At 37.2% G+C, this 144,179-nt stretch overlaps 2 protein-coding genes across 7 annotated transcripts in view; both read right to left on the bottom strand.

Moving 5' to 3' along the window:
* The window catches only part of lmx1a (LIM homeobox transcription factor 1, alpha), a 41,084-nt gene extending 26,926 nt beyond the window's left edge, over positions 1–14,158 (bottom strand). Inside the window, 4 exon segments of the mRNA XM_051932428.1 lie at positions 6,676–6,701; positions 6,703–6,857; positions 8,281–8,391; positions 13,981–14,158. Coding sequence (XP_051788388.1) covers positions 6,676–6,701; positions 6,703–6,857; positions 8,281–8,391; positions 13,981–14,158 — 470 coding nt within the window.
* Positions 14,159–27,165: 13,007 nt separating this feature from the next.
* On the bottom strand, positions 27,166–113,265 carry rxrgb (retinoid X receptor, gamma b). 6 transcript variants are annotated; one of them, XM_028811154.2, is made up of 10 exons: positions 112,994–113,265; positions 49,427–49,692; positions 47,908–48,055; positions 47,139–47,318; positions 46,611–46,771; positions 44,376–44,502; positions 41,884–42,016; positions 41,369–41,460; positions 27,675–27,780; positions 27,166–27,574 (listed from the first exon to the last, which is right to left on the bottom strand). In XM_028811154.2, exons 1-10 carry the CDS (start codon positions 113,022–113,024, stop codon positions 27,427–27,429), a joined length of 1,392 nt encoding a protein of 463 aa, XP_028666987.1. In that variant the 5' UTR covers positions 113,025–113,265; the 3' UTR covers positions 27,166–27,426. The 6 variants fall into 6 exon arrangements, with proteins under 6 accessions (XP_028666987.1, XP_028666988.1, XP_028666989.1 ...); XM_028811155.2 differs by having other exon boundaries at positions 49,427–49,686; positions 112,994–113,263; XM_028811156.2 differs by lacking the exon at positions 112,994–113,265 and adding an exon at positions 111,384–111,494.
* Positions 113,266–144,179: the final 30,914 nt, after the last annotated feature.

The raw sequence follows: 144,179 nt of genomic DNA, 5'->3' as shown, positions 1-144,179 counted from the left end.
AAGACACACCACAGCGTATGCTTTGAAGTAGCAGGTGTACTGTTATAGAAGAGGTGAGGAGGTTTTCAATGTCTGCTCTAAAAAACTGAGCCAGCACTGGCTGGGAAAGTTAGCTGAGAGAAGAAATCTGTTGTTGTGTTTTTATAAGTTTTCATCCCATATCAGACTGGCAGCAGTTCCTGTGCCAGAAAATTTAAATGATTCCACCCCATTGAGAGTGTTACCAGTTAGAATCAAGGATGTTGTAAGAAGGGAAGACCACTATTTCCATTGTGCTCCGAGAACTCTGCTCCAGAATGTTGAGGCCAGTTCCCCTGTTCTGTCATATACTGCACCTCATCTCCATCTCTGGGTGGCATCACTGGCAGACATCAACAGTTTTACAAAGGGGCTACTGAAAGGTAAAAAGGCAGTAAAGGAGAAGGGAGAAAGCACAACCTGAGGGGTCTCTGTGCTCAGGGGCAGGGACCGACTGAGACTCGCCCAGCATGGCTGACTGTCATGTGTCTCAGAAATTCACTTCCAGAGACGTGTGGCATTGTTCAAGTTCACTTAGGGAAGTTTGCAATAGAGAAGCTTTTATACTTTAACGCAAAGCATCCATTTATTAAAGTATAAACCCTATATCTTTCACATTAATTTTGGAAATATTTATATGATAATGCATTTTGTTTTTCTCTTTAGTAATTTTATTTTTTAATTTTCCATTTAGGATTAGGATACAGCAGTTTGGATAATGGATGGATGGATTATTTATAGCAAAATGGCCATATCTTCATATACTGTACATTTTACAAATATTATTAGCTCTGTCATTTCAGGATTAAGAATATTTTTAATCAGGTTTTATACTTCTCTGTGTATAATTTGGGAATTAATTTTAACCAGTTGTGATTATTAAAATCTACCGCTGTTTTGTTACATAGAGTGTTCACAGTAAATTGATGGTAATGGTGCAGACTTCCATTTATGCTGCAAAAAAGTCAACCTTTTTTAACTTTGTGCAAATTTAAAACAACAGTTCCCCTTTATTACTTTGATACTTTAATATTAATATGTTTAATACATTACGTCGGTAGTACTAGGGTGTTGTACAGTGTTAGCCATTATGAATGAAGTCAAGCAAAATGACACCGTTTATTGGCTAACTAAAAAGATTACAATATGCAAGTTTTCGAGGCAACTCAGGCCCCTTCTTCAGGTAAGTTGTAAATCACATTATTACACCGTGCCTGAAGAAGGGACCTGAGTTGCCTCGAAAACTTGCATATTGTAATCTTTTTAGTTAGCCAATAAAAGGTGTCATTTTGCTTGATTTCTCACTACATTCATCTAGTCTGAAATTCTGAACATAAATACATGAAAGCGTTGTGCTAAACGTGTTTTAAAGGAATGGTTTGTTCAGCATTTACAAAGATTGAGTTAAAAATAAAATGTGTGCCTGTCATAAAATCTACAGACTACTTTTGTTTCAGCAGTCAAATCAGAATTTATGAGCAGGCCATTCACTTGCAGAATGGTGACAAAGGATTCTTCTAGAGTCAAACAATACTTAACAAACTCTGATGAATTATAATTCTATTAAAAAGATTTGTAAAATACAAATTGCACACTGCTGCATAGTATATACCTGCCAGTTCAAATGTAATCCTTTCCCATAAGTTTTTAAATTGATTCATTTTTTGGTTAGAAAAAGAACTCAAATCACTGTCTGCAATTTGAAATATTTGTAAAATTCCAGGTTAGGTAGTTTCAGAATATAAAATCTTTTAGAAACGTGGAAGACATTCCATTTGTCTTTGTACAATAAACAAGAGCGCACCATGCAAGTATTTAAAGTGTTACAGGTAAATGGACCTGTTTCCATCTGTACTGCTTATTAATTAATAAAACTTCTGACACCTTTATTCACTGTTCCTGATGCTTTCAAATACCAAAGCTGCATTTCCCACCTACGTTATTCTTCAATGTATTAATAATATGAGGATGCACTGACTTAAATCTGGAATTTACCTCACAGGTGGCGCAGTGGTAGTGCTGCTGCTTTGCAGTAAGGAGACTGTGGAAGATTGTGGGTTCACTTCCCGGTTCCTCCCTGTGTGGATAGCGCTTTGAGTACTGAGAAAAGCGCTATATAAATGTAATGAATTATTATTTATTAAAAGTCTGAATAGATTTTGATAACACTTTAACTCAGTTACTTGTTCTAATTTGGACCTGATGTCAGTACCTTTGGAGATCTGCTCAGAGCCTCACTGCCCCCCTTTGATTATTTAACTTGGCCCTGTTGTTTTCTATTGCTTTATATTCTTGTTTTCATAGTCATGGTGATTGCTATGAAAAGCACTTTATACATAATATAAAGGTTTAGTTGATCCATCCATTTTTGAGTCCACTTTTTCTACTAGAAGCCCACAGGGAGTCAGAAATTACCTTCTCATCATCAAATGTGACTTATTGAATGAGATATTGGTCAGTCATAAGGCTCACTCAATCTTAAGCCAGTTCAGAAACACCATTTAATATAACACCCTTTCTCTTGGGATGTGTGTGCAAACTGGGGTACCTGGCATAATAACCCACATGAATTTGTGGAGAGTATGGAAATTACTCAAAAAAAAGAAGCCAGGTTGAGGATAAATCCAATATGTCCTATGATGCCATCCTTGATTTTGACAAAAGTCCAATGAAACAAAAAACTAGAATATAATAAATCCACAGGTAATTTCAGGACTACCACTTCAAGCCCTGGGCTCAAATTCCACATCTGTGTTTCATTTGCATGTTCTTCCCATGTTAGTGTTGTTTTTTTTCTAGATACTCCAGTTTGCCTCCCACATCTCCAAAGTCAAGCAGGTTTCATTAATTTGCTAACCCCCAAGTTGGCCCTGTGTTTGTGGGTGGATGAGTAAATCAAGCCCCTGTGATGGATTACTGCCCCGTCCAGAGCCATTTGCTACCTTGCACCCTGTGCTGCTGAGAAAGGCTCCAGCACCACCACAACTCTAAATTGCATCAAATTGCATTGACAATGTTTAGTCAAATTATGGGACCATTCTTTTTTTTTTTTATCTACAGAGAATTGCTAGCCCCAAAAAAGATTTACAAAATACGAACCAAAACTGGCTGAGTGGGCATTCTTAGTGAATAAAAGAGCATCTCTGCTTGTCCAAGATAATGAAGAAAAAGCACTGTGCAATGCAGAAGGGTAATTGGTCAGATCTGATATCTCATGGTTGGGTGAGCAGTTCCACTTCATGTAAGGGAAAGGCTCCTGGGGCCGAAAATTCCAGATGCCAGAGCACACCTTGTGTATTTTGATTTTCAAAAGTAATTCCTTAACAAGTTAAAGTGCGCTGATAACATATGGGGCCTGTATTTTGTGGCTACCAGGGTTCCTAAAAAATTGTACCTTCGGGATAGACCCATTCCACACTTTATTTATCAGCTCAAGCAGGAAGTCTATTTGCATTTATTAGATTCTCAGTGGTCAGTATTGCATGTCCGTAAATCAGATCCTCTTCTTACCTACTGTTCATTCTTGAAGAGACAAAGCAATAAAACAGCATGACTCACAAACTGTTTAGTGAATGTCTTTGACACAAGTGTTGCCTTTGGTGCTCGCATCTGAGCTGTTGGCAAACAAGTCCTGAAACAGTTTATGTAGCATTTACAAGCTGCACTTTATGTATTTACTTTAGCACGATTGCTAATCTGTCCTAGAGTATGTTCATTGAACTATTTATATTTTCCATGCCTATAAGACAGAAGCCATGCTGATAACGCCATATGCTGTCCCCAGCTTGCAATTACCAAGCCAATGCACCTCTCTCTCTCTAAGTTAACAGATTTTGACAAAGTGTCACTTTAACTCTCCCCGGTACTCGTCCGCTATCTCTAACAACGTTCACAAAAATTCCCTCGCCTTTAGTCATCTTTTTGTCTAATGCGGACTTCGGGGTATTTTTTTCTTGCAGCCTATAGGCGATGCCTGTTAGACCCTCTTATTAATTTGCACACATAATGTTATTTATTCCATAGGAAAAAGTACAGTATATTCAACATCAACACCAAAGTAGAAGTAGAAAACGACTCCTTAGATATGATAATATATACTTCTAGCGCACGAAACCTTCGGTGTGATATCTTGAGGATTTATACGGACATGAGAAAAGTTCTGCAGAAAGCGGGACGCTGAGCCTGACATATTACTGATCGCTGTTCAGCTAATGTGCCCCAAATAATTCAAAGTCTGAATTTTAACGACACCACTTGGTCTTTTAGGTTTAAAAAATGCAATAGGAATTATAGTGTAAATATGTCGTGCATTATAAGCTGCACTTTATATGTTTACTTTAGCACGATTGCTAATCTGTTCTGGAGTATGTTCATTGAACTGTTTATATTTTCCATGCCTATAAGACAAAACTTAGAGACTTTGTGTAATTCTTCCTCCGGCATGTATCATTTCTTTTTATTTTACTGTATCCTTATACCTCATATTCAAATCCGATGGCATGTTAATCATGATACGTTCACATAAAGAAGAAACAACATGAATGTTGGCATCTTGTTGTTAGGAAAATTATTAAAATATATATATATATATAAAAATATGTAAAATAATTCATTATTTCTTTTTTTAAATTATTAAAGTATAAAATAATGCATTGTTTACTTTTTATTTGCAATGAGACAGATTGGATTTAGTTGGTTTCAAAATTATTTGTAAGGGCATAGATAGATAGATAGATAGATAGATAGATAGATAGATAGATAGATAGATAGATAGATAGATAGATAGATAGATAGATAGATAGATAGATAGATAGATAGATAGATACTTAATTAATCCCAAGGGGAAATTCACTTACTCCAGCAGCAGCATACCGATAAGGAAACAATATTAAATGAAAGAGTGATAAAAAATGCAGGTAAAACAGACAGTAACTTTGTATATTGCAGAACACAGAAGGTAAATACAAAAGAAATAAATTATAGCATAACTAAAATTGTATTTATAAAATGGCTTTATTCGTGGAGGTAACACAATATTAACATTCGGATTAAAATGTGAGTAGTGGCCACGGTGTACGAGAGCAAAAAATAAGACTTTTTTGAAGATATCCCATAAATGACAAATTCGAATATTTATAATTCGATTATCGATTATGAAAGCAGCGTAGAATTACAATTTCACTAATGGGTTTCCCAAGTGCCGAAAGTTAAATAATCATGCAATAAAAGCAAGTGTCAAATGGAATAAACGTTGTGAGATTAGTAATTGCAAAAAAATCCCCTAATCTGCGCCAGATTTGTTGCTTACACTGGACCTTCGTTACAATCTCGAATTTGTAAAGACACATGTTTAAATCCCTGGACCAGACACTACCACTCCAGTTTATTGTCTTTCTTGCCCTGTCGTTGTGTCTTCTGCGGTTTCTTTTCATATCCAAATTAATTTCTGGTTTGATAGCTCCATTTTGGTCCGCTGTGCCTGAATCCGAGTGTGGACGTGTCAGTGCGTTTGTCTTTAGATGGACAGGTGCATCTTCCAAATGACCTCCACAATCTTAAAATTTAGAAAGCGGATTCAAAAAAACTTTGTAAAATAAAGTGTATATTGGTTTATTATCTATTATCCATAATGCCTTCTCATTAGCTTTGATAAAATGACAGTTTTTTTTCTTAATAACCGTTACGGGGAGTCTCGGTCAACTCCGGACAGTAGGACGCGCAATGCAGGAAACAGCCCTGGAAGGGACGCCGCTCGGTGACAGAAAGACAAACAGAAATCGAAACAGCGTCCAAATTCACGGCAGTGCCAACTAAACAACCTGTGAGTGGGGAGCACATTCACTGCTGGATATTTAACAAATGAAACGAGTCGGTAAGCGAAAGAAAAGGAAGCCGTTCGATCAAACACTGAACTAGAGCTGCTGTTCAGCATTTTTATTCAACGCATTTCTGCTCATTATGCTTTAACATTAAATAAAATCAGTTGTGTGTTTCATGATAGCAAAGCATTGCGGTCGTGGTAAAATATGCTGTTCTTTCTTTCTTTCTTTCTTTCTTTCTTTCTTTGTTTACTGAGTATTATTGCAGCTCTGCTGAATAAAAAATAATCTTTTGTCAAGAAAGAAAGCCTCGCTTTGCACTTTCCACCTTTTAGACAAACACAGCAGCCTTTAAACCTCTAAATGTTTTTAAATGTTTAACATCGAATTAATGCAGAAAGTAAAGGGCTTAGGAACGAATAGTACACTGCGAAGTACAATTCTGTGCTAATAGGGTATGTTTTAATTTTTCGATTAAACGATTTTATACTGAAACTGATTGTATTGTATATGGAAATATTTGCATAGCTTTTAAGAAATATGGGTAGCAGTTTTTTCTGCGCAGTAAAATTATTATTTTTTTGTAATATTTCTATTATCGGTCATGCACTGCGATGTACCTTGCAATGCTCAATAAAACACACTACATAAAATAAGGGTCGGCTGTCTGACCTATTGTTGATTAGAAAATTAAACACCGTAGTGTGTTAAAATGAACATTTGTTAGGGCGGTTTTGGCATTGAACTCAGCCACGTCTGAGCCATTACTCATTGAGACACTCTGACACTGACTTTTGCAGGTGACAGCTGTATTATTCTGGGTGTCACTGATACTTACTTTTCGTAGTCACGTTTGCAGTACAGTCTTTTTTTCCCTTAGAAAACAACTTATTTGTAGTGGTGCTCTGCAAACTGCACAATGGACGCATTGTTCGTGCCAGAAGCTGCCGTTGACTCTCAGAAGAAATTTATCATAGATGACTCTCTTGCAGCCTTCACACACGGATCTGTGGCTTAAATCTGTGCACAAACACACGAGATAATAAGTAAATAAACAGCAAACACATCTGCGATTCGATTGGCAGTGTATGGAGAATTGTGGTAGTGACTGAGTCCTAAAATCGTAAAACGTAATAAATCGTATACAATTATGACAATCCAAATTATGCAGCATGCAAAGAACTTGTGCTTTTGATTTCTATAGTAAGTTCAAACAAGAACATGTAACCATATTACATAAATAGTATTGTATATAAAGTAAATAAATGATCAATTTTAAGCAGTTAAATATTTGCTTTACGTAAATTTAACAAGAACATAGTTTAATAACAAAGAATTGAATAAGATCCGTTTAACGTATTATTATATAATGAATCATTAATGAAGATATTTTAACACGTAGAGCAAAAAAGACAATATTCATTTTAAATAACACTGTAACACACGCTTTAAACATTATCATTTAAAGCTCCCCAGGCTTTTATTATTATTATTACTGTTGTTGTTATTATTATTGTTGTTATTATTATTATTATTTTATTGAAATACTCATGTGTCTGTTTTATTAATTGCATATTATAGTACTAGAAAATATGTGACCAACAATTTAGGTCAATTACATGTTCAACAATTAAACCGTTAAAACGCAAACCCAAAATCTATATACAATTATGTTATTACTTTGCCATGTTTATTCAGAATCAAGAATAATTTTCCTTATAATTTTACTCTGATTGTTGACTTGTTTCGTAAACTGTAAAATCATGATGTTTTACAGCTAACTGTACAGAAATGTACATATGTAAGGAATTAAAAATGCATCACGTATTATTTGAAAACACACAAACACTTCAGCTCACCAAGCAGTGATGAAAGGGATTCTGCGCCTGGCCTGCCCTCTTCCATTTTAACACCTCCCAACATGGTCTATTCCGTAAACATCTGACTGTTTTCTGTCGTCTCTCTGATTATAAAGAAATGCATAAAGAAAGAGCACAACTTACAAATTTGACTCTCAGTTCCACCAAACACGAGCAATCAAAGCTTCAAGTCGTTAAATCACAAGGGACATCCAAAGATGAACAGCGCACGTTTCAGTGGTGAGATTGTTTGACTTACCTTTTTGGAAGGGAAAAGTCGCGCTGATTTTTTTTTATTATTTTTATTCATATATATTCAAACGCGATGTGTGATTTCAAGAAGATTTCAGTACAATGTCCATTTCCATGCTTGGCAGATTTCTCGTTTTGCGTTGTTTTCCAATCTCCATCCGAGGCGCAGTGCTGCCTTCAGACTCCGGCTGAACTTTCTACATTAAGAACTCGAAATCCCACGGTGTTCTTTTATCGACTGTTTACTGTTAGTCGATATGTCACCATCACAGCTCTCCCATATATGCATTTTTTTCTTATTTTTTTACCAAACTGCTAGATCGCCGAAATACCTCTTGCAGGCTGCTCCTCCCAGTAGCGGGTTTTCCAATCTCCTTGTACTTTGCGGTCCTTCCAGTTTCTCCAGTCTCCTCCCCATTTCTGGTCCAGTCCTAGTTTAATCCCTGCGTACAAAACAGCATGATATTCATTGTCAATTAGTTCTCACTTTCTGGAGAGACTGTTTGCTTTGCAATATAACTCCAAAACAGGAAAAGTGACATAAATTATTATCGTATCACTCAAGCAGGAAGTGTCGGGGAAACAGAATATGCACATACAAAAGTATTGATATCCTGCCGTATTTAAACAATTCTGTGTGAAATCCACCGCAGACACTAAGACACTAAGCTTTTTTTTAAATCAAATGTGCATATTGTCACTATAGTATGCTTATATAAATTTTGTTTATTTTTTTTAATCAAGCATGCATATTGTCATTATAATATGCTTGTTTAAATTATGGTATAACTGGCTTATTTCAAAACTTCACAAAGTACTACCCGCCTTATATTTTATAAGGCAATGTAATGCATATGATTAAGAAAGTTTGAGAGTCAAAAGAGTGCGAAGAAATCGCATACATTTCTAAACTGAAGGTTTTCCAGCATCTCTACAGCCGAATCCCCAGGGCGTTTTCACTGTTCAATTATCCTTCACTTTACTGTTCCGCGACTTCTAGGCGTAACGTTTTAATCTCCGAGCGCACAAAGGGAAAAGCGCAACCCATCGGCAGCATGAAATGGACTTAATATACGGCGCTTCCAAGAGGTGGGCCTCGTGCTAACAAAAGTTATACCGAGAAGAAGTTTTGAATATGGTAATAATAATTGTTTAATTTATCGCCAAGTCTTACCATTACAAATCGCTGAGTTATAATGCACTACAAAGCACGATTTCCACAACATGACATTCGAAAAGAACTTATAGATGACCAGAACTAATTTGTACGGGTATTATTTTTAAACGGCGAAATGTTATCTCAAGGTAGAGACGCAACACAGCAGTTTTTTTTTTATTTGGTTTAAATTATGCTTCTCATAATGCACTAGTTTAAGTTTTCCTTGTAATAAAGCCCGCAGAGACAAATTTTACAATAATGGACGAATTACTCTGCAATCATTTTAGCATCGTCTGTATGCAGCGATGAGACGTTCTTCATATAGACAGTGGCTTTAGATATATATTTTAACAAAATATATGTGTAGACGAGAAAACATAAAGGGCCCTTGTGATCCCTAAAACAGACTTTTGTCAAATATTTTACGTTATAAAAGAATGGAGGTTTTGGGCCGAGATAGTGATAGTAAATTCACTCATTAATGTTTCACGACATACCTCAATGTTTGAAGGAAGCGATTTCGTAAAATGTCTACTTGGCTGTCAAAAGAGGAGGGCAGGCTGTTCCAGTCATAGCTGTTGTCTTACTGTAAACCATTAGCTAAAAACCACGGACGTGTCTGTTAACGCTGGAAGTTTATATATCGGCGGTAAAGTTTTAATAAGACACAAGTCGAAATTCTTTTGGAATGACTTACTGTGATGAATTGGAAATCGAGTAACAACGTTTTAATACGAAAGCTGCATATCAAACTGCTCTGTCACATAAGGTGTTTCAAGTCATAAAAATTCTTCAGCTTTTGGTTATCTGTATGTTCTACAAAAATCTTATCGGATCCTAAATGTTAACCTTCAATAAATAAGATGCATTGTTTTGTCATTTTGGCTAAGGACACCCGTAGAGAGTCTATTGATTGACACAGCAGACAATCCAGGACGCCAGTATGTTCTTATGATAATCCCAGTTAGGCTTAGACTGACGCTTGTATTATGTTGAGTCCAACCTATACGTTAATGGAGAAGTCCGTTAAGAAAATGTTGCTGCTTTATCACCAATGATAAGCCTGGTTAGTTTGCAGAAGATCGCCTAGTGTCCCAAGGAAATGTATTGGGTCAAAATATTGTATATTAAAATATATTTTTGGAAGACGATTTTCAAGTTAGCACAAAATCGATCATGTGTGAGCGAGTACGGCTTCGTGTAGGACTGGCGACTCGCCCACTGTTGGTCCCAAACTTGCACCCGGTGCTGCTGGCAGGGGTACACCGGCCCCAGCGACATTCTGTTATGTGAAACGGGCCGAGAAAATAGTTTGGTCGAGTGGATAGTTTCTTATGCCCACCCTCAGCGGCGAAAAGTTAGGCTACTATCTACGAGAAACAGTAAGCAACGTATCTTATTTTCACTGAAAAATGTCCGTCAAAACATATTGTCAAACTGGGCAAAAAATGCCGCGAAATACAGGAGTCGGAATCCATATACGATTGTAGCATTCCCGTCTTCTCAAAGATGCCGAGATCCTGAACAGGACAACGCCAGTATGAATGAAGAAGCGGATTGATATTCAGATACTCTGTTTCAAGAGTGTATTTATGTGCTCTTATAATGGCATTTTACTTTTGATGATACATATGTATATCGGTATACACGTCTTAGCACAATTATATTTACTCTAATAAGAGATGAATTAGATATGAATCATGTGATTCTTCTGTAAAAAATAATCTGCTTGTTTATTTCCTGCTTCATTGCTAAATAAGCCCAGATGTTCATGCACACTCTTAAACGGGTATTTCTTTTAGGTGATGCCTTAGGGGAACCATTTTTGGTTCCCAAAAGTCCAATCCAGAAGAAGGTTCCAGAAAGAGTCTTCATTTAATTCGATCTGTAACAGTCCCCATACAATAAATTTCCACGACTAGACGGCAGCAGATCTGTGAAATACCAATGGGTCATGAGTTTAAAAGGATTCTTACTACTTACAATAAAACAGGCCAAGTGCAGGTTTTCTTAGCCTGTTAGTCTTCTGCTAGGTAGCCTTCCATACATTAAAGATTTCAGGTTTCTTGTACATATTATAAAGTTTTGCAAAGCACAAAAAACAATGTCATATGCAAAGAATCCTTCTTAGAATAAAATGGTGCTTTGTCAACTATAAATGCCATTAAAGAACTGTTAAGTGTACTTAAAAACATCATCAAAGTATTAGGAGCCCCATACTAATCCTGGGTAAGGCCTCCTTTGCTCTCAAAACAGCCTCAGTTCCCTGTGTCATGAATTCCCCAAGATGTTGGAAGCATTCCTTTGAGATTCTAATCCATGTTGATATGATTGTATCACACAGTTTCTGCATATTTGTCATGGCGTAAATCTCTGATCCTACCACATTGGATTCAGATCTGGTAACTGGAAAGGCCACTGAAGAACACTGAACTCATTGTCATGTCAATGAAACCAGTTTGAGATGACATTTGCTTTGTGACATGGTGCGTTGTCGTGCTGGAAGCAACCATTAAAAGATGGGTAAATTGTAACCATGAAGGGATGCACATGATCAGCAATGTAGCTTAAATAGGTCAAGGCATTCAAGTGACAATTGATTGGTATAAATGGGCCCACAGTGCACCAAGAAAACATTCTCCGCACCTTAACACTGTCACCACCTGCCTGGACTGTTGACTCAGGCAGATTGGGTGAAATGATTCATGCTGTTGATTCCAAATTCTGACCCTGTACCATTCTTATGTCTATTGATAAATCCAGATTCTTCAGATCAGGCTATGTTTTTCCAGTCTTCAACTGTCCAGTTTTGGTGATGCTTCGTCCACTGCAGCCTCAGCTTTCTGTTCTCAGCTGACAGAAGAGGAACTCAATGTGTTTTTCTGGTGTTGTAGCCCATCTACCTCAAAGTTTCAATGTGTTGTGCATTCTTAGATGCTTTTCTGCTCACCACAGTTGTTACCATTGCCTTTCTGTCGGATCAAACCAGTCTGGCTGTTCTCTTCTGACTTCTGTCATCAACAAGGCATTTCTGCCCATAGAGCTGCCAACTCACTGGATGTTTTTTGGTTTTGTTTTGGCACCATTCTGAGTAAACCTTGGAGACTGCTGTCTGTGAAAATATAAGGAGATGGGCATTTACAAAAATAATTTCTACTCTGGCACTAACAATCATGCCTCAGTCAAAATCAGAGATCTGATTTTTGATATAAATATTATATTGATATAAACATTAACTGAAGTGGGCAGCACGGTGGCGCAGTGGTAGTGCTGCTGCCTCGCAGTAAGGAGACCTGGGTTCGCTTCCCGGGTCCTCCCTGCATGGAGTTTGCATGTTCTCTCCGTGTCTGCGTGGGTTTCCTCCGGATGCTCCAGTTTCCTCCCATAGTCCAAAGACATGCAGGTTAGGTGCATTGGCAATCCTAAATTGTCCCTAGTGTGTGCTTGGTGTGTGTGTATGCCCTGTGGTGGGCTGGCGCCCTGCCCAGGGTTTGTTCCTGCCTTGCACCCTATGCTGGCTGGGATTGGCTCCAGCAGACTCCCGTGACCCTGTGTTAGGATATAGCGGGTTAGAAAATGACTGACTGACTGATTAACTGAAGCTTCTTCTTCTTCTTTCGGCTGCTCCCATTTGGGGTCGCCACAGCAGATCATCTTCTTCCATATCTTTCTGTCCTCTGCATCCTGTTCTGTTACACCCATCACCTGCATGTCCTCTCTTACCAGATCCATAAACATTAACTTAGGCCTTCTTCTTTTCCTCTTCCCTGGCAGCTCTGTCCTTAGCATCCTTTTCCCAATATACCCAGCATCTCTCTTCTGCACAAGTCCAAAACAACGCAATCTCACCTCTCTGACTTTGTCTCCCAACCGTCCAACCTGAGCTGACCCTCTAATGTACTCATTTCTAATCCTATCCATCCTCATCACACCCAATGCAAATCTTAGCATCTTTAACTCTGCCACCTCCAGCTCTGTCTCCTGTTTTCTGGTCAGTGCCACCGTCTCCAACCCATATAACATAGCTGGTCTCACTACTGTCCTGTAGACCTTCCCTTTCACTCTTGCTGATACTCGTCTGTCACAAATTACTCCTGACATTCTTCTCCACCCATTCCACCCTGCCTGCACTCTCTTTTTCACCTCTCTTCCACAATCCCCATTACTCTGTACTGTTGATCCCAATTATTTAAACTCATTCACCTTCACCAACTCTACTCCCTGCATCCTCACCATTCCACTGACCTCCCTCTCATTTACACATATGTATTCTGTCTTGTTCCTACTGATCTTCATTCATCTCCTCTCTAGAGCATATCTCCACCTCTCCAGGGTCTACTCAACCTGTTCCCTACTATCGCTACAGATCACAATGTCATCATCAAACATCATAGTCCATGGGGACTCCTGTCTAATCTTGTCAAACTTCTTTGCCACTCCTGACTTCCTCATTCTGACTGATTAACTGAAGATCCTAACCTATAATGCTATGCATGGCACTACTGCCACTAGTCTGGCTGCATGGATAAGCAGGTGTACAGGTATTCCTAATAATTAGTTTAGTGACTGTATTTAAAAGCACAATGTACACTATCTCTGCTGAAGCACACAGTTACTACCCATTTTATAGACGCTCCGCTATACTTGGATCCCAATCCAGGTGGTTTGTTGTGTGGTGGGTGCGGCAACACACTATCAGCACATGCTCCCAACCTACTTATAAAATAAAATTAATTAGTTTAAAAATAAAAAATGCTGTATAGAACAAAACATCAAAAATAACAATATACATCAAATGACCCATCTTCTACTACTGAATCATATTGCAAATTTTGTTACAATAAAAACTAAAATAAATGGTTGTGGTTCTCACAGCTCCAGTGATTGGCACTCAGTTCCCAAATGGGGGTACAGAGGGAATGGGGTCTGTAGGCTCTTTGCATTTTCTCAGTTTTCCCAGGGTACTTTGCGTTCCTCCAGTATCTTAGTGGCACCTGAAGGTTAGACCCAGTATAAGGGGGCCTGACTGTGTTCTGTCCATTGTTGTCCATTGCCTTCTGGTTGATACTGTAGGACAGTCTTTGGTTTGTCCCCTCCTAAAACTGGGTGAAGAAGATTCAGCAAGGGATGACTGGATGGTTATACAAAGCAAACACAATTTCAGGTTCAACTTTATTTGGAACTTGAATTAAAAATAGTACCAGTAAAACAAAAAATTCGGACATGAGCATCAACAGGCTTTGCACCCTAGGAATCAAGTTACCTGGACTCTTCTATAACATTTCAGTAATTATTTATCACTCTGATGCTGATCTTTCTGATCATATAATTGGCCATTACAATTGCAATTGACGAGAAGAATTCATAACTGCACAATTACGATATTTGAACATTCTTCTAGAGTGCCTCTTTCTCCTACACAATATGGCTCCAAAACTAATCAGCACATCATCGTCTCATAACAGGCTTAGGTTTGGAGTTTGGTATTCTTCTGTCCAGCAGTTTTAACTCTAGACCATTCTCAAGAAACTGTGACACACAAACACACACATAAACACATGGACAGATAGACACACACCCATCATCAAGATATCAGTGTTTTCGATATCAGGGGACCCTAAAATGTCAAGATCCGTCAAAAACCGGAGATCGAAAGTTTTTGACGAATCTAAAGCTTTCGTTCCTCCCACATAGATGGGTTATGGTGAGGGAGGGCACAAAGCAAAAAGATTAAATTGATAATGCAAGAGGAAATGCAGAAAAGTTTTAACATTTTAACTTACTGGTAGTTACTGTATTAAAATTCAACAATTTTCTATAACAAACGTGACCAAATGACCTACTGCAAATGGCTATCAGGATCACAGGACTTTCATGTTTGTCATTTAAACTTTCCTGTAACCGTGGTGTAAATCAAACTTTTTTGTACTTTTTTTGTAGTTGCCCCTAATACCTGCTTTTCATCCATCCATTAAACCATTTTCCTTATTCTCTACTTTAATGGTTATGTTTTAACACAAGAATGTAAAACAATATTTTTTTGTCTAATTCACTATCAATGGCATTAGCGGGAACACTTTGCTGAAAATTGCATTTGATTCCTTTTTGTGTTTTAAGTTTAAGGCATTTGACAAGTACATCTGAGTTATGATACAACAGGCACTTAATGCTCCAAATTTTGCTGCGTAGGAAATTTCACTTATTAGCCTATGCATCTTGCTCATCAGTGGTAGTGTTCCAGGCAGGATATCATTAAAGATGGCTGTACATAGATAGTTATCATTGTATCAGTCAGCAGAAAAAAACATAAAGCCACAACCTAATTGTGCAATATATTTGAAATAGAATCCCACAAATTTGAATGGCAGGTCAAAGAATAAACTTTTTGTTCCACCAGCAGGATTTTCTTGATGGCAACAAACTTACTATACTGTACTTTGACTAAGAACTTCAAAGAAAACAACTCATCCTTATTTGTGAGCTTCAGACGGATACACAAAGTGGCCACAAAGCCTGGAAGCACGTTGAGCCAACTGAAAGCTCTAAATGAACCACAGTATGGCAATGTGTATGACTGTGTCCTGCAGTGGACCACAGATTATTCAAGGTTGGCTCTTGCGTTGCTCCCAATTCTGTGGGGATCCCTGTCGCCCTGCATTAAACTAAGTGGGTCAGAAAATGAAGGGATGAATCAATCAATACTCACAGGGATTTAGTTCTCGGTTGAAAGGAAACCAACATGAGTTGCTTACTCACCAAATATTCTGCTGTTTCCTTACAAAAACAAAAAACAAAAAAACGGGAAAATCCCTTATATATCTTGTTATAACCATACCAGGGCTCCTGTCCTGCCATTTGTTTAAAGTGCATCTTTTTTTGTCTTTGTTCTTTTTTTCATTATTGTTCATTGTTTTCCATTTTTTTCATTATATTGTTCTATTCCTATTTTATTTAATTATGTATTCTCAGTTTAAGTTATCTGATTTGGTTAGTATTTGGTATTTATGCGTGTCTTGTGATTCTCTCATATCACTGTATTTTGTGGGTGGCTCTCTAATCGGCGGAGCCACTCAGCCATCTCCGTTAAAAGACCACCCCCAGCCTTATAACGGCCTGTGAACAGATGTCCAAAGCACTTCATTCAAACGCACTCGGGTGGATTTTGGTGGTTCTTGAGAATGCTTTCTTCTATTTTAGTTCGAGTTCTCAACTTTTTTGCTACCATTTCTTGTTGTATTCTTGTCAGTCTTTTCAATTTGGATCTCATTTACCTGAGATGGTCTTTTAGGCAAGAGCTTTTCTTGATTTATTTTTTCTCTTTTGATACTTTTGTGGTGTTTTTCCTTTTCATTCAATTAATCCTTTATGAGGATTTCTTGTGGCCTTGGTCCATACAATTCATGAGTTGATGGCGGTCCTCTCCCTTGTGGGTCATTTGAAGTTTGTTTTGGGATGTTGCAAAATATACTTTCACACATCTTGAACAGTAAACTAAAGCGCCATTGGAGTCACTTTCTGAATTTGAAGACAGGACCCTTGACCAAGGATTGGGAGTCAGGTCTTCATCTGAAAAAGTCATTCCAATGAGGCTTTAGTTTCCTGTTTAAGATGTAAGCTGAGTATTCCAGAAGTAATTATTTAACAACATGTTAGCCAAACAGCTGGGTTTTGCTCATTCTGAGAATACAACTGGATATTCAACAATTAGATGAGCACATCTAAACCATACCTGGTAAATAAACCTCACACAATAAATGTACCACAAGAGCTTTGAACATATGAACTAATCTGTCAGGTCTGAGTGATACTTTTGGGTGTGCAATACATGCACATATATGTTGGTGGGGAATATATAGTCAAGACTTAATTTCTCCATGGTTGGTGTCCTTTACATCCTCTCAGAGGTGCATATGTAGGTGTAAAAAGGGGCTTACTCACTGACAAGCGGCAAATGATTACATTGTATTTGGCGAAAACTACACAGACATGAGGAGGCTTTGCAAACTCCACACAAACAAGTTCAAGATTCAAACCCTAGATGCACATCAGGAAGCAAAGCATTTTAGAGGTTTCAATAAATTTAATAGACTGGAGTGGTGTGTTCCTTTTGTATGTAAATCCATATGCATGACCCTGACATCTAAAGAAAGGTAATCACTGCATGTCTGTGTGGTGATCTGTCCATTACAGTGGAACCTTGGGTCACGACTGTAATTCGTTCCAAAACTCTGGTCACAACCCGATTTGGTCGTGACCTGAAGAAATTTCCCCCATAGGATTGCATGTAAATACAATTAATCCGTTCCGGACCGTACGAGCTGTATGTAAATATATATTTTTTTAAAGATTTTTAAGCACAAAAATAGTTAATTATATCATAGAATGCACAGTGTAATAGTAAACTAAATGTTTACTTACTTCTTCTGTAATGTTTACGTCTTCTGCTTAGGCTCTCTAGCTCACTCTCTCACTCTCGCCGCACAGGGAATGCACAGGAAGAGACTGAACACGTGCGGAAATCATCGGCGCGTACGATCCGGAAGGAAACTGGCTTGTTCGTCACCTGAGTGTGTGGTCGTGAACAGATGCAAAAGTTTGGCGAACTTTTTGGTCGTAACCCGATTTGTACGTGGTCCGAGACGTTCGTGACCCAAGGTTCCACTGTACGTGTATATGGGTAATCAAACTGCCAATGTGACTGTCTTTTGGCTTTTTTCCTTCACTGAAATAATGCTGAAATGGTAATCAAGGTCTAGACTTCAACTTTGAAACTCTCCCTCCATTGCTGCTCTGTAACACTGCTGTGATCTGCTTTATCTTTTTTTCTGCACAAGTTTACCACCGGCCCTGCTTCACTCTGCTCACCTGGCATTGGTGACATATTAATCTGTCACACTTTTTCCTAACTCATTGTTGTTGAACTGATCAACAACAATGACAAAACCGACACAATGCTCTACCAAAAGTAACTTTCTGAACAACAGTAAGACAAAGAAACTCATGGAGGTTTTCAGGACACACAGGAGGAGACACATTCCTGCAAACATCAGTCAAATGCCAATGGAAAAATGATGGCTGCCTGAGATTCCTCGGGATAGAGAGCTCTCTAATACTGACCCCATAGTAGAAAAGGGTGCAAGAGCACTGGAACGGTTTTTGTGAACCATAACTTCTTCCAAATACTTTAATTGTGCATCTGCCCCATCCTCAATTCCTGGTTTATTTTATATTTCAAAACATTTTTCTAATCACTACCCTTTTCTCTTGCTGCACAATTCCCAAAAAGACAAGCTTAGTATTCAATACCCTCCATATTGCAACTTCTCAAGTCATTACAGACTTATTTAACCAAATTGCTGTTAATTGTGATTGGATCAACACCCTTACATTATATACTGTAGTTTACAATCTTTTTGTGTGTCATGTTGTCAAAGGGAAAGTGTTTCATGTTGTCCAACATGCCAGTAGGAATTTCACCATACTCTCTTCAAGACACTATAACTACAAGGTACAATGCAGTTTCACCATAGATTTGACTGCACCACCAAACTTGTCATTTACAGTATATACTGTTGTGACCTTATCAGTCTGTCAGATCACATATAACAGTACTTGCATCTAAATTGTATAAAACATTTTTTAGAATTTAATCAACTTCAACAAATTTGCAGAGTTAAAAGTTAAAATAAACTGCTCAAAAAAATTTGAAAACATCAGATTTCAATGGGACAAAATCTTGCAAAATATCTCTACTTATATGGACTAGGTAATGTGTTAGGAATGAAAGGATGCCACATCATTTGATGGAAATGAAAATTATGAACCTACAGAGGGCTGAATTCAAAGACACCCCGAAAATCAAAGTGAAAAAATGATGCGGCAGGCTAGTCCATTTTGCCGAAATTTCATTGCAGCAACTCCAGATTGTACTCAGTAGTTTGTATGGCCCCCACGTGCTTGTATGCATGCCGGACACCATCGGGGCATGCTCATAATGAGACAATGGATGGTGCTGTTTGGGATCTCTTCCCAGATCTGGACCAGGGCATCACTGAGCTCCTGGACAGTCTGAGATGCAACATGGTCACGTCAGATGGACCGAAACATAATGTCTCAGGGGTGTCCTATTGGATTTAGGTCAGGCGAACGTGGGGTTCAGTCAATGGTATTAATTCCTTTATCCTCCAGGAACTGCCTGCATACTCTTGCCACATGAGGCCGGGCATTGTCGTGCACCAGGAGGAACCCAGACCCACTGCACCAGCATAGGGTCTGACAATGGGTCCAAGGATTTCATCCCAATACCTAATGGCAGTCAAGGTGCCGTTGTCTGGCCTGTAGAGGTCTGTGCGTCCCTCCATGGATATACCTTCCAGACCATCACTGACCCACCACCAAACCGGTCATGATGAACAATGTTACAGGCAGCATAACATTCTCCATGGCTTCTCCAGACCCTTTCACATCTGTCACATGTGCTCAGGGTGAACCTGCTCTCATCACTGAAAAGCACAGGGCGCCAGTGGTGGATCTGTCATTCTATAGCAAATGTCAATCAAGCTCCATGGTGCCGGGCAGTGAGCACAGGGCCCACTAGAAGAGGTCGGGCCCTCAGGCCACCCTCATGAAGTCTGTTTCTGATTGTCTGGTCAGAGACATTCACACTAGTGACCTGCTGGAGGTCATTTTGTAGGGCTCTGGCAGTGCTCATCCTGTTCCTCCGTTCCCAACGGAGCAGATACCGGTCCTGGTGATGGGTTAAGGACCTTCTACGGTCCTGTCCAGCTCTCCTAGAGTAACTGCCTGTCTCCTGGAATCTCCTCCATGCCCTTGAGACTGTGCTGTATTGATGTGCCATCCTGGAGAAGTTGGACTACATGTGCAACCTCTGTAGGGTTCAGGTATCGCCTCATGCTACCAGTAGTGACACCCCTTTACGCTGCGCAACGGCGTGTGGTTTGTTTATTTGACAGCCTGTAGGTCCAGAGTAATTACATTCATTGCATTTGTAGTCTGAGTCCCGACCTGAATTGTGTAATGAATGTAATTACCCCGGACCTACTGGCTGTCAAATAAACAAACCACACACCGTGGCGCAGTGTAAAGGGGCTTTGTCTCTGATGCTGACGTCCGAGGTTCGATCCCCGAGAGGGGAGCAGTAGAGTGTGTATGCCTGATGAGCCCAAACGAGGGCGAAACACGTGTCGTATACTCTTTGCATTATTTGACAGTAAACTATGCAACATTCCATTATCTGCTTCTTGCAACTGAAGAGGGCACCGTGGCAGATGTTTGCCGAATGGCAGACCAATCACAAGCGTTACCTGGTAGGTAACCACCCACACAATTCATGTCAGGACTCAGACTACGAATGCAATGAATATATATTGAATATATATATACAGGGTGAGTCAAAATTATGTTAACATTTGAATGGCGGAAACAATTTATTCACAAAACATACTGCATGTGTGCAAGATGATTTACAGGAATATCTCAACCTGTTCACCATAATGATCAACACATGTACCATATGTGGCACATAAATTGTCCACAAAAATTGTATATAACTATATACATAGCAGTACCATTAGTGTTAACATAATTTTGACTTACCCTGTTGTGGCGAGCGGCTGGGAGCAGTGCCCAGCCGGGACGCCCAGAAGAGGGATTATGCCTCCTCCACACCACAAGGGGGCAGCTGAACTGGTTGATATGAGGACCATGGGAACAGAGCATGGAATCTCAACCCTATAGGGGCCCGTGGTCATTGCCAGGGGGTGTCCGGATGCCTAAAGAGCCCTGGACATCAGCACTTCCGCCACACCTGGAGGTGCTGGAGGAAGGAATACCAGGGACACCCGGAGTGCTTCCGGGTGCTCAGCCGGCACTTCTGCCACACCAGGAAGTGCCGGCGGAAGTTCATCAGGAAGTACCTGGAGCATGTCCAGGTGAGCATAAAAAGGGCCGCCTCCCTCCATTCGATAGAAGAGGTGGTGGAAGAGGACAGAGCTCGGAGGAGAGGAGTGGAGGTGGTCAGAAAAGAGGCATTTGTGAGAGAGGCCTGGACTGAGGGTGATTGGTGCTGGGGCACTGGGTTGTGCACAAGTGTAAATAATGTACAATAAACGTGTGTGTGGTTTTGAACCTTCGCTGTCTGCCTGTGTGTGTCCGGGCTGCTTACCACACTGTATATATCCTTACGAGAATTTACTTGTCATAACAATGTGTGAATGTATTTTTGTTTCAGTTTCATTTATTTTCATTTCAGGAATATGCACATCTTCAATTATTCTTGCTATTAATGTGTTATACTTTTGCTAATGCTTGATCAATTATCATTTCAATTGTGTTATCTAATTGAATTACTTCCGTTTCAAATTATGTTTGGAATATTCTTTTACATTTTATTTCTCCCATTTTGACTATGTTCTCATTTAATGCTTTTTGTTTCTGTTCATTTAAAATATACATCTTTGTTAATTCTTATTCAGATTGTGTACATATGCAATTCAGAGGTATGTCATTTATGCTTAATACCTTTCATTTACTGGACTCTTGAACATTATTCCCCCATTATTTGTTTAGCTCATGTGTATTCCATTTTCACAATATTGAATCACAGCAGATTAAATCTGGCTTTTTAGATATTGATCAGTAGAAAAAGACTTTTTAATGCCAATGTGAAAAACATCTCTGTGAAGCGGTGTAAATTAATTACAAATATAAAACACAAAATAATTCATCACATACTGTAAGTATTCATTCCAGAGGTTAATATTACACAACTAAATCATCTCTGGTGCTGCCAATCTGTTTTAGAAGTCACATAATTTAAATTCAACAGAGATCACCTGCCTGGGGTTTCAATTGATTGTAGTATAAATGCTCCTTATCTGAAAGGTTCATCTTGGGGTAGTCAGTATGGTGGCCTAACATACACAATGAAGACAAAAAGAACACTCCAAGTAACTCTGCGAGAAGGTGATTGAAAATCACAAATCAGGGGATGGATACAAGAAAATTTCCAAGTCACTGAATATCCCTTGGAGTTCAGTTAAGTCAAACACAGCAAGAAATCTGTCTAGTGCAGGCCATCTATAAAAACTGTGCAATCATGCAAGAAGAAGGCTAGTGAGAGAGGCCATCAAGAGACCTATGATAATTCTGAAGAAGTCACAAGCAATAGCTGCTGAGACTGGAGAGACAGTGCAGACAACTGTTGGGCTAGGGGCTTCACCAGTTGTAACTTTATTGGAGAATGGAAAAGAGAAAAGGACACATGACATCTAAGGATAGAGTCTGCCAGATGCCATGTGGGAGACTCTGAAGTCAGCTGGAAGAAGACTCTATGATGAGATGATATCAAAATTTAGCTTCTTGGCCATCAGACTAAACACCATGTTTAACTCAGACTAAATAAAACAAATTATCAAAAAGGCACCATCCCCACCATTCAGTATGGTTGTGACAGCATCATGCTGTGGTGATGATTCTCTGCCGAAGGCTCTGAAAAGCTCCTGAGGATAAAGGGCAAAACAAATGCAGCAAAGCAGATGGTAATCCTGGTGCAGTTTACAAGAAATCTTCACTTTGACATAAGACATATTTTTCAGCAAGACAAATACCTCAAGTTGAAAGCTAAAGCTATACTGGAATGGCTTAAGAACAACATGATTAATGCCCTGGACTGGCCAAGTCAGAGTCTGGATCTCGATCCAATTGAGAATGTGTGGCTGGTTTTGAAGAATGCTGTTCACTACCGATCCCCATGCAACCTCACTGAGCAGTTTTGCAAAAAAGAATGGAGTGTACAGCTGTGTCCAGATGTGAAAAGCTTATACACACCTGTGCAAACAGACTCAAGGCTATCATGGCTGCCAAAGGTACATCTACTAAATACTGACTTGAAGGGGTTAATTCTAAGTCAATTGTTTATTTTGTGTTTTATATGTGTATTCAATTTAATTAACTTTGCAGAGATCAGTTTTTACTTTGACATCAAGGAGTCTTTTTTGTTGATCAATGTCAAGAAATTTCAAATAAATTCACAGTTGCATAACAGTAAAATGTGAACATTTTTTCATAGGTTTAACTTTGCAATTTATTGTTTAAATTGTTACTTTTGACTTCAACTGCTTTTTTACTTCAAAGTTTAAGGATATATATTCCCCATCTGTGCACTTAAGTTTGTCTGTTTAAAAACAGAATTTTATAATCCAAGGATTACATTAAATATTTGCATTTGTTTTACTTCATATGGCGAAAAAAATATATGCCAGCAGTGGCTTACAAAACAGCTATTACTGAAAATCTGTGTAATGCTTGTTAGGCAGAACTGATAATGTTTCTAACCATTAGAGCTGTTATCATGTCTTAACATGAGTAGAATTCATGCAGCTAAGTCCTGTCACCCAGCCACATGGGCCCTGTATCTGAACATGAAAACACCATATTATTTTAATACTACACTGGAACCTCGGGTCACGACCGTAATTTGTTCCAAAATTCTGGTCGCAAGCCGATTTGGTCGTGACCCAAAGTAATTTCCCCCATAGGATTGCATGTAAATACAATTAATCCATTCCGGACCGTATGAGCTGTATGTAAATATATATATTTTTTAAAGATTTTTAAGCACAAAAATAGTTAATTATACCATAGAATGCACAGTGTAATAGTAAACTAAATGTTTACTTACTTCTTCTGTAATGTTTACTTCTTCTGCTTAGGCTCTCTCGCTCTCTCTCTCTCGCTTGCATTCTCGCGATCTCTCTCTCTCTCACTCGCTCGCTTGACACACAGGGAATGCACAGGGAGAGACTGAACATGTGCGGAAATCATCAGCATGTACGAACCGGAAGGTAAAGTGGCTTGTTCATCACCCGAGTGTGTCGTCATGAACAGATGCAAAAGTTTGGCGAACTTTTTGGTCGTAACCCGATTTGTATGTGTTCCGAGACGTTCGTGACCTGAGGTTCCACTGTATTTTCTTGAATGAAAATCTGGAGCTTTGCCTTCTACTGTATTATTAATTATTCATGTTGGCACAGCTGTTACTGCTACTCCCTCATGGCAGCAGGCTCGGGTTCATTTCCTGGTTGGGTCATTCATTGACTGTATAGAATTTGCAAGTTCTCTTCATATTTGTTTGGGTTTTGCCTCAGTAAAGTGACTACAAATCAGGTCAAAAATGAGTCGATGGGGTCCCTACTGACAGACTAGTGTTTCATCAATGGCTGTTTACGGCCTTGTGATTCATGCCCTGACCACTTGCGGTGTTGTAATAGAAACAGAGTCCAAAATGAACATGTTTTTATTTCTTTAAAACTAATAATTATATCTTGTTCTTTGGTAATAATGTTTCATTTCTGTTTATTTCTACTTTCAAAAATTTCAATTTAGGGTACAATAAATGGGGTTATCTATTTTGCTTCATAATAGACATTTAAATTGGCATTGGTTTGTTTCTAATGTTATGGATCACAAACTTTCCAGTTTTCAGTGCGTTTTGTTAAAGGGCTTATAGATGACTCCTGAAATTGTACTCAGTTTGAGTTTTGACACTTGGAAAAACTGACACTCATCAGTAATTTTGGAGAATTTTTTAAACATCTCTTATAAGAAGAGTTATTTAGGCTCCACAACTTTAAAAATGTTAGCAAAGCCAAGTTCATTACTAAGGTCTAGTATGCTAGGTTCCACCCCACTCTTATCTGTCACGCAACTGAGATCGCACACGACCCTCGCCTTTGGATGATGAACAAAAATGAAGGCTCCAGGTGGGTCTATGGACTAAGCCCGTCTGGGCTATAGGCCAGTTAAGGTGGGTTTGACATGTAGTAAAATGCTGCCTGGGGGCCCACCTTAGGAGAAGTACAAGGCACAGCCCCTAGGGAGAAAAAAGGGGGCAGATCCAGGACATAATGCTGTAATAGTATCTTTCAAATAGAATTGTATCATCTTGGAATTCTTAAGAAGTTACTGTAAGAATCTGTCGAAGATAGAATGGACCGAATCTATTCTGCCACAATGACCCTTATTGGGTTAAGAACAGTGAACGTAAATGAATGCCAATATTGGACTCAAGTTAAACTGATTTCACATATCATTCTGTGAATCTCCTGTGACAAGGCCACTGAAAATGAAGGGGTTTCCTGTGGTTTACACTAGTATGGTGAATCTAGTTATTCTGGGATTTCCTTTTTGTTTTGGACAGCACTAAAGCAATTATGGCAAATTTGATTGTTAAGCTTACAAATAGAAAGATAATAATGTTTAATTTATGTAGCGACTTTCATACACTCAAGGACACTTTACAATTCAATAAACACAACATGTACAGATATGAATTTGATAAGTCAAAAGCCAAAAACTAGTTTTTGTTGTAGTAGCAACAGCAGTATAGGAGGGAGCTTCATTGAAAAAGGCTACTGAACTTCCTGAAGTTTCACAAGGTACACTGCCTAAAGTCATATTGGCATAGACATTACAGAGCAATATAATCATAATCTTGTTTTCCAAACTGGTGTTCTGATCACCAAGTTATAGTACAAGGTCAATTCAGGTCATGATTTTTCCCACTTATTCAACTATAGGTAACCAATTCTGAGCAATCACGTTCATTTTTTAGTAAATGTTTTGTATCCTAATGGTAGCAGAATTCTCCTGAATGAGAAAAACCCTAACCACTGGACACAATTGATCAATGACTAGTTTAACAAGCATCAAAATATAAACCATATGCTGTTGTCACTCCAGTCTCCAGATGGTAACCTAACTGAACACTTAGTCTGAGACGGTGTTTTCTACCACCACAATCAAAACACAGAAATGGTGGAAAGATTGGTATCAAAATGTCACACTCCTTTCAATACAGTTCAATCTCTTGCTTCCTTAATTTTGAAACTTAACTGTACTAACAACGAACAGATGCATTAAACCAATAAACCCAAACAATGAGGAAAAAAATATTTTTTATTCCTATATGACCAAAGGCATGCTTCTAGTTTAGTATAAAGGTTCACTCCAATAGTCCATCCATCTTTTAACCCACCTATCTGGTTCAGCAGCCTGGGGTTCTGGTTTATAAACCAAGCAGCATGGGCCACAAAGCGGAAAGCAACCCTGAATTGTGGGTCAGTCTGCAGAACACATTTGTATTTTTTAATTAGGCAAGTTTAGAGTTACCAGTGAACCAAAATTAGTTTCTTTGGGATTTTACAGAAAAACTGGAGTATATGAAGAAAAAACAAACACAGGGAGAAGACACAAATTCTACACAGCCAATGACCAGGCCCGGGTTTCAGACCCAAAACTCCAGAGTTTGCAGGCAACAGCACTAACCACTGTGATACCATTTTGCCCACCCTAAATTGTGCTTTTGTAAAAATTCATTCAGATTCAAATTTCTAGGCATGAACTTTTGTGTAATTAATAATAATAATTACATGTATATAGCGCTTTTCTCATGTCTTCAATAAACTTTACAAAGATAATGAGGAACCACTTCAACCACAATATGTACCATTCACCTAGATGATGCGACGGCAGACAATTTTGAGTCAGTATGCTCACCACACATTAGCAATTAGGTGTTGAAGGGGTGAGAGACAGATAGCCATGAAGGGACAGGGCATGATTAGGGGACAGAATGACCAGGCCGTGGTGGTTAATTTAGTCAGGAGATTGGGGTACACCCTGCTCTTTTCTCAGAAGTCAGAACCTCAGTTTTACATCTCATCCGAAGGACAGTGCAAAGTTTTATAGCACAATATCCCTGTCACATCAATGGGGCATTAGGACCCACACAAAGACCATAGGGTAAGTGACCCCATTGGTCTTACCAACACACTTTCTAGGAGCAACTCAAGCTTATCCTAGATGGTCTCCTATCCAAGTACTGGGTATGCCCAAAACATGCTTAGTTTCAGGTGGATTACCTGATTTGAAGTACAGTTTGTTGTGGCCGCCAGCTAATAAATTATCGAGTAAGCAGTAAAAATTAATGGCAGTGATGTGAAAAACAGCCAATAAACCATTTACAACCATTTGCTGATCTGATCAAGGTTTATACAATTTATTGAATAAAATTATATTTTATATTGTAAGACATCTATTAAATCAGTTATCATAATTAGTTTTACCTATTTACAAAACACTTGCTTCCTTCTAGACGACTTGCTTTTAAATGTGTACTCTTTCACACACCAAAATGTGTTTACAGAAAATATAAAATAAGCAGTTTACAACTTAAAAAGAAATTATCTTTTTAATTACAAACACATGAAGATTATGTACAAGTAGTTTTAATTTCATGTCATGTTACTTGGTGTGGTGCTTCCAACATTTCCATGAGGAAAGTGTCTATTGGTGTGTCACCTATCAACTTGAAGAAAAAGAGATGCTCTAAACACTTCAGACCAATGGACCGTAGTGCTGGAAGTCGCAAGAGAAGTTTGGCAAATCTGAAAAATAACAAATATACAACTATGGGGTTAATTTTGAAATGACTGTGGGTTTTTTTTTTTTAACAATTTCAAAGTATTTTTTCAGCCATATGCCTACCTTCCTGGCTGTTCTGGATATTTCTGCTTAGTGTAAGCCTCTAGTGATGCATAGACCTTTTCCCTGAGACCTTCGACCTCCGGTGGATTTGAAAGACCCTTGGCATCTAAAAGAATAAGGAGAACTATAATTTAAAATGGCTTCACTTTCCTTTAACAATTTAGCTTATATCAGAAGGGTATAAAACTGTAACAAGACACAGCCATACTTAACAAAATCTTACTAACTTTCATATAGCAAAATGTTTAAAAAATGGTAAAGTGAAATGCAAATTATTTAAAAAGTACACAGTACATAACATAAAGCCAGTGCTGGGGCTAGATTATGTTAAGCCCTAGGCCAAGCTTATTAGTGTACCAACCAACTGTTCGGTAGCTAACCTGTGTGGCTAGGTTTACCCCCCCCCCCAACCCTCATTATGATCAGCACCCTAGGTAAATGACTAATGTGCCTTAAAGTTGGTGTTGGCCCTGCATATAGCACTTTCATATTGATATTCTAATTTTAAATATAACTGCATATGCATTCGATACTCAAAACTAAACTGAAAATATACATTATATTGGTTCAGCATCATGTTATTCCATATGCTGCTATACAGCTCGGTGGGTTTCTTAGATCACCATCTCACATTTGCACATCACCAGCCTGCATTTATTTTAAAATCGTATTGTTATTAATGAAATGGACAGAGCAGTCTGTTTCTTTTCAAATATTGGCTGCTTGGTCAAATAGTGCACGGCTCTCCAAACTCGTGTTAACGGGAGCACTTGAATATTGATGTAGAAGTAATGCAGAGATGGTTTTAGCATTATCTTAATGGGGTAACTGAAAAAATCAAAAATAAAGTGAAGATGTAGACACCTTGTACTATGGGCCTACTTGCCTTGTGCATCATTGCTATGGGAATTGTGTGCAGAAGAAATGCAGGTGACGCTGCTGGTGACTGAGACAAGCACACTGCACACAACAGTACATTTTTGTTGCTTGCTAGCTCACATAATTCTCAAGAATCTCTCTCATATAAATTAGCGTGATCCAAGTTTTTGCCATTATGTTTCATAAATGGATTAATAAAATGTACATAATATAATATTTTATTATCAGTTATACACTCTGCAAATCCATTTGTCCAAACAAAGTACAATAAACAAAATCAATATACATTAAATATATATGAGTAACTTAAGTAGGAAACTACAATGACAAAAAAACAAAATTTAAAGGTGAGCACACAACTTTTAGCACAAATTATTCTGAAAGCTAGATGAAAACGGTGTAGAACCAGTTGAACAGGAATATAGTAGAAAAAGCCCAAGGAGTTCTGAGATGCCTTGTGAGATAAAGAGTGTTTTCATGTGACACACATAACTGTAGCACTTGAGCTAAAAATACTTTGTTTTACAAGCTGCTATGTCCTGACCTTTCAAACAAGTATAAATTTAGTCAGAGATACAACTAAGTTTCAAGAGAAAAAGGGAAAAGTTAAAAGAAAAGATGGAGGAAATGCAGGGCACAACAGGATTACTTTTTCAGAGTGTTACATAATATGGAACTCCATCAGTTTCAAAAGTGAAACAGTATTAAGATTGGTGCCAAAACTTGACAAACAAGTGAAAGTTTAGCAGAAGGTTACTGCTCCCCATTGTTAGTGTCGTGAACAGCACAGAGTAACACAAATGTAGGAGCCTGAATTTATAACCCCCACATTCAAATTTATTTCAAGAAATATATTTTAAGTCTTAAACCACTGAATTTCAATATTGCCTTAGATGATTAATTATTGTGGCACCAATTGCTTTATAACTGGCTGATATTCTGCAATTAGTTAAAAATATATGAGCCAAGTGTATGCAGAATCTCTGTAAAGACCCAATTTCCAAATAACATAAGTTGAAACGAATTCAAAGAATCCTGTTTTTCATTTCTGAATGCAATAATTAACATTTACATGCAAACAGAAATTTTTAAAACTGGCAGATAATATTCAATACAAATAAATCTCCAGTTATCTGCTTTTGATTGCACGTAGTCACGGTGGAGCTGCAGCGGCATTTATTCCTGTGAAGGAGTCTGTTGTAGTATTAATATATGAGACCAGCAGAGGTCACTACCATCACAAAGTTGGGTCACACATGACCTTAATTTAAATAGGAAAAATCCCATCAATTTATGTTTTTATATCTGTAGACCCTCTTACACCCTGAGAGGCCCACAACTGGGCCGAGTGATCTTTAAAAATCTTTTGCTATATCATACATGTGAACAATGCCACACACCAACAACAAAAACAATACATGTAAGTGACGGGAGTCAACCTAACACTACTAGTATGTAAGTTGTTAGAACTTTTAATCTGGTATGAAATCATATGTGGGGTGTTTCAAAAATTGTCACAAAAAATATTACAAAAAAATAGTATTAATTATTATATATAAGGAATAACCAAGTAGTATGCATCACTCAAAAGGACCTGTCCAAAAGATTTCAACCAATGTGATGAACCCTCCCACTGACCAAGCAAAACGCAAGCTACACTCTGAAAACCAGAAACATTTTTCGTGTCCTTTCGCATACTACTTCAGACAACAATAGCAAATACCTACAAGTGACAGTACTTACAGTAGATAGTAGATTCTCCTGATGAAAACAAATCATAATTGTATGATGCATCAATCATAAGATATCCTCAAAATAAGAGGAGGCGCGAGGCCACTTTACTAAGTAGCACCTGACCTGCAGACTCAATAGGTCACACTCTCACAAACTTCATACTTCATTGTCTATGACGCCTCCAATGATACATCCATCCATCTATCCATTCATCCATTTTCCAACCCGTTGAATCAGAACACAGGATCACGGGGGTCTGCTGGAGCCAATCCCAGCCAACACAGGGCGCAAGGCAGGAACCAATCTCGGGCAGGGCGCCAACCCACTGCAGAACACACACACCAAGCACACACTAGGGCAAATTTAGAATCGCCAATCCACCTAACCTGCATGTCTTTGGACTGCGGGAGGAAGCCCACACAGACAAGGGGAGAAAATGCAAACTCCACGCACGGAGTACCCGGGAAGCGAACACGGGTCTCCTTACTGCGAGGCAGCAACGCTACCACTGCGCCACCGTGCTGCACCCCCCCAATGATACATGGATGTCCATATATGAACGTAATGAGATACAGCTGGGGTCGTGCATAAAAAACTATATAATCTCTCAAAGATGCATGGATCATCAACAGTAAACAGCAGAACATCGTTTCTGCTTATTTTCTTGAAAAAATGGCTTCAAGTCAACCAAAACGCACTTTGAACAAGGTTTTAGAGGCTATCTCCAAAGACAGTGATAAAGACCTGGCTGATTTTGAGTTTGACACAGACAATAGTTCAGAAGATGAGTTTCCTGAGTAAGTAAACTTGCTAAACAATTACTTGGTGTAATTTGTATTTAAAAAAGGAAGGTGAAAGGAAAGGAGGAGCTAAAAAAAGGCACTAGGTGGCAGTTATGAGTTACCAGAAAGCTAGGCAACTATAGCAGAAGTAGTAAGGGAGACAGCTAGAAAGGTACTTGGTATGACATCTGGACAGAGGAAGGAGGATAAGGAAACCTGGTGGTGGAATGGGGAAGTACAGGATAGTATACAGAGGAAAAGGTTAGTAAAGTAGAAGTGGGATAGTCAAGGAGATGAAAAAAGTAGACAGGAGTACAAGGAGATAAGCCACAAGGTGAAGAGAGAGGTGGCGAAGGATAAAGATAAGGCTTATGATGAGTTGTATGAGAGGTTGGATAAAAAGGAGGTAAAAAAAAGACCTGTATCATTTAGGTTGGCAAAGGGAATGAGCTGGGAAAGATGAGCAGCACGTTAGGGTGATAAAGGATAATGATGGAAACATACTCACAAGTGAGGAGTGTGTTGAATAGATGGAAAGAGTACTCTGAGAGGTTAATGAATTAAAAGAATGAGAGAGAGAGAAGGTTGGATAATGGGGACCAGAAAGTTCAATGGTTTCAGCAGGGAGGAAGTAAGGACAGCTATGAAGAGGATGAAGAATTGGGAAGGCTATTTGTCCAGATCACATACCTGTGGAAGCATGGAGGTGTTCAGGAGAGAAGGCCGTGGCTAAAAAACAAATTGTTTAATGCTATCTTGGAAAATGAGAAGATGCCTGAGCAGTGGAGAAGATGTGTACTGATAACGATTTTTAAGAATATGGGTGATGTGCACAACTGTAGTAACTACAAAGAGATAAAACTGATCAGACACAGCATGAAGTTATGGTAAAGAGTAGTGGAAGCTAGATTAAGAAGGGAGGTGATGAATCGTGAGCAGTTGTATGATTTCATGCCAAGAAAGAGCATTACAGATGCGATGTTTGCTTTGAGGGGGTTGATAGGAAGTACAATAGTACCTCGGTATACGTCCACTTTGGAATAAGTCCAACTTGGTATATGTCCTGTTTGGACGCGAAAAAACTTTCCTTGGTATACAACCTTTGTTTGGAATACAACTCACGTGCTAGAACACCACACGCTACCCTTGTTTACCTCTCTCGAGACAAAGCCACGACTGCCCACGAGCATCAGTACGCCCGTTGCTAGCATTCAGTGAACAACCCGCGATATAACTCTCTTTGAATTGTCACGTGATTTTGTGTTTTTTCGCGTGGATAACAGAAAAACAGTGTGCTGCCGATAGCGTATTGGAGGCAATGATTTGCAAAAAATACAAAACTGATGCATGCCGATCTTTTGAAAAACAAGGCAGGAACGAGCCAAGAAAGTGAAGTGATTAAAGCCAGCTATGGCTGGTTTGATAATTTTAAGAAGAGGACTGGCATTCACAGTATTGTGAGGCATGCAGAGGGAGCCAGTGCTGATAAAGATGCCGCCAATGATTTTGTTACATGTTTTTTGAGAGAAAGAGAAAAAAACCAGTGAAATTAAAACCTAGATGAAGCATAACTCTTTAAAATTAAATTTTAACAAAACTGAACTCCTACAAATTGGCACTAAAGTGCAACTTCAGAAAATGAGCTCCTTTTCAGTCACTCTTGATGGCAATCTTATTAGACCTCCTTCTAATGCAAGGAATCTTGATGTCATTTTTGACTCCTCCTTTTCTTATTCTACCCACATAAGTCACATTAAGAAGCTTTTTTACTTTCACCTTTGTAACACGTGTTCGCTAATTCCTCTCCTTTTCTAATGCTTAGAATCTTGTCCATGCATTGATTATTGTAACTCCCTACTAGAAGATGCCCCTTTAAATCTTATATCACAGCTCCAGTTGATTCAAAACTCTGCTGCAAGTGTCCTCACACATACCAGCAACAGCAAGCACATAACACCCCTCCTGCTTCATCTTCACTGGCTCACTGTGTCTTACAGGATTGAATATAACATTCTACTAACAACCTACACACCTTTACATGGCCTTGCACCAGACTACATCAGTGACCATGTCCAACACCATGCTCTTGTTCATCCACTAAGGTCCTCTCCGTCTGGCAATCTTTTGTGCCCCACGCTAACCTGCGCTCTATGGGTGACAGGGCCTTCGGCTGTATAGCACTCAGATTTTGGAATGATCTCCCTAAATTAATTAGTACAGCTGACTCAATTCATTCTTTAAAAAAGAAACAACTTGCCCAAAGGTCACCAGTCCTATCCACTTAATTCTAAAAAAACATCAAGTCTAGTTTTGAAAGTCCCTAAAATCTTACTGGCTACCACTCTACTTGGTAGCTTATTCCAAGTGTCTATTGTTCTCAGTATAAAGAAAAACTTCCTAATGTTTGTGTAAAATTTACCCTTAACAAGTTTCCAATTATGTCCCCATGTTCTTGATAAACTAATTTTAAAATAATAGTCTCAATCCACTGTACTAATTCCTTTCATAACTTTAAACACTTCAATTATGTCACCTCTTAATCTTCTTTTACTTAAATTGAAAAGGCTCTGCTCTTTTAATCTATCCTCATAATTCATCCCCTGTATCCCTGGAATCAGCCCAGTTGCTCTTCTCTAGACATTTTCTAGGCTGCTATGTCCTTTTTGTAACCTGGAAACCAAAACTGCCAACAGTAATCCAGATGAGGCCTCACCATTGCATTATAAAGCTTCAGCACAACCTTCTTGGACTTGTACTAAACACATTGTGCTGTTCTTTTACTACTAAAATTCTGAAAGAATCTCTTAGGGTTTTCTTTCACCTTAAATGATATACAGTAGACCCCCGCAAAGTCGCAGTTCAGAGTTCGCGGCCTCAGTCATTCGCAGATTTTTCTAATAATTGATAGCAGAAACCGCAAATATCCTCTGCAATTTTTATGGCTTTTATCGTGGCAATACTGTACTGTAGAGAGAACAGGAAGCAACTGTAGAGGAAACGCGACTTGGGATGATGAAAGTAGCCAATAGAATTTGAAACTGCAACTCCCAGTAGTCCCTGCAGTGGCTCTGATTGGTCTTCTGCTGAGGGTGCTGGGGCTGTTGGGGACAAAGGATGTCAGCGTGGCTTTTAAAAAGGGGGCCGGTGACCAAAAGCAAAAATAAAAGTTTTTGTAATTTGTGTTTCAAGTTCCTGTCTCTCTGCCTGCCTTCTGTTGGGTTACCTGTACTTATTCGTTTTGTCCTGGATCGTTTTGTATTTGCCATCTGGATTGCCTGCCGTCTGCCTGTGTACATGAGGAGTGTAAGTGGATTCATGGCCATCCTGCAAAGAAAGAAGCGCTCCTGAAGCCATCCACTCGTCTTCACCATTTCAGGAACTAGCAGTAGGACTATCTTTACATTCCCATTCAACGTGAGGATCACCGGACTATCTATTTTCATCATTACATTACATCTGTTGCCGTTTTTCATGATTTACTCTGTGTTTTTTTGGTGCTTTGTTGTATTTAATGTGTAATTGCTGTAAGGGGAACAGGGGTGGTATTGTTGTTTTCATTTATTTCATTTGTTTTCATTACATTTTTTATTTGCTGTTTGATTACCGGTTTGCTTTGTTTTTGTCTCCATTTGTGTGTGCGTGCAGGGCGATCCAAGTCTGGGTGCATCCCTGGAATCTCCAACATAAAAATAAATAAATCACCGTCTTCTCAACGGTGTAAATCTTAGCGGCACAGGGTAACCGCTACAGCGTTATTCATTTCTCCTTGCTGCTGATTGACTGTGATGCCTTTCCAGCTGAGTGATCTTGTGTTTTCTGTTTTGATCCTCTTAACCCTTAAACCGCCACAAGCAGCTATAGTCGTTTCCCAGTGCCATTTGCGAGCATGCAGGAGCTGATCAGGCACTGCCGTACATTCGTTGAGCAGCCAGCTCAATACCACTGCCAGCCCCTTGTCAGCAGGGGGGCTGAACGCACCCCTAGAAGACACGGAAGCTCCTCAAAAAATCCCTCTTAAAAAATGCTGAGAGACTACTTTCACATTGCTCCCTTACTTGCTGGGCTTACTTTCGGCTGCTCTGTCGCATGATATGCTTCTCGCGCAACGCTACGCATACTTAAAACCCTGAACAGCGCCTGTCCTTTTTGGCTGATTGCTTTGTTTCTCCCTCCTCCCCCAGACATCCTCTGCTCTTGTTGGAGATCCCACTCCCGTTGTGCTCCCCTGTGATGTTTGCCTATTCTTTTAAACGAGAACTAACTGCATACTGAGCTCGTTTTACTTCTGAAAGAGACATGTTTGTTTGAAGTGTTTGAATAAAGTTCCTGTCTCTACAATCTCCAGTGTTTCTGTGCAATTCTGTCACCCATGCGTGACACCCTGCAGCCTCACTGTCTCTGGGATTGAGCCGCTGCACTAGCCTGCCAGCGCCAGCGTTTACCTCTGTGTGCTTGCATGCTGCCAGTTCAAGTGAAGTTGGCTCGGTGATTTACTTAATTTCATCCATAGCATCAGTTGCATCTTGTACATATTGTTCCAGTAGTTTTTTTTAAATAGTTTTTACAGTTCTTTAGCAGTGTGTAAAATGATCAGTGTTGCAGTAATTGTGATGCTCTTTGCATGAAAAAATGTGTTCTATTAAAATTTCACTTTTTCTTTGTGAATTGTGATGTTTACTTAAAGTGCAGCAAAAAAGTATTTGGCGTCCAGGGATGCATTAACCCCCAAATATATACATATACATCCGGCGCCGCCGAGAGTGGCAGCCTTTTCAGCAGCTCCGTGTATGACTGTATATGTATGTGCATTTTTCTACTTTTATTTTTCTATTTTTATTTATTGATCACTCCTATTACTTTATTTTATGTGGATTTGTTCCCTGGACACACTTACTTTTACAACATGGGCATGGATTTTTACACGCCGAGACTCGCCTATTCAAGTACTCAACTTCGAGCGCTGAGAACAAATGCCAGTGCCGGTGTGGTTCCCTATTTACCTGACGAGGTAAGAAGGCGGTATCGTGGCAGCAGAGCCGGCACTAAGCTAAAAATGAAGCGGCTTGCGAGAAAGTGGCGTTTTAAGCCTTCGGTGCCTTCTGTTATTCTGGGGAATGTGAACTCAATCTCAAATAAGATCGACGAACTGGCTGCGCTGGTGAAAAATGTCAGAACCTACAGAGAATGCAGTTTGTTGTGTTTCTGCGAAACGTGGCTAACTAACACCATCCCAGATGCTAATGTGGAGCTACCCGGGTTTAGCACAGTTAGAGCGGACAGAGACGCAAGTACCTGTGGGAAGCACAAAGGAGGAGGACTCGCTCTCTATGTTAATACACGGTGGTGTAACTCTGGACATGTTAAAGTCAAAATCTCCACTTGCTGCAGGGACATCGAACTGTTGGCCATAAGTCTGCGTCCCTATTACTTGCCCAGAGAGTTTGGACATGTCATTGTTGTCATCGTGTATATTCCTCCTCGGGCGGATGTGGAGCTAGCGAGTGACATCATCCATTCTGCTGTTGCTAAGTTACAAACGCAGCACCCCGAGGCACTTGTGCTAATCGCTGGAGACTTTAACCATGTGACGCTGGACAAAACATTACCTGCATTCTCCCAGTATGTGGACTGCAACACCCGGGGAAATAAGACTATTGATTTACTGTATGCAAACGTTAAAGACGCATACAGTGCCACCCCGCTGCCTGCGCTTGGGAAAGGAGATCATAACCTGGTTCTGCTTCAGCCTCACTACAAACCAAAAGTGAGAGTCCTACCTGTAACCACACGATCATTCAGGAAGTGGACCCCGGAGGCTGAGAATGCTCTGAGACAATGTTTTGGAACTACAGACTGGGATGTCCTGCAGGGATCACATAGTGAGAACATTGAGGAGGTTGTTGACTGCACTACTGACTACATCAACTTCTGTATGGACATTGTAGTTCCAGTAAGAACTGTACGCTGCTATGCTAACAACAAGCCATGGATTACAAGTGACATCAAGGGCCTTTTGAACCAGAAGAAAAGAGCCTTTAAAGACGGTGATCAGCATGAGCTCAAGCGCGTGCAGAAGGAACTCCGAGTCCAGCTCAGGGCGGCGAAGGAGCAGTACAGGAGAAAGCTGGAGCAGAAGTTGCAGAACAACAGCATGAAGGAAGTGTGGGATGGGATGAAGATCATCACTGGCTAGAGCTCGAAGCGGGGTACCACCATCGAGAGAGACGTGAAGAGAGCAAACCAAATGAACATCTTCTTTAACAGGTTTGACCACCCTAACCCACTCTCACCTCGGAGTACTGCACTCTCTACACATCCTTCTGCTGATACCAACATAGAAGAGACATCCCCACCCACAATTACATCAGCGCAAGTGAGCAGATAGCTGAGAAAACTTCGTGCCAGCAAAGCAGCAGGTCCAGATGGAGTATCGCCACGACTGCTGAAGGTCTGTGCATCAGAGCTAGGGGGTCCTCTACAGCGCATATTCAACCTGAGCCTGGAACAGGGGAAAGTCCCGAGGCTTTGGAAAACATCTTGCATCACCCCAGTCCCAAAGGTATCACGTCCTGGTGAGCTGAATGACTTCCGGCCTGTCGCTCTAACATCACATGTGATGAAGACCATGGAGCGGCTGCTGCTTCACCACCTGAGGCCACAGGTCCAACACACCCTCGACCCTCTGCAGTTCGCATACCAGGAGAAGGTGGGAGCGGAAGATGCCATCATCTATATGCTACATCGATCCCTCTCCCACTTGGACAGAGGCAGTGGCGCTGTAAGAATTATGTTTCTAGACTTCTCTAGCGCCTTCAACACCATCCAACCTCTGCTCCTTAGGGACAAGCTGACAGAGATGGGAGTAGATTCATACCTGGTGGCATGGATCGTGGACTATCTTACAAACAGACCTCAGTATGTGCGTCTCGGGAATTGCAGATCTGACATTGTGGTCAGGAACACAGGAGCGCCGCAGGGGACTGTACTTTCTCCGGTCCTATTCAGCCTATATACATCGGACTTCCAATATAACTCGGAGTCCTGCCACGTGCAAAAGTTTGCTGACGACACTGCTAACGACACTGCTATCGTGGGCTGCATCAGGAGTGGGCAGGAGGAGGAGTATAGAAACCTCATCAAGGACTTTGTTAAATGGTGCGACTTAAACCACCTACAACTGAACACCAGCAAAACCAAGGAACTGGTGGTGGATTTTAGGAGACCCAGGCCCCTCATGGACCCCGTGATCATCAGAGGTGACTGTGTGCAGAGGGTGCAGACCTATAAATACCTGGGAGTGCAGCTGGACGATAAATTGGACTGGACTGCCAATACTGATTATCTGTGCAAGAAAGGACAGAGCCGCCTGTACTTCCTTAGAAGACTGGCATCCTTCAACATCTGCAGTAAGATGCTGCAGATGTTCTATCAGATGGTTGTGGCGAGTGCCCTCTTCTACGCAGTGGTGTGCTGGGGAGGCAGCATTAAGAAGAAGGATGCCTCACGCCTGGACAAACTGGTGAGGAAAGCAGGCTCTATTGTTGGCATAGAGCTGGACGTTTTGACATCCGTAGAAGAGCAACGGGCACTCAGCAGGCTCCTATCAATTATGGAGAATCCACTACATCCATTAAACAGTGTCATCTCCAGACAGAGGAGCAGTTTCAGCGACAGACTGCTGTCACTGTCCTGCTCCACTGGCAGACTGAGAAGATCATTCCTCCCCCAAACTATGCGACTCTTCAACTCCACCAGAGGGGGTAAACGTTGAACATTATTCAAGTTATTGTCTGTTTTTTACCTGCATTTTTTATTACTCTTTAATTTAATATTTTTTGCTGCTGGAGTATGTGAATTTCCCCCTGGGATTAATAAAGTATCTATCTATCTATCTATCTATCTATCTATCTATCTATCTATCTATCTATCTATCTATCTATCAAATATGTGGCAGTTTAAGGGTTAAAGCCCCAAGATGCCGCCAAAACGCCCTGCACCTTCTAAGGCTTCTGGCAATGAAAACGCACTCGCATGAATTACAGTACTGTACATATGGCGGTAACATTGGTATTTTACATTCTAGCACTGCGGGAGACATAGCAGTACAGTATACAGGTTTACCTTTACATTCTTTATTTTTAGGTAATGTATTAAGCCGAGTTTGAAATTAAAGTGTTTTGGGGGCATATTTAGAGTTTAAACTATAAAAATAGGCATTTTTTTTAACCACATCCAAAATTCACGGTTTTTCACAATTCATGGGTGCTCTAGGAACGTAACCCCCGCGAATTTTGGGGGTGTACTGTATTCCTCTCCAGCTTCTTAATGGTTGCCTTCATGTTCTCATACGCCCTATGATTCACTTTGGAGTTATTAATCTTATACGCCTTATACAGCTGTTTTTTCCTTTGCAGCTTCTTTTTAACTCTTTATTAACCCACTGCATGCAGAGTTTATTTAAATTTACTATTAACTCCAAATTTAGGTATGTACCTGTCTGTATTACACTTACTCCATTTTAAACTTGTTCCACTGTTCCCAGTCAATTCTCCTTAAACTTTGCCACATTTGCTTAAAATATGCCCTACCAAAGTTAAACTTAACAGTACTAGACTTTACATCCACACTCTTACAAAACACTAAGAATTGTATTATATAATGATCACTTGACCCTAGTGGTTCAGTCACCTCTACGCCTTCAATTCTATCCTGATTATTACATTATAATTAATATACTGTGTTAAAAAAAACAGTCACTGATTACTTCTAAAAACTTTTGCTCTTGTGCTATGCCATTTGAAAGGTTTTCCCAGTTAATATTCTAATAGTTAAAGTCCCCTATGACTATAATATCCCCCTGTAAATTTGCCTTTTTAATATTACTAAAAACATGTGTGTTTAAATCACTCTCTGCATTGGGTGGTCTATAACATACTCCTAAAATAACGCCTCTTTCCCTAATGCTTTCCAGGCGAAGCCACGTATCCTCACTAAGATGGGGCTCATCATCTAACTGAAGAGGACGTTTACATTCTGTTTGAGATAAACAGCAACCTCACCTCCTTTTCTGATCTGTCTATCCTTCCTAAAAATGTTTATCCCTCTATGTTACACTCATCCCCATCTTTGTTATTTTGCCAGGTTTCTGTTATTGCTATAATATCATAATTATGTTCTGCTCTGAAGAGTCTTGAGCATGGGAAAGGTGCTATATAAATAAAACTTATTATTATTATTTATTATTATTATTATTATTAGGGGAGGGGGACCCAAATGCTGTTAATGATTTATTTCATTGTGTCATCAACATGAAACTTTAGACAGGTGCAGTTGACATGTCTGGGAACACCTCAGAGGTGAAAAAACTGATCTGGTGTTACTTATACATGAGATATACTATATCAGAAAACAAAAATTTGAAAAAATTACTGTGAGCACCTATTTTTTTTAGTTTAGCAGCAGTTTCTAAGTAAAGGAATTTTTAAATTTGACACAAATACAAATTCTATAACATTTGTGAAGTTATCTGTCAGGTTTTAGTGAAAATTTGACTGTCCTGTCTTTATTTTTTGAATAATAAAGCTCAGGTGGAGATTGCTGAAAAATGCCCTCAGGTATAAAGGGGTTAAGACAATATAGGGTAGCCCGTCATAGCTCCACAGGGAAGACAGCTAGTCTGGCCCTCACCAGTACACTTCTGTGGTGAGGTAAAGTTGCCACCAGGGATACCTGATGTATTTTGTGCAGAGTATGCATAATTTATTGTAGGTCATGATTTAAAAGGCCTTCCTCCCTTTTGGCTAGTGGACCTTGGAGTTGGAAAGTAGCTGGTGATAACAGCTTAACTAGTGAGATGAAAAAAGGAAGGCCAAAGTGAAGAGTGTAGATTTTATGGAAGGTATAAAGGTAGAGGTAAGTGTACTTGTGGTTACTCAGGGATTAAAACTGTTTACATAGACCAAGGAGACATCAGGTTTCTTTTATTTTATCCAGTGTTAGTACTTTTGACATTCCTTGCTGAGATTGCTCTTTTGTTATTATACTACCTGTTTAGCTTACTACTGTGGTCTTCTGTGTTTGTTTGGGTTGAGGATGCCTTTGGCTGGAAGATGGACACCTAAGTCCACCACCAAAAAGCAGAGACCAAAAACATTTCTGATCCCTAGATGAACCCTGAGGTCCAAACAGTGAAAAGGAGTCAAACTTATCTTAGCATTACCAAAACTGGAAAAACAATAATTTAATTCAGAATATTACAGCTTTCATTAAAACTAAACATATAACTCACAAATCTGTTACCTGGATTAAAAAGGACAATGGCCCGTAGACATCCCAGCTCTGTTTTATCCATTTGCATATCTTTCATTTTAGATACCAACTCTGTAAGAACACTATGAAATTAAGCAGAAGTTAAACAAAGGAAACATATAAATATATTATTAACAGCTTTGTTTGGCATCTTGTTTTTTCCTACTTTACAGCAGAAATAATTTAAAAGCTACTAGCCAAAATAAAACATACATATTCTTCTTTAACTCACTTAATCATTTCAAAGTAATTCTTTTCATAACGGTGTTCTCAAAGTATAAGCAACATTAACAGAAACCCTACTTAATCCAGTTTGAGGTGGGGTGGGTCTGACGGCATTGATAGCAAGACATGAACCAATTTCTGATACAGAGACTGTGAATGAGGATAGGTTGCTCTGGTCAATTCTTGGCTTGTTACTTCTATGACTGTCGACTAGGATAAGTGCTTCTAAAAGTCAGTCAGTATAAGTTTGTCTTGTAAACGCAAAAAAAAATGCCACCTACCGATCAAAGATAGATCCAACTCCAGCACTGTGAGCACTGTTTCGATGGACATGCAGGCCTGTTGCAAGTAGAATACCATCTTTTACAGAAACAGAGCGATGAGAAAATGAAGCTATTAGCAGTTCATTCCAACCTTAAAAAAAAAAAACCTCAATTAACTAATGGATGACTTTTTAAAGATTATGTAACACCATTTTTAATTAAAAGCTCCAACTTCTTAAGTTTATAGTAACCTGTTTGTGCCTACTCTTTGTAAGGCAAACAGAAGCAAGCAAAAAAAGTGAAGTTTGATTCTTACTAAAAAAAAAAAAAAAAAAAAAGTCTCTTTCTTTCTGTCTGTTTCCTATTCCTGTGGTGGTGTGAAGTTCTAATAAATTATGCTCAACAAAAAGGCCAAATATAATGATTTTTTTATCCTCTGTGTTTGATGATGTTTGAACAGTATACTTTAACTGTTATAAAATTTTGTACATGAGTAAAATGTTGGTAGAAAGTATATTAATGGATATAAACACCATGGAGCACCAAAAAGCTCATCCAATCAGAATATTGGAATAAGAACTTCTTACGGTCACGTTTGTATTGCTGAAGCATTTGTGGGTAGTTTTAATTTTGAAATTGATCTATAAATGATGACATGCCCAGCCTTTTCAAAAGGCCATATAAGACAATAAAAATCTACTTGAAGCAAGTGAGTAGGTGGATACTGTCTGTGCAAAAGATCAGACTAAAATAATGAACTTTAACACTATAATTACCAAAGCCTACAAAAAAACTCATAATCCCGACCCACCTTAAATCCGTTCGCACCTCTCCGTCAGCGTCTTTTGTGTTGTAAATGTGTCGATCAGCACAAACAGCAAGCAGCCTGGTATCCCATCCCCCCGCCCACCGCCGCAGTTCAATTCGCAAATAAAGTTCTCAGTGCTCAGTGTTTATCTTGGAGTGAAGTACCTGGAGCTGTATAGGGTAAATAATACATCGTCATTTGGAATACATACATATCATGTGTGTTCCGTGTCTACAACAGTCAGTCTGCCTCACACCTGACCTGTTAAGGCAGAACCATAACAACAGTTGCGTGGAGCTTCCACCTGCAGGTAAAGTCACTTGAGTGCACATGTACTGTGTCAGCATGCCCGTATCAATCAAACAGAGGAAGCTCTGCAGTTTACTTGTGACTTTACACTGTAGACAGATAAGTAAATAAATATAGGTAAATAACATTCAATCTGGCTTTTATATAAGTAACATATACATGGTTTTCATATAAAGACCATCACAAAACATAATCACAAACAGGACTTTGCATGATACCCTGGCAAGCTCTGTAAGCCCTGCTTTATCTTTGAAGGACAAGTGTGGGGCAGACTGACTGGCAGGATGACACCCGACCTGTTGCTGCATCCAAACAGTGTCATCTTTCGACTTTACGTCTGGTACAGCTGCGTTGTTCTTATATGTGAGTGGGCATTTCTTGCGGGGAGGGCTTCTGTTCTGCTTCTCCGGTGTAGAACCCTCGTCAGAATCGAACCACAAACGTCTTGATTACGAGTCAGCAGTTCTTACCGCTGCAGCACCAAAGCAGTCATATTATGGGCGTGTCAATGTTGCATCCTAACGCAAGTTCTTTTTCTGCAGTTATATTCTTGAATAAAAGCGCACTTGTTTTGTTATACTTGTACCTTTTGTGAAAGCTTCAGGTTTCACACATTATACACTTCATGTCTACATTTTGTCAACTATTACTAAAACATGAAAGACGTTTCTGTTTTTAACGATGTGTTTACATAGATTGTTGTAGACATGGAACACACATGTATTCCAAAAAACAATATATTATTTACCCTATACAACTCCCGGCAACTGACATGCAGGTAAACAGACTTGAGCTGAGAGAACTTTCTGCCTTTTCTGTGTTGGTGGGGGGATAGCAGGCTACTTGTTGCTTGTGCTTATCGATATATTTACAACACAAAAGACGCTGACAGTAGAGGTGCAAATGGATTTAAGATGGGCCGGGATTACGAGTTTTTTCGTAAGCTTTGGTAATTCTAGTGTTAATAAACTCTTTTTTGAACCAAAGTCTGTAAATTGTTTTACTGCTTGAAATCAGAACTTCTTTTTTTATTTGCATCTAAAGTTCTTTAGAAACAATATAAGTTATTATTATGAATTATTTTATATATAGGCCATGTATTGCTAACTCTTTATGCTTAATGAAAAGGTGTTAATAAAAAACAGAGTTGAACAACCACCGAAGACTCTTAATACCATTATCTTCCAAAATCCCATCTGATGATATTTTCAAGTACATATTTTTTTTTCTTGAATATTTAACTTCACTATCATAAAAACCATAACACTGAAATAAAAATTCCATATTATAGAAAATATGACTGAATTTGCAATGCATCAGTCATTCAAGCCCAATAATTTCAGTAATTGAATTAAATTGATTTTTTTTTTTTTTAAGATTTGGATGACTTTACCTGCTCGCAAAAGAATTACTTGATCATCAATGGGTAATTCTGAAAAGTGAGGGATTCTCTTAGCCCACTCCACAAGTGTAAAGAGCTGTTTATCTGCTGCCTGACAGATATTGGTAACTGGATCAGACTAAAAAAAGAAAGAAACATAACAAAATATAGTCTCCTTCCAGAATAAAATTTGTATTAACTGCTTGACTTTATGAAAAGGTAACTGTACTGTGCATTCCTGTACAAAAAGTCAAAAGGACCATTTAACTGAAGACATTCAGTCTCATAAAAAGCTCGAATCATAAGGATGCAATATTTATGTTATTAAGAGTTTTCCACAATTAATAGTAAGTAAGGTTTCAGATACACAAACTATTGCCATCTCCCCAAGTACATTCATTGTGATATTACAAGTGGGCCAAGTAACTGTCTTATAATAAATACTTCTGTTGCGCAGATGTTTACTGATACATTGCTACATTTTCTCAGGATTACTTTCCTTCCACAATATAAAAATATAAAAAAAGGAACTTGTGAATTTCCACACATTTACAGTGGAAAGCATGAAATCATCCACATGCCACCATCTATATTATATACAGTCATAATGGAAATACAAAAACAACACCTATTTACTGTACATAGCACATTCTAAAACAAATGTTTGGCACAATGTGCTTTACAAGAAGTCAGAATTAAAATTATGAAAATAAATAAATAGGCATACAAATAAAACGATAAAAATGGTTGACTCCCTAAGGGAATTATGTATTACCTATACACAATTTTTAAGTTCGTACTTGTTAAAACAGTAAAAGTCAAAGAGTCCGATAATATGGCCAGAATTATATGATGCAGAATTTGGACCAACAATTGGCGCATCACAAACATTTGTAATAAAATGCAGTGCATTTGTCATTCCAACAGATGGCACATCACAGACATTAACACTGCTTTTATGAGTTCCATACTAAATGGCATACAACAAAGATATGTGCATTCCATTTGTCATTTCAACAGAAGGCACATCATAAACATTTGTAGTAATGTATTTTATTAGTACAAATGTTTGTGATGCACCATCTGTTGGAATGATAGAGACGCACTATCTGGATGGACACATAGATACACAGACACTCATCCTTTTATTATAAAATATGCTTAAATGTAGAATGCAATTTCATGTGTGTAACTAATATATACCATAATTGTGAAGAAGTAACTTTGAAAAATACTTAACCTATCCTTTAAGCATACAGATTCAAGACATATTTTTCATAAACAAGCATGGAGAATGTGTATCATTTATATGTTGTGCATTGCATTTTATGTGAGGAACCACAGGATTGAAAGATGTCTCGATTATCCAGGTATTCTGTTTGGTACACACAATTTGCTGTTCGTTTGCTTTGAAATTCTTCAAATGTAAAATGACTTGTTTCTCCTTTCACTCCCAAAGACATGTTTGAGACATTCAAACAGACATTCATTTTAGTGGTGCAGATTGTAAACATGTGGCATGTTGGTTAAACAAGGAGGCAAGAATTTCACTGTGCGCTGCGCTTTTGAATATGAACTTTTTTCTGAAAGCAGTCTGTCCCATGTGAGGATAGGCACATGTGTGATTGAGCACTGGATTGCATTAGCACCCTGTGCAAGGCTGATCCCTGTCTTGCACCCAATGCTGGTAAGAGTGACTCTGCCTCTAACAACCTTCACTTGGATTAAGATGTTATGATAGGTTATAAAAATGACTGCTGATAGAAGGGCTACTGCTAAATGAAAATGTGTTTTGAAATGAAAGCAATGTAAAATCATATATGAACACATCAAATATTTTATTGATTAAAAACTGTACAAATTCAATTTAAAATCACCTACTGTATGCTATTTATGGAGTTAAATACAGTACTTGAATCTAAAATATGTTATCCAGCTTTGGTGAAACAAACTAATCATTAGCGTATCATAACTGCTTTCCAGGTTCTGGATTTTTGAGGGACATAGCACAAATGTTAGAAAAATGTGAAAATGAGAAATACTGTATAACAATTTTACCCTTGATTATGAAATAAAGTTAATATTTGTTTATAACATCAATATCTTTAAATTTATAATAATTGAGTATAAAGCTATGCATCTGTGGGTAAAAACACAAGAACTGGTGTAAAAGAGACCACAGAGAAGCTTCTGTATTTTATCCTCAGTCAGTACTGATTGTATGATATGCTCAAATTTTATACTTACTGAATTTCCTGGCCCTGCATCCACATAGGTTTCTGTCTTTGGTTCAACAGCCAGTTCTGCATCTAAGATTTTTTCCACTGGCATTTCTTCACTGTAGCTACTTGTTGATTCCACCTCATTATCACTTTTTTCTCTGCCTCTTTGCCTTTCTTCTTGAACAGCTAGAAGCAATATATTAGAGAAAGGTCATTCTAAAAGCTGGTACCTTTAAGGACATGTGCACCTCCAGGTAATATACTCAGATAATATTCCATTACAATATAAGTATGAGTGGCTTTTTATAAAGCATACTCTCATACCTTTGTAACACCTAAAACAGGCTGATTAACAGCTTGCAGATAACAGTATGCAACAGGTAAAAGATATTCAGATTCATATTCAGGATTTGTTAAAAATTAGACTCAGGCTTTTTCTGTACTCACATGGACAAAGGTTACAGTGACAAGACAGCTTTCAAACCCAGAAATTACATTATATGGAGTCACATCTTACGATTTTAATAAAAACATATTGTTGATATTTACTCACCTTCCCTTTTCATGCCCATCGCCAGACATTTCTGATAGCGACAGTACTGACAGCGATTCCGCTGACGCTTATCAATCATGCATTCCTTTGTGTCCCGACATGTATAGGTAAGGTCTTTCCTGATTGTTCTTTTAAAAAATCCTTTACATCCTTCACAGCTGTAAACACCATAATGTTTTCCTGTAATTACACAAGAAGGTAAATACCCTTTATGTAAAGTTTAAAACATTCTGTAATATCTACAGTAGATTGCTCCTAAAACGATGTATAATCCTTGCCCGAGTTTAAATTCAATTACTAGGGTTATCTCTCCTCCGCATCGAGAGGAGTCAGATGAGGTGGCTCGGGCATCTGATCAGGATGCCTCCTGGACGCCTCCCTGGTGAGGTGTTCCGGGCACGTCCAACCGGGAGGAGGCCCCGGGGAAGACCCAGGACACGCTGGAGGGACTATGTCTCTCGACTGGCCTGGGAACGCCTTGGGATTCTCCCGGAAGAGCTAGAAGAAGTGGCCGGGGAGAGGGAAGTCTGGGCATCTCTGCTCAAGCTGCTGCCCCCGCGACCCGACCTCGGATAAGCGGGAGACAATGGATGGATGGATGGATGGATGGGTTATCTGTTCTGAAAATGTGGTATCAATACAACAGCTTTCCTCCAGGACCATGATCAGCTCCAGCACTGTTTGTTTCTAAATTAACACTCTTAATAAAATTCCTCTTTACGATTACTTGAAAATCAACATCCACTTAATAAAATGTCCCTTAGGTTACCTGAAGATCGATCTCCACAGATTGCACATATGTGTTTAGATAGGGAGCCTGGGCTTGTTGAATGATAACTGCTGATGTTTCCAAGTCCTACAAGTCCAGGAGGGGGTTTAATGTCTTCTGTGCTGCTCACATTGTTCAATGAACTCATCTGTGAAGGAACCCACAGTGAATAGTCAAAAATGTAAATGTTATTTTCATAATGAACCCTTAAGACAGTGAGCTGGATACTCATCCTACATTAAGGTTTATACAGTATACAGTAAATCATAAAAAGATTCCTATTTAAAAAAACAGAAAATTAATTTAAGTGACTGATCAAGGCAGCATAGGGATTCTGAGCTTGATACCATCTGCTTTTAAATCCAAAACATTTTAGGAACAAGATCAGATTGCCTGACAATTCCAAAGCACATGCGAGCATATCATCTACTGTAAGTTTTCTGAATTTCTATAATCTGCTAAACAAACATCACATTACTTATCAAAGCTTTAAGCAGCTTGTCAGCACTATTTTATAATCAATTCAAGATACACTCAGTGCCTCTCCTCCTTCATTACTTTAATGTCAACAAAACGTCAACAAATCAATACCAGTAAAAATCGACTTTTTTGTGGAATCTTCAGAACAGTAGAAGTAGAATGCATGACTATACTCTTCCTCTTTACCTATCTAACCTAAGTCACGACTAATACCACTGGCTGTGATATTTTGCTTGAAAAATCACTTTATTCTATATACTGAAAATTAATCTCTTCATCTTGGATAAAGAAATATTACAATACTCCAAGAATGTTTGCTGCTACTTGGTGCATGTTTTTTTAGTAAACTAATTAAACTTCGGACTGCTTCAAAATGCTGAATGTCAAGTGATAGTATTGCAACCTTGTAAGCTAGTCATTCAGCTGAACAAAACATAAAGGCATAAAATAAGATGCATCTTAGAATAATTCTGAATACCTTGCTATTCATTCACTGTGTTATGAAGTCTAATGCTGTAGAATCTTATTCTACTTTGCTTCTTTTATTCTGTTCAATAATTGAAATGTTTGGAAAGTGACCTTCTCAAGTTCACAGCTCTCAGAAAGAAAGAAAAAACTCATCTTACATGTCACATGTCTGAAAGTCTTCATAAATACATATTCAACTTCTGATATTTTAAAGATCTGACATGGATTTTTTTTTACTTTGCCTTTTACTTTTTTCTGTTTTTATTTTATTTTAATATAAGCAACATTTTTATTGATTTCTGCTATATAGTTAAGATGTACCTCAACAAAAACTAATAGTAGGAAATTGGCTTCCTTTAAGAAATTATCTAGTCATACACTTTCTGAAGTTATTTTATTTATTACAGGGTGCCATTGAGATGGTGTCCATTGCAGAAGCACTCAGCACAGTGGAGGAACCAACCCTGAATGGAATGCCAGAAGTCTCAATCCATATTCATACTTAATAGTTCATTGTAAGATGTGCATTTTTAACAAAATTTTACAGCTCACTAGCACATCTGGAGCATACCTGTGGGCTGTTTAATACACCAAAGTTAATGCCAGGCGTGGAGGGCAACGAGACAGATGGTGATCCAAGCGAAGATGTTATAACTGAATAAGGAGAAGTTAAACCATTGATAGGTGATCCTAGTGTGTTCACCGGAGAAGCAAGAGGCCTTGAGGCATGCATAGATGTGCTGATAACAGATGGATGTCCAACCATAGAATTCATTACAGTCTGAGATGAAGGTGAGTTCATAGATGTGTGGCTGACCTGAATTGAAGAATCTGGAACTAGAAGAAGAATATACACTGTTTTAGTGAAAAATCAATGATAAAGCCAAAGATCTGCAACTGTACATTTTTCAATCAGAATGAAAGCAGCATATTTAATTTAAAAGCATAATTTAACATGCCTGGCAGCTTTATTTTAATTACAGTAATCAAGCATTAAATGCAAATGGTCAATATTTAAAATTAACACAGGTACAGAAAACAATGAAAATTCTAAAACACAAATAAATACAAAATGAGTTTAGTTTTTCAAATACTTTATATTTTCTAGTATGTTTTACTAGAAATGTTTGAGATACACCATCTGTTGGAATGATGGAAACACAGCAACCGGATGGACATACAGATACACAGACACTTATCCTTTATTATAAAACTACCTGCGTTACCCATCTAAGATGGGTTGAAATCTAAGTAGTCAATGAAAACCTCAGCATTAATGTTTGCAGTGTACCATGCAATGCACATATCTCTGTTAAATGCCATTTGGTGTAGGTTTTGAAAAAGCACTGTTAATGTCTGTGATGCACCATCTATTGGAATACCAAATGCAATGTATTTTATTACTAAAAATGTTTTTGATGTAACATCTTTTGGAATGAAAGAGACACAGCAACCAGATTTACACAGACACTTATAATTTTATTAAGGCAGACATACTTAATTTTAGAATACAATTACATGTGTCAAACTAATATATACCATACGATAATGAAGAAATCATAACGTATAATCATAATTGAACTTATTATCCTTTAAGTGTACAGATTCAAGCCATGTTTTTCATAAACAAGCACAAGGAATGTGTGTCGTTTAAATGTTGGGCATTGCATTTTATGGAATGAACCATGGCATTGAAAGATATATTGACTATCAACTGGTATGCAAAATAAATGGTCAATATTTAAATTTAACACATTAATTAAAAATGCTGAAAATTGTAGAACACAAATACATACAACTTGAAATTTTTTGTCAAATATGGTATTAAACCTGACAATTTCATACATAAAATAAATGTCCCAGGGCACTTTAGCCAATCCTAGAAGTATTATGTGCTATACAGAAACTCTGGGCAGGGTGCTGCTCCTCCCCAGACAGCGCTTGAAAAAGGACCCACAGTCACACAGGTGCAACTAAGAATCATCCATGAACTTAACAAGCATGTCTTTGGGATGTAGGAAAATAGAAATATCCATGTAGATATGAAGGGATTTTGCTCAATGCACATAAGCTGTGACCAGGTGCAGGATATGAACCTAGGATGTTGAATCTGTGAAGGGCTAATTACTGCACCTTCACCATCCTGATTTTAAAGTTTCAAAAAAATAATTGTCATTGTAGTCTTCCAGTTCTTTATTAGAAATACCCAACTTGTCTACCAATTAAAACTGACTTATATATCACAATACTGTAACTAATAATAAAAAGTTCTACTATATTTATATAATGTACTAACAAATAAAAGTTAAGTTTACTAAATTAATGTGCACTATACTGTACAGTTTTCATGAGAACACTACTACATATACCATTTTCACTTTTTTATTTTTAACATTAAAAAGTATTTTTACTAAATATTCAATGATACTCTATAGACCAGCATACTCACAAAGACCTACTCAAAAGAAGTTTCAAAAACAATTCAAAAAGCTCAATTCTCCAACTCAATGAAAAACAAGCTTGACTATCCCTTAGCAGAGTTATATTTGCACAAGAACAGACAAAGGTCTTCTGTTAACAGTTTATGATTGCATCTGCTTTCATAGTTTTTATAATTGAGTGGTCTATTTGTTTTCATTCATGCTAAGTATCTTAAACAGATCAGCCTCTGCCATATATTTGACAGCTTATTCCTGCTGTCAGTCTGATATCTTAGATGTTCAAAGATAATTTCTGACAATTTAAAAGAAAAAAAAAAACAAATTTTGTTGCCATTGCATTTATTATTATTCACAAAATTTGGAATAGCCTGTTCATATAAATGCACTTCTTTAGGAGGTGGAGGAAACTGGAATACCCAGAGAAAACCCACAAACACACAATGTGAATGTAAGAAACTCCACATAGTGACCAGGCTTTGGATTCGAAAAATGATGGCTAAAGTGGTAAAATGCAATGCTAACCACTGTGCAACAGTCTAGATTACAGGTACGATGTTGGTTTGATTTTTACAGTGACCTTTATTAAGTATGCCTATGCTTTTTATTATGAAAAAATTTCAAGAACTGGGAATATTACTAAACAAATGGGAACAGGGTAAAGGGTACGCCAGGTATGCTATTTTGTGTTATAGGATTTCACTTTACTTTACATACCGCAGAGTACAACAACTACTACTAATTACTAAGTATACCTATTACTTTCTTTATTCTGTTTCACTTTTTATCTAAATATGTTTACTAAGCATGTCAGTAAAGTGAAGGTCAATGTTTACCACTGCATCAAAGTGCATATTACATATAATATGTTGATTTAATTTTACTTTTACGTGGGGTGGGTGGGAGCTGGGGGAGTAGCATCCTTTTTTGTGGTAGGTCTTATAATCTAACCCAGTGAACAGCAAGGCATGAGTAGATATGAACAAGGGTAATTATCATCAATATGTGATATCAATAATCAGAGATTGTTTGTTTGTTCCTTCGTTATGCTGTGCTATTGTCTAATGATACTTAGTAATTAGTGTATCAAGCATCAGGCTTTTTACAGGAAGAAGTTTGCTTCGATGCTGCATATCATGTTTTCATTAGAGTGGGTTATTAATTAATTTATTTTTTCATAAATTGATTAGTGTAACACTCCATACTTTTTCACTTAATCATGTCTCTGTTTTGCACAATGAATCACTTTTAAAGAACTGGTATGTTGTGCCCTTGTGTTGTAAAGTAGCTTTGTGTGAAATCTATTTGCTTGATTTTGTGATATGTTATACACTTACACAAATATGATTCTTTTTTCTCTTTAATGAGTTTAAATGAGCTTGAGACCAAAATTACAATATGTAAAACAAAATTAATTCAAAATAACATTTAGCACAACATATAAAAAAAAGAAAATTAAAATGCGGTAAACCATAATCAGTACTTAAAGCCCCATCACTGGTAAGTGGGTATGATCCCTAACAAAATGGGAAATCCTTGGGGTAGTTTTTGATGTTGCAGCCGAAACTACAGATGACCTGGTTTAATACACAAGTAAAGCCTCCAGCCATTATAATCTTATTAGAACTCATATTAATAATTATACATTAGCCCCCCACCTTCATAATCTAACACCCTTCAGGGTGTGATATTATATCAGTAGATAAGAAAGTAGTTGCTTTGTAACTTAAAGTTAGAGCATTTTAGAATTTCTTACTATATCTAGAAGGAAACATTTAACCAAATCCAGTCTGATATTAACATAAATGAATTATTAATAGTTAAGTGAGTCTCTTGACAAAATACAATATATTATCACAAGGAACACAGATGTGAAAATATTGCTGCTTACAAAGTTTAATGTATAATCAATATGACATGGCTGTTAAAAGTATTATTTGAATTTTTCTATCTGCGAGGCTGCCAAAAGCATCATGGTCACTCTCCTAATTTAACTGCATCACCTTGACAGAATTTAAAAGAAATAATTCAATGACATGCAACTACTGCAGAATGTGTCATTTCAAGGATTCTTCCTTCACCTTAAAGAATTGCCTAAAGACTCAGAAAACCCAGTTTCCCCGCCTTATAAGCTAACTGATAAGGGTATTTGAACGCTTCCATACTGAATGAGACCTTGTCTTTCCTGCTTTATTTAAAGCTCTGACTATACAAACACTCTGAGCCAATCTGATTTAGAATTAACACATTACCATTCTAATTTGCTTATCTTATACATTAAGAAAATCATGTCAATCATTCAATCTTTTATGTCATTAAACCTTTACTTTATATAGTCCCCTTCACAATATCCACTGTGTCTAAAAGCAATCAATAATAAATCAAAGAATAAAACAGCATAAATGTACACTACAGTATCATTAGCGAGATAACAGATAAGTGCAAAGTAGTAACAGACTCTTTTTATAATTTTCCCCGAAATACAAAAGTAAATTTAAGAAAGGAGAGTTATCCTTAAAAAAGTGAAAATGTAATTAATAGTAATCATACTGTATTATGAAAAAAGCTCACATCTTTTCATTAAAGTCATAAATGAACTGATACAGTATCAACCAATTACGGTGTCCTAAAGTACTGTGTATTTTACACTGGGAAGTATTAGCAGTAATGCCACATGAATACAGAATCAGGGGTTTTAATCCTGCACTAAGTCATTGTTTGTGTGGAGTCTGCACATTTTCTTCATGTCCGTTTGGGTTTGCTACACACATCTTCAAAATAAAATGAGGCTAAGTTATGTTAAGTTAAATGACAATTCATAATCGAATCTGTACAAGTGTCTGAGTGGGCATTAGTTGGCCCTGTAATGGACTGGTTACCAGAACTGGTTCCTTCCTTGTGCCCTGTGATACCAAGGACAGGCTCTGGTTCCCCACAACCCTGAAATTTAAGCTGTTTATAAAAGTTGTATAATATTTCATTAGGCATTATTAGAAGCATTTACCATTGCAGGGTGCATTACAGAACAGATAAAAGAGAAATACAGCAAAAACTGACATTTAAACCGTATTTAAAACTGTAGCACAAGTCAAAATAATAATACAACACTGATAGCAACTGCTAATGCTTTTCCCTAGCATTAGACACCAGGTGTAACAAGGCTAAGCCAATTTTCTGAATGACATATGAAACTCTGTGTCCATGTTGGTTCATTCTCTGCAGGCAAAACCTGCGTCATCTTTAACACAGCTGAGTTAAACTGGTAAAATTCTACTCACTGAGTGGATACAGCCATCAATAAACTGTATGCAACAAGCATATTTTCAAAATATTGCAGGCCATTTTTATACAATTCATTCCTCTTTTGAATTTCTTTTGCCTTACTATTTTTTCTGGAAACAAATTACACAACTAAAGACCAAATACAATCCCTTACTGTGTTCAACATGAGTTGAATGTTAAATTAACACTTCTTTTAAAATTCTTATTGTAACAAAAACACCGGAAAATCTGTCATTGCTCTCTTTCTGATCCCAGGTGGTTATTTATGTTAGTGGAAATGAAATATGTGAAGAGTATGAGCAGAAGAGGACATTAAGAATACAGAACAAAGCCATGAGGAAACAAAAAAAAATCACATAAAACCAAAGAAATTCTACCACAATAAAGTAACGTAGACTTAGTTTCATAAAGTTAATGGAAGAACAGCTCCAGAAATCTAGAATGAAGAGGTGGGTTTTTAACCTCAACTCAACTGATAGAGCATCACAAACTGTATGTCACCTTTCAAACATTCCAATCCAATTTAGATATATAGCATTTTATAGGTATGTAAATCTTTGAATTTGAAACCTTGTGGACTAAAGTTCAAGTTTCTAACTTGAAACATTACAGTTTAGTATCCTGTATAAAGTATTTATAAGGTGTTACTTGTATCGTAAGAAATAGAGTAACAGATCACAAAATAACTACTAATTCTGGACCACTTTCATCTTCCACGTACCCAACACACAACATCAGGAGTGATTTAAGCATTCATAATCTTGGCAAAGAATTTACATGATTTATTTCTAAATGAAGTTCAGGATGATTGTCTAATCCCTTGTAACACTAAATCCACTTAAACCTTTGAAAGTTACCTCCAGACAGATTTTATCGACTGAGGAGCCAACAATCTTAGAAAAGGCTAGACTTAATCTTAGTACTAAAATTCTGCCTTTCTTAATGTGTTAATGACTGGACCCATTTATCCATTGTAAATCCATGGTACCCTGTGTCACTGTACTTTAATTGTGCCGGGAGTCTATTGCTTAAATATGGTTATTACAAATCTCTGTAGTTTTTTCTATTCATTTCATTACCAAAGCATGACAACTGTAAAAACAAATATGGATTTTTTATACCTTCAGTGAATTTTGTCTATGCTCTAGTAGATCCATTTTTGGAACAGTAGAACTCTGATTAAGGTGTACAACACACATTTACAGTATGTTATTATAGATTTTCCAAAGGTTCCTACTGTATCACCTTGTATAAATGATTACTTAAAATCACTTAATGTTATAATTTAGGGAAGTTTCAGCACATTTTGGAATTTTTTTTTGCTGCCAGATAGCACTTTACAATTTATTTATTTGTTTATAACTGTATATTCCAGGCATTACAATGTAATGACACATATTGTGCTTTCTATAAATGCAAATTACACTTAGTGCTTTCTTCACTGTGCACAAATTTATCAAGAATCTCAGAAATACTACTAGGAATTGCACAGAAATTCTGACTAGACTAAGAATTTGTCCTACCCCACAGTGACACATGAAAAGCAGTAATAAAGCATCCAACAACCACTCCCAGCAAGGAGGAGTTCACATCTCAGAATGATTGACATCACAATTCTATGGCACCCAGGCCATAAAATGGCTCTCATGAAGGTGTCTTGTTATCATGATATACAAGAAAGCTACATTTTGTAGTTTCAATTATACTAGCTCTAAGTCTTCACCACAAAGAGAATAATAATAATAATTTTGATGTAGTGGGAGCATAAGAAGAAGAAAAACATAATGAGGTACGATATTGTGCTAAGCTACGTGTAATTGTTGCCATTTCGCAACAACATGAAGAACCATACTGTAACAAGATTAATACGGAATGGCTGAGACACCCAGTCCAAACAAGAGTAAAGTCCAATACCAGCCAGATTTATTTAACAATGAATAATCCACAGTCTTTAAGAAGAATCACCTTCCTGCTGTTATGGCCATGGGAAACGCCTCGTAAACTAACAGTTACTTAAACTAGCCACAGCTATTCCAGCACTGTTTTTGAAGTCACGTTCACGCCTTCCAGTGTTCACAATCACTTTCAGCTCCATATACCCTTCCTCTCACTCTGTGATTCCTCCCTTACTGTCTATGAAGCAATATTTATCCAATGTCCTGAGAGCCTCCACCTGTCTTTTAGAACCATCCAGGGCTTCCAGTGCATAACACAAATATTCCAGTCATTTGTGGAATGCAGAGCTCAGTGTACCTGTGTGTTTTTGCTGTCAGTTAATGCATCCATCCCCAACTTTCTTTAGGGTAATATGCTGGCTACTACAGTACAGTTTGCATCCATGACCCACCAGTATGTTGATACAGTGGTATAGTCTGCGATACACATATACATGCTCATGAACATCTGGGGAAATGATCTTTATATTTCTGCCGTCAATCACTCCAAGAACTCCAGGAAAAACAGTCATTTGCATGAATGTAGCTTGCTCTAAGATGATACCACATGAAGTGGGGGGAATTACATTACCTCACACATTGTAATAGCATTCATAGCTTAGTGAAAATTCAAGAAAGGGTTGGTGGCAACATAAAAGAGTTATTGCTACTACAAAGCTGTATTTTTCCTGTGGCCAAAAAATGTTATGTTCCCAACACTTTCATTTTGTCTGACAGTGCCTAGCTTCTTCATGTAGATGAAGCAGTACCATGATGTAAAAAATTTGTTATAAATATTATTCCATATCTGTCAAATTGATATCTTTTTTACAATTTCATTGTTGTCCAGCCTTTCCAAAAAATTCCACCTTTCCTGGGATGTGCATGCTGATGCCTACCTGAACAGCATCTTCTGAAAACTAACAGTGAATTTGGACACCTCAAGAGCTCTCATAAATCCTGGTGAAGTTAGTTTCCTAAATTAGGAAAACAATAAAATGCTATTACTCCTACTCCTAACAATAGGACCATATTTGCGTCACTCTCAGAGTTTTGAGCCAGTTAGGACCATTTTCCTACTCTTAGATGTTTGATAAATATGGATACAGATCTGTACATAGGTGGGGGAGGGCAAAACTCCTGTGTTTGCTGTAAAATCTAGCTCAATAATAAGAAAAAGAAATAACCTGATGTTTGAGAAATAAAAAATAGTGTTAAAATTAAAAAGGAAATCTAGTATTAGAAAAAAAAAAACTTTTGCTGGAAAAAATAAAAGAAATGATTTCTAACACTGCACATGATTATGAATGTAATTTTAACCCTAAAAAAACAGAAATCTACCCACCACACATTTTTATAACAACCCAGCAGCCGAGCATAACTGTTCAGATGAATTTGTTGCCACCTTCACAGCAATGCTAAGCTAAGTGGCACAGATTGATGAATGATACTGGTATACACCTTTGTGAAATAGTAGAAAAAGGGCATTTAAATACATATAAATGGCTACTACTAAATGATGCTGACACATTAATGCATCAATGGCCTAGCTACATTTTTCTGTTAGAAATAAGATAGATAGATAGATAGATAGATAGATAGATAGATAGATAGATAGATAGATAGATAGATAGATAGATAGATAGATAGATAGATAGACACTTTATTAATCCCAAGGGGAAATTCAAATTGAACCAACAACCAAACAAAAAATGTATAAAGTGCACTACCAGCGGCAGTAGGTCATTTTATTTTATAATGGAAATTATTATCTTTTTTAATTTCTATAATACATGTTTCAATAGCAAAACAATATATTAATGCCATGCATTCAATATAAAATAGGATTATCACTCTAGTTATTTGAAACCCTTCCTCTTCCTTTTCTCCCCAGCAGATGGCACAGTTACACACAATACACAATGAGAATGATCAAACAGATTAAGAGCTATGAAACCAGAGCCAGTTTGAAAAGTTGTTTTTTTTAATTCATTTCAAGGCTACATATGTAAAATAGAAGAAAACTTAAATGTCCTCAATGCCAGAAACAACAACATGAAAAATGTTTCACCAATGCCTCCGAGTTGAGCGGGAAAAAAAATCCATTTACAAGTTAGGTTTTCATTCCAATTTTAAATATGAATAAAAAATATGAGCATCATATAAAACCAGAAGGAAAATATGTAAATAAAGGAAGTGAAAAAATAGTCTGTGGAAACTTAAATGAAGATCTCACACGTACACATTTCTAAGTAAATAGTCAAGCTTTGAGCATTCTGACACACAGGCATGCAGTTTAACACACCATTATAATCACAGCTTAATCCAACTAGCACAGCATTTAATGTAAATATGCTGTACATTAGTTTAAATTCATAAGATTAGCATGTTTTTTGATAGGTCTAATTACTATTCTGTTTGAGTCCTCAAAACACAATGTGAATTTTACCCATGAGTTTATGATTAACCTTTTATGCTTTGCACCATGTTTAGAAGCAGATCCACTCAAACATCAGCGCTTTGCCCGGAGCACTACAGCTGCAACACACAGAACATAAGAAAACCTTTGATGAGAATACAGTAGACTATTTGACCTTGTCAGTCTCTATTTATCTAACTTGCAAACTAGAGCCAAAGTTGACATTTTTAAATGTTCTCAAAGTATTTCTGTCTACCACATTAGAGTTACCTTATTCCATATACAGTACTTATTGTTGTCTTTGTGAAGAAATATTTCTGTGTTTTGTGTAATACTTGCATCTAGCCATCTGTGTCCTTGTGTTCTAGCTGATTAGCTAATATTAAAGTACAAGTTGGTGCCTACTTTTCTAACACACTTCATAATTTTGAACTCTTCCATTGTGCCTGTACCTAATCTTCATTGCCCTAAACTGAAGAGTTTTTAATTCCTTCAATCTTTGCTCATACATCATTTCCTGCAGTCCTGGAGCTATTCTAGTATCCAGTCTCTGGGACCTTCCCTAACACTGTTATTTATGTAATGAAAATTGCAGACACTATTCCAAATGAGGTCTCACAAGTGGTGTCTAGTTTAAACATAACCATCCCTTGACCTGTAGTCACCACAGTGCACTAGATAGCCAAACACTCTATTAGCCTTCTTAACCAATTCTATACAGTGTGTGGTTGTGCACATTGAGGGGTCAAAGAAGTCTTTCTCATAAGGTGTGCTTTCAAATTAGCACCTCCCCACTGTAATATTGTTTTATTTTTTAAAGAAAAAAAAACCTTTCAATTTACATATCTCCCCATGTTCAAATTCTTGTTGCTTTATCTGTAATGATTTTGCTGACCAATAATCAATATACTTTTCACCCATTAATCCATTTGGAGTAGTGTCATCTGTAAATTTAACAAGTTTGCTAGTTACATGTTAGATATTAGATATTATACATAAATTTAAAAATGTTAAAGGCTCTACTACACCTTTCCCTGAGGGACACCACTTCTAAACTCATGCAATTCAGAAACAAATTCTCACACTATACCCCCTTGCTTTCTGTATTTAAGCAAATGTTTACCAATCTTCACAATGCACCTTAAATTCCAACATCTTATAGTTTCATTACAGTTCTTTCAAGAGGTACTGTACCTTGGCAAAAGCTATTTGAAATCAAAGAAAATAATACCATCACACTGTTATGGTCAAATGATTTTGTTGCTTTCTCATTAAATTCCATGTTAGTTAACCACAATGTCATTGTCATCTATGTCTATGCTGAATGTTTGCTACTGCACCCGTACTTTATAGGTGTTGCTTAGTCTCATCTTTAACAGATGCTTTCATTAATTTTTCATTAAGATATATATATATATATATATATATGTGTATATATATATATATATATATATATAGATATATATATATATATATATAGATATATAGATATATATATATATAGATATATAGATATATATATATATATATATATATATATATATATATATAGAGAGAGAGAGAGAGAGAGAGAGAGAGAGAGAGAGAGAGAGAGAGAGAGAGAGAGAGAGAGAGAGAGAGAGAGAGTAACCACAAGGGGATGCCAGACTGCCTCAAACCACACACCCAGAAATACACCACACGTGTATTTATTATTATTTATTCCACAATGCACCTTCACAAACCTCCTCCCAGCAATGTGCCACAATTATACAATAAATGAATACAGTAAAATGCAAATTCTTCCTCCATCTCTACCTCCATTGAGTGTTGCCCAATGCTTCCCAACTCTGACTGAACTACATAAGGCAAAGGGCTCCTTTATATGCCAGATCCAGGAATGCTTCTGGTGCACTGCCAGGTCTCCTAGGGAGCACTTCCGGGCCATAAGGAAAGTAGGGATGTTCTTCCCCAATGGCGCCCTCTCTTGATCCCCAGGGAACCTGACAGGGCTGCACTTTCGCATTCCATCTCCCAAGCACCCCTGCGGGTGTCCCAACTGGGGGCCCATAGGAGATCCACTGCCACCTGGTGTATGGGGGATGGAACCACTCACAACTCTCATCTTGTGCTGGTCCCTCCATTAACTTACACCAGCAGGGTACAAAGTTATTTATTTGTTACACTGGCTAAACTGTCTGTGTTGTCGTACTGGCCTCCCGTCCGGGTAATGGCTTCTTCCCCGTCTCATCCGGGATGCTGGTCATCCTCCTACAACATATACACCTATAGATCTGACTGCAATCTGATTATTTGGGTAGTCACCTATAGGGTAACACTTGTCATTGGCATGTGTTGTACTATGTGACAGGTACTATACAGCATGTCTATGATCAGCTTCTCTCAGCTGAGAGGACATGGCAGATGTTTACCAGTTGGTCAGCTAATGCAAGCTTTACCCGGTAGGTGACCACTAATCCATCCATCCATCCATCCATTTTCCAACCCGCTGAATCCGAACACATTTTGATTTTCTGATAATCAAAATGCGATCAGACCTATAGATGTAATACTACTACACCCTGTCAAGTAAGCGAACCAGCCATTGTGGCACAGCGTCTGAAGCTCTGCCACAGGCACTGACATCCAATGTTCGATCGCTGCAAGGGGAAGCAAAAATACATATATCTGATAAGCCCCAATTAGGGTCAAACACGTGTCATGTACTCTTGTATTATTTGACAGGTACTATATGGCATAAGTGTGTGTGTGTGTGTGTGTGTGTATATTATATATATATATATATATATATATATATACAGTGCATATATATATATATATATATATATACAGTGCATATATATATATATATATATACAGTGCATATATATATATATATATATACAGTGCATATATATATATATATATATACAGTGCATATATATATATATATATATATATATATTTTATACATATATACAAAAATCATGGGAAGTTTCTATATATAATTATTAGCCTCTTCAAGCACTCTTGTGCAAATGATATAAGAGCCTAACAATGTAAATTTAGCATTTCTAATGCTGGCAGTGCCGCTCTTTCTGGTATTTTCACTGTTTTTAACACAACACGAATTGAGAGTAAGGCTATCAATTCAGATTTAAGCACTTTGTTGTAAAATATTTATTCAACATTTGTCTGAATGTAGGTTAAACACTTAAGTTAACATGTACTGTATATTCCTATATTAGGTACACTTAACTAGTAAAGAGACTATTAATGTAATATTTCTGCAAATATTTTATTTATTAAATTGTAATATGTTCCTTTTTTGGCATTGAAGTGAAACAATATTAATTTCGTCATTTTGACCAGTACCAATACAAAAATGAATATTAATTAGCCATTACAGTAATCCCTCGCTATATCGCGCTTCGCCTTTCGCGGCTTCACTCCATCGCGGATTTTATATGTAAGCATATTTAAATATATATCGCAGATTTTTTCGCTGCTTCGCGGGTTTCTGCGGACAATGGGTCTTTTAATTTCTGGTACATGCTTCCTCAGTTGGTTTGCCCAGTTGATTTCATACAAGGGACGCTATTGGCAGATGGCTGAGAAGCTACCCAACTTACTTTCTCGCTCTCTCTCTTGCGCTGACGTAGGGGGGGTGTGAGCAGGGGGGCTGTTCGCACACCTAGACGATACGGACGCTCGTCTAAAAATGCTGAAAGATTATCTTTACGTTGCTATCTTTTGTGCAGCTGCAGCTGCTTCCTGAAACGACATGCTGAACGGTGCTTCGCAAACTTAAAAGCACGAAGGGCACGTATTGATTTTTTTATCTGTCTCTCTCTATCTCTCTCTCTCTCTGCTCCGGACGGAGGGGGTGTGAGCTGCCGCCTTCAACAGCTTTGTGCCGTGGTGCTTCGCATACTTAAAAGCCAAACAGCACTATTGATTTGTTTGCTCCTTTGAAGAGGAAGATATGTTTGCATTCTTTTAATTGTGAGACTGAACTGTCATCTCTGTCTTGTCATGGAGCACATTTTAAACTTTTGAAAAAGAGACAAATGTTTGTTTGCAGTGTTTGAATAACGTTCCTGTCTCTCTACAACCTCCTGTGTTTCTGCGCAAATCTGTGACCCAAGCATGACAATATAAAAATAACCATATAAACATATGGTTTCTACTTCGCGGATTTTCTTATTTCGCGGGTGGCTCTGGAACGCAACCCCCGCGATGGAGGAGGGATTACTGTATTAAAAAAATAAAACCTACTTTTTCAATTTTTTGTCCTTTGGCAGAGGAGGAACTGGCAGGCACAGCATTAATCAATTATGAAATGTTCACAGCCCTCACAGTTTCAGAAGCAGTGTGGACACTGCAACTCTAAAGTGCATATGGTAGGTTCTTCTTAAATCAAATACCTTACAAACCTTACAAATACCTGCTTACATTATTAAGACTGCTCATACTTTCTATCACTCTGCTCTCCTTGTGGATCTACAGCTTTACTGGCTCTGTCTACCATCACTGAAAACCTGTATTGCTAATTAGTTAGTTATTTAGCCTTGGGAATTTACTTTAGCACTGAGCTTCTTATGCTGCTGTGTTTTCTGTTGTCTGTTAACTTTGCAATTTCATGCTGCTCATTCAAATGTAGTTTATGCATGATGAGGTGAGGCCCAGATGGCAGGAGGTTTCCAGGAGCAAGGGAACCACCATAATAACACTGGCTGAAGAATCTGAGAAAATTTCCATGCAGGACACCAGTAGGAGGAGGCATTCTGCAAATGTAAGTGGAAAAACAAGGCATGAAAAGCTGTACATGAGAGTTGACTACTCACCCAGGAACATGCAATGGTCCTCAAAAAGCGATGATTGATTGATAGATAGATAGATAGATAGATAGATAGATAGATAGATAGATAGATAGATAGATAGATAGATAGATAGATAGATAGATAGATAGATTTGTGGGCAGCACGGTGGCGCAGTGGGTAGCGCTGCTGCCTCGCAGTTGGGAGACCTGGGTTCGATTCCCGGGTCCTACCTGCGTGGAGTTTGCATGTTCTCCCCGTGTCTACGTGGGTTTCCTCTGGGCGCTCCGGTTTCCTCCCACAGTCCAAAGACATGCAGGTTAGGTGGATTGGTGATTCTAAATTGGCCCTAGTGTGTGGGTGTGTTTGTGTGTGTCCTGCGGTGGGTTGGCACCCTGCCTGGGATTGGTTCCTGCCTTGTGCCCTGTGTTGGCTGGGATTGGCTCCAGCAGACCCCTGTGACCCTGTGTTCGGATTCAGTGGGTTGGAAAATGGATGGATGGATAGATAGATTTGTCCCATGAGGAAATTTGCATGTAATTAAATTACAGAGTATGTACCTCACAGTTGCCACTGTTACCTGGCCCTCTGACCCTATGCAGAGAGATATTTGAGTCCAAGGAGAAATGCCACTAAAAGACTGCATACCCTACTTAATGCACGCAGTCACGCTGATGCAAAAGGGAATATCTGAGACCACATCTGAACAGCTACCATATAAGCATAGTACAACAAAAGCAACAGAATGTTTGTGGCTCCATTGCACTAACTAATGAGCTAACTATATGTATATCAGCTAACTTATCGGTACAGTTGCCATTCCCTTTGTGCTTCATTTTCTATCTTATGTAACATCATCAGGAGAATATTGAATTCTGGGGGCTTTAATGATACGTATAATGTGTCTTTTGTGCAAATATTTTTTGAGAGGTTCTTATTTATAACAAGTTTAAAAAGCATTTTTTAGCAATATAAAATGTATATTATACTTCAAGAAGCGTGGTTTTATTTAGGTATTACCACTTAGTTCACTGAGCACTTGAAACCTCCACTCCTAATGTTTTTTTGCACAGTCCACAGATATACTAATGCTGTTCTTATTTATTATTATCCAGGTTACAGTTTAATAATATCCCATTTAGTGTGCAATGCAGTTCCAATATCCACAATTTCCAGGGTCAAGGGTACCATTATAATGACAAAGGCCAAAGTCCCAAAGGAAGCTTCCAGATAAAATATACCTGGAGTGGTGGATATTCTTGTATCACAAAAAATACAAACTTAATTTTCTATATCTTTCCTTTTAATTTCATACAGATACCATTCCCAGTTAAAAGTGTTAAAAGGGCAATGTGAAACTTGATTAGCAGTGTGTTAATATATTAGTCGGTGTAGCCATTCAAGAGCTATTAACTTAAACTGTAATGGTACTGCAGTTCTGCAATATTAACTGAATGCCAGTATGAGGTGGAAAGGCATGTTCATTGCCAGTACATAGTGTTTCTACTTTTATGACAGGGCAGCAGGCAGGAAATGGGGGTGCCTTCTATTTATAACTCTTGAAATGTTTAACTTTTTTTTATGTTTAGTTCCAGAGTAGTTCATAGTGAAGCGGTTAAGTAACAGAAGGCAAGTGCCCTGATACAGTTAATTTATGATCTGTTAGCATAATTATTATTTATTTTTATATAATAATAATAAATTCTACAAATAAGTTCTGCAGGTGATTTTTAGTAATACCCAGAATTATCTTAGTTACCTTAGTCTGCAATTTATCTAAACAGTATAGATAGATAGATAGATAGATAGATAGATAGATAGATAGATAGATAGATAGATAGATAGATAGATAGATAGTTTAGGTGTGTGGTGCATCTTTCTTGTAATTGGTTCTAAACCTGCTTTGGACCGCAATGACTGATTTCAGCTCAGTTTACTTTTTCTTCCATTGAAGTAATAGGTCAACTGTGATTCTGAAAACAGAATAATAAAAAACTAAAAAATTAATTATTACAAATGTTTTATGGAACTATTATAAAATAAATGAATCCCACCTCACAATGTTCTTTACAGATTGATTTTATCATGCATACAACTGAAGTTATGAGAATTTAAAACTACATTTTTTGAGCAATGTCACACAAGGGTGAATAAGGGAAATTTTCAAGGATCCTAAAAAGGTAATAATATCACCCATATTAGAGAGGAGGCACTGTCTCTAATCACATCTTCCTTTTTACCTACAGTTCTGAGGCTTAAACATGGGAGAACTTGTGACCCAGTTCTGCTTCCTCCAAGAAGCCACATCCCTTCCTTGGCTTTATACGAAAATGTACCTTCTCAAGATGTCCCCACACCTTGCAAAAGACCAAGTAAGGGCATGGCTACTTCAGTGTGATATTTTGGAAATCCTCATTGATGACAGCAAGATGTCCCAAGTCTCATTGACAACTGATGCTAGACAGGAAAAGCCAGCCCTGGGATCCGAGCCTGATTGCTTTCTGATTTTACAACTTCAATGTAGATTATTATCCACTTTCTTTAAATGGGAACAATGGAATGATGATGCACTGAAGTTTGATAAAAATGTAGTAGTTTCAGTAAATGCTCACAGCACTTTGGATTCCATACCATCTGACCCATATCTCAAGACTGACAATGATCTATTATATTGGTTAGCCAACTACCTAGTTCAAAGAAGGCGTCAAATCCCAATCCCTAAACCGTCCAGGAGAAGCATCTGTGACCAGGCCCAAGTCCATCTCTTGGGGGCATATTTGGGATTGGAAAAAACTTTATAGAGAGAATTAAAAATAGATTATATTGGCCTGGAGTGGATGAGGAGGTATGACAACATTGCAAGTCATACCCAGAGTGTCAAATCTCTCAAGTTCCACAAAAAAAAAAAACACAACAACATGCTCCACTTGTCCATATGCCCATTGCTGATATTACTTTAGAGTACACTGGAGTAGATATCACTCGATCAGTCTGATTGGGGGCACAAGTATATCCTGGTAATCATGGATTATGCTACCTGCTATCCAGAGACCATCCCTTTGCAGTGGGCCAATACTAAGCCTATTGTCCGGGAACTAGTGGGGTCTTTGAGTGAATTGGAATCCCACAGGAGGTCCATGTGGATCAAGGAACACTAGTCACGTGCTCCAGATACCAGACTCCAGATACTTTCAAATAATTGGCTAAGTTTCTGAAAGTAAAACATCTTAAGACTTCCTTCCTTCATTAACAACTGAATAGGTTGCACAGTTGCATGACCGTTTCTCAAACATAAGACCTCTAGTAAATAAACCTATAGACCATGCGCAACAAGCCCAGTCTTGGTTATATAATAGAGGGGCCACCCTGCACATTTTTCAGCTGGTGGGAGGGGGTTTGGGGGGGGGTTGCATGGATATGGTATTAATCCTAGGGCTGGGCGGTATGACCAAAATTCTATATCACAGTATTTTTCAAAATAATACCAGTTTCACAGTATTCAATGGTATTTTTTTCCCCATGCATGATTGGATGTTAACCACATTTTCCATTGCAATTACTGCAGTAGACTGGCTAAAAATAACCTATTCCACTGTCATGAGAATTGTACATTGTACAAGAAAACATTTTAATGTGCACACAAGTATTAATACAGGTTTGCATGGCCCCATAAAATGATAGTTTTCAAGGGGGTGGCACTAATGAAGAGAAAGAATCACACTGCATTACAGTTGCAGTCAAAATATAGAACCATTTTATTGAACAAATTTTGCAAACAACATATTTTCAACCATCCAAAGAGGCATTTAGACTTAGTAAAATATTCAGGGGTGCTTGTCAAAAGTTGTATTGCACTGAACATGTCTTAGAAAACTGCGGTGGGTTGGCACCCTGCCCGGGATTGGTTCCTGCCTTGTGCCCTGTGTTGGCTGGGATTGGCTCCAGCAGATCCCCGTGACCCTGTGTTCGGATTCAGCGGGTTGGAAAATGGATGGATGGATGTCTTAGAAAAGGAATAAAGAGTAAATATTTTTCGTAAACCAACTACACTTTCTGTTAATGTTAACAATCTGTCCACTGACACGTTAGCTATATGGATTGTAATGGCGCTGGTTATTTCGATCCACCGCTTGCTTTTTTTGTTGTAAGCAGTCCTCTAGCAAATGCGTCTACAAGTGAAATCTAACTCTAGTGTCCTCTAGCTTTTTCAGTTTTTCCTGAGGACATGGAGGGTGCCAATCCATGTAGTTCCATATGTTTGCAGCTAAGGTGGTGCAGCAAATTCCTCATGTTGCTGCCTCCGGCGACAACTTTAACTCAACACCATTTACAGTAAATAGTTGTTTGGTCCACATCCGACCTTTTAAAACCAAAATCTCCAGACAACAGACACAGCTCCTTTTTTCCGGCAAAGGTTCTTCTGTGTCATCATGTTCAACTTTATCGTCTGCTACAGCTTCAGTTTCAGAATGTTCTCCGTCCATTTTCACCGCTCAATACCTCCACTAACGCATGTACTCCGTTGTTAAACAGTTTCCCGCTGCGCCATGTTCTGAACATTGTTTAGGCTATTTAAACCGGTATACCAGAAAAATCCATATCATAACAAAAATAAAAAACGGTTTTCGGTATGAACCGGTATACCTCCCAGCACTAATTAATCCCAAAAAATTATTCCAAATCATTGGCCCATTGGCAGAGTCTATGCAAAATAGTGCTAGGAGATGCCACACTGAAGAGCAAGTCTGCCATTTTAATTCATTGAAACCATGGAAGGAATGGAAGGTGACTCCATCAGTCTCAAGACCTCGAAGATCACTCTTTACCTATTCAGTCTCTCTAAGGTTTGGTGCCAATTTAAGGGCCCCACAAAAGAAGGAGTTGGAAAAGGCTATCTTTTCTATAAGGGATGTTGTCAATGCCAAACCATGTTTGACTTTCCTCATTGCGCATGATATTGTGACTGAACCAGAAGTCGTAGTTTGAGAATCAGACTAATGAGACTACATGTAAAAAGAAAGAAAATGTAAATAAAAATAATGCTAGAAATTAGATATATAGAACAAAGTTTTAGCACCCAGTCTAGTCCAATTGTATCAGTGCCTACACCAGATGGCTGTTTTTGTAATGATTTTTGGTAGTTAAATTAAGTCTCCCCTTTGGATGTCTAATCAATGCTATGAGTAAACATCCTTCTCAAACAGCTCGGTAAGGCACAGTATTTAAAAATTCTCAACATAAGCAAAGCTTATTGGCAAATTCCCTTAATGGAATCCACCAAAGAAAACACTGACTTTATTACCCCCAGTGGACATTGGCAATACCATGTCCTTCCATTCATTTTGCATGAGGTACTGGCGACATTTCAACATCTCATGGAGAGACTGCTGTGGCCCCTCAGTGTCTATAGTGCTGTCTTGTGATGTAGCAGGTCAGTTCCACACTCCCAGCAACCATTTTTGGGAGCCTCTTAAACCCGCATCACCTACTGTATAACCTAACCAAGGACTGGGTCATAACAAGTGAGAACACACACCGTCTGTAAAGGATAAGTATAGGTGCCTTTATTCAAAAGTGTCTCAATCAAAACATCATGGTCAAATAGAAACAGTAGAACAGTGCAGTGCTTCTTCCCTCAATAAATAAATAATCCAACAAATAAATACATACATAATCCAGTGACTGCGGTGGGTTGGCGCCCTGCCCGGGATTGGTTCCTGCCTTGCGCCCTGTGTTGGCTGGGATTGGCTCCAGCAGACCCCCGTGACCCTGTGTTCAGATTCAGCGGGTTGGAAAATGGATGGATGGATGGATAATCCAGTGATCACGATGAAGGTTTAAATATGCAATAAATAGCTTAAAAAACGCAGGTAAAACAAAGTCAGGACTCCCAAAGTAGAATGCCTACACACGAGGCATCCATGTTACACCTCTCTCTTTTCTCTGCCACAACATCTGTCCTCCTGCCTGTTGCCATCCTGCCTTCTCTTACCATGTTTTGCTTCCATGCTCTTTCTACTTCTCTCTCTCCTCCAGCCCAGCATGTTACCCTTGTTGTCTACCTGGCTCACCCTTTACAGGTCTCACAGTCGACAGAGACATCAGGAACTGCTGTCCCTTCCAACTATAGCTTTCATCACGACTGCCTCCTTCGGCGTGTCTGCTGTGACCTACCAAGCTGCCTCTCCTGTCGTCCTCATACACAAAAACATGCACCTTTTGGATCCCTAGGGAGACTTCTATCATTGCTTGCTACCCCTCAGCTGTTCAGCGGGAAACCGATCAGACCCCAGGAGGTCAATCTCTCATTCCTTCACAGAGGCCATAACTTCTTGCATCCACTCCTTCATACCAACTGACTAGATACTGCCTTTATCTTCTCTTTGGCTTCACTTCCTTTTCAGCCTGCCTCTGTTTTTTTTGCATTCCTTCCCACTTGTCCGACTCCCCTTTACACGCCTCGGTGGGTGCAGCACCTCTAACACATACTGCATGAAACCAATGAAGCAATCAAGACAAATTACACCTTCCATTACAGGTGCGCCCTGTCTCAATAACTCCATTAACTCCACAGAGGCGCGCAAGTTCGCACACCCACAGAGATTCAGCCAGTTAATTAGCTGTTTATTTATTTAAAAACTAAGATAAGCTGCAGACCCCTATATCACATACCTACCTAGGTAACATAGTCTTCGATTCCAGCACATTGAAGGATCATCTAAGCCATGTGTTGATGGTGCTATGCTCTGTCCATACTCCTGGTCTCTGCATCTATTCTCCAAAGTGCTACATTATTGACAGAGGCCATATATTTGGGGCATGTGGTTTGACTGGCAAGGTCAAACCACAATGTTCTAAAATTGCTGCTATTCGTGACTGACCCTAGTTGCAAACAAAAGACAATTCCTAGATTTTCTAGGACTATTGGGATATTAAAAAGATTTTGTGCCTTGGTTCAATGAGAGGGTGATGGCTTTAATTGAACTCACTTGGAAACGAGCCCCTAATATGGTGGTATGGAATCAGTGTGCTAAACCCTCATTCTGTGACCTTTACAAGGCCTTTATGTCCACACCTGCTTTGGTTGTTCCTGATTTTTCCCTTCCTTCAGACTGACATGTCAGTCACTGGCCTGGGAGAGTGGTGCTAAGTAAGATGGTCCACGGTGCCAAAAACCCTGTGATGTACCTCATCCAGAAACTGCTGGAGCAGGAAAGGAGACACTCAGCAATAGAGCATGAAACCCTGGACATTAAACAAGTAATTATAAAACTGAGGAATTATTTCCTGAGCAAAGAATTCACCTTAGTCACTGACCATGCCTCTCTTCAATGGCTTGTGTCTCACAAGGAGACCAGTCCTCAAGTTGCACAATGTTTTTTATTTGGTTTTCTACACTGACCACTGGGGGGTCTCTTCATGCCAACACTGATGGCCTTTCCTGGGTCCATGTCCTCTCAGTTATGCCAGCCCATCCCATGGAGGATGAGCAGGGCCACATAAGTGTGCTTTGGGGACATCTTCATGGCTGCCAAAAAAAAAGAAAACAATACAACCCAGAATAGAATGGGGGTGCAGTTTGCCTGCAGTTCCAAAGCTCAAACAGCACAGGATCTGTGACCCAGTTATGCTTCTTCCAAGAAGCCCCACCCCTTCCAGGACAACTGACATACTGTAGAGTATAAACGTGAAAAACCACTGAAAATCAGCTTTCATTTTGGAACCACGATTGAGGAAGACAGAGCGCTCTCAGCAAACCCAACATTTATAAAGCCATTTTTCACACTTGTGACAATTTTTTCAACATTTAAAAAATTATTTAAAAAAGTGAACGGCTGATAACCCACTCTTTTTAAACCTACCATTTCTTTCTTTTATATTCTTCTTATATTCTACTTTTATTTCTTATATATATATATATATTTATATTTCTTACACAGTCTTATGAAAAAGTTTGGGAACCCCTATTAATTCTTTGGATTTTCGTTTATCATTGGCTGAGCTTTCAAAGTAGCAACTTCCTTTTAATATATGACATGCCTTATGGAAACAGTAGTATTTCAGCAGTGACATTACGTTTCTTGGATTAACAGAAAATATGCAATATGCATCATAACAAAATTAGACAGGTGCATAAATTTGGGCAACCCAAGAGACATATTACATCAATACTTAGTTGAGCCTCCTTTTGCAAATATAACAACCTCTAGACGCCTCCTATAGCCTTTGATGAGTGTCTGGATTCTGTATGGAGGTATTTTTGACCATTCTTCCATACAAAATCTCTCCAGTTCAGTTAAATTTGATGGCTGCCGAGCATGGACAGTCTGCTTCAAATCATCCCATAGATTTTCGATGATATTCAATTCACAGGACTGTGACGGCCATTCCAAAACATTGTACTTCTCCTCTGCATGAATGCCTTTGTAGATTTCAAACTGTGTTTTGGGTCATTGTCTTGTTGGAATATCAAACCCTGTGTAACTTCAACTTTGTGACTGATGCTTGAACATTATCCTGAAGAATTTGTTGATATTGGGTTGAATTCATCCGACCCTTGACTTTAACAAGGGCCCCAGTCCCTGAACTAGCCACACAGCCCCACAGCATGATGGAACCTCCACCAAATTTGATAGTAGGTAGTAGGTGTTTTTCTTGGAATGCGGTGTTCTTCTTCCGCCATGCAAAGCACTTTTTGTTATGACCAAATAACTCAATTTTTGTCTCATCAGTCCAAAGCACTTTGTTCTAAAATTACTCTGGCTTGTCTAAATGAGCATTTGCATACAAAAAGCAACTCTGTTTGTGGTGTGAGTGCAGAAAGGGCTTCTTCTCATCAACTTGCCATACAGATGTTCTTTGTGCAAATGGTGCTGAATTGTAGAACAATGTACAGATACACCATCTGCAGCAAGATGTTCTTGCAGGTCTTTGGAGGTGATCTGTGGGTTGTCTGTAACCATTCTCACAATCCTGCGCATATGCCGCTCCTGTATTTTTCTTGGCCTGCCAGACCTGCTGGGTTTAACAGCAACTGTGCCTGTGGCCTTCCATTTCCTGATTACATTCCTTACAGTTGAAACTTTTTGTAGCCTTCCCCTAAACCATGATACTGAACAATCTTTATTTTCAGATCTTTTGAGAGTTGCTTTGAGGATCCCATGCTGTCACTCTTCAGAGGAGAGTGAAAGGGAAGCACAACGTACAATTGAGCACCTTAAATATCTTTTCTCATGATTGGACACACCTGTCTATGAAGTTCAAGGCTTAATGAGCTAATTAAACCAATTTGGTGTTGCAAGTAATCATTATTGACCAGTTACGCGCATTCAAATCAGCAAAATTACAAGGGGACCCACATTTTTGCAAAGCCAGTTTTTCACAATTGATTTAATTTCATACAACTAAATACCACTTCACTAAAAATCTTTGTACAGAAAACACCCCAGTACTAGGAAATGTTCCTAGGAAATGAGACATACCACTGTTATCTTTTTTGTTGAAAGTAAATTATTATGCAGGCTGAGAGGGGTTCCCAAACTTTTTCATATGAGTGTGTGTTTGTATATATATATATATATATATATATATATCCACTAGGTCAATTCTTGAACAAAACACAGTATTAAAAAAAAAAAAATCCCAAAAGATGTTTTGATCCTGCCAATTGATAAAGAACGAAAAACAAAAACCTTATAAAGACAAGTACTTTGCATCTCCTCCATAGTTAATTGGCAGAAGAAAACATATACATAAAGACATCCTTGTGTTTAGCTACTCTCCAATGGCCTTCTTTGGAATCTTACTACTGAAGAGTGAATGTCATCAAGATAAAAAAAAAAAGTACATTTTTTTTCTTTGGTTTTATAAAACAATGTACTTCTTATTACCTTGAGAAAGGTTTCAGATTTGAATCTTTATGGTTGCAATTCACAAAAGAATATTATTTCAAGGGAGTTAATACCTCCAGGAGCTTACATTTGTGCTTTGAAGTCAGCAAAGGCTTCTTTCTGGAAAGTCTGCCAAATAGTATATTGGTGTGGAGGTCACATCTAACTGTATCTTTGGAAACTTGGTAACCTCAGGATGCAATCAAATTCTGCAGATGTCTAACTGTGATTATTGAAGAAAGTATGGACTGTCAAAATCCAAACACCCTCACAATGCACATAAGCAAAACAGGCTTAAATCTTCATCCAGGAAGGTTCAGCACAGCTTAATTTTATTCGAACCTTCCTAATTATTGCTATCATATTGGAAATTAATATTTGTATTACTTTTTAATAGCCACTGCCTGATATGAAAGTATACAACCTCTTTTTGTTTCAATAATTCTGGAATGCACTGTATTTAAATTCAGTTCCAAAAAAGTAAAACTGCAAAATTTCTCCTTTACACACTTGAAACTGAAGTCAAAGCCTAATCTAGAATGTATTTGGCAGTCCTTGTTTAAAAGGGCATCAGCAGACACCTATAAACCAAAAAAAGACCAGTACGCTTTTCTGCATCTACAACAGAAAAACCAAATGCGTATCTCACAAACAAGAGTCTTGATGTGTTCCTCCATTTGACGTCCCCTGTATACTGTTATTCTATAGAAATACTTCACTACCATTAAATGTACTGCAAATACAATGGATCTATCATTTCTGAATTTTTAGAACAGTGTAACTAAATTTTTAATTTTCACGATTTCTAACTGTTCTAACTAAACAGTCATAAATAAGAGCATGAATGTGACTCTGTGTAACAAAAATATACATCCATCCATCCATTTTCCAACCCGCTGAATCCGAACACAGGGTCACGGGGGTCTGATGGAGCCAATCCCAGCCAACACAGGGCACAAGGCAGGAACCAATCCCAGGCAGGGTGCCAACCCACCGCAGCAAAAATATACAATGAAGGTTAATAGTAAAGATTATAATTTTAACTTTGCATTCAAGATTCCAGTAGGCTATACTAGTGAAACACAAAAGAATAGTTTTTCCTTGATAACACACAGTCAAGGGAAATGTAATGTTTTCTTTACTTGTGTTCAAGGTCTAAAGGATGTGTTTTTATTAAATAAGAATTTAACATCTTTTTATTTTTAATCACAACTTTGAATCTGTGACTACAAGATATTTATATATTTATATAGCAAAACATAAGGAAAACTGAATTAATTTTAATTATGCAATTATTAAATATAACTGATAACCTGATAGTTCTTCTTTTGGCTGCTCCTTTTAGGGGTCGCCACAGCAGATCATCTTTTCCATATCTTCCTGTCCTCTGGCATCTTGCTCTATTACACCCATCACCTGCATGTCCTCTCTACCACATCCATAAACCTTCCTCTTCTCCTCCTACCTGGCAGCTCTAACCTTAGCATCCTTTTTTCCAATATACTCAGCATCTCTCCTCTGCACACGTCCAAACCAACGCAATCTCGCCTCTCTGACTTTGTCTCCTAACCTTCCAACCTGAGCCAACCCTCTAATGTATTCCTTTCTAATCCTGTCCATCCTCATCACACCCAATGCAAATCTTAGCATCTTTAACTCTGCCACCTCCAGCTCTGCCTCCTGCTTTCTGGTCAGTGCCAACCATCTCCAACCCATATAACAAAGCTGGTCTCACTACCGTCCTGTAGACCTTCCCTTTCACTCTTGCTGATACCCATCTGTCACAAATTACTCCTGACACTCTTCTCCACCCATTCCACCCTGCATGCACTCTTTTTCACCTCTCCTCCACAATCCCCATTACTCTGTACTGTTGATCCCAGGTATTTAAACTCACCAACTTTCACATACTCCCTACATCCTCACCACTAATCTGACCTCCCTCTCATTTACACACATGTATTCTGTCTTGTTCCTACTGACCTTCATTCCTCTCCTCTCTACAGCATATCTCCACCTCTCCAGGGTCTCCTCAACCTGCCCCATACTCTCTCTACAGATCACAATGTCATCAGCAAACATCATAGTCCTGATACAAATATATTTAATGAATAATGTTTTACCTATGCAAAGGAGTTTGATGCACACTTATGTTTTATAGCTAGGTATCCATGCTCACAAAACTACTTAAAATACAAATGAACACACAGCAGCATATTTGGAATGTCAAGTCATCATCAGCTAAGCACAGATGCCACCTATAGCGGCCATTGGAAAGCAAGCCCAACAAAAGCGGTCACAGCACTGTCTGCTGGTCTCTGTTGCTGTAATCCTGTTTACATGCAACTGAAACTTACTGCTGCTGTAGATGCAATGTATAACTACAGTAAGGATCATGAATGAGTACTCTAAAAATGTTAAAGAAGTCTCAGCATCTAGCAGTAAGGTAAAATGAGTAACAAGTGAGGCAAGCAAAGTGGAAATCAAAAACGCCCTTTGTACCAAGGCAATAAAAGAGGTTCTGAAATTCTGCAACATGCACGAACATGGACACAACTGATCTATACCACTAAACGAAGGTTGTATATATGCATGGATGCCAGAGGCCAGACTAGTGCTGGGCGGTATACCGGTTCTTACCAAAAACCGTTTTTTATTTTTGTTATGATATGGATTTTTCTTATACCGTAACACCGGTTTAAATTGCCTAAACGACGTTCGGAGCGTGGCGCAGTGGGAAACTGTTCAAGTGGGGACCTTTTTCACTGCTACACCACTAATCACAGATGTGTTGCGCGGGGGCTCTTTTTCACTGCTACACTGCTAAATAGGTAATGTAGGTATTGCGCGGTGAAAATGGACAGAGAACATTCCGAAACTGAAGCTGACGATAAAGTTGAACAAGATGATACAGAATAACTTTTGCCGAAAAAAAGGAGTCATGTCCGTTGCCTGGAGATACTTTGGTTTTAAAAGGTCGGATGTGGACCATTATGTTCAAATGTGTAAATACTGTTTCTATACTATTGGATAATACTGCAAGCCAAGTTGTACTTGTTTTATTTGTTTTCAATACAGTGTAATGTACCTGGGTACTGTGTAATAGTGTGACGACATGTTGACTTTAATCTCGACGCTTATGACGAGAATAAAGTCGACATGCTGACGACGTACGTGCTTCTTAAACTGACTTCCTCTCATACTGAGGAGGGGCCGCAGCAATCGACGCACAGAATACATTCACTTCATGATATTCCTGCTCTCTGAACATTTAGAATGTTAAGATAAATACTTGATATCATTTTCATGATGAAATGCATTAAAGTATGTATTAATCATGTGGGGGCACAGCGGTGTGGAGCTTGCAGTGCTGCCTCACAGCAAGGGGGTCCCAGGTGTTCCCTGCTTTGAATTTGCATATTTTTCTGGTGGGTTTACTCGGCGTGCTTCAGTTTCCTTTCAAAGTCATGTAGGATGTGAGGTTTTGTTGTGCTACATTAACCCTGCTAATGTATGTTTTGCTCGTATTCACCCTGCGATGTGCTGGCGACTCATTCAGGATTTGCTTCTGCCTCACACACAATGCTTACTGGGATGGGCGCAACCCTGAATGGACGGCATAATTAAACATGTATAATGAAGATATTTCTAAAGTTCTGAACACTCCGTGGGCTAAGTTTATAACTAGTTTTAATTTCACAAAGACGTTTATCGTGTGGTGATTGGTTATGTGGAGAAAGAAATAGGAAGGATAGGAACTGGGGTTTTGGTACGTCAGACAGAGACAGCACGCATGCAATAAAGAAAGCCCGCTCAGAAGAACATCCATTGAATTCTGTGTTCGTGTCTTCAACCACCAGATCACAAACCCAACATTTACACAATATTTAAGTTAAACCTTTGTGATATCCATTCATACATCCAGTTTTTTCAAACCTCATCACACCTGCCATAAAGTTCTTTACACTGAATGTACACCTGGGAACCCCTTACTGCGAGGGAGCAGCACTACCGCCTTACTACCGTGCATGTTTAATACCTGCTTTAATGCATTTCATCATGAAAATGATATCAAGTATTTATCTTAGCATTCTAAATTTTCAGAGAGCAGGAATATCATGAAGTGAATGTATTCTGTGCGGTGATTGCTGTCGGCGCCTCCTCTTAGTGCAGAGGAAGTCAGTTTCAGAAGCGTGTTGAGATTAACAACTGGGTCGGGGAACACTTAACGCAAAGCATTTAATGTGCTGCATTAACTTATGACGGGGTTTGAGAAAATCTAGTATATTAAAGATTAATTTTAGGATGAAGTTTAGTTTACAACATTCTTCTTTAATTATAAAATAAACTATGAGAATAAAGTGGAAATGTCGACTTTAATCTAGACATAAACGGCGAGAATAAAGTGGAAATGTCGACTTTAATCTTGACATAAGCGTCGAGAATAAAGTGGAAATGTTTAGAATAAAGTCAACATGTCGACTTTATTCTTGACATATAGTTTGTTCTTTTCTTCCCTGTGTCCGTATTTTTTTTCTTCACTGTGGCCCTAATACGATTCCGTAGGGCTATACCACAAATAGCATCATAAATGCAAGTTGCAGTTTTATTATTTATGTATATAGCTTAGCTTGAAGCAAGGTCCATATTAAGGCAGTTTGCCTAAATGATGGTTCGGTTGGCAAAGATGTCATCACCAAGTTGCACTTGTTTTATTTTATTTTAATTTGGTGAATACTGTGTAATGCACCTAGGCTTGAAGTCTTGAAGTAATAGTACAACTATCAGTAATAATACTATTATTTATTTTATTGTTATTATTTATTAGTTTAAATATTATGCAGTTTAATGATGGTAAAGCTGTTTAAAAAGTCACTTTAACATGTTAGTGGACAGAGATGGTTAACATTAACAGAAAGTGTAGTTGGTTTACAAAAAATATTTACTATTTATTCCTTTTCTAAGATATATTCAGTGCAATACAACTTTTGACAAGCACCTCTGGATATTTTACTAAGTCTAAATGCATCTTTGGATGGTTGAAAATATGTTGTCAAAATTATAGTTTAAGTTTTTGCAAAATTTGTTCAATAAAAAGGTTCTATATTTTGACTGCATCTGTCATGCAGTGTGATTCCTTTCACTTTATGGGGACATGCAAACCTGTTTTAATACTTTTGTGCACATTAAAATTTTTTTTTGTACAATGTACAATACTCATGACAGTGGAATAGGTTATTCTTAGCCAGTCTACTGCAGTAATTGCAGTGGAAAATGTGGTTAACATTCACTCATGCATGGGAAAAAAATACTGTCAAATACCGTGAAACTGATATAATTTAGAAAAATACCGTGATATAGAATTTTGGTCATACCGCCCACCCCTAGGCCAGACGCACCGAAGCGCACGCGCACTGCGCCTCAGCGCCCCAGAGTCAAACCCAGCGGCTTCCCAGACTCAGTAGGTGGCGCCCATACAACACAACTGCCGCCCGAACGTGCACACCACCGCATATACAACCTTCGTTTAGTAATGGTTGTATATATGCAAGGATGCCAGACGCAACCCATGCCAAAAGCGCACGTGCACTCGCACAGCGCCTCAGCACCCCAGAGCCAAACCCAGCGGCTTCCCAGAGTCAGTAAGTGGTGCCCAAACAACACAACACAACCTGTAAACTAAACTTGAGGTAAAGTGTGCACGCCAAGAAGTTGCCATGGTGACAAATTTAAACATAGACATAGAATAACTAGACGCCTCACGACCAGCAGAATCGTACATCAACGTCGCCGCCATATTGTGAGTAGCACTGCTGTGGAGTGAAGTAATGAATAATGTGCTGCTTGGGATTGTACAAACCACTGTACACTCCAAACCAGATCCCAGGGGATTACATTTCATAGGTAAGGCTGAACAATTGTCTTGGTTATATTTGGCCATTAGACAATCCCGTTTTATAATCTTTACTTTAGCTAAGCTAGCAAAGCTATGCATTTATGTGCTCAAGTGAGCCTCCAAACAATGTTTTGGCTAAACGTATTTAGTCACTAACTATGTAGATTGTTGTTAGCTGTTAACATTTCTCAAACTTGATGATGTTTTTTCTCAAGGAGCACATTGAGGAAACACAATTTGAAATTCACAACCATCATTTTATGCTCATGTCTTTAGTTGTGTCTGTCTTCCACAAACTAAGGCTGCACCATATTGCCAGACTGAATACTCTCAAATTACAGGATCTGAGTAAGCAAGACGGACTGTAAGTCTGTAGGAGATCAGTGAGGTTGTGGAGAGCTTTAAATGTTAAGAGCGGTACACTAATTGGAAAAAAGCTCTAGAAAAAGACGGTGGCGGCTTCCACAAACACGCATCTAGTATCCCGCACGTCAGAGCCATGTCTGCATCACAGCACTCATCATTGGTGTGTCTTCTGCTGCATGCGAAAGCTCTTTCTCTACTTTGAACCGTATTCTCACTCCACTCCGCCGAACAATGCTGCATTCAAAGAAGAGAAATTTAGTCATTCTGGCACATGAGAAAAACATCACAGAAAATCTAGACATAAATGAAATTATTTCAGAATTTGCCAAGAGTAACCGCAGACTGGTCCTAGATAATATCCAGGTTAAACGCTGGAAACTGATGTCCTATTGCCTCCCATGACTACAGTAAGCCACGTTTCTGTTCTTGCTCTCATATGTTGTACACATTTGACTTTATTGATATTTACCTTGTAGATGTAGTTCTATATTTGTTCACAAAAAATAATAATACAAGTTCCATTGCCTCTGTTAATTTTATTGAACAATAGGTTATGATTTATGCCACAATTTTTGCTTTTATATGTTATATAAAACTATGTTGTTATTATTATTTGACGTTGTTATTATTATTTGACCCCCCCCTACAAAAATGGGGATGGATGGATGGATATTTTTTGCCCCCCCCAGACAAGCCAAATGCCCGCCCACACATGATGTTCTGGTCACACCTCTGGGAAGCCAGTGAAGTTGAGAGAGAATAGGTGTAATATGTTCAGTGGACTTAGAACAGCAGGATATTATCCTGGCAGCAGAATTTTGTAGAAGTTGTAAGCGATGGATAAGTTTTTGTGGGATGCTAGATAGAATAGCATTTCAGTAATCTATATGTGAGGTGACTCGGGCATTAACCAATACTTCAGTACTGTGTTGCGTAAGAACAGGACAAAGTCTGGAAATGTTTCGAAGATAGAAGAAGGCAGTCCCCGAAATGTTACTTATGTGGGAGGAATTATTTAATAATAATAATTATAATTATTATTATTTAATAATTGCCATTATTAATGTATAAATGGATATAAATAATTGCATTTAAACAATTCGCCAAAATCTGTTGTATGTAAACGATACTGTTTTAAACGTTCTTGTTTTTTCATCAGAAAACCCGGTTTCCATGCCTACCTGTATTAGTTTAAATGGCACTTTTGCCACTCACAATAAGGCTGACGCGCTGATGTACCGTGTCGACTGGGAAACACAGTGAATGCGCTGTCTATCTATATATGTCTATGTATTTAAACTTAAGGTAGTGGTGACTACTGACAGTGCCAGCAGTCAGCTACTCCACAGTGCCAGCGGTCAGTGTTCTCCACTCCACAGTACCAGCAGCTACTCCACTACACAGTGCCACCAGTCAGTGTGCTCTAATCTGCTGTGCCAGCACTCAGTGTGGCAGCTGTCAGTGTGGTTTATTTGAATCACATTAAGGTAATTCAGTGTTAAAAGTAAGTTCAATTATGATTCCTAACAGCAAACGACTTCTAGCTAACAACACACCCATAGAAAAACAAAAACAAGACTGCATAGATAAAAACAATGAACGAAGGCGCTCACAACGCGCTTCTGAAACACCAGAACCAAATGAGTCACGGCTCCAAAAAGAAACAGCTTTAGTACAAATATATTTAATTAAATGAAAACTTTCCCAGGACGCTCCCACCCTCCATGATTTTTCATCCCTACAAAGATTGGAGGGAACAGAAAGTAATTGCCATTCTTGGATTTGCGATTCTTTAGAGAATCGGGGGTTTACTGGTGAGTAAGAAACCCTAAGACAGACACTGTCCACTAATGTATTGTAAAAGTAAGTAGTCACAATTAACTTTAACAATCATATTAAACAAATAGTGAACAAATCATTATTATTCATCGTAAACTCTTTAATGTCATTGTTACATGAATAATGTGTTCAGTCACACTCCAGCAAATCTGAACACACCTGTAGGCAGCTGTTTTCTACCAAATATATGTTAGGAAAATAGTCTGTACAGCTGTATCCAGCACTGATACTTTCAGTCTATTTAAAAAAATAATAATTTATGTCATGTTTAACTGAGTGAACTGAAATGTACTTTATTAGATTCAGAGCATAATGGGCAATACATGATGTTGAAAAAAAGACAGAGGCTACACTGCTTTTCATATTAACTGCTGGATTATGTAAACAGTATAATATTCAATCATTAAGAAACAGGCCATACTGCTGAATCACTGACTTGATTAGCTTATTTCTTTGTATAAAGTATGCAGCTGTGCTAATATTATACTCAGCTGTGCTGATATTAATGGGGATATCCTAGGAAGCACATGTTTTGCATTCTGAGTTATTTCAAAGCATAATGACAAACATCCAACCACTTGCATCGTTTTTGAAACACAGAAACAAATATCTGCTTACTGAAGCCACATACGTATACTTATAAACATAAATACATTCTCGCACCCATTTAATCTATACATACATTTGCCATCCTGCTTAATCACAGGGAGGACATAGTACATCCAGAAAAACACTGGGCTTATAATAAGAAACCAATACATCAGATACAATCCTATCTCAGGGTCACATATGTGTACATCCCCACACACACCAATTAACCGAGTAAGCACATTGTGGGAAATGTACAAGGAAAGACAGTATATCCTAAAAAAAATACAGACCTGGGGAGAACATGAAAACTTCATACAGATTGTATACAGTAATGATTCAAGCCCAGTCTCGAAAACTTGCAAGGCAGCAGTGTTAACATAAATATATTAAACATATTTAATCAACAGCACACATTAATAGGGAACTAATAAGCTACGATGAACTGACAATGTGTTGAAGTAAAAACGCATCTTATCTTGTTCTTCTAAACATGATATCTGAACTTGTAACACTCATTTTATTCTGACGTGAAGAGTTATTATTCTGTTACCTTCATCTGCGATTATTATGATTGTTATTTTTAGTACTATATTTTCCCTGTTACATCTTTTAAATCCACAGTCCCAAAGTTCTATCTGACTTGTAAAACCATGGCAAAAAACATAGTGATATCAGATTTGCAAACTTTGTCGTGAAGTCCCTCTAGTACATCTTGTTTACAATCAGCAGGGTGTCACCTTCAACTTCATGACTAGATAGATTGTAGCAGACTTCACATCCTTCTGTAAAAAAAAAAAAGTACTTCCTCTTTTTTTTGTTTACGGAAAACACTCATCTTTTGCTCAGAATGCATATTTCATTTACAAAAATCTACTATACTCAACTTTCTACATTGAGGACTCTGTAAAATGTCTGCTCAAAGACACAGATTTATATGGGTTACTCATAATGAACATGACCAGAAATGCAACAACTAGATATATGCTGTACAGATAATTTCCTCATTTAGTACTTAGTATAATCTGTACTTGATTTTTACCTGAGAATTTGTTCACAGTGCTCTGTGTCTGCACACAGTTAAGAGTGCTATACATAAATAAGTTGTATTGTTGTATCACGTTGTATAGATAAGAGCAATAGAACTCAGGCCATGTTAATACAAGTAAATTTGCCAATGTACTGTTGGTTAGAAACATATTTTGCATGTGAAAGATATTTGAATATCCTTGAATTTCTTTTACTATCATGTATGAAGAAATGTTTTTTTTCTTTTTCTTTGGTGGGATTTTCTTTCTTTAATTAAATTCTTCTACTTGTTATGGTATACTTACTATCAAAACATATATTTCAATGACAAACATGTTCTGAAATTTTTCAGGTAAGGAAGACAGATTTTTTAGCTAAGGTAAAAATTTCACTGTACTCTTTACATTTGACAATTCCTACCCTATAAACCCACAAAAAATGAGACTGTACAGTATTTATTTTAACAAAATCTCAAAATCAATTGTTTATATTCTTCTATTTTATTACATAATACTTTTTTTGAAGATCAAATCCAGTTTAAAACCTTTTTTGCCTTATCAGGACACTAGCCATCAAAAAGGTTCTCAAATATACCTTCTGTTTAGAACATAGTCAAAAGGCCAGGAAGCAAATGTACTTCTATAAAATTGATTTTTCTCATTAAACATATTACCTTTGCAAACCATACTTACGCAGAGCAGATGTCCATTAATGCTCAAGTCATTATGGAAGCCAGCAGTTTACCCAGACCATGACTACTCAATGTGACCCAGTGACCGATACGGAGCATGACTTACATCAGGTCTAAAGGTGATTAAAAACGAACAGGATGAGGCTTAAGTCAGATTTGACTGGTTTGATTGTAATTTACTATGTAATATTTGTTTTTTAATATTTTACTATTATAAAATTTGATTTCAATATACCAACCCATTGTATATCGTTTCCATTTTAAGCATTTTCTGCCATATATAACCGATACATTGGAATTCTTATTTAAGTATGTTCTCCAGTTGCATCAAAAATAAAAAGGTCAAAAACATAAAAAGTAAAACTGCAGTTTCACAGTGTACTACACTTCAATAACAAAAAGCAACACAAGATACAGAAATGTGTAAAAATGAGCAAAATGTTCCCCAAAATTGAACAGTGCCGGTGATAAAGTACAACAGTCAGAAAATGACTTTGCTTTACATTTACCCATAAAAAAATACAACAAGGAGATGGGACATCTTTTAAATCACAGGTCAGGGCTTTCATTTTATAATTGTGTTAACAAATTCTTACCTTGATAGTGTAGAATTAAGTGTATTATTTTAAAAATGTAATCTTTTTGGATGGTAATGTAGCACAATACTTCTTATCACTGGGCCTGGTCACTGTATGTGTAGAGTCTGCATGTTCTCCCTTTGTTCATGTAGGCTTTCCTATTTCTTATAGTTTCTTACTACATTCCAGAGATGTACAGGTTAGGTTAATTAACAAATGCAAAATAAGCCAGTATGATCAAGTGCTGGTTTGTGAATTCATGTGCTCTACTATGGACTAGTGCCATATTAAGTGGTAGTTTTGCATGCAGCTCTCAATGCATCAGGATTGTGCCTACCCCATGTGACATTATAATGGAAAAAGCAGATGGAAGCATATGCAGTTTTCAAGATTTTATTTAGTTAATGTATTTACTATAAAGATACACAATATGTTTGACAATGGACAGCTACTCACTGCAAAAAGATGACCTGGAATGCAAGAATGTTGCTGTAGTCATTCACATTCTATATAAAGGAGTTGTCTGATCAAGAGTAAATTCTATAGTTTTATCAACAGTAAATGCTATAAAATGCTATTGAAATATAACAATAACACAAGGATATGACCACTGCAAAGACGCTGAGAATGTCGGTTTACAACCTGCAGTAAGGCTAGGTCAGTGAATTTTATTTTTCCAGTTAAATTATATAGTTATTCTATAGGGGAAAAAATCCAGCAAAAGGAAATGTGCAGCAATCTGTGCTGCAAGGAAAATCATCATTTCCAAAGTGCCATTGGCAAAGGTTTTGCTGAGCTGTCCGAAAGAGTAAAAGCTCTGTTCAGTGTGGGTGCTAATCAGTGGTGTTCTAACAAAGCTAAACAAGCTGTCTTCACAAAGTAAGATTTTAGTTGTACAGCCAGAACAGCATTATCAAATCCAGCTTCATTTAGGCCTAGAAGAGGAAGTAATTCAGTCAGGAAATGTGTTATGATGTACCCCACTATATAAATAAAGATGGAAAAGATGTATAGAGACACTGCACAGGCTTAAAAACATTTTCTGGTTTGATGGTTTTTCAAAATTGCAGTGCTTTCAGCAGAGCATTTGGATAATTACAGTATACAATCCGATCCCAGCTGGAATAATTAGTTACTTTTAATAATCAGAGAGGGAGTTAAGGAGCTGACATCTGGCTTTCAACCACTCCTTATAAAGATTATCTTAAATATCTCGAATGTGTCCAATTCCTAGTCATCATCTAGCTAACCGACAATCCCTTCATTCTTCCCCTCAATTTGGGATGAGTGAAGGACAATCCTTTTTTAATAAGAGAAGAACCTACAATAATAACTTTTCAAGACACAGGAACCAGCACAACACCACAGCAACTGATCTACACATATAATAAAGAGGAAAATCAACTGTTGTCGTCTCTTCATTGGGCAATACAACACTAAAAATATAAAGAGGCTGGATATTTGCGTCTACAAAATGAGGAGTTTTGTACTGTTAGGAAAGAGGTGTCACTGTAAAACTTTTAATCAAAGATGGGAAAAACAAAAAAATCAAGAATTAAAAAATAAATCATTCCCTATTGAACAAAATTCTGTCTCATTTCCACCCCAGACTACACAGCAAATACAAAACTATTTAAGCACATGTTCCAGTGCATTTATAGTATCACAGAATTCATTTATACTGTGCAGTTATGTTTTTGGGCAATCTGGGTATGACAAAAAAAATTATCAACCTCATACTCAGTTAGGCTGCATGGCAAAATGTCAGATTTGATTTTACGTGTGGATCTACTTGGAAGCATTTTAACTCTGCTCTGCACTAGTTGACACTCAGATGCAGGAGACAAATGAGGATGAACCCAAATAAAATTAAACTGGCAGCATCTTCTAAAATCACAACTAAATGTGTATCCAAGATCATCATAAAAGCATATTGATTGCTGAAAAATAAATGACTGTCAATTTGCTTACAATTCATTTGAATTGACAAGCTATGTATGCTAATAGGGGCTTTCATGTGATTTAAATAGTCTCATTTTTGCCAATCTAATCTAAACCTGGTACAGCCAGAAACCACACAATTTCTGAGTAACAGCATGTGAATTTTCACTTACTGGACAAATGATCAGTCATTTTTATTTAAGAATATAATCGGACAGCTGTATTTTATAATTTCAGAGTTGCTGAAAATACCATGTTCATTCCACACACCACATACTATTCCTTTCTTCTTTTAGAGCATTTCCCAGGTGAAGCCACAACGAATGATTCAAATCTCTCCTCAAGTAAAGGACGATGCAGTGTAGCACATGAAGCAGACTGCTATGAAATATGACAGCATCTCCCGCAAGACAAGAATAGGACCTGAAGTATAACCTATCAGCTCATCAGTCTTTCTGTAACACATAGACTAGAAAGTGAAAAGTGGGAAGGAAGGCTTTGGCTAAGATGAAATGGTTCTGCATCATCCTTCTTTCTGTGATAAACAAAACAGGGAAGAGCCATGAGAGCTGTAGAAGATACATGTGGCCACATAAATCTGAAATTCTTCTACAGAGAGTTAAGGATCAAATGAAGTACAACTCTTGCCATCATCAGTTTCACATGTTTCAATGATGCTCATATGCACAAAGCACTGCTTCTAAGAAAAAGTATTTGAGGTTTTGTGTATTACAGCAAATTCTATAAATTGCTTCTGTCTGCCATTATATTGAACTGTCCAGCACAAAATAAATATAGATAGCTTTATTAATCCCAAGGGGAAATTCACATACTCCAGCAGCAGCATACTGATAAATAAATAAAAAAAAAATATTAAATTAAAGAGTGATAAAAATGCAGGTATAACAGACAGTAACTTTGCATAATGTTAACGTTTACTCCCCCGGGTGAAATTGAAAAGTCACATAGTGTGGGGGAGGAACGACCTCCTCAGTCTGTCAATGGAGCAGGACAGTGACAGCAGTCTGTCGCTGAAGCTGCTCCTCTGTCTGGAGATGATACTGTTCAGTGGATGCAGTGGATTCGCTGTTATTGACAGGAGCCTGCTCAGCACCCATTGCTCTGCCACAGATGTCAAACTGTCCAGCTCCTTGCCTACAATAGAGCCTGCCTTGTCCAGGTGTGAGGCATCCCTCTTCTTTATGCTGCCTCCCCAGCACACCACTGTGTAGAAGAGGGCGCTCGTCACAACCATCTGATAGAACATCTGCAGCATCTTATTGCAGACGTTGAAGGACGCCAGCCTTCTAAGGAAGTATAGTCGGTTCTGTCCTCCCTTGCACAGAGCATCAGTATTGCCAGTCCAGTCCAATTTATCATCCAGCTGCACTCCCAGGTATTTATAGGTCTGTACCCTCTGCACACAGTCACCCTCTGTGCTCTATAAAGCATAATGCACCCACTCTAATCTGATATGTACAAGATGAAGTTCATTTACAGGCAGTGCTTATAAAAATATGCATTCCCTGAAAGTTTTCACATTTTATTGTTAAACAATATTGAATCACAGTATGTTAAATTTGCCTTTTTTGACACTGATGAACAGGAAAAGACTCTTTAATGTTAAAGTGAAAACAGATCTCTGGAAATTAATTATAAGTATTGATCACAAGTATTCAACATAGTTTTATGGCTTAACCTACACAATGAAGACAAAAACACTCCAAGAAGCTTTGTGAAGAGGTAATTGAAAAGCAGAAGTCACAGGATGGATACAAAAAAATATGTATGTCTCTGAATATCCCTTGGAGTCTAGTTAAATCGATCATTAAGAAATGGTAAGAGTACGGCGCAACAGTAATCTGCCCAGAGCAGTCTGTCCACAAAAACCGAGTGATCATGCAAAAAGACAACTAGTGAGAGAGGCCACCAAGAGACCAAGAAGAACTACGAAGAGTTACAAGCTACAGTGGCTTAGATTGGAGAGTCTGTGCAGACAACAACTGTTTCCTGGGTGCCTCACCAATTCCTATTTTATGGGTGAGTGGTAAAGAGAAAGACACTGTTAATTAAAAAACATAAAAAATAAAATAAATAAATACTGTCACACACGCGCGCATGGGAGGCAGCTAAAGGGCTTGAGTGATGGCAGTTCTGAGACAGGCTGGGAGGTGGCAGAGTGCACTGACTCTTTTTCTCTCTTCCCTGTAGACCATCCCCGGGAGATTCCATCTGCCACTCTTGACGTCACTTCCAGGACCGAGCCAATGGAAGGAGACCTTACTGGATCCGGCCCCTGTGATGTCACGTCCGGGCAGGAACCACTGGCTAAAGAACATGGGCCCGATCCTTATGACATCACGTCCTGTCTTCCCCTTTAAAAGCCCGTTTGTTTGTTTCCCCTGTTTGTCAGTCTTGTTCTGGACTCAGTTGTATGCACATCAGTACTCTTTATTGATAAAAAAAAAAGACTTTGCAGCCAGGATACCAGATTATACGAGTGGCTGCCCCAAACCTTTATCTGTGTATGTCTCATTATTGTGACAATACATTAAAATATTAGCTAGAAATTGGCAGAAGGTACATGGTGGACTCTGAATTCAGATGGAAGAAGGTTTTATGGTCTGGTGCAACCAAAATTGAGTGTTTTGGCCATTACACTAAACATCATGTTTGCCGTATGTGAAAAACACATCATCCCTAAAGCACGATGGAGTCAATATTGCTTGTCTGCAACAGGCTCAGGAAGGCTTAGGAGGGTGGAGGATAAAATGAATGCAAAAATGATGAAGTCAGCAAGAAACTTGTGCCTTGAGAGAAGATTTGTTTCCAGTAAGACGACAACTCCAGGCTTAAAGCCAAAGCTACATAGGAATGGCTTAAAAAGAACGTTAAAATCCTGAAGTGGCTGAGTCAGAGTCCAGATCTCAGCCCAATTAAGAATATGTGGCTGGATTTAAAGAAGACTGTTCCCTCACAATATCCATGCAACTTGACAGTGTTTGAGCAGTTTTGCAAAGAAAAAGTGCAGTGTTCAGGTCTACAAAGCTGATACAGACCTGTGCACACAGACTCAAGTCGATCATGGCTGCCAAAGGTACACCACAGAGATCATAGATAGATAGATAGATAGATAGATAGATAGATAGATAGATAGATAGATAGATAGATAGATAGATAGATAGATAGATAGATAGATAGACAGACCCTTGGGTTTAATAAAGTATCTAATGTTTAAATGAGTCTTTTCTGTTGATTAGTGTCAAAAAAACCCAATTAAATCCATCATGAGTCAATGTTTTATAACAATAAAATGTGAAAACTTCCAAAGGAGAGAATATTTTTTTATAGGTACTGTATGCACTGATACCATCCAGGGTCATGGGGTGGAAGTCTATCCTAGAAGATCTTAAGCACAGCACTGAAGCTAGCCCCAAATTGGACACCAGCAAAAAAGGTAAAAATTAAATGGTACTTTTTTGACACACTGCTGGAAGTGTAGAATTTCCTGTACAAATAAAGCAACAGGCTGTTATAGACAAACTAAGTTCAGTTTTCTAACAGGTTCTATTTCATTATTATGTAAATTTGATGCTGACCACCTTCTAAACATTTAAAATTCATTTTCATCAAAGATTGCATCAGATAATACTTTCAAAAAACAACTCATTTTGGGTTTTGTTTAGCCAGTTGGGATAAACAGATGTCACACTCATTCTTGCCTTTAGAGATTATCATATTAGCTGCTTAAGTGCTGCTTGATTACCAGACTAGAGAGATGACCAAGAATGGCCCATCTTTAATTTTCCAGAGTTGTCAATAGTAATTAGATTGCTGTTCTCCTTTATTAGTAGCTCTTTCAAGGAGAAAATTCAAAGTAATAATATATAATCAAACTCATGATGTTTTCAGCCCAAGCATCAGCATATTTGAGAGGCAATACTTAACATAAATGGGCTCAATATACTTTTTTCTGCTAACAAAAATGAAGAACTACAAAATTGTAGCATAACCATTGATTAAAGGAAGTTAATACTAAATGTATAATGTTATCATTACACAAATCCTAATAAGTTGGAGCTAATTTAAATGTACCATCTGCCACTGAAAGCTCAGCTTCCCCATATCTCTTTATCTCTAATCTGAGGATGTCAATAAAAAGTGGTCTCTCACGATACAACGTAAACTGTAAAGGACATACTGTAACTCTTAGAACTGTGCAGTGATGACTCTGGAAACTGATCTCTATTAATTACTGAGGCGACTGGAGGATGAATTTAAAAAAAGCTATTCTACTTATACAGCATGTTATGGTTACTCAGTAAATTGAACATCATAACAGTGCTAACTGATGTCAAGCATCTTTCCTATGTCCCAGACCAATATGGTGACGCATTAATTATAAGCCACTGAGGGAAGACTGCTCATTGTGTAACTTGCAGGATAATGACTATAAGGTCAGCTATGTGGTCATTTTTTGCTGTGAATGCTAGTGACAACAAAATAGCAGTATGCAACACTTCCTCTGTAGATGTCTTGCATGGCAAGGGAAAGATAAAAAATTAATTATAAAATAAATTAAATTATTCTTTTTAAAGGAAGTCCATGTGGACAAGTATGCTGCCTACCTTAAATCAAAAGGAGGAAAACCTGTGCTTCTGCACCACAGCCTCCTACTTCCTTGTCAACTGAGCCATTATATGAATTAAAACCTTCAGTCTAGACATACTGTAAGCAAAATCCATTTCTCTGAAATAGATGGGTATATTTGTCCATGGTTCCATTTAAAACAAGGCAGAAAGTACATAAAAATAGTCCATGTGTACATTAATTTCTTTACATTTGTTTCAGTAACTGAGCTAACTGACAAAGAAAAAAAAATTAAGTAAAACAAATTCAGTGTTTACCTCATTTGGGTAGTCTGTCATTAGTAATATAGAAACTTGACATTAATTTGTGTATAAACAAAATGCAGAAAAAATTGGAAATAAAACCTATAGCTGGTATTTTCATATATAATACAAGGAAAGATTTTACTATTGATCTCAACGTATAATTTGTCTCCTGCATCTCTATATTGTACTTCATAAAAGGTAACTTAAACAACTTAAAAAAAACGATGCTAAGTGACAAAACAAACATTACATAAACTAACGTGAAACTTTCTTACTTCCTTAGAAAACACACTCTGTAATTTTTTTCTGGATTCCTGACCTTTTCTGCTCAGTTTTCTGACCATTGCTTGGATTTTGTATTAGGACTTGGTTGCTTTACGACTTGCTTTTTACAGGCATTGTATGACTCTTGTGTGCTTTTGAGCTTCACATGATAACAGAGCTTTTTGTGAATTTTTTTTTAAATTTTATAAAGATCCTGAATTGGCCCTTACACTGTATTTAGCTGGGGTTTGACAGTAAATCCACCCTAGTGGGCATTTTTGGAAGTATTTCTGAACAATTTTTGTGAGTCTCTTTTGCTTTGTGGCTCAAGTCACAACAGTAATCATATTCTAAAATTTGTCTCCCCTATTTGTTATTACAAATGTGAGTGTGGGGGATCCCCTCAAAATAAACAATTAAATTTTGGCCTTGAATAATACAGCTTTCACTACTTCAGTGTTGCTGCACCTGGTTTTAGTTTTCTTTTTTTTTGGATTCTTAAATTTAGCTTTTTTAAAAATCAAAATTCAATTCACAGCCGTGGGGGTTTTGGGTCTTTTTTTTTTTAAGTAAATGGTACAATTATCTGCATTACTTATTATTAAAGATTTGGTGGAACTCCAAATGCTTTATTAAAAATTCAGGAAAGAGAGCTTACCTTTCAAGCTATATTGTTGCTACAGCATTATTGCAATCATAGCATCAGAACTTTTCTGAAGTGACTTGTATTTTAAAAGCAGAAACTAACTTTTCTTAGTATAATGTGATTGTTATTAAAAATTGAAGAGAAAGCAAAATGTATGCTTCACTGAAGGCTTTTGTTTCAATAACTGTAGTCAAATCAGAACTTTCATCTAATTGGTGTATGGAGTATTCTGCACTGCTATCATAATCTGACATTCGATTACAAAATCAGATACAAGTGTTGTTGTAAAATAATAAAATTTTAATTACTCTCTCCTGCTGTGCATCTTGTAAAGCACTGCTGTTCTTTTTTAACACTTTACAGGTCCAAATGAAATGTTTTTTTCCTTGTATTTATTTGAACTGCTTTGTCTTTTTGTTAAAAATTTCTGTATTTGTGTGTTTTATATACCACCATGTTGTCATTAAAGTGTTAGATATTAATAACTGTTTTTTGTCCTTCAGTAAATAAGATATCAATATGGTCTGACTTCTGTGCAGATCTTACTATTCGGTGAAGCCAACTGTGTTCTTGTGCGTTCTGCTGTAAGCCCCTACAGCACATACAATGACATTTATTATTTTTTCATGTGTCACACACAAATGCACTCAATTATTTCTTTATATATACAAAGGGTCATTTAACTCATAACAGAAGAAGCAAAATCCTTGTTTTTATCTGCTCCTATCCAAGCTGACCTCAAATGATTTATACCAAACATTGTCACAGAAATAACATATCCTTGTTTTTCAGTGCTTGTATTAAGAAATGTGTTTGTTTACACAGATTGCCCGCGTAATTTGTCATAAAAATTATCAATATACTTTCTGAAATTCAATACTGTTCGTCATCTACATTTGGTATACATTTAATTGAGCCTTGTATTAAAGCAAGGAGAATAAGTTACAGTACAATGACATAAAATGGCCACAGATCCCAGATATGAAAATCTTCGGTCATATTGAGGACATATTCCTGAAAAACTGGCAGCTTGTACTGAAGAATTAGCAAGCGCACAGTATCAGTCTAATCTGGACCATTTATTACCAGGATGCTACAGTATAAGTCTACGGATACTGTATATGATAAATAATGAAATGTAAAGAAACTGTTAATCACTTTATTTTGACAAGAAACAAGAACAAAAGTCTGCAACTGAATGGGAGCCCTTGAAGCATATGGCACCATGCAGAATGCAGGCTTAGAGGCACATGTGTCGTAAAAAAAAAAAAAAAAAACAAAACATTAATTTGCACTCTCCGTGGTTTTTGCACACAAGACATATGGTAGTGGGTGACTGTCTGTGTTTGGTGAATGGCGAATTGTCCATGTAGTGCTACAGTTGCGACACGTCAGATACCCTGTGATGAAGAAAAGCCTGCAGGGGAGCTATCCACATCGGTGCTAGAGTCTACAGGTTTCACATCATCCAAATGATTGTCACTACCTCAATCACTGTCATTATCATCATAATATACATCTAATTATTTCAAAACATCAGCAGCTTTATAACAGCGTCCATGTTGATTTTTCACCAGGTTTTATGAATTTCTTCCTACAACCTCAAAAATAAGTTAATTACAAACTCTAAATTGTGTGCGTATGTACAAGATGGGCCCTGTGATGTACTGTATACTGCCACACTGTTCAGAGCTACTGTAGTTCCTGTGCCAGATTTTGTGAGGATATGCTACTGTCTCTCATAGCCCTGAATTGGGTAAGTGGTTAGAGAATTATCGTATGTTATGCCCTAATCAAGCTGAGGTTTTATGTGTCATATAAAACACATATATTGGGACTCTGTTGTCCTTTTTAACATCCATCCTGAACCTCCTTGTTCTAATTCTGGGTCACAAGGAGTGGCAGCCTATTGCAGCAGTGTTGGAGAAAAAGCATTAGTTTGTTTTCTCCAAGCAGTAGAAATTAAAAATTAAAAATTCCACTCTACACATATTTTACACACTCTTAACTGGCTGGTCATCTAGCCCTTTCTTAGGTACCCCAAAATGACCACACAACAAAGGCAAACAGTGATATAAGGAGGGTCCAAAATTCATTCTATCATTGGTGATGACAATTCCTCCTCAAGTTCTCATTCTAAGGATAACTTGATCAAAACAGTAGAAACACTGTGAGAAGAAAATAAACAGCAAAAACTCTAAGGTTGCTATTACTATAAAAAAGCAACAAGAACAGCTTGCATCACAATGGCATACTGGGTATTACTGTGATCTCACAGTTAGAAAACTGGGTTCAAATGCTTGTTCATTGTGTAGTATTTGAACATTCTTCATGTATCTGAGTTTTTCTACTACCATATCCCAATGATGTGTTAGGTTCCTGGTGACTCTCATGAGGGTATGCTCTGACAGTCACTGTATTCAGGGTTGGTCTTTCACAATGCCTTATTCTGCAGGGATAGGCTAGGGTCCCTTACTTACAACATTAAAATTGGATTAAGTGGGATCAGTTGATGGATAAATTAATGTTGTGCTGAAATAGCGGGGCTTCACTTTAGATTTAAACCATGAGATCAGCAGGGCTTTTGTGGTCTTGGAAGGCATATCATTCCAAAAAGTATGGAAATTACAGATGCTGCATTTCTGCAAACATTTTAAGAAAACCTGTATAGTGTGATCGCAATGTGCACTTTGGAGAAAGAGCATTAATAAGCAATAAGGAGAGGCTAAGGCATTAATGGCTTTAGATTTCAAAAATGTAACCAAAATCCAGTGTGAAGATTTAAGAACTGGAGTAATGTGGTCTATAATCATAATTTCTTATTATGGTTATGGTCTTCGCTGTCATGTATTAAATTAACTCCACAATATTTGTTAAACAATTTGAACATCTTGACAGAAGACAATGCAGTAGTTAATTCTGCTTGATTTAATTATGAACCGGCTTTTCAAGCTCTTTTCCATTAAGAAACACCATCAATTTTATAGCATTTTTAAGCTGGGGAAAACAGAGCTTAGACAGAGCAGAAACACAAAACAGGTGAAGGCTAAATCAGCATCAAAGGGAACATTAGAATTCTGTGAGAATCCAGCCAAACTGAAGTTCCAGCCCTCCAGATGAAGACTTTACAGTGTTAACTTGGTGTAAAATTACTAGCTATTAAAAGACTTTGCTTTTCTCCCCAAAGTTAATTTTCCTTCAACAACCAGTGTTCAAATACCTTGCCCACTTGTTTAACATGTGGAGTGTACACATTTATCCCATTTCTGCATGGATATTAATCTTGGTGTTCTGCTCTCCTCCCACATCTCCACTGGCTATTCCAAACTGGACCCTGCATTAACATGAGTGCCTTTTCTAGACTAGAGCTGCTGGGATAGGCTCCAGATTAGATAAAGTGAGTTTGAGAATAATATGTTGATTTCCATTCAAAGACTATTTCATCTTGCTTAGTAAGTTAATTACATAATATAAGAAGTGTGATATACAATGTACATAATTATATATGAGTATCATCAGCAGACAAATTAAAAATTAATGCTACAGAATGATACAGTGATCCCCCACCTATAGCGGAAGTTACGTTGCAGACCCATCAGCGATAGGTGAAAATCCATGAAATAAAAAAAGACCTCACTACTACCAGAAGGCTTAGAAGATGCAGGATGCTTGGGAGCCATAGTAGGGCTTAAAACAAAACAAAAAGTTCACAAAAACTTTGCTCACAAAAAATCAGACCACAAGCGATACGCAGAAAACTGAGATGCGCCAGGGACTCACACTTGCTGTTCTTGCGAGATTACACCACGTTAGAAGCAGCCAATCAGAACCCAAGAGAATGAAAATCCCGCTCTGATTGGTTCGGTCTCCTCTTTCAGCCAATAATGGGCCTTGTAAGAAATCATCTGGGTACCGTAACGCGAAATTCTTTGTGAACCACAGTGTACAATGTATGTATAAAATTAGATATGTTCCACAGTAAAATCTGCAATACAGCAGGGGCACGATAGCTGAACCGCCATATAGCGGGGGATCACTGTCTTTCTATTTACAATATATACACAGTGAAAATGTCCATTCTCTGTAAATCCAAGGATGCCAAATCTGCCACAGAGAAGACTGAGGGAGTACTGTCATAAAACTCCCACACATATTGTAATATAACTTAATAAAAGCATTAAGTTCATCACCTAAGAGCAGTCCATGATACTCTAACTAAAAATTCTTAAACCAAGTTTGGCAGAATGCTACACGTAAATCTAAAAAACACAATGACTGTAGAATGTTCTTCATGAGATAACAAGAGAATATCTTATGTTGGTGGTGCAGCATCCTTAGCCTCCTGGGCAGCAAATATAACCCTGTAATTTCAAAAACTTAGCACTACAAAATAATAAGATTTCCACTTAATAAATTAACTTCAGTTGTATCTATATTTAAAGTCAAGAGTAAAAATTACAGTTTTATATCTGCATTGATTTTTATTCTGTTTAGCAAAAAATTGTGTAAAATTAAATGCTGAAACCGAATTAGTCAAATATAAGCAACTATAGGTGTTATATGTAGAGTTTGTTCTTGCTTTGCACACATTATTGCCATGATATTCTTTGGGCCTGATAACCCTGACCTGGATTAAGTGGGTCCACTAATGGTTGGATGAATGGATGTGTGGATGAAAGTCAGAATCTATATAACAATAACCTGAAGTGATTTGCTTCCCTTTAACCTTTACTGATTTTGTACACTTCATAGACAAATCTTTTCCCCAACATTCCCGTCGATGTGCTTTACAAAACGTGTGGCAGGTGAACTCTAATGCAATTAAAACTCTAGGATATACACCTAATCATGACTTAGCAAAAGTGAAAATGCCAAGATTTCACAATTGCTAACACAATGGACATGCACAGCCACAGTTTCCTAAAACAGTCCTGTGGTATTAGTAAACACTTTTTATTTGATCAAGTGGACTTTGTTCTTTAGTCCTGTAGAGAACATAAACAAGTTTCTCTGAACAAATACAGTTCAAGATGCTTTTTATTCAGAATTATGGTTATAACTTTATGCATGCTCCCTTTGTGCTCAGTGAAGAGCACTATACAAAAGTAAAGTGAATTAAATGTATCATCTTCATATGTATTATTAGCACATTTGAAAGAAAAGGCATACAAAACCTGAAATGAATATCAGAGATCAATTCATTTAAGTTAGGGATGTGCCACAGTGGATACAATAACCACATATCTTTGAGATTTTGGGTTACCAGCTCCAGACAGGATAAATAAACAAACACATTTAGCTGTGCAGTCTAAATGCACAATAACCCCCCACTCCAACACCTCAAATGTTGGTGATTTGGTATTATCTGCTCTTTGGCATTTCCATTCTTAAGTATTGACTGCCTTTTGAAATTTACCTCTCAGCCTCTCTAGCACCTTCCTTTTATCTTGGCTACTGTTTGTGCATACGTCCCTTGACTGAGTGCAATTAAAACTGTTCTATCAATCCACCCATCCAATCTTCTAAATTCACTTTTTCCATTATGGTGTTGAGAGGAGTAGACTATCCCAACAGCACTGAACTAGACACCTCAAGAACAAATAATATATGGAAGGAACTTTAATGCATAATAAGAATTAATGAAGCACTCTTATTGTGGTAAAGGTTGGGGTTTGGGGTCAGGGAGAGATGTAATATAGTATTTTGTGAAAAGAAATTGAGTACAAGGCAGAAACCAACCTTAAAATGGGCTCCCACTCCCACACTCCTTCATATCAGGCAAATTCAGAATTGCCAATTAACCTAACAAACTTGTCTGGAGTCAAGGGTGGAGCTGAATGCTTTCAGTCAATTAGGCAACCATTATAGTGAGGACATATCAACCCCATCCCTTTGCTGTTATAATATAGGCTAAAATCTAAGATAAATGCTAAAAAAAAAAAGTCATTAAAATTATGCAAGTTACTTATATTTTATAACTACAGTGATACATATTCTGTTTTAGGTTTATACTGTTTTTGCTGCTGTAACTTAATTCATTGTACTGTCTGTATTTTAATGGCACATTTTAATCATCTGTTGCACAGTACATAATTCTTTAAAAAAAAAAAAAAAATATATATATATATATATATATATACTGTATACACAGTGGAACCTCGGTTTGCGAGTAACTTGTTTTACGAGTGTTTTGCAAGATGAACAAAAATTGTTAATAAATTTTGACTTGATAAACGAGCGAGGTCTTGCAGTACGAGTAGTATGTATACGCTTTGTCTGCTGAGCGTCATGTGATCACAACTGAGCTGATGGTTCTTCTCTCTCTCGCTGCGGGATTGTTGACTATATGATAGTCGGCGTGCCTCACTCATATAGTCAACATCCGTACAAGCGTATACTGTTTACTGCAGCATTAGCATTGTGACTGTGTTTGTGTGTGTGTGTGTGTGTGTGTGTGCTGTGACACGCGAGTCCCCATCTTGCACCCTAAAACACGAAGCTGAGTCTCAGTACTTTAGCAACACCAGCTTTATTCAGCTTGAAACAGCAACAGCGCGGTTATTTATTGTAGCGGGATCTGTCGCTCTCCTATACACAGACACAGCAGTCAGGCAGGGCCCTGCGCATTTATAATGTTCCTTGTATCACCCATCGACGGCAGGCGTTTATAGCATGTCCGCGATCTTTTTGGATTCAGTTTTACGGCTAACTGCTACAGTGCTGGGAGACTTCGATTGTTTTGGGATGCTCTTCCGCGTGTCATCCCGTTGGGTGCAATCCCACAAGAGTTTAGAAACTCACTCACACCAGCCATGATTCTTTTCAAAGGTAAAGTGCAGGTTAATTTGTTTTATGTATTTTTACTTTATACTTTGTATTAATCATTTTTATATGAATAGTTTTGGGTTGTGGAACAAATCATCTGAGTTTCCATTATTTCTTATGGGGAAATTCACTTTGATATACGAGTGCTTTGGACTACGAGCACGTTTCCGGAACGAATTATGCTCGCAAACCGAGGTTCCAAAACTCTGGTCGTAAACCGAAGCAATTTCCCCCTTAGGATTGTATGTAAATACAATTAATCCGTTCCAGACCGTACGACCTGTGTGTAAATATATATTTTTTTTTATTTTTAAGCACAAACATAGTTAATCATACCATAGAATGCACAGCGTAATAGTAAACTAAATGTAAAAACATTGAATAACACTGAGAAAACCTTGAACAACAGAAAAAACTAACACTGCAATAGTTCTAGGAACCACTCGCTAAAAACACTTTTTTTTTTAACGAGTTTTAAGCAGAGGGGAAAAAAATGAACATTTGAAAAATCCATAATTTAATAAACCACCAAGAAAAGTAACATTGCAACAATGCAGGCTACGAACCGATCACTGTAAACAGAACTGAAAACAAAAACAAGCCTTCTCTACCTTATGCGTCCCTCCCTCTCTTGCGAGCCTGGAGCACCTGTTTGTGTGTGTGTGTGTGTGTCTCTCTAGCGTGCTACTGTGTGTGTGCGCGTCTGTCTCTCTCGCGCTGCCTGTGTGTGTGTGAGTCTGCCTCTCTCTGGCGCTGCCTGTGTGTGTGCGCGGCTCTCTCTCTCCCTGTGTGTGTGTGTGTGCGTGGCTCTCTCTCTCTGGCGCTGCCTGTGTGTGTGCGCGGCTCTCTCTCTCTCCCTGTGTGTGTGTGTGTGTGTGTGTGTGTGGCTCTCTCTTTCGTGCGCTGCCTGTGTGTGTGTCGTGCGCTCTCACTCTCTCTCTTGCTCGTTGCACAGGAAATGCACAGGGAGAGACTGAACATGTACAAACCGAAAAGGAACCTGGCTTGTTCGTATACCGAGTGTGTGGTCGTGAACCGAGGCAAAAGTTTGGTGAACTTTTTGGTCATAAACCGATTTGAACGTGTACCAAGACGTTCGTGAACCGAGGGTCCACTGTATATATATATTATATATACACATACATACATACATATGTAATAATGTGCACATACAGTATACTGACTTTTTGTATAATAATTCAGCAGCAGTGCAGATGAAACATAAATGTTTGCAGTTGATACCAAACTAGATGAAAGGACAAATAATGTAGAATCAGTTAAATTGTTATAGGCTTGGGAAGATTTATTGCAAATGACATTTAATGCAAGCAAAAGCAAAGTACTACACATAGCAAGTAGAAATGTTTGGCCTAAATTCACAATAGGAGGTCTGAAACCTCGAGTACCTCTTATAAGAAAATTCAAGGAGGCATAGCAGACTCTTCGTTATCGTATTAGAAAAACTATGTAGCAGCACTAGAGAAAGTTCACAGAAGAACGACTAGGCTGACTCCGAAACTAAGAGGGATGAACTATGAAGAAGAAATTGAAGGAGGTGAACCTTTTTAGTTTGTGTATACTGTACTTTCCTTGACTGAGAGCAATTAAAACTGTTCTGTTTTCAGGGTTGAGAGGAGTAGTCAAACCCAACAGCACTGGGTGTATGGCGGAAATCCAACTGTGAAAGAAAGCCAGACCAGCAGAGGGCATATTAACACACACATTAACAAACACTCATACCAGTCCATTCCAGATGACCAAAAAGATATAAACATCTTGCAAATTGTAATAAATCTTTTGTTGTTATTATTATTTCAAAGAGTCTCTTCTCCATGGGTGAGTGTTACTGTCAAGCTCCTTTAAGGTTTGTTTTTTGTCTCCACGTGGCTAATTATACATTCATTGGGCACGTGCCTCCTTCTCTTATAGTGACATGGAACTTGAAGATCATAACTGCATATTTGGCGAAAAAGCAAAGATAACTCGTTATTTATTCTGTATATGTTTAATAAAAATAACATTTTAAGAACCTGCATTATTTACTGATCTGTTGTACCACTAACTAAGCCCCACAAAGTCTGTGATGCACATGATCAGCATTATATAGAGGGGGTGGTCATATCCAATGCCTGATGTTACAGTTCTGGGGGATGTTGTGCTGGCCTTGCAAAGCATTATGGGGCACTGGGCAAAAAAGTTCTCCTAAACCGGCCGAATTACCAGTAAACAATTTGATGAACAATTGCAAACGCAATCTCCTAAATTCACTTTTTCTGTTACGGTGTTGAGAGGAGTAGACTATCCCAAAAGCACAGGACTAGACACAGCAAGAACAAATAATAGCTGGAAGAGACTTTAATGCATGATAAGAATTAAAAAGCACTTTTACTGTAGTAAAGGTTGAGGTTGGAGGTGGGGGAGAAATTTAATAAAATGTTTTGTGTGAAAAAAAAATTAAGTATAAGGCAGAAACCAACCTTAAAATGGGCTCCAGATGTTACAGGGCACACCAAGGCCCACACCTACACTCCTTCACATCAGGCAAATTCAGAAAGGCCAATTAACCTAACAAACTTGTCTGGAGTCAAGGGAGGAACTGAATGTTTCCAGTCAATTAGACAACCATTACAGTGAGAACACATAAACCCCATCTCTTTGGTGTTACATATAGGCTAAAATCTAAGATAGATGTTAAAAAAGTAAATACAATTAAGGTCAAGTTACTTTTATATTTTACAACTACACCAATAAATATTCTGTTTTAGGTTTATATTTTTTCACTCAAAAATTACGCAGAAAGGTATAAAAAGACCACATTTTTGATATTTTTTTCCACATACAACTCAAGCTGTATTTTGATACTGTAATTTAAATCATTGTATCTTTTGTATTTTTATAGCACATTTTAATCTTGCCTGTTGCACGGTACATAATTCTTTAAAATATAAATATACTGTACTACTAATAATGTGTACATATATATACTGACTGTTCTTATGATAATTCAGCAGTGCAGATGAAACATGCAAGTTTGTTACCACACTAGATGAAGGGGCAGATAATGTATAATCAGCTGAATTGTTACATAGGGATTTGGATAGCATATAGGCTTGGGCAGCTCTGTCACAGCTGAAATTTAATGCAAGCAAAAGTATTACACATAGCAAGTTGAAATGTTAGATTTCAATTCACAATGGGAGGTCTGAAACTTAGGGTACCTCTTATGAGAAGGATCTAGGAGTCATAGCAGACCTGTCACTTCTACATCAACACAGGGTACAGAAGCGAGCAGGGTATTAGGTTATACAGTATATTACAAGGTGTTGAATATAAACCAAGTATTGGTCTCCATATTACAAAAACTATGTAGCAGCACTAGAAAAACTTCAGAGAAGAGCAACTAGGCTGATTCCGGAACTAAGAGGTATGAGCTATGAAGAATAGATTGAAGGAGTTGAACCTTTTTAGTTTAAGCAAACCAAGATTAAGAGGGGACATGGTTAAAGTGTTTAAAATAAAGGAAATAGTGTATTAGATCCCAGTTGTCAGTTTAAAATAAATTCTGCAATAAGAACATGGAGATGTAGTTGGAAACTTGTTAGGGGCAGATTTCCCAAAAATGCTAGAAAATTTTTCTTCACATAAAGAACCATAGACATGTGGAATAAATTACCAAGCAGTGTGATGAAGAGTAGGGTTTTAGGAATCGTCATATCTCAACTTGATGTTATTTTGAATAATTTAAGTGAATAGGATAATTGAGCTTATTAGGCTGAATGGCCTGTTCTCATCCCAACTTTTCTAATACTCTAATATGACTTCTGTTATGGTCCTTAAGCCACCCAGTGATATACAGCTAACAGTAGTTAAACATAAAAATGGAAAATGTTTAGTTCTTGTCTGATTTCATAAGCCTTATACTATAAGGAACCAAACAAATTAATTGTTCAGAATACTTTAACGAATACATTAACCATGCTGCAGGATGCTGAAAGCTACCATCTGCTGAAATAAGGCACTTAGGAGGGATGTCTGCATATTTAATTAAGATTTTCTTTTTGGTTATTAAAAATAATGGTTAATCAGTACTATCAAAATTGAAATGTAATATTGGAGGCAGAAATAAACACTAAGATTAATTTTACCTGATAAGTGTTGATGTTTTATTAAGATAGAAAACATAGTACACTTAAATAAAATGCACAGTTATCACAAGTCCCAACCTGTAATTCAAGCCCAGAGTTTGCTTATCTTCCAAAAGAATACATGTCATACTGTATTTAATTTTCCCTTACTGAAATTATGAGATTAATTTCTTCCTGATTTCTACCTGCAAAAAATAAGTCTTTAATTGGAAAAAAGGCAAATATGCAAACAAAACTGATAGGCCCGCATATTCCAGAAGCTAGCGATTTGCCTGAATGAATTGCTTAGTATGGTGAACACTTTCCAGTCACTCATTCTCCAACCACCCCTTAAATTATGCCACTCGTAACTCTAATCTCTCTGCACTATCAGTAGTCCTCTATGATCACTTACACTTGGTGAAGACTAGGGCTTCAGGGTCTTCATGTTTATTTGTAGGAGCCTGTCAATAACTTCAGCAAAGTCTTTAAAAGTCAACCATTTTCTGATATGATTCCTATCCTCGTAGCATTGGGTACAAGGTGGGAACCAAAAATGGAGTGTGTCACTCCATAACACAATCACACTCAATTGTACTAGGCAAATTTAGTGTCAAACATTCAACAAAGCACATTTTTGGGAACTGAAACAAAACCAGGGTACTTCAAGGAAAAATAAAATCATACGTACTCCACATAGACAGTGATTAGTCAAGGAATCAAACATGGATCTCTGTTGTGTGAAAGCAATACACTCCAAAAATTTAACGTGCTTTTAAATACAAAACATAAGAAGCACTGCGGTAGGTTGGCACCCTGCCCGGGATTGGTTCCCTGCCGTGTGCCCTGTGTTGGCTGGGATTGGCTCCAGCAGACCCCCGTGACCCTGTGTTCGGATTCAGCGGGTTGGAAAATGGATGGATGGATGGACATAAGAAGCAATAGTTTCCATTTTGTTTCTGTCCCACCCTACATGCTGTAAAAATTGTAAATGTAAACTAACATTTTTAAAGTTTTATTTTTGTCTTAAATTCTGGACTGCAACATGTTACTTCAAAAGGTATCAGTGCCGAGTGTACACAAAAGTGAAAATTTAATTTCAAGCACATAATAAATCAAAAATAAAATGTATAAATGTCTGCAGGTGCAAACCGTTTGCTCAGTACAATTAAAGAATTTAAAAAAGTAAGAGTATAATAGGGTGAATGGTGCAAAAATCAGTCGAATGCAGCATGCACATCCCCAAATGCAGACTCAAATAGGCAGAATCTGTCTCAGTTTATTCTGAAGAGGTGGAAGAGATGCATTCTCTTTTTGTAACCTCCCTTCCTTCAAGGGTTAGGGCTAGAGTCTATTTATCACCGCACACACAGTAGCAGGGACTCCGCCTAACAAAGGCTCCAGCTGCCCAAGTCAAGTAAATGAGGAGACGGCCTTTACTGTTATTTTAAATAGCACCTTTCATGGAAATTGCATGCATACAGCTAATATGCTGAGGTTCCACCATCATTTTTAAGCATCATGAGGTAATAAGAGTCTAAAAACAAAACAGGAGACATATTGTATTTTTATACATCTAAAACACAAACAGCAGTACAGCAACTAAATTACCAGAGCAATGACAGCAATGGTTCTTTTTCTGGTCAGTCATATTTATCTATTTTGTCTAGCAAAAAAAAAATTATTTATAGGGAACAATTTGCCTCAGTGACTAATATTCCAGGTGGGGCTTCTGATAAAAATAAATACAAAGGCACAATCACAATACAAAACTCTGCATCCAAAGTATGCCAATAATTACACTAAATATTTTTGGTTTGATTTAAAACACTGGCAGAATTATTTTTTATATTCAATTCTATTGTTATTTTTTTTCTTTAGTAACTGCTGACAGTAACAGAGACTACAAAAATGATAACTAAAAAAGAGAAGATAAAAAACAACAGAATTTTGGAAACGCCATTATGGTAAAGTCAAGCCCTGATTTTAAAGAATGCTGAACTACAATGACAGCTGTAGACAACAATTGAGATACACCAGCATTCATGGTCTATGCATGTGAACTTGCACTCCTGAATAAAGAGAATTAATATTTTCATTTAAGTTATTTTTAACCATATACTGTTAATCACTGTAGAATGTTTACACCTTATTTTGCCTCACAGGACAATGTAATAAATATATTGTTCAAAAATACCTTTACAGCAAAGGGTTATCATTCCATAATATAAAACACAACTACAACATCTTTCCATCATAATGAAACAATTAACTGAATCACACAGATTATCAGTGCCAGATAATTTTAAAATTTTACACTGAAGGACGGCAATTGGAGTAACAACAAGGCCTAAATATGATTGCAGAGGCACATATGCATGCAGAAATAGTGTTGTAAGACAAAGAAAATGCAGATACTTGCTTCTGCATTATTTTATATGTACATGTAGTTTGTAGCAGGAACATGTAGTGGACATTGAGCAAGACCCAATTAGAGCACCAGCAGTTTCACACCAGTCTGCTTTGTGTACCCAACAAGATTATGGCTTATGCTGAGGATGCAGTTCTGTTTTTTTTTCTTGGTACAATATGGGTCCAGGTTGTGACTTTCAAACATTATATTTAAATCAACCATCCAGTAGAAGATTAAATTCCACCTTGCCTTGTTGAAATAACAGGTTACAATTGGGCATAGAATCCACATTATAATCAAGCCAGGAGAGGAGAGAAGAATCCAGAATATATTTTCCCCCCATTCACTAACTTTCTGAATCCACTTTCTCCATTGTAGGGTCACAAGAGGCAGGAGCCTCTCCAAGTAACAACAAGCACAAGGCAGTGACCAACCCCAGACAGGCTGATAGTCAACTGTCAGATATATTCACTTCCACCAGATCAATTTATAGTCCACAATTAACCTTGTATGCATGTCTTTTCGGACATCTAAGTAAGCTGGGTCACAAACAGAAACATATTGTGAACAGGGGGAAGATTTGTAAGCTTCATAAGGACAATGACTGGACTGAAAATTGAACACACATCCCTGGAGCTGTGTGGCAGAATCACTAACCAGATGTAACTCTGTCTATATGACATTATTTTTTTTTTTCTGTGCACCTTTTTATTTTACAGAAACAACTCTAGGTGACAAAGGATTGTCCCCATTTTCTGAAGTTCAGCCACTCAAAGCTTAATATTAACAAGCAATATCACTAAAAGAGGTTTTCAACATCGCACAACACTAACAACAGGAAATTGCACACAGAGAAGGACAAGCTAAGCTGATATTTCAACAGGAAGGAGAGCAACCCCATTCAATTTTGCTTGTCATTGTTTGAAGGAAGAAGTAAAAACTTACACAAAAAATAAACTACAATGAGCTCATTGGAAAAGGTATCATAAAAGTATGAAGTACAAAAGGCAAAATACATCACTCTAAACAAACTCAAATGTGAGAAGACATTAATAAATCTTGAGGCTAACAAAAATTAGGATTTTGCTGCATGAAAAATAAACTGACAAATATGAAAATAAGTGAAATTACATTAATAAATGATAATGGCTTGTGGAGTCTCTGAGAACTAGATAGAGTATAGAGCCACAATTCTGGCATTTGTTTGTTTTAAACAAGGAATAAACAGAGATAGAGGGCTTAAACAAATAAATGAAATACTCTCCTCAAACAAAACTGTCAGCATCACTTAGAAATCAATGACGACCCATCTTCAGCTACTTCATATTTTCATTCTTTAGAGCAGCCATGTAGTTTAACAAACATCTGTGTTGTCTAGAAGGCAGCTAAATCATTCATGGGTGCACGTCTCACATCTCTCTCACAGAATGACCAAATATTCAACTGGCCTGCACTTCAGCTATAAGAAATCCATTTTACTGCAACCTTTGTAGACTGCTTTGTATTGCTTCATTATGAAATGCACACTATACAGCAAGTCAAAAATGTAATTTAGAGATTGTCAATTCTAGCTAGTACAAAAATTAGTAGTCTTTAGGAGCAGGAGTACAGTTTCTTAAAAGTGCACCCTTGCTTTAGTTAAAAGAACTGCATTTTTCCAGTCACTTCACGATTAATATTCCAAGTAAATGTGTATGTTTTTGTTGATTAATCTGTCGAAAGCACTTTGAGTTGCATGTAAATGTATGGTAAGGTTCCATATAAAAGTTATTATTATTAATATTACACTATACCTATACAACAGTTTAGTTCTGATACCTTCAAACAAACTTGATAACAAAAATTAAAAACATTTATCCCTATCCTGTGTCTGTTCCAAAATTAACTTATCCTTCTGATTGCATTTTGAAAAAGTTAATATACAAGTAAGAATTTCACTGTACTCTGTACATGTGATAATATTGACCCTATAAATAATTATAACTTATACAGAAACAAAATTCCCACTCAAAATTTCAGCAGCTGGAATTCCATTGAAAGTAAAAATAAACTACATGTGTACCAAGTCTTTTCTCCAACACAATTATCTTAAATAAAAGCAAACCAAACTGAAAATATTTTGTGCAACCAGTTGAAAAAAGGCAAATCATATGGAGATCACACTCACAAATAACATTTTGATCACTAAATTTAAATAGAACTCAAATATTCTGCTGCCTAACAAGACCACTGTTTGCAAATGTTGTTGGTTTTTCTATTCTTCACAGAACTTCAAATGAAATTACAATAAAAAATGGTGCCTTGGGTATTTTGCTTGCCCATTAGTACTGAACCATAAGAATGTACTTACAGGTTATAAAGTTAGCAGCTCTGTCAAGTTTCTCCCTAGGTGATGAGCAGACAGGGTGCCACATTGTAGTATCGGCTAACAGAGCAACACAATGAGCACAGCGACATAAGTAAACATGGCACAAGAAATGGCTAAGCAGGAATGGGACGGAAAACAGCCTGTGTCTATTGCTGGATTAGAGAGATTATCTTCGGATCAGGCTGTGCAGAGCCGTTTATTGTTGAAAATCAGATTATTTTTTAGATGGCTAACTTTTTAAGTAAAACTATCATCTCAGAACAGCTGGCGTTTTATAGCTTGTTGTATTTAGAAGACTGAATGCACTAGTCTAGCATGGAACTAGTAAAACTACCCATCACTAAGACCTAAAGAATTGAATATTGCTGTGTGACACAGAAAAAAAATTTAAATGACGATTTTAGTTTATTCCAATATATTTAACAGATGTTTTCCTTACTTCAACTTGTCCATTTCTAACTAAATGGATAAAAAAAATTCTGTAAAATAAAAAAAATGCAAGAAATGAGGGGTGAAATTGACAGACCAAATGCTGAGCTAATAAATGCACACTTTCTGTCTCTTGAATATTTCCTGGATACAACAGTAGGAATGATGCCTTCTTAGTGTACTTAGCAATACCTACAGTAATTCCAGTAACTATAGTTCTTATGGAAAATCAGTGTCAATCTACATAAACTGCCTTTTGTCATGAAAGCTGGATAGCATAACATATTCCTTCTTACTATACACGTTTATAATAAGACATACCTTTACTTATATTAATACTGTGTTTTACTTCTTTGTTTATAATAATGATGTTTGAGTAGGGTTTTCAAAAATTGTTATTTTTGACATTCATGGTAACAATTTTATATGTTTTCTCCCTTGACAATGCCTGTATATAATTTTAGAAAAGGATGAAGACATAACTGACTGGCATACATCTTTCAGGTATATTCAATTTATTTTTGACATATATATTTAATTTTGAGAAAAAAAATCCAATCCCTTCCAAATAAAACTAAAACAGTGCAAAAACTGATTTCTTTATTGGGCATGGTCCAGTGAAAACCTGGGACTGCTGAATGTTACCACACAAAACATTATCTGCATATTCAATAAAGATTTGTTTATGTCCATTTGTAACATGGAAGGACACAAAACATGGTTTAGAATATAAAAAGCATTTTTTACAGAATTATATAAATATATAAACAAATGTTATAAAAACACACACACACCTACCTATACAGGGACCTCCCAATAAATAAGTGCATATTGGTGAAGGGTAGGCTAGTGGAATTGTAAAGCCCTGTGCTCCCACCTCATTATGCACAGCCTATTAAACTTGAAATAACAAGGCAGTTCATTGATAAGCATGCATCAACTCACTCCTATTTGCAGCATGGCATAAAGGAAGACAAGAATAGCAGTTAATTACCACACTGTGATCTGAGTTATTTAATAATATTGTAAAGGGAGTAGAAATAAAAACTGTATCTTTCAAATGTAACAAATGCTTCATGATGTTAAACAGCTAACATTACAGCATGATAGAATAGCATGATAAAATATGTTTTTCAGCAGATTCATTAAGAGATTCTGCAAATCTTTTGGTCTAGGATAATTGGGTGATGATTTCTGGTTAATCCTAATCCATTTTCCATTTTACTTACCAAGCAAAACACCACAATTTTTGTTAAACACAATCTTTTGTAAAAACAAAAAAAATTATATTTTCCATATTTAACCATAACAATGAAGAAGTGAACTGAGAACAAAGAAAAACTGTAGCTACGGTGATGCCTTCACGTAACCCATTTACATTAGTTTTTCACACACATGCAAGTAAATGAAATAAAAAAGATTTCATTCTTTATTATATATTCACACAATTCAAAAATGGAATTTAATGACAAAACAATGCAATAACATAACCTTAGAATAACAATATATGAAAGGGTAACTAAAATATGAATTTCTTACTAAATAAAGCAATGAAATCTGAATGTACACAATGCTGCAGAGCCTACACTGTTGACTCATCCTCCTGTAAAAGTTTTCATTTTTCACTTATTTCAAACCTGTATCATTTATATTTCTGATTAATATGACCCCTTTCACATGTGAGCCCTTTCTTTTTCAAGATTTTTTTATTTTAGCTTAAGTCTTACTTAGTTTTATTACAAATTTCTATACCATTGAAACGTTTAAAGGAAATCCCTCCTTATATTCAAAGGTACCTTTAGATTGCTGAATTGTTTGTTTTTTTTGTTTTTTTTTAACCAATTCAAAGGGTGCATGCTATCATGACCTTTGACTACTATTTAACATAATTTTGTGATTTATATAAATATATACATCAAATAAAATACAAGCAATTACTAAAACTACTTCATCTGTTTAATTAAAAAAATATCTGAGCAATATTAAACATGTAGTGTACCTGCATATGCAGTTTAACTATAACCTGATAAAGCAAAACTTGTTTTTTTTCTAAATAGGCCTGAAACATTTAAAGTCAAGTGTGAACAAAAGATGCTCCATTAGTCTTGGGCTTCAAGAAGTGTGTGTTTTTTTCTTTTCTTACACAAACAAGGTTCAGGAAATGGATGGACAAGGCAGACATCCCTCTCTGATGTTCTCTGAACTGGCTATACTGTGACTATAAAACCAGTAAGACCAGTGAATAAGCCCCTCCACTGAAAAAATTTCCATATGAGAATAAATTGTGCTAAAATTGGACACGTTTGATATCAAATGTCTCAGATTACACAACACAGTCGAGAAACTATTCAGACAATGAATGGATAGTTTGTTATATACTGTAGAGACAGTTTTTGTAACCCCTATTGTGGTATACTCCATGGTTAGGTTTCACCCAAACCTGTTGAAGATAGGATTGTTTGCACACACTACAGTAAATGGACCTTTATACTAAAGTGTAAATGTTAACCATTTTTATTTAGTTAGTAAATTGTATTTCGTAAAACATCCACTATAAATCTCAACATGAATAAAGTAAATCAAAAATTGATATGTAATCCAAAAATGAATTTAATCCAAAAGATTAAAACAAAACAGCCTATTGTTCAAGATTTCCCTTGTACTTACAAAAAAAATACAAATGCGACAATATTGCATGATTCAGTTACCCCCATTCTTGTATTTAAACACAATAAAAGTTTCCAGTTTATAAAATCAGCAAATTTTGGATTAACCTGATAAAACATGTGGCCTAAATAATTGATTTACACAGGTATTTGTACGTAGATACACACACAAACGCATATGTATCTACATATTTAAATGAATACGTACCTATAATGGCATTTCTACATCGTTGTAAGAATTCACATTACACAATTCTTCGTGGCATGAAATTAATAAAGGCTAAAATTAGTTCAGCTTAGTGAAGCCTTCACTGCTATGACATTACTTTTTTTTTTTTTTTTTTTCTAATGCGATTCATGCCTGGTTAGAAAAGAAAAAGAAACTTTTTAATCTTTAAACAAAAGCGTCTGTTAATCCGAAGGATCAATTGTTCTGAAAGTTTTAGAAACTATATCGTAGAATTGCGACACTAACATATTCGGAACACTGGATTTAGTGGGTCTAAATGTATTTGTGTTTCTACAATACTGAAAGACAGGGAATGCGACCTTAGCTGGCGCACTTCACGCTAGGTATTTTCTTTTAAACAATGTTATCTTAATAGGATATTTTAAACAGATGTCAGTCAAATGTTGCCAGACGTACTTACGGCGTTACCAAACTTTGTTTATTCTGGCATTTCGTTTTAAATAGCGACGGTTTCAGATTTCCTCAGAGAAACGGAAACATGTAGCCTGTTTCTCTCTTGATCACTCGAAAGTCTGGAGATACTTTGTCGTTCAATTCGGCAGCTGCTGCTACAATTTAGCCATTAAACAGTATTTTAGAAGCGACATCAATACAACCAAAACTATAATACATTTGATGTCGAGTTTATGAGAAAAGACGTGGAATGCGGCAGGGGATTTCCGTGGAATTCTTTGAGGCCGTGGGCTGCCCGATTTATTTACTTTTGTATTTGTTTTTTTTTTGCGCGAGATATATTCCCCCTTCCTAAATTCGGCTCGGGGTTTTAAGTTCCGCGCCAAGGTCTGTCACCTCAGTGGCGCACGTGCCACTTATCGTGCTTATTAGCTCATTACACAAAATAGTTATGAAGTAATGAAAAAATAAAAAGTTGTGCATTCAACCGTGATGTAATAAATAAACGCGTGCTCGTGATTAAAACCGCATGTCAGCGCGTATTGTAAAGAGAAACCCATTAAAACACACGTGTGCGCTTTTTTTAACCCGCTTGAGTGAGGAGGCTATTTTAGAACATTCACTTCAATAGACTCCCTCTCTTTCTCTCTCTCTCTCTCTCTCTTAGTTCGGCAAAGTAGTTAAACTGTCCACTTTAAATGCCATAGTAATCTACCGATCTTGTAAATTTTACCCTGACTTGAGATAAAAGAACGAAGTGACTGCAACAGCTAGTTTAGCAAGAAAGTCGCCGGCCAACGTGCGGGAGAGGGAGACACACACAGAGCGAGAGGAGCCATAAATTACATAATAGTAATTAGAGTGCCAACCTCTGACCCGTGAGCAAGAGAGGGAATTGCAATCACCTGACTTTAACATTGAGCACAGCCGTGTTGTCAATAAACATTACTGCGAGCCAAGTGCTAACTAAACAGATAATAAGGCCCTGGATTTATATCCAGTCTAAAGTCCGCAGTAGAATTTAGTTTAGTAGCGATCGCGACGTGCGGCAGCTCCCAGCGAAAAAAAAAAAAAAAAAAGCCAGCAACTCCTCCATTCTCATATACATATACTGTACACCCCCACCCATAAAAGCTGACAGAAAGTGATCACCGGTCCAGCAACGCCGTACTTACTGAGGTGCAGAAATGTGTCACCGTTATCCATAATGCCCGTTGTGTGAACCGAACGTGGCGTTTCGCTTTCCTTAGGGGAGCTGAAGCGCCAAGAGCAGCATCTCACTCCGAATTCCTCTCGCCGGCTGTGCTCAACTCTCACTGCTCCGCTGCGAAGGGCGCACAGTGGGGCCCACCGAGGGGGTGGAGAAAGCCGCGTTGTGAATGACAGCGGCGCTCCCGCTGCTGGTCAAGACGCGGTCGGCGTGGCGTGCGCCTCTGCACTGTCACATCACCCGTGCTGGAAATCTGTGGCTCACTAGTGACAAATGATAGTTGCTGAGCGCAGACTGCCATGTTATGCGGCAATTCCCAACCCCACACACACACACTTTTAAACGGTCGTTTTATATAGCGCCTTGCACGAACCCTATCCCACTCGCTCTCTCTCTATGACGCCCTACTGAATTCTACAAGATAGTGAAATGAACTTCTTTGTCATGTATGTTTTCCTATTATTTGTATCCATAAATACAATCTTCAGATCGCCAGTGAAATCTTGTATATAGCTGAAGTATTGGCATATTTTAGAAAATCATAAGCGCTCAACAAATCAAAAGAAAACTGAAAGAAAGTGTTCAGGAAAGGTCGTGTAATAGCTGCATTTTAACATGGAAAAAATGTTGCATGTTTATATAAACAAGACTTTCCATTCTGTTACCAGTGTTCCAAATATTTGACCAGTTCTTGTGTTCTGATACTATTTATTTTATAATCAGTGCAAACATAGTACCACTGGAAGTGAACCACATACAAGAGCATACAAATTACGCAGTATAAATCTAGCATTATATTGTCTTCAGAGAAAAACGTTTTTTCCTGTTAATGACAGCAAATACAAATTAATTTCATTTAACATTAGTCGTTTTTGTGTTATTTTTGCTTTCATTACTTTAACCTAATAACCTAACTGCTTCCTTTTGTTATCATTTGTAAAGTAAACTACCGTACGGTACTTTATAGAAGTACTTCATACATTGTGTGGAAGGTTGATTATATTGTCGCATATTTTTCTTTTTTTTCTAGGGCACTTGTTTTTTTTTTTACCAATGCCCAGCAATTTGGAATGCTCGATTTCCCTGTGAACAGAAGTCATACGAAAATAGAAGTTCTTTTATTTTGAGAATCAAAACAATAACAACTGAAATAAAATACTAAACTTGAGTTGAATATAAAACATATAATTCATGATCTATAATATAAATCTTAATTGTTTGATTGAAATGTTTATGGGGGGGGGGGGGGGGTCATTTTAACTTCAGGCTTTTCGTGCTGTCTACCGAATTCAGTTTACATAAATTTGGCTGTTTACCTTGTGTACTCATTCTGTCTACCCTGCAGTGACTGACTGGCGTCTCTTAACGGTTTGGTTTCTGCCTGATTCGAATTTTTAACAGATGGGCTCTGGATCAAGTTAGAGTTGTTTTCAAGAAGTATTCCATGAATTCGTGCGTACCTTTTCATCACTATCAATAATATAGTTTATTTTGGGAGGAGTATGGGGAGGGGTAATCACAGACTTTAAAATAAAGCTTGTCAATTTTTTTCCTACTTATTTGGATGTAATCGCACAATTCTACCCCGTTCAACAGTCTTCTTCTACTCGGACTGCTCGAAGCGTTAAGGATATTTCATTGCGCTCCGGCGACTTTAACTTAAGACTCTTTTTTAATCACTCTCAAGTCCCGATATTCACAAAAGTCTAATTACATTTTAATGGGTTCTAACCTAACCGGGCAATACATTTCTAATAAGCATTCTCTTTGACATAACAAGCAACGCAAATTAGCACATTAAAACGTCAGCCATAAATTATAAGACTTGTATAGGGCATTTAAGTGTTTACAAATCGATTTTTATCATGGTGTGTGCTGCCTTTTATGAACTCCTGGCTCTTTATAATCATCCTACTGTCACTGGAAAATATTTTTAAATCTCATTGCAAACATTACAAATAGTTATTTAGAAGTATTGTAATAACACAATAAAAAGCTACTGTTTATCCTTTTAAACAATGTCATAAAATTCTAATGTCTTTTATTTACTGAATGCAGGAAACTATGTTAAATGCTTTATTATTATTATTATTATTATTATTATTATTATTATTATTATTAAACTTTTCTAAATGTTTTCTTCCGATGCCATAAATCATGACATGGTGTCCTTGTCCTTTAGATAAGGTGTCACTAGTTATTGTTCGTACGAATCTGAAAGGTAAGCCTTTCTGTGTCTGTTCTTATATGAATGTGATACACAATGCAAATAAAGAATAGAAAGGCTTGTTTTTTCTGTGGATTGTTTAGGGGTTTTGTTTTCTTTATTAAAGTTCTCTTTGCACGTCTGAAGTCCCCCTTGCGCCCCCCCTGCATCTTTCTCCGGAGTGAGGGGTCATTTAAGGGTGAGCTCCCAGTACCTCAGAAGGTTATGCAGGAGTCACCAGCATTCACTGTTGAACTCTGGTCGGGAGACTCCACTACCGTTGGGATGACCATCCACCCCGCCGCCCCTTCTCTTCAATCTAATCCAGAAGACATCTCGGCTCCCACCCTTGTATAAACGACCTATAAAGGAACACAGGAGGATACTAACAAGGATGAATAGTTTTTTTTTCCAACTCATTCGCTCTACTCGGGTCCTTTCAGTTCTGCTCCTCTTCAGATAATGTAAATTCATGAAAGTCAAAGAAACGGAATAAAATGGCAATTCATCAACGGACTGCTTTCATGTCCCTAATGGGGGCACATGGTTTAGGGACATAACCCTCATTTGAGATCCTCCTTAGCCTATTAAAAATGTGAATGTGTGTAACGTAGCATTTACGCACAAATGTATTTATCTGTTTGTTGATTTTCCTTTATTTCTTTACTGCTTTCGCGTGTTTGCTTTTATTCTTCAATGCTACCAGTGCTGGTATAAAAATCAAATTGTATGTCTTTGTTGCATTTTGAAGCTTTGACATCCTTTAGTTTGGAAAATTTGTTATCTTTAACACTTCAAAGTCATAGTATAGTTAAAATAGTAATTATAAGTATCTCTTATTACAGTATAGAGTTTATCAAAATACATGAACACTTTCTTAATGGTAATTCATATAGCATATATTTTTTCCCCTATGGAAAGAATACTGATTTCTGTATATGATTTAGATGTCATTTGTGTTAACATAAAATTCTGATTCTTGCTATCAGCACTATCAGCTGCATGAAAGTATGTATACAGTATATTTTTGAAAGACCTTGTTTGTTTGTGCTACCTATGCTATCATATGCAATTTTCTACTGGTGAGTTTTTATTTTTAAATATATATGTATATATATATATATATATATATATATATATATATATATATATATATATGGGTGTAAACAGTGTTAAAATCTATCTATCTATCTATCTATCTATCTATCTATCTATCTATCTATCTATCTATCTATCTATCTATCTATGTGTGTGTGTGTGTGTACACATGTATACACAGCCCTTCAAAAGTATTCGGTTCCTAAGTTTCCCAATGTATTTTCTATTACAAGTGATACATTCAAGTTTAAAAAGCACATATTTAAAGGTATTTTTTTCCTTTTAGCAGATGTCTTAAATCAAAACTGAAAACAACTGTCCTGTTAAGTGTTCAGGCTGAATAAATTATCATTTAGCTGAGTCACCTTTTCTTTCAAAACAGTTTCTTAATCTTTAGGATAGGTGTTTATCAGCTTGACACATTAGTTGGGAATGATTTCTTTGCTTATTCCTGTTTGTAGATTTGCTCTGGCTAATTCAAGTTTCTAGGATAATAATTGTGGACCTCCATTTTTGAATCATACCACACAGTTTCACTTGGGTTCAGGTCAGGAATTCAACAGGGCTGCTCAGAGACATTCACCTTTTGACTCTTGCGCTCCTCAAGTGTTGTTTTGGCTCTGTGCTTGGGATCATTGTCTTGCTGAAAGGTGACTCTTCTTCCAAGCTTCAATTTTCAACAGACTGAAACAAGCTCCCTTGCAATATTAACCAGTGCTATGCTCCACCTAAGTCTGATAAACTGCCTAATCCTTGCTAATGAGAAGTACCACAACATCATAAGCACATACGAAATTTGACAAAAGAGATGAGACCGTTCCATCCATCAATCTCATTTTTTTAACTCCTAGCTAAGCTGTCCCAATATCTCATTCAGATACTTCATTGAATGAGGTCCCCACACAGTCTTCTATGCTCAGGAATAAAAAAGATTTAACTGTCTAAATCTGTCAGAGCAGGACATGTTCTTTAGTCCTGGGATGCACTTGTTTGCTCTCCTTTCTTTTGTAGTGTGGTGATCAGAATTTCACATAATACTCCATATGCAGTCCCTCTAGTCCATTTTATTGTCTGAGCATAATGTCCTTTGATTTATATTCAACAGTTTTTACAATGTAGCCTAACATTTTATTTGCATTTTTAGTCACTTCTGCACATTGCTTTTGATGATGAGAATGTTGTATCAACATAAATCCCTAAATCTTTTTCAGAGGTTACTTCCTGTTGGACATTGTCTCCCATCTTGTATTTATGAGCGATACTCCTTTTGCCTACGTGTAGCACTTGGCTTTTTTTCTTTTTTGCTGCTGCCACCAAACTTCACTGCAGAGACAGTGTTTCTTGTAACATAGTTAGTGTTGAGCTTTAAACACTGCTTTAACTTACAGCCAAAAACTCCTTTGCAGGCCATTTGACCACAAGGCCTTTTCCTAAAACATAGCTGTTCCAAAGTTGTCCTTTCTGGCAAACTAAAAATGGGTCTTAAGATGATTCTTTTTGATTAATGTTTTTTCCACACTGGGCAGAGTTACACAGAGCTCGTAAAACAGTTGACTACTGAATCTTGCTCTCAATCGCTGAACACTGTAGGACTTAGTGCTAGCCTCTCCCTCTCAGTTGCTTCTCTTACAAGTCTCCTTCTTGTATGAATACTGAGTTTTGACAGTTTTTGTCTGAAGTGTCTGTGTTGTGCTTGTGAGAGCAAGGAAGGCATTGCCCACAAGAAGAAGAAAAAGAAAATAAAACACTTGTGTGCTTTGAACCCATGTCCTATGTCTGCCTGTGTCAGGGCTGGCCTTTACACTATATACTGTACATATATATATATGTGCACAGCACAATACAGCAACTTTTTTTCTTTCTCTCTGTCACTGCATCTTCCACTCCTTCTTGTAAGCGTTGTCCACTTTCCTCCTGGCTCTTGCTCCTCGATATGAGGCAGGCAGCTCCTTTTATCTACCACCTGGAAGTACTTCCAGTCTTCTGTACACGTGGTCCAAAAGCACTTCTGGTTGAGGATGGAGCTCCATGAAGTCTAAACCTGTCTAAACCTAGGGAACTCAACAGGGCTGAGTCGAAGAACTCCATGTCCCATGCTGCTCCGTGGTAATCCAAGGCACTGCTACAACCCAGCAGGACTATCAATCACTCTGGGGGAGATAATGCCCTGTGCACACTCTCTCCCCGGGCCTTCCATCCTGAGGACACCCTGACCAGGTAAGGACACCGGCTGTCTCTCATAGCATATATATACTGTATATTCATACATGCACAAATGGAAGACAACTTCAGAGCTTGTCAGCTGCTTATTTCATCCCAAGTCATAGGCTGACGCTGTCATTTACTGCCTTTCCCTCTCTTTTGCCCTCAAAGCAGAAAGTTGACAATCTGAGGAACCCTGATGTCATTTCCATTTTTGCTAGTTCGATTCCACCTCTTCCTCTGGGGCCAACATAAAAAGGATGTCACCACTAGAAGACCTCAGCTATTCAACTCACATTTGAAAAGATGAGCTTTTAAAGTGTTGGCTGTCATTTCTTTACTACTTCTGGCTATTTTGCCATTTTTTTTCACCAAATAATGTGGGGTTCATCATCCTGTGCTCCAACTCTTTATCATTGCCTGCTGCATCTCTTACTATACATATATATTAGCGAAAGCCATAAGGCTGTAAGATAAATTACACAGGAAGGGACAGAGGAGCAAAGACTGGGCAAATGACAAGAGAAAAGTGGGGAGTAGGTGAGAAAAATCTGCCATTAGAGAAGATGAAGGGACAGAGTAAAACATTAATCGATCATTAAGACCTGGAGAAATATGTGATTCCTGGGTGAGAAGAAGCTCAGCTTCTGTGTTTCTTTGAAAAGTGTCTTTGAAGCCCTGTGAAAGAACATAAACAGAGAAATCAGTGTTGCTGTGATCAAGAGATTTGAAGTGTTCTATAATAGGCTTTGTAAGGTCTTCGATTTTAACAGCTTGAACGTGCTCCCTGAAATTTTATTCTGTCTTCCTGTTTTACCTATGCAGACGGCTGGACACTTTCTACAAGAAATGCAGTAAATAAGATTTTTAGATTGGCAAGAGGCCCATTGTTAAATATTTAACTAGCTGTGCTACCCATCTAAGATGGGTTGAAATCTAAGTAATCAACATGAAATTAAGCATTAACATTTGCAGTGCACCATGCAATGTCTATGTCTCTATTATATGCTATTTGGTATCATATTTGTAAAAGCAGTGATAATGTTTGTGATGCTCCATCTATTGGAATGAAAAAGGCAATACATTTCATAACAATGTTTGTGATGTACCATATAAAGCTATCGCTGGTGACATATTTGCAAGTGACACAGCAGCTCATGTTACAGATCTAATTTCCTGGTGAGGAATGTGGCTGTCCTGTATGAAGTGAGCTATTGATGAGTAATTAGGCTAGGTTAGGTAGTTGGTTGAAAGAGATCAATAAAAGTTTAGGAAAAGACACCTGTGGAAGGATCAGTCTACAAAATTGGGAAATTTTGGTTGATGACCTGTTGGAGTAATAGAATATTATGGTGAAATGGGAGGACCTCTGACATACGGGTTTCATTACTGGGTTCCTCTTAGAGTGGATGTTATGAGATCTAATCCTGACTTGTTTCAGGATCCTGTCCACAATATCAGAAATATATGTGCTATTAATGAAGAAATTCCTCATTCTGACTGTAAAAACTGTAAAAGAGGTAAAGAGTTTTAGTATGGCAGTGATGGAAGGAGCTGTAGAGAAGGTAACTGTTTGAGTCAGTGGGTTTGTAATAAATAAAGGTTTTGAGTCCTGGCAAGTTGATAGAAAGACCTATATCTGATAGTTGTGGAATTATACAAAGTTATTGTCTGTCTGTTATATCTGCATTGTTATCACTCTTTAATTTAATATTGTTCTTTATCAGTATGCTGCTGCTGGAGTATGTGAATTTCTCCTTGGGATTAATAAAGTATCTATCTATCTATCTATCTATCTATCTATCTATCTATCTATCTATCTATCTATCTATCTATCTATCTATCTATCTATCTATCTATCTATCTATCTATCTATCTATCTATCTATCTATCTAATTGTGGTGGAAACATTGGCTGTAAACCTGGGAGATGGACAGAAATAAGTCAAATCATTAATGAATTCCTATAGCTTGCTTCTGGGCTGTACCAAAACAATTGTCATGTATGTTTTGTACAGGTTTGATGCAATATATATAGAGAGGGGGAGTAAGTACAAAGCTGCAATTATAAGGGAATTAAACAATAAAGTAACATGAATATTATTATTATATGTTAGGAATTACTGTAAGTGTCTTTAGTTATGCGAGTAGAAATTGTATAGTTTTTGTGTATATGAACCAATATTTATGTACATAATAGTACATAAATACTGTATATACAGTATATACTCTATATGTGCAAAATATGCTCATAAACAGAGATGCACATTTATATGTATACTTTGTAAAGTGCAAAGTACAATTTGATAACTCTTTGAAAGGACGGTGTTTGCCTTGGTTGGAAGTAGCACTCAGCTGATAGGGCTGAACTGACAAAGGATTTGACAAAAGAAAGCACCTCTAAATGCCAGTGTTGGTAGAAGAAGCCTCCAGGACAGATATGCCTGAAATGTAAACGGTCCACCAAAATATAATTTTCCTGGGAGCATCAAGGTGAATGAGTAGTTAAGTAAAAAAGACAGGAACCTAAATAGGTTTTTAACCAAGGCAGCAAGTTATTAGAAAAGGCAACATTCTTACAGAAGTAGGAACTGAGACAAAGTGGATCTGAAGTCAGGATGAGAGCCAGTATAAAAGCTTGACTGCAGGCAGGCAGAAAGGCAAGAGGATTTGCTGGAAGAGTGAGAGAGAGAGAGACAGAGACAGTAGTATAAAAGTGGGTGAGCAAGATAGTTATAACTCCATTATTATGTTGTACAGCAAGTGGTAATATTGCTCAAGCCTTAATAAGGCATTTACATTAAATGTGTTTAAATGGGATTTTTGCCTTTGATCAACAAATTTACATTTATAACTAACAAAGAAATTACAGAATAGTGTTTTAATTTTGATGTTATAGTTTTCTGTATTTGTTAAAAGCAAAAAAAACTTAGTAAAATGTATTTTAAGTTAATATTGTAAACAACTATTTTTATTGTATTCAGAAATATGAATGTGTGACTACAGATTTATAGATAAATATCTATGTTTGAGAACAATGTTAATATTCTCTTTAGGATGAATCTTCCATTTATGTACAGCAAAGGTGATATTGTAAATCAAACTAGATAAAAAAGAGTAAACAAATCTATTATTCACAGTACAAAACCCTGCAAATCAGAAAGAAGATACATTATAAATCATCTTAAGTATTGTTAAATGTTTACTTGGTTCTAAAATACAAATTTGCCAATAGCTTTGCCATCTCACCTTTTGTGCATCACATGATGTTGTTACTTGTAAACAAAGATGTTCAGCTTTCACAAGATGGCAAACTTGCAGGTTTCTTAAGATAATGACGTGAATGAGAAAACACAAGGGTCTTCCAAGAGAAGCATAACAATAGCCTAGGATTATATTCATTCCCCTCCCCCAGCATTCATCCTCACCTAAAATTCGAAGGGCCCTCCCCTACAGCAGAGTCAATGAAATAAACCTTCTACAAGCTCTTTGTGTTCACAGCATTAGCCAAGTAATACAATTGCATCGTCAGTCATGAAACACACAGTGCAGCAAACATAAACCACCTGTTGGCTAAGTTCTTCACAATAGCAGTTTGAGCAATTTATAGGCCTTCACAGCAAGTCATGTCCTTTGTGAGAAATAACACTTACTGGGTCTTGTTGACTTCTGTAATTTAAATGGTTTTGCTTTTATAGAACTAAGTAAGGATGAGTGGTAAACACCTACAGTAAAGACTATGACTCCACAACATGTTCTATATTATAATAGAGATTAATTGTGAATAAATCAATGGACTCAATGAACTATGCTGGAATATTTTTTTTCATGTTCTCATATATATATATTTTTATAGGGTTTAAAATGGTATTTTCAAACAATCCAATAAATCTTTTAGATTATTTTTATTATCTATATGCTGTCATAAGTAGAATCTTTTAAAGTAAAGCAGTGCTCTATTTTTATGTTGGAATTTTGACATTTAAATGAATAACACTAAATCAAAGAAACCTAGAGGTACAATTTATATTCATATAGGGAGCTGGAGAATACTGTAGTATACCCCTCTACCACCAGGCTTGTGTAAAGCTAAGTCCTCCCAAAGAAAGAGCTGAAAGTTTCTTTATGAAATTTCCCAGATGGCTACTTAGAAGTCTTTGTCAATCATATGGCAAATGACACTACATGCGTTATCTACAAAAAGAAAGTTGCCATCTGGTTGACTTTTAAAATATCTAAGTAAATGTAAAGCCCTTGTTTTAAAACATAATGTTGAAAATATAAATTCAAATACATAGGTTTTGTTTTTCCATAAGTCTGTAATAGATTATGTGGACTTTGGAAATGGATGGATTAATGTAAATGTAAATAAAGTTTTATGGTTAATACTATGAAAGAGATATTATTTAGGAATGCCTCTATCTTTTTATCAATGAATTTCAATAAAACAATGTACTATTGTAAGTTGTAATTGTTTTCAAAATTATACAGGTAAAATTCCGTTATAACGAACTCCCAGGGACCTAAAAAATATTTCATTGTAACAAATATTTAGTTATAATGAGATTCTGTATTTGTTACTATAGTGCTTTCTTTAACTTGTATCCAAGCGTTTGCAATCACTTCAATAGCTTCTTTCGCGTTACTTTTAACCTCCTCCTGCCTACAAGTTATGCTGACGAGAATTTTTCTCAGCATTTCCTTGTGATAATACACTTTCAGGGTGCGAATGATGCCCAAATCCAATGGCTGAAGCGCTGCCGTGCAATTGGGTGGGAGGTATTCAAAGCGAACATTATCTGAATGTGGAAGCATGTTGTGGGCAGCACAGTTATCAGTCAGGAGCCGAATCATTATTTCTTCTTCATATTGTGAGGTTTCTGAACTCTTTTGAGACCCCCCACTTCCCACCCAATGGGAATGACACACTGAAGTGCATCCTGAAGCACGATTGCAACATCCGTGTAAGATTGTTTGTCCGTTGCTGGGACAGGGCAATAGGAGACTCACATTGCTGCAGTGAAGCACCATAGAAACAAATCATAAAAGATCGGGGTCGCGCTATAAGTCCCTGTCTTGCACCCCAAAACATGAGGCTTAGACTCAGTACTTTAGCAAAACCAGCTTTATTCAGCATGAAACAGGAACGGCACGGTTATTTATTGTAGCGGGATCTGCCACTCTGCTATACACAGACATAGCAGTCAGGCTGGATCCTGGCCAGGTCAGTGATCAAGTAATCCTATTAGAGTATCTGCATTTACAATTTACGTGCTCCTAACCTTGCATCACCCATCGAGATCTTTTCTGTTTACTTTGGCGAAGAGACGCAGCATATCTGTGAGCCTGCTATTGCCCTGTACAGACGCGGAGATCACACTTCAGGACGCTCTTCGGCTTGCTGTCTAGTTGGGGGAGGTCCCAAGAGAGCTTACAAACCTCACATTTTCTTGAATGAGTGCCGCATTAATAGGAATGTTTCTTGAACGAGCATCACTGAACCACATAAAAACGGCTTTTTCGACGTCTTCAAATGCAGCAGTTTACATACATTTGCAACCCGAGAATTTTCTACTTTTTTTGCTCTGTCTTTCAAGAAAGTTGACAGCGTTGATGGTGAAATTCTGAATTCACTGGCAACGTCTTTTTTCTTTTTGCAGCAATCGAGAGCTGCAAAAAATGTAAGTTTTTTTTTTCTAATATGAACTGTTATCGTTTTTCTGTGTCTGCTGTTTCCATAGGAGGGTGACAATGAGTTAAATTCCAATGGATGTTTTCCAAATATTGACGAGCAATAAGCAAAAGGTATCACTGAAAACCGCAGGAAACAAAAAAGGCAAAAAAATAAAACAGTACGAGGAAAGTTTGAAGAAAGAAAAAAAATTACAGTGTTTCTGTTTGGGGATCGTTGTGCACAACTGAGCTGCGGCCACAGAACTAACTGCTCTGTGGATGATTCATTCAGTCATTTCAAGGTCTTTTGTGCACTTCATTATAATGAAAGTATCTGCTGAATGTACTTCATAGTAACGAGATTTCTATATACTCGTGTCATATGGGGAAGCTGTCGGGACCATAAAAATACTTAATTGTAATGAGAATTTCGTTGTAAAGATATTCGTTATAATGGAATTTTACCTGTATATGAATAATATCCATCCATCCATCCATTTATTATCCAACCCGCTATATCCTAATTACAGGGTCACAGGGGTCAGCTGGAGCCAATCCCAGCCAACACATTGCGCAAGGCAGGAAACAAACCCTGGGCAGGGCGCCAGCCCACTTCAGTATGGATAATATAATATAATATAATATAATATAATATAATATAATATAATATAATATAATATAATATAATATAATTATGAATGTTTTAAGTGTATAGGAAGGTTCAATTTATATATCCATAAACAATAATTTCTGACTTTTGTACAAGGCGGTAAGACTGAACAAGAGTGTAAATTGAATTTATTTTATAAATATGGAAACAAGCATTCACGCAGACAATTTAGACTTTAGGATTTAATTTTTCTTGATTTTGGAATTATTCAAGTAGTCCTACCTTTGCGTAATTAAGGAAGTCTATAATGATCAGCTATCACAGATATCAACAGATAGATATACTACCTCAAGTTAGTTTAGCAACATCATTTTTTTATTTGTGATCAGCTGCATAACATTTGAGCATTATGTTTGTTAATAGATAGATAGATAGATAGATAGATAGATAGATAGATAGATAGATAGATAGATAGATAGATAGATAGATAGATAGATAGATAGATAGATAGATAGATAGATAGATAGATAGATAGATAGAGTTTAACACTGTATATTATGATACACCTTCAAACTATTACACGTAACAAATGCAAACCATTAATTGTTTTTTTTGTACATTTACAATTTTTTATTAGGGTTAATAATAAATATCTTTAAATTCAAAAACACATTCTACATAAACACATTGCATATATACTGTACATATACTTTATTGTCACACACATGCGCATGACAGAAAACTTCAAGGCTCATCAACAAGTAATTCTACCGCAAGTCAACAGATGGCACTGTCTTTTAATGCCATTCCTCTTTGTTCATATACAGGGCAGAAGATTGACGGCCCAAAGACCTCTGATGTCACTCCTCGTTTCTGGTCACCTGAGCCTGTTTCTTCTTGCCTCCTTGCTTTATACCAACCTCCACTGCCATCTTGCTTCAGTCCAGTCTCACACCTGGAATGGCGTTATTGTGATTGCTATTAATTTGTGTTTGGTATTTTGTGAACAATTATATGGGGTTCTCTATGTGGTGCCCCAATCTTTTTTGTCTTTTTGTTACCATATTTTACCATGTTTATATACTGTATAGAAAACGTATATATATATATATATATATATATATATATATATATATATATATATATATGTTATATATTGACCCCCATGACTCTGTGTCAGGATATAGCGGGTTGGAGACTGACTGACTGACTGTACATATATTATAGCACAAAGTCTTTCAGTCATCCAGGAACTGCATCCATCCATCCATCCATTATCCAACCTGCTAAATCCAAACTACAGGGTCACTGCTGGAGCCAATCCCAGCCAACACAGGGCACAAGGTAGGAAACAAACCCTGGGCAGGACGCTAGCCCACCACAGCAGGAATTGCAGATTAGCCAAATATATCAATTTTGGGGCCTGTGGAAAATAACAAAGTACCATGAGGAATACCCACATTGGCATGGGGAGAATTTGCAAGCTCCATGTAGAAAATGGCCAGGTACAGCATACAGTATATATATCCATTTTCTAAAATCTCTTTTTTTAGCATTTTTCTATTATAGGGTTTCATTTCCTCAGTATCTGACACAGAATGGGAATCAATGCCAAATGGCCACAAGGCATACTTATGCACATGCTAATATTCATTCAACCTGAACAAATTCAGAGTCACCAGTTAACCTAACATGAATGTTTTTCACTTTAGAAGAGAACCAGAGTACCTGGAAAAAATATTATGCTGGCTCTCACCTTCAGAGACCAAAATTTTATTAACAGCCCTGCTTTTACATGTATTATGTTTGCATGTTCTCCCGGTCAATGCATGAGTTTTCTGCTAGTACTCTGTGTGATAAATTAACTGCTTTGTTAAATTGTTCTGGTGCAAGAATGTTGGAGTGTGTGCATGAAAGTGCCCTGCATTTGACTGGCATCCTCTTTAGGATTATGTCCTGTCTAGGCTCAGTGCTTCAGGGATAAACAAGTTCTAAAAATAGTGGGATCAATGGATAACCAGTGTTCCATTCTGATGCTGCATTGGCACAGTGATCTTACATAGAAGCTAGTAAAAAGAAATTAATCATTGAGCATTTTAGCTTTAATTGTAGCTGTGAATATTAAACTTGGTGTGACTTCTTAATTTTGCCAATAGTATCAACTGTACTAGTACATTGTCAAATTACTGCCAAGCAGCTACAGTATATGGAATTGAAGATAAAACTAAAAATGTCTGTTCATGTAAAAACATTGATGGTGTTATTTTCTATGTTTCATGTTATTAAGTCATCAACACATGCCTACTTAATAGATGTTTATCAGCCTCCCACATAACTGTTGCACTGAACACCACACAAAACCCCCTGTGTCCAAACATATTGTTGAAAGGAGGATGACTGCAGCAGGCTTTAATAGAAGAATGGCAAGAGGGTGAAGTTCTATTAAAGGTTAAAAGAAAGGGCAACAGAAAGGATTAAAATTGGTATTCTTAACTAAAAATTAGATTTTGCAATAAGACAGTAAACTTTGAACATTTAAGTGAAAATAACTAATATAAATTAACAGTGGTTCTTCAGATAAGAGCCGGACACCTACTACTTTGAAATGCGGGTCAAATAATGTTTCTTCTTAAAATAATACATGATCTACAAAAATGATGACTACATAAATTGAAACAATGTTGACAGACCACAGTTGCATAATATTTCAATTGATCAAAGTATTGTAAATGAGCAACAAAAAAATCTGCTACTTATATTTCATGACAATGTGTCTGTGGGATGTAGGAAGACTAAAAGTAACAGCTAAGACAACTGCTTACAAAATTAAAGCAGATGACAGATTAAGAATAGTTTGTCGCTCAGGTTCTTTTGTGGCTATTGTTAGAGCGGTGTGAACAAAAATATCACATGAGGCAAACAGAACATACAGTATTTCAGCTGGTCACTGCAGACAGTAAAAGCATTGTGAAAAATAATGAAAAACTGAAATGTTGCAAGTGATCATTACTGGACTGGACATGGTTTATTCTGTTAAAACAATGGATGGTGAAAAATGAAAATGAAACAACGAAGACTGCTCAACTGAATCAACACTTTAAGATACATAAATAGAAATAACTACTGTATATAGACACTAAGCAGTGCAGCCAAGAAGCAAAGGATTTAGACTTGAAACCACAAGGTCCCACCCCGTCTCACAGTGAAACCCACACTTTAGATGTCTGTACCTTAACTGTAAGAGTTTGGATCTTTAAACCTTGAGTTGAAACTGTAGCACAGGTCATGCAAGGTACTTTTTAAAGAAGTACTTCAATTGTAAACTTTTTTCAGCCTATATTAATTTACATCATATTGTTATTTTTTTTAACAAAGGAGCAAGTAATACATTTACAGTAACAGTTACAAACATGTTTTAATTGCATCTGTCTCAAACAAACAGACAGATAGATAGATAGATAGATAGATAGATAGATAGATAGATAGATAGATAGATAGATGATAGATAGATAGATAGATAGATAGGATAGATAGATAGATAGATAGATAGATAGATAGATAGATAGATAGATAGATAGATAGATAGATAGATAGATAGATAGAAGCTGATTTAAAGCAATCTGCCTCTGTTAAATCAACACTGTTTGCTAAAATGTCAATGTATGGCATAACTGTAAAGATTCTTTTGAAGATATTGCTAAGATTTCATTGTTATAAAGTTCTAACTGGCGATTTACTCACTCTAATAATTTTTTAGTCTTATCTAGTAGAAAAAGTGGTAATTTCAGACTCGTTCAACTGTAATTCCTTTAGAATAGCTCAAAATGTTGAATTTTATTTATTTATTGTTGGCATCACACTTGCCAATAAAAGCAATGAACAGGCTGACAGCATAATGTTACTTCCTAAATGCCTTTCCCATCAGATTATAGTGGTAACACCGCCCAGACCCTTGAAATCTGTTTGTTCCTCTGTATAGCTCCAGGATGTCTCACAGCTTTTGACTTGATGGTTGGGAAGATGAGCCCTACTAATTCTAAGCAGCAAACCTGCAGTAGAGGATGATAGTATGAAAGGAGGAACTGTGAAAATCAGCAGGACAATCTGTCAAATGAAGTGTCAAATGAGAAGCTTTTTCTCAGATTTTTTATCATATGTTGGAATCATCTGATTGATAGACTTGCTTTTCTCTCATTGCCACACAAAGCTGTCATCAAATGATGTAAAGAAGCAACCTGCCATAGATTAGAATAAGTAGTGAGGGAGGTGAGAAGGGCACTGAGGCATACAGTACTCGTTGTTCCTTCTAACAAAAGAAAAATACACACTCATGCTTAAGTTAGAAGTTCCTGTCAGTATTGACCTTATGAAGTGCATTGCATCTGGACTGGGAGGAAATCATTTTTTTTTACCTTGTTACAAAAAACAGATACAAAGGAAGATTTAAGGCAGAGAAAATGTTATTATGTCTGAAGAAAAACTATGTCTATAAACAAATTTGTTCAGTATTATTTGTTAATTTGCAGTTTGTATTTTTTGTTAATTTGTTCTATGTGTTTTTTTTTTGTTTTGTTTTTGTTTTTTTAGCATTTTGCCCTTCAGGGCCACCATAGCAGTGTCTTGTTTGTATAAACCAAAATAAGACAAACATTTCAATTAGTAGATGTTTTATCTAGCATATGAAGTAAGTTATTGTGTGCTTACTGCATGCGCCTAGGTAACTCAATATGACATGAAATTCTTTGAATATTGTATATACTCTTAATGTTAAGATGTTTAAAATGTGATTTCATGTAAATGTGCAAATCAGCTTACTTGGTGATTTATGGACTGATTAGTTCATTGCCAATTTTATTTTATCCTTATCTGGGATCACACCAGCGCATTATTTATGCATTTGTTTTATTTTTTTAAACTTGTATAGTGAAAACTACCATACAATATTTGAACTTTGGTTAAGCATTTACAACAGTAATTTAAAAATCATTAAAGAATAAGTTAAACAAATTAACATTAATCAAGATAATAAAACATTTGTTTGCACTTATATCTATACATATTTACTCCTGTTTTGAGTACTGGTCACCATATCATGATAATGTGATGATTTTTGTTTGGTTATTTCATGTGACATTGTATTTTACATGACCTTTCATAATCAGCTTTTTCATAAAATTCTTTATAAAGCAGAAACATTAAGTTAATTAAATAAAAATAGCATAAATAAAACACAGATTAAAATTGCTACTATAGTGAAATGGCTAACATTGGTGCCAAACAGTAATCTGCCTCAGTTTTTTTTCTCATATGTAGTCCATACAGTTAAAACTGGTCTTGTCTAAATAAGTGTGTGCAAGTAGGTGTGTGTGTGCGTGTGTGTGTGTGTGTGTGGTGTGTATGCATGTGTGCGTGTGTGTGTGTGTGTGCGTGTGTGTGTTAGCCTGTCCAGCTATAGCTTTATGCCACATCAAGTATTGGTTTTCTCTTTTTGACCAATTGCTGCCAATGCTTTATATCCCTGTGGCTTTGATCCTAAAAAAGCTGGTTCAGAAAATTGAATGAAACATCAGATACAGCGGTTTCATAAAAAAATAAGTAAAAATTAGTAAAACAATATGACTGGATAGATTTTAAAAATGTCCCTGGTCTACTATACTGAATATTTTAGACATATTTTTCTTTCTTGTATTGATACTATTAAGGTTTCAGATTGGGGGTAAAGCTAGACACAAAACGTTTTTGTATTTACTCATATCATTCTCTTCTTTACACAGTTTAATCAAATAAAATATACTTTGTTTAAATAAATAAAAAAATATGGTTAAATTGGTAGCAAAATTTTGCACTGGTCAGTGCAGCCGGTTTAGGTTCAATTCCAGACTGTCTGCCACCCATGGTGACTTCACACACTATTGTAGTGTCATGTTGTGTTGCTCCAGGGGACTCCATTTTCCTCCTACTTATGAAGGATTTTGCTGTTGTGGTTGGAAAATTAAATTGAACCAAAACCTAACTATACATCTTTGGACTGTGGGAGGACACCAGAATTCTCTAGGGACAATCAACATAAACAAAAGGAGAATATGCAAACTAAACCAAGGTCACCACAGTTCCACCCACTTTGTTTTCACATTTCGAATCTAATATATACTTATCATGTACTTTACAAAATAATTAGAACATTCATCGATTTATTCATTTGTTGAGCATGCTTTAATTGCATGATTGAAAAAAGAAATTATAGATATAAATGTCACAAGTTAAATATTTTAAGCAAAGTAAATTATAATAAGGCAATCTGAGTGATGTGCAGAGATTAAGTATACTCCATCTATCTATTTCTGTCTTTTGCTATTGACCACAACTGGCAAAGTCATACACAGAAAATGGATAGATGGATACGCAGAATACATTTAAAGCCGCATTTCAATAATTTACATGCAATAATATTTTACCATTAGGTTAATAATACAGGATATATATAAAAAATATTGAATTTGAAACATACATTTGCATTATTTGTATATTAATGTCTGCCCTTCATGGCTTAGGAGCATTTTTTGGATAAACAGAATGTTTGCTCCTGACATTTATTTTCCTGCGACTTATGTAGCTTTCTTTGTATTACATCCCTTTGCAAACATCACATCAGAAGGTACACAGTTGTGTAAGAGTTCATCGGGACCCCATCAAAGTTTCCCGTGGAGGACTTTGATAAGCTGGGGAAGTGAACTACTCCACAGGAAAGGCCAAAATAACATTTCATCGTCACTGCATATTGGCGCAGGAAGTTAATCATAAATCAAACTTGCAATCAACAGCACTGACTGGCAAACACCAGGGACTTGACCCAAACCCCCTGATTCGAACAAGCACAGCAAGAATGCACAGCTGTACCTGGCAAATTAGAATTTATTAATAATATGACCTTCCAAAATGCAAGCTAAACATTGAAGACAAAATAAGTATAATTAGAAAAGATTCCATATATTACAAATTGCTGGCTTGTGTCTTAAGAACTATTTCTGTCAATATACTGAATTCTAACATAATTTTCAATAATGCTTCAATTTCACTACAGACATGACTACACTTTTTAGCAGCAAAAAGCCTGTGATCAGGTCACCAGTCCAGACAGCGTAAAATAAAGAGCTGCTGCTGAACAAAAAAAGTATAATATTAATAGCATTTGTCTCAAGCAAGCTGGATAGATAGATAGATAGATAGATAGATAGATAGAGATAGATAGATAGATAGATAGATAGATAGATAGATAGCACCCTTTTGGGCTCCAAGCATTGATTAAAGGAAGTCTCTAATTATGACCAACATGTTTTGAGTCCCCATTATGATTGGAATCACTATCTGGAAAAAAAATTTAAACATGTATTAATCAACTTTCATTTTAAAAAACTAAATGAAATTACAAGAAAGAAAGAAAGAAAGAAAAGAAAAAGAAAGAAAGAAAAGAAAACTAAATGAAATTAAAAGAAAGAAGAAAAAGAACTAATGAAATTAAAAGAAAGAAATAACTAATTGAAAATAAGAAAGAAAGAAAGAAAGAAAGAAAGAAAGAAAGAAAGAAAGAAAGAAAACTTCATTACATAGCTTACAGCTTACAGACTATAACTTTATGGCTGTTTACTATTAATTTTCTGGTTTTTTTTATTTCAATAAAAGGTCCTTATATATTTCTATACTTACAACATAAATAATTTAAATTAACGTTGTGTGCCACGTGTTTTCAGTTAGATTAATTGATGTTAATTTTAAGATGATTTACATTTAATTTGTTCAAAGAATATATGAACTTGAGAACAGTTGTGAGGATTAGAAACAGTTCTGCTTAGTATAACTCAGGGGTCCTCAATCACAGTCCTGGAGGGCCACAGTGGCTGCAGGTTGTTTAATTAGAAAGCAATTTTTACCAATAATTTAATTTGGCTTGTTAGTGCTTTAACTCTGTTATGCCTGGTCAATCTCATATCCTAGATTTTCTTCCCCTTTCTAAGGATATCATCCAAATGATTTGAAGGCTACAAAGGATGAGTAATTCTCAGTCCTTCACTTTTTTCTCTTCACTTTCCTTCCAAGTATTTAATTAAACCCAATAGTGCACAATAAATACACACAGGTGTAACTGGTAACAAGCTAAATGGAGAAATGCTGGTCTCTTCTGTCATTTGTATGATATTGCTAATTAGGGGCAATTAAAAACCAAGAATACAGCTGTTTGTGACTAAAAAAAGCAATAAGGGTTCAAAATCTTAACGAGAGAGAGAACTAAAGTGAATAAGAAGTGTGACTTGAGCAATAAGCGCTTCTTATTAAGCAATTGGATTGGAGCAAAAACCTGCAGCCACCGCGGCCCTCCAAGACCATGATTAAGGACCCCTGGTATAACTCTTCAACTCCTATTCTCCTAACACGTTTAACAGGTGAAAGGTGGTATACTTTCGACTTAATTACAGGTAACTTGTTCTCTACATCTATAGTATAACATTCTCAGACCCACTTAATCCAGTTTGTAGTGGAAGCCAAAGACTATCCTTGCAGATACATCCACACAGATGTATAGTGAATGTGTAACTACCACCTAGACAATGACCAGGTACAAATTTCAAACCCCAAGGACAATGGATCTGTAAAGCAGCAGTGCTAAATACTGAGCTACTGTAGCACACTTCCTTGTATCAATTGTGTATTTTAATGTGCTTTTAACTAAGTTGCCATCTGTGGACATTTTTCATCCATTCATCTATCTTTCTATACAGCTTGTTCCAACTACATTATATGGAAGCCTGAAACTGGAGCCTATCAAAAATAAGACAAGAACCAACCCAGGATAGAGTGACAGTTTTTTGCATAGCATTTACTAACACTCACAATGACACCAGTTTTAAAGATGCCAGTCAACTTAACGTGTAATGGGTGTAGGAATGATCAGCAGCACTAGAGGAGGGCACATTGAACAAACAGAGCAAGAAATACTAAGGGTCAGGTGAGGGGGCAACTGATTTTATCAACACCGGCGGACAACAGGAAAGTTTAAATGGTATATAATTAAAGCATGTTATACTGTATTTATCACACACATTTTCTGCAGTTTATTCTGCTCATTTTATTATCAAAATGTAATACCCAGCCTTACAAAAATATTTGTCATTGTAAGTATAACCTGAGGGTGTACTAATTTAAAGACCGGTATTCATGAAGCAATTTCCATGTTTTTGTTAAACCTAATATATCAGGTTTCAAAACTGCATTCAAAAGTTGGTGCTTGCTTCCTGGTAATGTGTTTGTGAATTGTAGCCTTGCTTCAACTTATCTACAGTATTCCCTGCATTTTCATGGCATGGAAAAGAATAAACTAATATATAAAAAAGATGGTTTAAATGAATTCCTTTAATAACAGCTTTGCAAATACTCAAAAAAAATGTTTGTTGAAGAAACTTAAATTAATTAGATATAAAATTTCAATGTAAATAGTGCAAATGTTGCTCAAATGAGTTCCTCTAACCAGAGTAGAAAAAATACAGTGAATATAACTTATTTGGGTTACTCTGACCTATTTTAACTGACAGCTGTTAGCATGAAACATGTTTTGTTAAACCAGATCAGTGAATGTCTTGATCTTGATCTTGAATTTCATGATAATTACAATTAAATAAAACTGTGTTTTTAGAAATGTTATTTTGAAAGCTTAAGTAAGCTGCCAAGTCCTCTGATCACTAACCACAACCAGGTCATTGTTAAATAATATTGCCAAGAAACCAGTTCCACTAAGGGCATTAACATATTATATAGACCCCTGTCATCACATGAAGAAGAAAAGGCTGCTCGTGTGGTGTATGTGCATTTGGTTTTCCAGATTACACCCAAAGCTACCTCCATAACCACACAAATCATTGGCACTTAAAGCACTGTTATGTCCAGTCTTTATGATTCTGTGGAATTAGACTAGTGAGTGAATATTGTTAAAACTCTGTAATATCTTTACAAAAAGGGTAGTCCTTCCATGTAAATTATCCAAACTTTTGCAAAAGTAGAAGTTATTGCCACCAAATACAAAACTGCCCAAACATTCTAGAAAACATCCCAAAAAATGCTCTATGTCCAATCCTCTCCGCATCCCCTCCAATGGAAAATGTGAAAAGATTTGTCAGCATTGCTATGTGGCATTCTGATGTGACTGGTGATTCAATGCTAATGAAATTCTCTTGCTTTTAATAAACATGAACTAATTGTTCATGTAAACATGACTAAACGATTATGACAACCAAACAAATTATGTCGATTGTACTAGAAAAAAACATGTAAGGTCTACAAATATTTCAAACTTAAATAGCTGCATAATGACAGATTTTCCTAAAAATATTCTTTTTACATTTTAAAAACATGTTCATTTTGAGTAATGTCAGCCTTGACTATTTGAGAAAAAGTCAATATAACCTAGAAATGATTTCTGGTTGAGGTACTGTTAGTTAAAGCAATGAAATCCAATTATATTGTTTCTATGTAAATTATACTTCTTAACATGACACCCAAGGAAGAAATGGGTGTGTAAAGCCTTAAAACCTGCTCCTTTCAAGTGAAGTCAATTCAAGTTAGCTGAGTAACACCAACATAGAATCATCTTTTTAACGAAACAGCTGAAAAAGTCAATGGGACATCATACAATTCCAGCAATAGAGTCTTGAATGATCAGCCAGGTTCTATTCCTTGATGAAACAGTGAGGTTTTCCATTGCACAACAAGCAGGAATGTTTCTGTTTGCACAAAGGATGCAAACTTCAACTGTCAGACATTTTACTCCAAAGACTTCAAACTCTTCACATATTGTAACTTTGCATATTAGGAATATTTTATTTACAAAATTCCAAATACAGTATTTGTTTCTCTTAGTGAGAAAGACACTTGGCATTAATAGAACTGTAACTTATTTCTGCTACATGCTGAGTGTATCTCAGCCTGAAAGACTCTGCAAGAAGAGACGATCAAAGCCCAATGTCAGCAGGACTAAGAAAGCAATCCAAACTGCCCAGAATAACAGTAATTCCCACAGCAGCCCCCACCACTTAGATTGGGAATCCACAAAGATGCCAAACTAGTCTAGAGGATCCATTAAAAGCCTGCACAGTAGAAGTAGGGTGGCTTGAGAATGTAAAATTTTACTGTCAGTTGGTAGTCTGAAAGTTGGAAATGCAAAAAAAAATCTGAAAATGAGCCCATATAATAGAACTTTTGGCATTCTCAACAATAAAAAGATAAAGACCATGAAAAGAGAAAGCAAACATTAATTCAAGACAGAATATGTGTCCTGCATTGAGTCAAAGTTCTGTGGAGGAAATTAATGTACCACATAAAGTATGAGAGCAAGAGCATTCTCAAGTGTCTTCTTAAAATTCTCAAGTGTTTCCAATAAATTTAATTACATCACTCCTCAGCAGACAGTCGGTGGCAGAATTACTTAGAAAAAAATGCACATTAGGTTTTCTAAAAGAGTCAGACAGGAATACCATGGGCTTTCTCCATAGAACATACAAATGTATCCAGATATATAAAGCAAACGTGAAGACTGAGTAAAAGTTTTCATAAGTTTTCAACCTATGTCTTTCATAGGTTAATTTACCTAACTATAAATCCAGTTACAATGAATTTTTTAAACCTGATTAAATAATATGTCATTAAAATCACTGTTGAAGAAATGGAATTCTCATAACAATAATTAGTAATCATCTTTCAATTGCTTGTTTTAATTCTTATAATATTATAAACAAAATAATTCAGCTATATTTCTAATACAGGTATAACATGCAAGTAAATAGATGTAATTCCTTGGGCATTAGGATTTCTTTGGTTTATGAAAAGATACACTACCAACTTCCTTCACAAGATGAGCAACTTTAAAGCTGTGGTGCAGGAGATGCTAATTGTATTCCTTTTTCATTCAGAATATATAAAATATAAATAATGTAGGTGTGTGTGGTACTCCATTTTCAATTACTCTATCACTATGTACAGTACTATATCTACATTGGATTAATCTTTCTTACCAAAGAGGCACAACCTTTGCTCCTGAATAGATGAAAGCAGGGTTAAAAAGTGCTGTACTGCCCCTTAACAATAACTAAAAATAACTTTTAAAAACAAAAGTTTAAATGAAAGAAACCCTTCACACAAATACACACTAGCAAGAAATCAGACTCAGCAAAATCAGCAAAAAAAGGGATGCAAAGTGAATGCACTGTATGTCAGCTAATTAGCAAAGTTGTCTCTTCCTTGTTTTCATTTATTATTAGGATGAAGAACAACATATTAAATAAGCCATCTTATGCATTCTGAATAGTCTCTTTCACTTTTTAAAATACAAAACATGCTTACTCCTGGGGTAATACGTTTTTGATGTTCTTCCTGTGTTATCCCTCTACTTTCCTTTCCATCTCAAAGCTCTTGTTCAGTGTTAAAAAGCATAATTAAAGGTTCTGTTCCTGTTGCTGAACTCCACCAACTGTATACAAGGGACATTCAAAAGGTTCCCACATTTTTTTTTAACTCTATTTATTAAAAATTTCAAAAACAAATTACATCACTTTTCTACATAGTTACAGTACCTTCATTTGTGATGCAATTTTCCCAGTGTCGTACCAACTTTTTAATGCCCAATTACTACTCCTTCCGCCTTCACCATTTCCAACGAAAATATAAAAGTGTGGAAAACTTTTTGAATGTCCCTCATACAGTCATATGAAAAACGTATGGGAAACCCCTCTTAATTCTTTGGATTTTTGTTTATCATTGGCTGAGCTTTCAAAGTAGCTACTTCCTTTTAATATATGGCATGCCTTATGGAAACTAGCATTTCAGCAGTGACATTAAGTTTATTGGATTAACAGAAAATATGCAAATAACAAAATTAGTCAGGTGCATAAATTTGGGCACCCCAACAGAGATATTACATCAATACTTAGTTGAGCCTCATTTTTGCAAATATAACAGCCTCTGGGACACCTCCTATAGCCTTTGATGAGTGTGCTGGATTCTGGATGGAGGTATTTTTTGACAATTCTTCCATACAAAATCTCTCCAGTTCAGTTAAATTTGATGGCTGCCAAGCATGGACAGCCTGCTTCAAATCATCCCATAGATTTTCGATGATATTCAAGTCAGGAGACTGTGACGGCCATTCCAGAACATTGTACTTCTCCCTCTGCATGAATGCCTTTGTAGATTTCAAACTGTGTTTTGGGTCATTGTCTTGGTGGAATATCCAGCCTCTGCATAACTTCAACTTTGTGACTGATGCTTGATCATTATCCTGAAGAATTGTTGATATTGGGTTGAATTCACGACCCTCGGCTTTAATAAGGGGCCCCAGTCCCCTAAACTAGCCACACAGCCCCACAGCATGGTGGAACCTCCACCAAATATGACTCTAGGTAGCAGGTGTTTTTCTTGGAATGTAGTGTTCTTCTTCTGCCATGTAAAGCGCTTTTTGTTATGACCAAATAACTCAATTTTTGTTCTCGTCAGTCCAAAGCACTTTGTTCCAAAATGAATCTGGCTTGTCTAAATGAGCATTTGCATACAACAAGTGGACTCTGTTTGTGGCATGAGTGGCAGAAAGGGCTTCTTTCTCATCACCCTGGCCATACAGATGTTCTTTGTGCAAATGATCTTGAAATGGTCTTGATTACGTTCCTTACAGTTTGAAACTGACAGTTTAAACCTCTGAGATAGATTTTTGTAGCCTTCCCTTAAACCATGATACTGAACAATCTTTGTTTTCAGATCTTTTAAGAGTTGCTTTGAGGATCCCATGCTGTCACTCTTCACAGGAGAGTCAAAGGGAAGCACAACTTGCAATTGACCATCTTTAATACCCTTTTCTCATGATTGGACACACCTGTCTATTGAAGTTCAAGGCTTAATGAGCTAATCCAAAACAATTTGGTGTTGCAAGTAATCAGTATTGAGCAGTTACATGCATTCAAATCAACAAAATTACAAGGGGACCCAACTTTTTGCACAGCCAGTTTTTCACATTTAATTTAATTTCATACAACTAAATACTGCTTCACTAAAAATCTTTGTTTGGAAAACATCCCAGTACTCAGATGTTCCTAGGAAATGAAAGACATACCACTGTTATCTTTTTTGTTGAAATTAGAGTAAATTATTATGCAGGCTGAGAGGGGTTCCCAAACTTTTTCATATGACTGTATTTACAATATTCTTTATATATATACTGTGATAAAAAAAGATAGGCAGCAGACAGAAAAAGGTTTGGGGATGGCCACCCCGTATACTGGAAAATCAGCAAAATAAAGAAAACACATCTGTACAGATGTGGAGTTTCAAAACCAAACTAACTAACAGGATGAATGTGGTCACTAAATATAGTGGATTAGAGGAAGAGGTGAAAGTTAGGGAGGGCTGGAACAGGAACTGATGTGGCAGGTATATGGATTCTGTGTACCAGAAGTGACATCATCAAAAGGTGCTGGGAAGTGACATCATCAGTGGATAGACTGGTGGTGATGTCACTGAGAGGCACGGTCTTTTGCTGGTCTGCAGATGGGACAAGAACAGAACGGATCATATGACAGCACCAGCCCCTGCTCTGTCTAAGAAATAACACTATTTGAGCCAGTAAACTGTCTCTCGTGCGCATGGTGTGTGACAAAGCCTGGTCAGGTGGCCTGAACTGAAAGGTCATGAATCCCGAGAAAGAGCATTGCATTGGCCTCAAGTTAGCCTCAACATTAAAGGACAGAAAACCTATAAGGTTGCATGTCCAAAAACCAGCATGGGACGCATGGGCTGGACTCCTTGTACATGCCACCCTGCTATCCACTATAAAGTGACATAATTAGTGACAAGGGTAAATTCACAACCAAAGCGGTGTCACTGCCCATTTGATCGCCAAGGCTTCCCGTTCCACCACCACATACTTGGTTTCCTGTCCAGCAGTTTTTTGTTCAGGAACATGATGGGATTTTCAACACCATTGACGATTTGGCTCAGCACAGCACCCAGTCCTGTGTCTGAAGTGTTGGGTCTGGAAAATAAAAGGCAGAGAGAAATTAGGAGCCATTAAAACAGGTAAGGGTCTGCTTCAAGTCACAAAATGCAGCATCTGCTTTATTGTCCCATACTATGTTTGGTTAGGGGCCCACTTCTTTGTTACATACATCAGGGCGCCACTCTCTCAGAGAACTGTGGTACAAACCTGCCACTTGATTTTCAGAAGGGGACAGTTCAATATGGCATCTACCTTGGAACACTGTGGTTTGACTGACTCCAACTGACTGACTAAGGTTTTATTTGAACAATATTGCACTGTTTATTGGTATTCATAATGGTGATAAAAAGGCAATTAACAAAGAAAGACATGCAGATCATTATAACCCTTAAACCTGTAGGGTCTGTCCTTAAGGGAAATTGCATAGAAAGCCAAGGAGTCAATGAGTACAGTTTTCTACACCATTGAAAGGAACTTGGAACCTGGAGGAAACTAAGAGGAACAGGTCTGGTAGACTCAAAGCCACAAAAGAACCAAAAGATATGTTTCTGAGAGTGAACTAGCTTGCATGATAGGATCCTCACAGGACAGCAGCTTCAAGCACAACTTAATAGTGGTTGAATAAGCAACAGCCATCCATTTTCTCAAGCCACTTTATCCTGAGCAGGGTTGCGTGTGGGGAAGCTGGGGAGACTATCCCAGTAAGCATAGGACACAAGGCAAGAACAACCCCTGGACAGAGCACCAGTTAATCATAGGGTACGTACATATACAATATATATACATGCATATATATAAAAAAGAGAATTAACCAGCAAGCTGAAATTCTTGAAGAAGCTCAGAAATTACCAAAAAAGACTAGGCCTTGTCCAAAATGTTTCATAAAGATTGCCAATAGCTAATGTTTCATGAGGGTGAATGCTTTTAATGAACAATAACTACTAAACTACTATACTTGAACTCTTTTGTAAGTGCAGAAGATGACATGCAATTTTTACTCACTATGTGAGTTTGCATGCTCTACCACTTCATGACTAAGCTGTTGGTACACCTTAACACTTCCACCTCACAATAATAGAACTTACAGTTGACTGGGGCAGATCTAGCAGTGCAGAAACTTCACAAACTGACGTGTGGTGAAGATGGCATCCTATAACAGTGCCACATTTAAAGTCACTGAGCTCTACAGTACGACACATTTTACTGTCACTGTTTGCCAGTGGACATCACAAGGCTTTTGTATCTGTAAACAATATGTGCAGCTGAAACACCTGAACTCAATAATTGAGAGGGGTGTCCGCATACTTTTGGTGATATAGTGTATTGACCACCAGCAATACTGAAGTGAATGTAATGTTAATGTTATGTAATATTTGTTACAGTGGCATGCTTTCCTTAGTAAGCATAAATATATTTTCATTTTGCTATGAAGATGTGAATATATACTCTTTATTGCAAATTTAAACACTTTGTTAACCTTTGTATCGTGTGTGCTACCCTTTAAAGATGATATTTCGGTAGCACAAGATGAGTGTATATATATTACCAAATAAAGCAAAAAAGTGTTTAATCAAATTAAAACTACAACCAATATATTTAAAGAATTCAGTACTGAGGCTAGGTCCCTATGCACTGCATTGCACTGAACTCTATTCTAATTACAGTTGCTTTGATAGAGTAAGAAGTGTAACATTTCACAAGGGTCATTTGAAACAGTTTGGTCACCATAACAACTTCAGAGTATATGGATACCTAATCCGTTTTCACAGATGTTAGATTTTAGAAGGCAAGTAGCAAGCCCTGCATGCTGGTTTAGAAACTAAAACTAATGTAATTGTTTGGTACAATGGGTTTCATCTATATTAAATGCCATAAAATGAATATTAAAAATAGTTTAAAAAATCTATAATAATGACTGAGTTCCAAGTAACTATAATCGCTAATAGTAACATAAAATAAAATTTACTATTGAGTATACAGAAATAATTGCTGCTTTGAGAGGTATTCAGCTAAAAAGCCCTATAAGCAATTCCTTTGCAGTTTTGTGCACTGGTCACTTAATATGATTAATTTTTAAAATGTTGAAGTCATTGTAACTTTAATATTTTTACCACATAATCTGCATTTAAGTTGTTCTTTTGATTATTTTAGTATATGAACTATATTCCCATAAACCTGACATCACATAACCCATAGATAAGATATTAACTATACAAAATGTTCAAGAACTGCTTAGTACATATATTGCTGTTTTGCTTTAATGCACTCTTTATTTGTTAAGCTGCTAAATAAATTTAGATTATCATTTCAGAGATAACATTATGAGTCCTTTTCTCAGTCTTTTCACCTTTATTACAGGATGAAGGGTCCATATAATGATAGATATATATTTCAAATGAAATTTACAATATCAAGATCTCCATTAAATATCACATAGTGCTGAAAGGCAAAGTAAGAAAGCAATGAAGGGAAAAATTATTATAGCTGTGACACATTCTCTAGTCACACTAGGATTATATGCACACCTTGTGCGTCCAGCACTGGCAACAACAAACGATTTTTTTTTTTTTTTTTTTTTATTGCTCTATTCAAATTTGTACAAAATTTACTTTTTAGGTTCATAACGCCTTATTTAACTTATAATAGGCCTCATTTCTCACTCATATTACCACACAATCTGTGGGTCATTTACGACTAACTGATTTTTATGCAAATATTTTAAATGTTTTTTTTTCCATAGGAGTAATTAATTATTTTTGTCTGTTTAAAGATTTTGCAATTGTTCCAACCCACATTGCTCTAAAAGAAAAAGCAGAAATTATTTCTGTATTGAAAGTACTATTTTTACCTTATTTTTGCAAAAGTATTTGTCAAATTGAAATAATTAATTGTAGCCTTCATATAAATAAGTTAAGTCCTTAATGTTTTAATAACTAAAAACAACTTTATACCAAATATCATTAATGTAAATGATTGCTTACAAGTTTGCATCTAAGTTGCCTTTCTATTTTAAGTATAATAACTGCAAGAACTGGTTAATTAACAAACTTATATGTGATTCACTTAGCAGCTAATCAGTTCCCCAATTAATTTTTGAAACCATTTAATCCAGTTTCAGTGTTGAGGGTGCACTACCAACTAATACTAATAAGAATTATTAACAGAACTGCACAGTTGAAGGCCTGTTTATAAAATTAATTAATTAATTACTGTGCTTAAGACTGCTTATAATATCAAGATACATGCAATATACTGTACAGTGGTTTTGAGAAGACTGTGATAATTTAATAGAAATAAATATTAAGTAGATGATCTGCACTCCTTTTGCTCTCAAAACAGCCTCAGTTCTTCATGGCATGGATTCCAGAAGATGTTGGAAAAGTTCCTTTATAATTCTGGTCCATGTTGACATGATTGCTTCATGCAATTTCTGTAGGTCTGTCAGCTGTGGATTTATGGTGCAAATCTCCCATTCTACCACATCCCACAAGTGTTCTATTAGACTCAAAACCAGCGATTGGGGATTCTGCTACAGAACATTGAACCCATTGTCACATTCATAAAACCAGTTTCAGGCGACTTTTGCTATGTGACGTGGTGCATCCTAATGCTGGAAGAAGCCATTAGAAGATGGGTAAATGGTGGCCAACAAGGGATGCAAATGGTTGGCAAAAATACTAAAATAGGTCATTGCATTCAAGTGATGATTTATTGGTATTAACAGGCCCAAAGAGTGCCAAGGAAACATTTTCCACTCCATTACACCACCAGCCAACACTGTTGACTCAAGGCATGTTAGGTGATGAATTCATGGTATTGGCAACAAATTCTGGTCCTACCATCTGCATGCCTCAGCAGAAATTGAGATTTGTCAAACCAGGCTATTCTTTTCCACTGTTCAGCTGTCACGTTTTGGTGAGCCTATGCCCACTGCAGCCACAGCGTTCTGTTCTTGGCTGACAGGAGTAGAACCCAACCTGATCTTCTGCTATTGTAGCCCATCTGCCTTAAGGTTCAACATGCTGTGCATTCTGAGATATTTACCTGTTCACCACAGTAGAGAGTGTTTTTATGAGTTACCGTAGCCATTCTGTCAACTCAAACCAGTCTGGCTATTCTCCTCTGATCATCTCATCAACTCATCTCACTGGATTTTTTTTCTACACCATTCTGAAAATCACAGAAGATTAGCACTTACAGGAATATTTAAACCAGTCCATCTGGCACCAACAATTATGCCACAGACAAAATCACTGAGACCACATGTGTTCCCCATTCTGGTGTTTAATGGGAACATTAAATGAAGCCCCTGACCTGAATCAGCATACTGTAATTGGT

This window comes from Erpetoichthys calabaricus, chromosome 10 (genome assembly GCF_900747795.2).
Source record: "Erpetoichthys calabaricus chromosome 10, fErpCal1.3, whole genome shotgun sequence".
Lineage (NCBI taxonomy): Eukaryota > Metazoa > Chordata > Cladistia > Polypteriformes > Polypteridae > Erpetoichthys > Erpetoichthys calabaricus.
The sequence above is the reverse complement of the archived record's forward strand: the minus strand, read 5'-3'. Positions and strand labels throughout refer to the sequence as shown.

Excerpts from the sequence above, each read along its gene's own strand:
- rxrgb (XM_028811152.2), bottom strand. The coding sequence starts at position 108,126 with ATGTGGCACCCTGTCTGCTCATCACCTAGGGAGAAACTTGACAGAGCT. Across the intron at positions 49,693-108,062 it reads AGCTGCTAACTTTATAACCT|TTCCAGATTCTTCAATTCAG; the intron begins GTAAGTACATTC and ends TTCTTCTTCTAG. Across the intron at positions 41,461-41,883 it reads GTTGGATCTATCTTTGATCG|TGTTCTTACAGAGTTGGTAT; the intron begins GTAGGTGGCATT and ends TTAATTTCATAG.